General features: G+C 42.0%; 6 protein-coding genes across 10 annotated transcripts; 4 read left to right on the forward strand and 2 right to left on the reverse strand.

Annotated features, from left to right (window-relative positions):
* Positions 1-2,023: 2,023 nt before the first annotated feature.
* On the reverse strand, positions 2,024-32,631 carry LOC133150016 (uncharacterized). Of its 3 annotated transcripts, none has more exons than XM_061272285.1 (9): positions 32,326-32,631; positions 9,367-9,576; positions 8,469-8,523; positions 8,290-8,377; positions 7,795-8,189; positions 7,269-7,421; positions 6,837-6,995; positions 5,403-5,543; positions 2,024-2,931 (listed from the first exon to the last, which is right to left on the reverse strand). In XM_061272285.1, exons 2-9 carry the CDS (start codon positions 9,495-9,497, stop codon positions 2,443-2,445), a joined length of 1,611 nt encoding a protein of 536 aa, XP_061128269.1. In that variant the 5' UTR covers positions 9,498-9,576; positions 32,326-32,631; the 3' UTR covers positions 2,024-2,442. The 3 variants fall into 3 exon arrangements, with proteins under 3 accessions (XP_061128269.1, XP_061128267.1, XP_061128268.1); XM_061272283.1 differs by having other exon boundaries at positions 8,290-8,380; positions 32,326-32,629; XM_061272284.1 differs by lacking the exon at positions 32,326-32,631 and having other exon boundaries at positions 8,290-8,380; positions 9,367-9,685.
* A 3,495-nt stretch (positions 32,632-36,126) lies between these two features.
* nkain4 (sodium/potassium transporting ATPase interacting 4) lies at positions 36,127-65,959 on the forward strand. 2 transcript variants are annotated; one of them, XM_061272436.1, is made up of 7 exons: positions 36,127-36,430; positions 44,644-44,781; positions 46,775-46,855; positions 51,194-51,394; positions 58,634-58,694; positions 62,870-62,954; positions 63,787-65,959. In XM_061272436.1, the coding sequence occupies exons 1-7, from the start codon at positions 36,377-36,379 to the stop codon at positions 63,794-63,796; spliced, it is 630 nt and encodes a 209-aa protein (XP_061128420.1). In that variant the 5' UTR covers positions 36,127-36,376; the 3' UTR covers positions 63,797-65,959. The 2 variants fall into 2 exon arrangements, with proteins under 2 accessions (XP_061128420.1, XP_061128421.1); XM_061272437.1 differs by lacking the exons at positions 36,127-36,430; positions 44,644-44,781; positions 46,775-46,855 and adding an exon at positions 46,873-48,305.
* A 122-nt stretch (positions 65,960-66,081) lies between these two features.
* On the reverse strand, positions 66,082-69,446 carry birc7 (baculoviral IAP repeat containing 7). The gene is made up of 7 exons (XM_061272434.1): positions 68,812-69,446; positions 67,376-67,475; positions 67,188-67,269; positions 67,017-67,062; positions 66,726-66,935; positions 66,504-66,569; positions 66,082-66,428 (listed from the first exon to the last, which is right to left on the reverse strand). Exons 1-7 carry the CDS (start codon positions 69,350-69,352, stop codon positions 66,220-66,222), a joined length of 1,254 nt encoding a protein of 417 aa, XP_061128418.1. The 5' UTR covers positions 69,353-69,446; the 3' UTR covers positions 66,082-66,219.
* A 1,489-nt stretch (positions 69,447-70,935) lies between these two features.
* On the forward strand, positions 70,936-79,560 carry LOC133145171 (YTH domain-containing family protein 1-like). Its single transcript, XM_061268349.1, has 6 exons — positions 70,936-71,405; positions 73,200-73,224; positions 74,336-74,415; positions 74,482-76,125; positions 76,822-76,866; positions 76,963-79,560. Exons 1-6 carry the CDS (start codon positions 71,379-71,381, stop codon positions 76,987-76,989), a joined length of 1,848 nt encoding a protein of 615 aa, XP_061124333.1. The 5' UTR covers positions 70,936-71,378; the 3' UTR covers positions 76,990-79,560.
* Positions 79,561-108,837: 29,277 nt separating this feature from the next.
* On the forward strand, positions 108,838-109,630 carry LOC133147531 (macrophage migration inhibitory factor-like). Of its 2 annotated transcripts, none has more exons than XM_061271330.1 (3): positions 108,838-109,043; positions 109,146-109,318; positions 109,432-109,630. In XM_061271330.1, the coding sequence occupies exons 1-3, from the start codon at positions 108,936-108,938 to the stop codon at positions 109,460-109,462; spliced, it is 312 nt and encodes a 103-aa protein (XP_061127314.1). In that variant the 5' UTR covers positions 108,838-108,935; the 3' UTR covers positions 109,463-109,630. The 2 variants fall into 2 exon arrangements, with proteins under 2 accessions (XP_061127314.1, XP_061127313.1); XM_061271329.1 differs by having other exon boundaries at positions 108,840-109,043; positions 109,400-109,630.
* Positions 109,631-121,376: 11,746 nt separating this feature from the next.
* Positions 121,377-122,831, forward strand: bhlhe23 (basic helix-loop-helix family, member e23). The gene has a single exon (XM_061272487.1). The coding sequence runs from the start codon at positions 121,614-121,616 to the stop codon at positions 122,298-122,300; it is 687 nt and encodes a 228-aa protein (XP_061128471.1). The 5' UTR covers positions 121,377-121,613; the 3' UTR covers positions 122,301-122,831.
* Positions 122,832-142,298: the final 19,467 nt, after the last annotated feature.

Consider the following 142,298-nt stretch of genomic DNA (forward strand, 5'->3'; position numbering starts at 1 on the left):
GGCCAACGTTGCGATGTCATCAGAACGGATCAAGTATGACATTCACGCTCTCAGAAGTGGACATCAACCGCCCCCAGCACAGCGAGACAGAGAAGTAAAGAAGCAGGGCAAAGCGAGTTCTGTGTCCATGATCGGGAGTGAACACAGCTGGGGTAGGGAGTGTAGGCATGGGGCAAAAAGTGCTTCCTCCCCTTAACTAGAAACGCACATGGCTCAGTGTTGCAGTGTGCGCTCACTACGTGTACTACGTGTGTGGAGGAGGAGGAGGAGGAGACTGTTGGGTCTGTGTCCATTCGTGGTGATCCACATCCAGCTTCATGCTTGCGCTCCTTCTCCCTCCCCCACTTCTATCACTCCTTCTTTCTCCCCCATTGCAGAATATAAACAGTGAAGACTAAAATCCTTGTGTCTTCCATCAATCTTTTCTAGTTCCTCCCCTCCTACTGGTCGCTGCTTTGGAGTCGGGGAAAAAAACTCTGCTGTGCATTACATGGCAAAAAGTACAACAAAAGACTAACAAACATGAGATTAATAAAGTACCACAAGAATTGTTTCTGCTCCATATATTAATGCATGCGCTTTTTGGATCAGGCAGAAGAAATTGCACCAACACAGACCAGACTTGACTCATGGCAGTGGCGTGAGCTATTCATTGTCCAAAAAGGAGAGGAAAAAAAAAACAGTGCAATAAAATACATTAGTGCATTTGCTTCTATGCACGTTTTCACATAGTAACACATATGCTACTGACCTTTGAAATATTTGCATGGTTCTCTCACAGTGAGATAATTCCGTTAGATCCCTCGTAACCTCAGGCCCATTTATTAAGGGTTTGTTTTGTTCTTCGTTCTTTTGTTAACGTTCCCCAAAGCTACATGAAAAAGATGTTGTTTACAATGAATGATGCGGGGGCCGGAGAGCAGGCTGAGGAGAGGGTGAGGAGACTCCACGGTTGTTTTCTTTTGAGTTCAACATTTCGCTTGCTATTCCAACCACCTCGAAAACCATCGAGAGAGCACAGCTTTTGACTCGGAGCCGGGAACATTGACAGCGTACGGGATGTGGACGGCGTTTTCCGCAGCTGTTGAGTGCAATGGTAAATTTGAAAGGAAAGAAAAGTCACTTCTTTAAAGCCTTTGAGAAGAAATGCTTTTGTACTAATACGTTAACGGTCTTGTATTGTGAAATCTGTCACCCGTATAACTCTTGCTCAACATTCTGGCAACACTGGACCTGATCGCTTCACCCTGTAAAACGAAGCCAAGCATGCATTCATGAACGTGTGTGTGTGTTTGTGTGTGTTAGAGAGAGAGAGAAAGAGAGAGAGCGAGAGAGAGACAGACAGACAGAGAGACAGACAGAGAGACAGACAGAGAGAGAGAGAGAGAGAGAGAGAGAGAGAGAGAGAGAGAGAGAGAGAGAGAGAGAGAGAGAGAGAGAGAGAGAGAGAGAGAGAGAGAGAGAGAGAGAGAGAGAGAGAGAGAGAGAGAGAGAGAGGAGAGAGAGAGAGAGAGAGAGAGAGAGAGAGAGAGAGAGAGAGAGAGAGAGGAAGGTTTGTCATCAAGCCTTTGACTACATATAAATGTTTGTCAAATTTGAGTGTGAATTGTTTACTGATGTCATGATCACCTTGAGGATTACATTGTGGATCAAACACAGAGGCGTTACCGAGAGGAATGCTTTGGATAACTGCCAATAGGTTTAAGCTTTAGGGAATGATGATGGTGGTTTGTGAAATGAATGCCTTCACTAGTCTTGGCTTTCATTTGAGTTTGCCATTGCTTGTACAAAACACCACAACTCTCCCTGCCTGGCAACAGGTCAGTATGCACAGGGAACCTGTTTCAGATGTTTGCTTAGGTTGAGCTGAGCTCCAAAAATCTTGGTGACATCCATCTGCTTATATTACGTAGGTGGCCACAAAAGTGTGTGTGTGTGTGAGTGCATTTGTAAGTACGGCCTCCTTCACCTAATATAGCCAGCATTATTGCCACTGCTCTCTGTGGTTTGCACAAATCATGCATTTATGTTTTCTGTACATATATTTATATTCAAATGTGCTCAAATTGTGAGTCACGCCACAAGTCAAATAAACACCGTTCGTACAAAAATAAAGATATTATGGAAAATGATGCCCATGAACATGAGTAAAGTCACTGGTACAGTATGTTTGAAGATTAATATTCCAGTTGTTCTGTCCTTTTCTTTTTTTTTTTTGATAAAATATTTTGGTCCTTTTAGGGTCGAAATTATAGAGCAATGAAGGAAAAGTCTGAACCTGGATTTAAACCCTGTTTGTACCTGATGTCAACACAAATTTGATCGTCATTTCGTTTGCCTGGCGTAGTCATAGTATCTCAAAGTATGTACAGCAACCTTATGGCAAGTGAACAGGACTGTCTCTGTTACGATCTTTCTGGGCCGTATCTGCATGTCTGCCCGCTACAGGCCGGTGACGTACATCTCCATTCCATCATTAAATGTGAAGATGGTGGTGGTGCTGGAGCTGTTGCCTCCTTTCACATCGCTGATGCTCTCATAGAAGTTATCTCCTCCGGGCAGGCCCCGAACAGGTAGGGGGTTGGACGCGGAGCCTTGAGGCGCAACCGATGGCGCCTGTTGCTTCTTCCTCTTAAGGGTGGCGGCGCCGCCAGCTACGCTATTACTGGTGCTGGCCTGCTCACGTTTACGGTGGCTGTCAATGGTAGCGTACGCGGTGTCAGACTCTGCTGCCACACAGGCGGGCCAGGCCCTGTCACCTGTCGGCTCGTAACATGGCTCCTCCTGGGAACGCGCCTGGCCCTGGACCCCTCGACCCCGGCCCTTTCCTTTATCGCCGCCAAAGGAGCGTGGAAGGGTCTTTGCTCCGTTGCTTTCCATGGAAGTCTTTTTCTTCTGGGGTTTGCACACAATGGAGTAGGTATCTGCAATCTGACAACAGAAAAAATGAGAGATGTGGGTGCACATGGTTACGAATGAATGTCTTGAATTTAACGAATTTGAGCATTTCAGGCTAAAAGGTACAATGTGCGAACATGGGCGAGAACGGCAAAAACTGCTCATTTGAGGTGTGAGCCTGATAGCGTGGGTGTTAAGAGTGGCACCGTGTTTGCTCTGTGTTGTAACCTGACCTATTTTGACAGGCTAGGATAAGACAGAGTAAACTGTGTTATCGCTTCGTCGAGGTCTAGCCGGGGAGTCGGCGTTCAGACTCGCAGTGGATAGACCTGTTAAAGTTTCACAAGTGCTTTGGCAACACAACAGCGAGCTGCGGTGTGAAAGCTCTGGAAGCCAGCCAAGCCGTTGACAGAAAAAACCTGCTCATGGTGTATACCCATGGACTTTGCTCACATTTCATTTGCCTCGAAGCAGGCGTTGTGATTGGACGTTTGTGTACATGTGTACTCAATATTCGATTTGGAACAATTATGGGAAAACATTATTTTGATTGATATTAAATTAACAATTAAAATAAAAAACATAACTATCTATTCAAAACTTTGATTTTATTTTTCCAACTCAACTTTAAATAATAAGTAAAAAAGAAATATTGTAATACATTAAAGGAATAGCAGTACAAAATAAACACATAAATAAATACTGTCTGTTCCTTTTCTGAGTGCCTTGGCCAGTGTGGTGCATTACGTTATGCTAATTAGAGTAGAAGAATAAAGTTGCGATTGAGTTTATTAATCCACCTTATCCCCGAGGGCTCGGATGTAAAAACAATTATGGGCGCGGCTTTCTGTATTACAAAGGAAGTAGCAGTGAGCTATTTGTTACAACGGCTTACAAAAGGTGCTTTGATAATGCAGGATTTTCCAAACGCACACCGCGCCGTTGCACACATCAATCGTTTTTCTTTGATTAGAATGTTTTCATAATCGTGAAAGGCCAAAATTGAAACCCTGATTAAAATTCAATTCATTGTTCATCCTTGCTGTACCTGTGTCCGTGTCTACTGTAAGACGGCCGTGAGGTCGTGTGGGGGTTTTGGATAACCTTTGCCACGACTTGCGGGATTTTTGTGTCAAAATACAATGAATACAAATAAACAGCTTGATGCCTCTTTTTTATATTAATTGTTTAGTATTTTTTCAACTGCTGCTTGGGTCAATCATATCTCAAGGCAGCCCTCTATTGTTATCCCTCCCTCCCACCTTCTCCGAAATGAGACATGCCCCATGCCCCGACAAATCTTTTTTGTGACCTTTTAGGATAAATAAAGCCCAAGGTGTAGGTTTTAAGTGTTTACACAAACTGTGCACCGTGCATAATGGAGCAAACGCGTGTGCTGTTTGTGCACCCAGTGTTTGCAACATTGCGCAGCACAGGAAGGAAGTCACAAGACGGTGGGGATTTCAGAACTGGGCTGCAGCTGTTGAGGAAGCCTGCGCATTGTATGTTGTCTTCCCCCCACCCCCCTCCCCTCAGCCCGCTTTCTTTTCTGTTATGTCTCCCCTGCAGAAGACACAAATTAGACAGGCTGCTACAAACTTCAAACTGGGGAACGTGGCAATGAACAAGTCAGAGAAATAAATCAAAACAGACAGCCAAATTGAGATAACACAACATGGAGTCAAGGCCAGCCGCTCTGGAAACGACAGTCGACGGGCGCTACGTGCTTGTGCAATTTTACACCTACTTTAACTCTTGACTTTAGACTTTTCGGCTTTTCGAGAGAGAAAAACACCCTAGGCCAACTACATTTGTTCAAACACACTCAAAGATCAGGTTAGTAGTCCCCTAGGAGCGGCATACGTGTACTGTATGACGAGACGACTCCCCAACTGCTTGTAGCTCTCAGCGTGCCGCACGAGCACAGTGAAAAAGAAAGAGTGGATTGCGAGCGGATTAACGGGGGAGGAGCTGTTGCATGTGGAAGCAGATGTGGTCGGGTATGTGACATTGAGCCATGATTGGACAGTGGAGACTTCCTCCTCTTGCCACCAGACATCTTCGCCATATATAATTAGAAAGAATAGGTTTGTTGGCAAGCCAGTCCCCAGCCAAGGCTCATCCCATTCAGGCTGGTGTTTGAGGGGGGGAAAAAAAACGTTCAGAGAAAAAATATCTCCATGGATGAGAAACAGAGATTAGCTTTTGGGAGCAAGTGATGCTTATGTTGGATCCATCTGGTTGGTTGTACGTTGGAGACTTAGCTTAGGCTGTCAGGGGATTGCGGCCAGGGTTCATGCAGGGAGGGGGGGGGGGGGGGGGGGCTGCGCGATGCGTGTAACCTAACCTCTGGCTGCAAGCCGAGTAGGACAGAAAGGTCCAAGGGCAGCCGTGTTATGACGGCATGCCCAATCAAAGGGGCGCCCCCATCTATAAACAGAGCAGCCAGAAATCACAGATATTTCTGTATGCACTTTCCCCTCCCACCACCAAAGATTCGCTACCTCCTTGGCTGTCGGGGGAGACGGGTGTCCCTGTCCGTTCTCAATGCGGTGCGGCGGCGGAGGCGGGTGTAAAGTGATGATGTCGTCATCCTCTGGTGGCTTCCAGATGTATTGTTCACCATTGCCCATAAACACCGGCTCCTGGCACACATAAACCAAATGATGAACTCAAGCAATTATTGCAGGGGTTTTTTTCCCATGAATTTTTCACTATTTGCTTTTGTGAAGTGAGTTCCTGCAGCACTGGTTTTATGTCAAATCCTATCTCTTAAATCAAAGCAAAAAAAAAAAAGTCAGCCAATCAATGGCTCATATCTCAAGGCCATTCCATTGTTATTTAGAGCCTTCATTTGCAGAAAATCCAAAATCACTCGTCATCAATTGCATTTGCACGCATGCTGTTTCAGATACAACTTATTGATACTCGCTCAGTCAGCAACCTGTCCACAAATTTCATGCAAATTAGCACTTCAACAATACTCTACTCCCACATTAGAATAGAGAAAGAGAGAGAAGCCCCTGACGTGGCAAAAAGAAAGGCAATAGAAAACAATTTGCCATACTATTGCAAAATATACAGTAAAAAAAATAACGTCCTATATACATATAGGCATTTCATGCTCAAACACTATAATCCGCACTGCAATGTACTTCAAACTTCATGACTGTTCTATAGCTGCAGGCAAATTGCACGCAATTAGAAACCAATTACCAAGCGTGTAACATGCCTGCGTTATCAAAACGCTATTCACTCCTCCAGCGCGAGCCAGTATGTAATTTGGGCCAGAATAAAATCGCTTCAAGATGTGAGGCATTATTTATCGTGCAGATGGCTACCTGCTTGCCATTTCTGGGCAGACTTACTGATAAACTCAACGGCGGTGCACGACACGTACACGCGCGCGTGTGCACAACACTAATACAAACAGGCAGCTTGGCAGCCCACCAAATTGTTACATAATGTATCTTTCCACTCTTTACACGCCAGTAACGCAGTAATGTAGCAAAGAGGCAGAGGAGCCACATCTGCACTCACAAATGCAGAATATTGCACACTCTCACCGATTTACCCACTCACATCAGAATACTAGCTAACAATTATTTTATTTACTGCAAAGCCCCAAAAGTGAGGAACATGGTTAGGAATAGCCACTTGCACTTATATTTTTTTCAATATATTTTTGAACCACAATGCATATATATTTCACTATGTCTGATCAATATGTGCATACACACTGTACAATGTTTATACAATTTATAGTCACACTCAGAGCTCCTAAAGTGCAGTACTATTTATAATCCCAAAGCAGCACTAAAAGTGCGTTTACTTTGTGGACAGTGCCCTCTAGTGGTTTGTCAACTGCCTCCCAATGGGTTTGAACGGGAGTGCTGCTGCACAGTGATTGCCCAACCACTTTGTTTCTTATTAGTCACCTTTGGGAATGAATGCAGGTGAAACGGCTCCAGGGTTTTACGTGGAAACTCCTGACTGCGCTGTAGTTGCGGCGCAGCAGCTGAGGGCGAGTCGCTCACGCTCGATTGGTCTGACTGGCTGTCGGCGCCGTTATTTTCCTTCCTGTTTGTCTTGTCAACCTTGACGTCACCAGTAAAGACATAATGTACAAAGCTCAAGAAAAACAACACAAAATATGAATAGGTATATTTGGACTTATGTGGACCAAGGGAGTATTTTCAAGACTTTATAACACAGTGCAATACTTAAACAACATGCTCTGATCTGCCTTATTCAAATATTTAATGAGATAAAAAATAAAAATCCCCCACCCCCAACTTATCTAAACACATGCCTCATTCATCTTTTACAATGAGCAACACACTTTCAGCTCAAATCTATTTTTTTTTTACCTTTCGGAACTTGCGAATTGAAGCGTACTCGGCAGCAGTTGGTTCTTGGATAGCCAGGGAGTTGACTGAGGACAAGGGGGACCTGTTAACCCCGTTCGCCCCATTACTTTTCCCTGCCATTGTTTCGTTAATGATGCCATTCCCTTTGCCGCCCTGTAAAGAAGAGACAAATGCAAGTGCATAGCATACAGTGAACCCCTGTTCATTGCTGAGGCTATGTTCCAGGAAATGCTTCAATGCAGCAAAACTTAAAATAACATGTTTTAATCACTATAACAAAATGTATTTGAACACCAGCATGATGTCACAAATTTTAAAAAGTACTACTTTCACTACTATTATACGTAAATGACTTTGCACTACAAGTAAGACCATCCAAAATTGGAAAAATACCGGAGAGGCAAATAAGGGTTCGGATAGTTGTATAAAATTGCTGCCAAATTATTTCAATGTTGACCCAGCGGTGTGCTTCTGCTTCAATTGCGCAAATATGTTTGCAAACATGGAGTTGTGTGTATGTACATACGGTTCCATTGCCATTACGGGCTCCGTCGGCCTGGGCAGGCGGGCTTTGGCAGGCCCTGACTGAAGTCGGAATGTTAGTTGATGTTGGCGGTGGCGCCGTGGGTGCTTTGGGGCCCGCTTCCCCTTCCCGGACACTGACAGTCTCGTACAGGCCGTCGTCCAAGACGTGCGTCGGCGTCGGATTATTCCGCAGGGCCACCTCTGTGTAAGTGTGGTCTCTCGCCTCCCCGCCTCCCCCATCTCCTCCGACGTCCCCTTCTCCTCCTTGGCTGGATCCCTGGGGGCTGGTGGGGATCTGCGGAAGCTGGCGCCCCTGAGATGGCCTCAGGTCATTCTGGGAGCGCCGACTGTGGAGGAGCAGCAGGTCCATGCTGGCGGGACGGCTCTTACTAACAGCTGAACAAGAGAGCGGTTGGTGGACAAACTGGTGGTGAATCATTAAAACTCTTTCCGCTGCATGGTGGATTGTCATATGGATTGCAGATAGATCACTTACAGTTCCCGTTGCAGGGAAAGCGATTGATCTCATGCAGCCTGGTGTCCGATTTGCTCATGGAATTCAGTTTTGGATGTCGAAGGGTACCCTGCTGTCAAACGTAAAATGAGCACATTTATTGAAAGCTGTTTATGTTTTAGGTCATACAGAAAAAATGGAGAAGTGAAAGTACGTCTGACCATATTTACTGATGTGCCTTTCTCTCCGGCTGAAGGGTGCTTGCTCTTACTTTTTCTGGAGAAGATCAACATGAGAAGAGTTGAAGGGAGTCGTATTGTTATTATGATGTTTTCTATGTTTTGTTAAATTGTTTTCTATGACGCAAGCATTTATTGCCACCATTCATCTCGCTTCCCTTTCCTTATTCTCATTCTAAAAGAGGGCGACAGTCATTGTGAATCCTCGGAGGTGGTAGCTATAGGCAACTGTTGACATGGAGCTAGCAAGCCAAAAGATGGAGCACAAAAATAACAAAGCCCATGGTGCAGGTAGGAAGGTTTAACCCCGCCCCCTCATCTCAGTTCTTCCACACGAGTGTGAATCTCACTCTCTGAGCAGCTATTTTCTCCAACCAAGTATGACACCATATGGATAACACGCTATAAAACTTTCATAAGACTTCTCTGCTGGCTGAATTGCATAAGAAGAACTGACTTACATATACGATTTAGATCTGATGATTTGTGTTTGTTTCACGGAATGAATGAGTTCTGCAGCCTTTCTCTCGGCTGTATGGACATGTGGATTTTGTCCAATCAAATTGAGGTCTTTGTCGCAGTGTAATCTAACATGGGCCTTCAAAATTTGCAGTGTTGACAATAATAGCAGTGTGTATTTAACCAGTCACATTTCAAATTTGTCTCTGTAAGTCTCTTGATGAGGTCAGTCATTTTCAGTTGTTGCGAAAGCGCTGCACAAAGTTGAGTTGAGCTGAGTTAAGTTTCTATCATCAGACTTTAAATTTCCTATGTATGTGAATAGTTGTTTGTGCCCTGCAATTGGCTGGCGACCATTCTAGGGTGCCAATTGGGGGAAGATGAATGGATGGAGTTTAGCTTCCCGTGAGCGTCCGCTCACCTCTGGCAGCCCACACAGACGAGGACGATGAGGATGGTGACCACGAAGGCCGACGCTGCTGCGATGGCCCCCAGGAGCAGCAGGTTTTTGTAGGGAGGGTCCTCGAGATTGGTCCCTTCGCTGTCAGCCATGACACACGATCCCTCTCGCGCCCACTCACTTCCACTCTCAGCTCAAACTCCGCCACACAATCGCTCTGCTCAGGAAAACCTGCAGAGAGGAAAGGCGCAGCAAATGAAAGAAACAAGAGATAAGACCAAAAGCGGAAGAGAAAGCGAGAAATGCTTTGTATGTGGTTGGCATGCCTCTGGCTTTCTGTCACTGTCTCTTTCTGACAGTTCCGTTGCTATTTTTAACTCTCACAGTTCACAGAAAATAGAACACCTAACGAGACAGCCAGAATGCGCTCGCTGAAAAAACAGGTTTCAGCAACACCTTTTTTTCCATTTTGTTAAACAAGATCAAATGGTGTTGTAATGTTCATTTAAGTCATCAGAGATTCTTCATGTATAGTTTAAGAGTAAAAACTAACTGAGCTCAGACTCTAGCGTCTCATTGGTGCATAGATCAGAACCGCTACTTTTGGATTTTAGAAACTAATTTCTTCAATAGAAATTTGACACTGCTGTGGAACCTTGAATGCCACTGGCCAATATAGTATTTAAAAAAAAAATAGTCAGAGATGCAAGTCAACAGATCAATATTTTGTGCTGATTCAGAACGCTTTTCCTCAAGCACATCAGGTTTTCATCATAACAATGATATAATAGGTAACATAGTGATATATCTGGTGCAATTTCTTTTCTGAAACATCATAGCTATAAATAAAGCATGCATATTGCGCAAGCCTTTATTGTAAAAGTAAAGACAGAAATCAGCATCAAAATACACTTAGGGACACAGCAAGCCATATCTGATTTAAATGTGCTCCAGTGTAATGTGAAAAGGTTCATTTCAAATAGAAATTCATTTTAGTAAACACATGCAGGCCTCTTCTCCATAACAGTGAGTACACATTGAAAAAAATTTGAATGAACTCACAATCTAAAGGCAACAAACGTATTAAAGTGGTCAATTGAACAGTTCAAATTTTATTGCCGTGATAATTGTCTTTCTCACATTTCAGAACAAAGAAATGAGTTTACACAGCTAAATGTCTCAGTACCCCAATTTAAGTTAAGCGCTAACAAACACTGTTGTCACAAATGTCATCGTTTCAACTTTAAAGTTGTTTCTGTTTAAATGATTGTTGTAGCCCTCTAAAATACAAGTTGGTCTTTTTTTATCACTTCAATGTTGAACTTGCTACATTCCGAATGTTTTTTTCGAATTGAAAAAAGGGCGTGTAGTAGAAAGCAGCCTCGCTAGGCATAGCGCTGTCTGCCAAATTCCCAAACACGGCAAACCAGACTTGCCGCGGCACAAAAATTAGCATCTGTTTTTACGTCGAGGGCACATGCAGCCGTTTATAAAAATAGAACCCTTTCTATTATAACGAAACAACATCAGAAAATCCATTCTTTCCGTTTCAACACAAGAAAGCTTCAATTCCTTTTTGAATCCAACAAATGCAACTGACATCTGTTGTATTTGGCTGAACCAAATGGTATCGCCCATTGTGCTTTTTAAATGCGGGCAGTATCGGTTTTCTCGAAGATTCCCGTACATTCTTTTATGCACACAGACAATAGCACAAATGTGGGGCGTTCTGTCTAACAATGTGGAGTACAGACAACAAACCAAGAAGAAAAAACACAAAAAGGTTAAAGCTGTGTGAAAGATGCTTGGCTTTCTGTTTCTTGGAGATAAAACTACATTTCCACTCCACCCCCCGTGTCCCATTTTCTTGCTTTTTCTCCCCTTCTTCCTCCGGATCTCCTCCTCTCTTCCAGTGTGTCGGCCTGACCCTGCAGAAATGTGAGGCGATGCGCGGCGAATGAATTAGCAGCGTTGAGGCCTCAGACAGCCCTTTACGGATCAGACAGGCAGCAGGAGAAGACAGAAGCAGAGAGTTTGTGAATGGCGGCGAGGGAGGTGATGAGACACGAGAACAAATGAGCGGGATGAAAGGGCTGACAGGTGGAGGAAGGCGAGGTTGAAGGCGAACGTGGGAAGGGGGGGCGGGGGCGGCTCACTTAAAACACTGAGGCGAGCACCGGGAGGGTTGGGCGTGATGACAGATGAAGATGAAGACAGCGAGTGGAAGAGTGAGGGGAAGCCTGCGAGATTGTGCGACGAGCGCAGGAAGGGGGGGGGGGAGGAAGGATGCGGCAACGAGAAGGAGGTCACCAGCGGTCCGTCTCTTCTGCCTGCATTTCGTCAGTGCCCTTTGAAAAATTCAGTTGAGAATATCCAAGGCGTGCAGAGTGGAGCGCCAGCGAGCAGTATGCGGAGCTCACAAGTGATGAGAAGAGCCTGCAGGAGGAGAGGCGATATCTGCATAGACGCCCCTGCAGCACGCTGCCATTTACGAAGGTGCAACAATTCTCATTCCAGCGTCTGTCTTCATTTCAAAACACCCTATGAGGGAAAACATGGCGCCGCTCAGATTCGGGAGAGCAATGATGATGCCGCTGACTGTAAGGAAGATGCCAACAGTGATGATGAAGACTGATGATGAGAATGAGGTCAAATTGAGAGCCACAAGAAACCAAAGTGAGAAAGCTTCCTGGGATGGAAGAAGCCCTTGTTTGATGGAAAACATAATTAAAGAGAAGCTCCGAGAATTATTCTTTGTCAATTAGGGTGAGTATCACAACAAAGTGTCCTAATTACAGTCAGTCATCGTAAAAATGGAGCACAAGAATGAATTTCGTAGTCTTAAGTGGCCAAACTTTTACAAACATACCCCATCGAAATGTCCTTCATTTTATTCCATTTGGTTTTGGAAATCACACACACGCACGCACGCACACACACAAACACACACACACACACACGCACGCACGCACGCACACACACACGCACGCACGCACGCACAGACGCACACACAAACACACCACACACAAAACACACACACAGAATTGCATCAAATATTACATCACACGATGGAAATTCCGGAATAATTGAGCTCTGCATTTTGCATATCTCTCAGGTACAGCTGGCATCCGTAACTCTCCAAGCATCTTTTTAGTCCAAGATACATAGAAGACAAAATTTGTTTTCAAACTCTTGCCATGTGCCCTATTTTGTTTTAGCCAGCAAACATGTAGGTTTCTGATATAGGATTTAATTTCTTCATGTCTTTCAAAAGTCTCATTAACAACTGCAGATCATCATTTATCAATAGCCTATCTTATTATACAATGTATGCATGGAGTCCAGTATTTTTTGTTACTTAATTCCTCTTATAGGCCTAAAAGTGAAAAAAATATATAGTTTAACCTTAGCCTCTTTTCTATAATTCCCTCCAGGAGTCCAGTTACCTAAAAATGAACACTGTACACCCATAACTTTGGACGTGTACATTGTGCAGTCTGATGAGATCCATTAAAATTCTTCTATCAGTAACTTTACAAGTGCTAACAATGATCACAAAAACAACAGGGCCCAAAAACAACAAAAAAAAGCTTCTTTCCGTGTCCACATGGGATTAACACAGCCAGCGTCCATGCAATTCTCCTAATTGTAGGTAGCCAGAGATCCATGAAGCCGCAGCATTGAGCATGTCTGTCATCATATTAAGACAAATTCAGATGAGTGGTTATCTGACAATATACACGATGGTGGTTATCTGACAATATACATGATGGGGACAAAAGTATTGGGACATCTATCCTCTCACACCAACTAAACAGGAATAGACAAGTTCGTATTAAATACCTCATAAAAGCAAAAGACTGTGATTACATAATGTTCCCAAACATTGAAGCATTACAGGCATCCATTTTTAACAAGCAGCTGTACTCAAATGTCTTTAATCTAACTTTTTCACTTGTTATTGTAAAAAAAAAAAAAAAGGTGACATAATGCTGCAACAAGTAGACAGTTCATAGTTCATGGATTTGTTCTGAAACAAGTTTCAATCATTAAATTAGTTGTAGATGATCTAGGGACAGCTCACTAGTGTCCATTTGTGAAAAAATAGCAAACACACCTAGTTGTCATAAAGGGTTTCTGCTTAACAGCAATGCTACAAATCTAGTGAGAATAAAAAAATGGACATGAATGATCTATAAATAACTATCAGGTGAATATAATGTATTTTATTTCAGGTTTTATGTTTTTGGTATTTTTATTTGATGACTGATATTGTTATGCAAAAGGTCATTAAAATCACCACTGAATGAATGTTAATGTGCCCAATGCACCGCAATAACATACAAATGTGATTCCTCATCCAAGGGAGATGAAATATCAACTTGTATTTTGCTGCTCTTTGCATCAAGAACATGAAGCAATTGCAAACCGAGAAGGCAAAACAATAATAATAATCATGAGGGACAAGAGAGAGAGGCAGTGGGGGTGAGGTGGGGGGTATTGTGGCTTAACGCACTGACATTTTTGCTATCAGCGGCAATGCCTATCTAAGCTGAGCCAACACACAACTGCTGTAGAAAAAGACCTTTAGCACTTAGAAATGAAGTCCATCCCAGAATGACCTTTCACAAAGTGCCACATCACACTGTGAACCTTAAAAATAATTTGTCCAGGACCCATCATTTATAACAAAACAAGATTGATTCTGTGATGGTCTTCAAAACATATGCCATCATCATCATAAGCACATTTGAATGAAGGCTATGTCCATTCAGTTGGGCAAAAAATCCCACCATGATCCCCAGCGTCAACTTTTCAGAGCTTATTCTCAATGTCACCCTTAGCCAAAAGCTCACATCAAAACATGTCACAGATACATCCTTACATCTCGTTAGCACGCTGAATGACACGTCCTTCATTGGAATGAATAGTGACGTTTTTTGTTTTTTTTAACTAAATAAAATCCACTTGCTGTAGTGAAAAACTAAGCAGCGAACAAACGCGGGTGAATGTTCTTTATTGTTGTGCTGAAAATAGTCCTGAAGAAACGCTCTATGTTCTTGTGTGTCAAGTCCCTAGTGCAGAATGCCTTGCACGACGACATAAATACGCAATGAAAATGATGTCAAAACATTGTCCTTTATTGGGTAAAGAAACATATTTGTTTATCCAAGCGGACAACCAAAATAGACCCTGCTTACATTACTATGCAGTCGTAGGAGTCACAGTAGTAGTAGTTGTTGAATTTATTTTGTTCCAGTTGTTCATTTTTAAAATGATTATATACAGTATCCTTGGAAAGTGTCGGAATTTTTGTTGTATAGCAAAGCCATTCGGATTTCAGATCAGAAGGTGGATATCAGACTGTTTGGAATTACGTTGAGATATGTTGACCTCAGGATAGAGCGCCTTCTGTTTGAATCCACCAACTTTTCAAGTGAGCAAAAGTATTGGAACAAATATTAATTAAAGTAAATTTTGTTTAATAATTAACGGACTGTTGTATTCTTCGTTTGAAATGTTTTCTATGCCTTTACTGCAGCCTCTTTCATTTCATGGTCACAAGTATCAGTCCATCTTTTATAGGAGATTATTTTCCTCACAAGGGTCGTGGGGTGGTCACATGTATAATGTATGAAAATCGTATACCATTTATTGTGTTTTTTTTTTTTACTCCATGGATAGAATGTTATTGCGTTAAAAGCTAACCTGTCAGATATGATCATGAAATGTGTGCGTGAAGAAATTATGGATTTATACTGTAGGTTACATAAGACTGCACTTAAATCATCGTAACGCTCTTTTTGTTCATTTAAAGATCTTTGTTTCTCTGCCATATGCAGAAGAAATCTTTCAAGGCAGTCAAAAAATGTAGCGTTAAGGGGACTTGGAGGAAACTTTATGCAAACATTAGTAAAATCCACGGAATGCAACTCTCAGGAGAGGACATTTGGCAGTGCTGCTGTGGTTGCTGTTGGCTGTAAACAATTGTTTGTCTTATCTGTCCCAAACCCCAATTGTGAGCCTGCAAAGTCCTCCAAAGGCAACCCCTTGTGTTGTTTTATTTTTAGAGCCGCACCAAATTCTGACATTTCACTCGTTTGCCTCATCCTACGTCGCAAAGCGCAGAGAAGATCCCAAAAGGTTTCTCGATGGAATTCTTTTGGTGTGTGTATGTGTGTGTGCATTTTTACTGCAGGCAAATGTGGGGCCTACTAATAGCATCAATTACAAATGAAGCTGGACGATGATGAGGAACGCAAGCAGTGATGCTGAATTAGGGGCAAGTGGGGGGTTGTAATGGTCAGAGTAATACAAATAGCAGAGAGAAACTTTCTTGCTTTCATTGAGTGCAAAGTGGTCAGTTCCATTGAGGAATTTTGTGAGCCTTCACTACAGTACAGCGGTGATCCATACAGTAAGCAAGCTGAGACCCTGTTTTCCATTTTCCTCTCACTTGACTTGGCTTAATTAACCAGAATGAGTCAGAAGCAACACTCAGGATTTAAGATTTATTCTTAAGGGATTGGGGAGCTCTCTTCGCCTACCTCACCGTGTTTATGGTACATTTCCGCGTTAACTTCCTTCTCATTACTTTAATGACGACGCTGCTGCAAGCTTATTTTCACAAATGCAGTATATTTTTCAACGGCGCTGTTCGGGCGTCTAGTGAGGAGGAATACAAAATTACTCAGACGTGATTCTGTCTGCACAATGCGGCTTCAAAAAGCAACAGTGCGAAGGTCGTATGATAAATCACATCGGTCACATTCATGAAAGGTTTGCGGACGGAGGTGACAAGAAATGAAAGAAACGGTCAAAAAAAAACAAAAAAAAAACATCTCTTTTGGCAAACTCGCAACATTAAGTGTAAAACAGAGCAAGAATCTGACGGATACATCAAACCCCAGCTCTCCGCCTTTGCTTTAGATGCATTATTCATCTGTGTGCCAATTTGGAGGAACCCTCCCAATCCCTCAGCTAGCGCCAAAAAGAGGAGAAGCGAGGTGGGGAGAATAAGTCACAGCAAGAAAAAGACAAATCAGAAAGAAAACGGGAGACGAGAGACGCCGGAACAAAAGAACGAGCGAGACAGACGTAAGAGAAGCACGAAGGGCTTAATCTCTTAGCTGCAAATTAGAGAAACATTCAAATGGGATTTCACATGATCCACAGAGACCTCACTCTGTCACGGGTTTTAACACCGCCACAAGTGAAGCCTGACTTGTCTTTGCAGCGCTGAATCATCAGGATTTCCTTGTAAAAAAAAAAAATCTTCAAATTGAGCTGACAACAGACGGAGCAAAGCCCAAGAGGTTGCAATCTTGTTTAGCTAGGGACGAAATGATTAGCACAATTATTTGGATCAGTATGGTAATTATGAGTGTCTATGAGTTATTCATTAAGTTTGTGCACCTTCAAGTCTGGGCCGAGCCACCTTGAAATGAGGGCATTCTGTCAAATCTGGTGGTGGACATATTCTCCCAGACATTTTGTCTCGCTCTGCAAGCTGCACAAAAGTTTGGCCTCTTGAAGGTGAAACATCATATTGCGCATTTCGATTCACTTAAATGCTTCCGTGCCCACGCTGGTGACAGCCACGCAAGAGAGCGGCTGCTGACTCGTGCTGACAGCTTAGAGTTTGTCTTAAAGCGCTGCACTGAAGGTACAGGGCAGCCATTCTGCATTGCCGCTGACTTATTATTATTTTTTTCCCCCCTGAAAACACAGTTATCAGTGACATACACCAGGATCCCTGTCTGAAGTGAGAGCAAACATTGCTGGCTGCCGGTGATGGCAAGAGAAATGCCAAAGAGAAATCAACGCATTCAAGTTAGATGCGCTTAAACAGTGGCAACGTAAGATGGCCCCCGGTGGCTTCACTTCTTACAATGGAAAGTAAGGGGGCATGAGAAATGCAGGTTATTATGTACGTTTGGGAAGCTGCAGGATGCACTTGATTATTGTTTAGGCATCTTAATGAAGCCCTAACCATGCGTTCAGCCCTTGTGGTCGGCTGACTACTTGTTGAGAAAGCCAAATTAATTGAACAAATAATTTAAAATCCAAATCTTGCCGACAATCAGGCTCATTTAATTGTGGCAGCCAAGAACATGATACTATTGAAATTTGGTGAATTGTGCAGCCCTACCGCACACACTCATGCACACTCCATCATCGGAAACACCATTTCTACTGGATTTCATGCTCTGCCACAAGCTCTCATCATCACTTTGTCTTCCCATCACCAAACCCCCTTCCTGGCAGCCTTAATGCTGCCCATATTGGGAACTAAAGCCAGGTTTGTTACCTTTTATGGCAGCAGCCTTTTACATCACAGCCTGGAGTATACAAAAGTGTGTGTGTGTGTGTGTGTGTCTGTGTGTGGTGGAGGGGGTAAGCGTGTGTGGGCTGGATGAGTAGGATTGCCTTTTAATCTGCCTCCGTTTCCCTCCTGTAACACGGCTCTCGTCATTTAGAGCCAACAGCTGGATGTGTCTGATTCACATCCAATCCAACCGACTGCCCCCACCTCACCGCTGCTGCTACACATTAACCGACTGAGCAGTATTTAGTCAGTCATACAGCACGCACGTTTTCGAGATATATTTGGCTGATTTTTTTATTTTTTTATTGCTTTGACTTACAAGCAGACTCATCAAGCAGCGCTGGATGGTGGCAGCGAACTCATCGAAATTCACTTTACAATAAATCGTGACCAATTATTCAAATGAGACTTCAAGTCAGTTCTCCAAACTAAAAAAATGAGACAATTACACAAATCAAAGTGTTCTCAAACCACCAAATAATATTGCTTTAAGGCTGGCCTACTTAGATTAATGCTAACAAATGATGCAAAAACACCATTGACATGTTAATAGTCAGAGTTTTAGAAGTAATGGATATATGAGAACCAACTATATATATATATATAGGGGTGTGTAATCTATATTATACCTTCTATGAAAAATGAGTTTATTACAGCAACTTAATGGGTCATTTAGAATCATTGTAGAAGAAGTGTACCATTCGTCTTTGTTCGTGTCAGCATGACTAGAGTATGATGATGATGTAAACACTCACCAGAGCAGATTTAGACGGCGCTTCATGCCAGACTTGGAAATGGAGCCCTAAATATTAACTGGTTTGAAGTTCTTTTAAGCGTGCCTGTGAGTAAAAATGGCACAATCAATCTATTCTGTTAACTAAAACATGATGGACAATTATTTTGCTTCATTAACATTTTTGCCTCACTGAAGCTTTGGAAGGGCGTTGACTTGCAAGCATTCCGTTAAGCCCTCAACGTAGAGCTGCAGATGGAATTTGGCTGTAGGCCCTCATGTCAGTTTGTTCTGGTCTTACCCCCTCAGCTTGGTCAGGTCAGCATGGCGGACACGGCTTCAGAGAGACGCTTGCATGCAGAACACGTTCGCACCATTGTGTTTGTTATTGTAATAATTGTTTCAGGAGCATCACTAATAGTTTTGAGTGAGGATATGTCACATTTAAAACTAGACACAAAATATATTGTTTAATTATTTAAATAATAATTATTATTATATATATATATATTTTTTTTGTAATAATTGTTTGAGTATGCACTCCTACTTTTCCTACTTGCTCCCTTGCCCTTGGGTCTGATACCTTTTGCCACCAACCCCACTACACAGTATTGCACATGCAAGTGCTGGACAAAACAGCCCAAAACTACCTGAATTGTATTTCATTGTGTATTTTAAATAATTTCCTACAGAGGACCGAGCCACTCACATACTGACTACTGAAATATAAATGTATAAATGACTGCACTTTATGAGCTAATTCAGGTTCACAATGTTCTGATATCCCTTTTTAGTCATTCATTTTCATCCCTTGTATTCTATTCTTATCGAGCGATGCATGCAAGTGCAGATGTCATAGTCATATTCTGAAAAGCACATGAAAATGCTGCTAGAAAAATGCATATTGAGCCTAGCCATTAGAACTTTATGTAACCATTTTATAGTGACTTTATTGCAGTTATATAAGCAGACTGACTTCACTCTCATTACAGCAGCAGCGAGAGCCGCATCAATGGATCGGAAAATACCTGACGCAAATTCATCTTGGCCATTAGAAATAAAGGTGAGATTGTATTTGAAAAGCACTAGAAGCGGACACAAACTGCGCCGTTCCCAGGTCTTGCTCTGCGACTGATGTTTTCACACTTGTGTGGAAGATTGCTATTTCTGCACACAGCCACATAACTCAATTATTCATTGTGAATACTGGCGCACTCACTTTACCTCTTTAAGGGAGCGAGCAGGGTGTGTCTTGCATGTGTTCCGTGCCTTTCCAATGTAATGCAACATCACAGAAAAAGAAGAAGCCGTGCTATTTCACAGCATGCACTGGGAGAGGAGACAAGGGGCTGTCATAAACATGCAGTCAAAGCGGTATGAGGCAGGAGGTGCGGATCAAACAGCGGAGGGAAGAAATGGGAAGAATCTGTCTCCCTTATCTTCTCTCGCAGACAGCTGCGCATCCTCCGCTGCTCGGTCCACTGTGCCCGAGAAAAACACTTTCTTAAACACGAACGCAACTCTTGAGAGAGGACCAGACTCATATCATATGCACACAGCCTTGCCGAGGGGTCAACTTGTTCAGGGTGCACTTTAACTAACAGGATCACTTCAAAGCACTGATGAATCGGTGTGATTTATCAATTGAAAAGGAATGCATCAAAGAATAACTATCGTTATCAAGCATGACTACAAGATTGATAAAAAATTACTGGTGACTATAATCTTGGCCATAATTGTGGAACACGTCAGTCAATTTTCCAGTATTAGTTGGTAGTTGAGAGATCAAAAGATTTTACCGGAACAAAAGCATTACATGCAAAACAGCTAACCACATGGAAGTAGTGATTTCTCAAAGGCTTACATAATACACTATAATATGAAATAATTGAAAGAATTCCATCCATCCATTATCTTATATCATGAATATATGGGGCCAGTATCGGATCTGACTGGGCCGCCACGACAATCTCATTTATTTATTTACCCGGTGGTGTTTTTAATTATTATTATTTTATCCTATGTATTGTGAAAGGAAACGTCCTGGAAGAATTTCATTTTAACGCCATATCACAATAAAAATCTTCAATTGACTCTCCTGTACACATACCTGTGTGATTGCACAGCTTGCACTTTTATTGGAACTCTTTCTCTGACTCGCACCGAGCAAAATAAATAAATAAATAAAAAGTACACGTCCAGGACTGACAGTCTGTGACACTTCTATCAGCATGTGCTTCTGCTGCCCATATTTCCCAGAGGAAAAGTGTTAGGAGCCAATTGAAACACCTCGACAGTCTGCACAACCATTTTCGACGGTGCTCTTTCCCTCATCTTTAGGGTTTGTGACTCACTTTCTCATGCTTACACACATTGATAAAAACAAACTGGACCGGAAAGATATTTCTCAAATGCATTTTAAAGGAATACAAATGGTGTAGGTTGACAGTTACACCACAGTGATGGTTTCCGACGGGTCGCTTTCTGCACTTGCAAGCTTGCTTTTAAGTCTGTGCCTCAAAACGAAACAAAGATGCCCGTTAGGTGTGCCCATTTCCAACCAGGACCAACCTCAAGCACTGTGCGAACGCTAAGCTATTCAGTGGAAATGAGACACACCCCTAAACTGCCTCGCTACCACATTTTCAGCGGCCTCTGCTATCCAATGTGCTGTCTAATACCCTACTATTCCATTTCCATGTGAAAGGTGGAGCCTTATCGTGGCTGTGCAGACGCCATGAAGCTCCCCTGCTCCGCCATCGATTTGATTCAGGCATAAAAGGCCGGTCATCGTCAACAATGGCGGCTTATGGAAAAACCATTACCTGGGGTAAATTCTAAAATGGTAACCGACGTGCACGTCTGAGATGGTGCTCAAGCTCTCTGCGACTGCGATACACACGTAGATACACGGAGATGGGTGAAAGAGCGGTGCGGGTTTCAGCTTAATCAAACATGTAGGCTCCTAGTTAGGTGAGTCGCGCTGTCTTTCTAACCTCCTGCAGTGGTTATAAAAAGTCTGCACACCCCTGGTTTTGTGATAGAAACAAATAGATATAGAAAAATATTTTCAAAGCTCTTTACAGCTTTATTGTGACCTGTAAAGCCTGTATCTCGCTGAGCAGTGAAGGTTAGCGAGGGTTTGCACGAGGCCTGAATGTTGATTTTCTATCAAGGTTCGTTCACGGTCGCAAACAGTCACAAAGATGTTTGCTAGACATTCGCCATCTTTTTTAATAGTCGTCAAGAGTTTTTCTTGTTGTTAAGCAATTTTGAACATGCTCAAAATTGCTTTGCACCAAGCAAAACTGTTTCCAACATTTTAGGAACCCTAATGAAATACGATAAAAAAAATGTTTTCAAATTAGTTGGACAGGTTTTAGGGGCAATGGTGGAAAATGTCATGCAGTGATTTATATTGGACACATTTTTTACATTACGAAACCTCACTTTTGAACAGCCGCCCTTTTTGTATCCACCTTCACCCTCCTGAGCACTTTAGTTTATTTTACCTGTGCACACATTCGACCACTCACAAAACAAAACAAAGCAAACACCACTTTGTTATTGGTGAGGAATTAGCATTTGAACATGGCTAAAAGCTCCAAAAGGTTGATGTATGGCTCCTTTAACACGGCTCATGAAGAGTCATATTCTTTCTTCAGATGAACGATAAATATACAACAGATTGCATTGAAAATTATATTTCATGATTTCATTTCAGCAGAGCATAAGGAAGGCTCAGTAGAATTTGGCAAGTGAGCAATATTATATCAGTGCCGCACACTTGCTGACTACCAATGGAGCAAATGACATTGATATCATAAGATGCGTGTCCGCATGTGTGTCTGAAAACATGTGCGTGTATGCGTCCGGTCTTAACGTGTTAATACATAGTACAAGACCCTATTAATTAGTTTAGCGCAGGGTTCCGTAATTGGGTTAGCGTCGATTCGGTGACAGCTAGCATGTCGACAGAGCTTATCTTGTTCTTGATCAAATGACTTAATGTAGCGACAAACACAGCAGGTGCTTTCGTTGGGCAGGTGTGAGCACAGCACAACAAAACCAATCCACTTGGGATCTCAGCTCTTCTGTGTGATGCATATATTTAAAAACACATCAAACACAGATAAAAATAGACGGTGATATTTTCTCAATGACACGCTTGCTTGGCATTTTTGTAGTTTTTAAAAATATTTTCAGTTAGTCAGTATGCATCGGATGTACTACGTACGGATTTTAATTTGTTGAATGGCATTTTGTTGCACTTGTCTCCTCGCAAGCATTATCTGATAGAAGGTGTGAGGTGCAAATCCGCAAGGTGCCATGGGAGGGAAGTACTAAATAAAGCTATTTCAAAGTTTTGAGGCACCAAGAAATCTCCACCCCAGTTGTGTCACTTTGCTTTCCGACTTAACACAATCTGCTTCCTCCCAAAATAGCTCAGTGCTCCTCTGAAGCAGGCTTTCGGCACACCACTGTGATTGACAGTTATGGTAGCGTGCAGGGGATGGAAAAAAAAAAAACCCCACAATATCCACACTGTGACAAGACTACCGACTCACTACAGGATCTGAAGAGTCAGTTTGTGTGATGTTGCTGCTGTGCTGCATGCTAAAATTTAGGCGGAAACAAATAGATGAGACCGCTGGGGTTGCAAGCTCACACGTGACGCGTATGACACTTAACCTGACACGCCAGATGGCTTGTTTCACAAAACCCTGACTTCTTTCAGAGATCCAGAGAAAAAGCTACTCAGAAGAACAGAAAATAAGATGAATGGACAGGAACACTTATGGTTGTAGCTTTGGAATATTTTTCTAAATCAAATATGCTGTTGATTAGTCTATCTACTATCTGAATAGTCTTTCTGCCATCACACCAACTCATTTCTACCCTGAGTGGTATGTGTGAGTGCAGTAACATAATCGCAGGATTATTCAAATTTTCAAATTATTCAAAAAAAAACAATCCTCGCAGCCCCAGTCACAGTTCATCAAGTAAACTATTGCATTGAGACTTTTTTTGCATTGAGAATTTTTTTTTATTTTATTTTTTTGTACCCATGTATAATGTGCACCCCAGATTTTAGGACAATAAATTAGTTAAATTTTGCGCATTATACATGGAAAAAAACGGTATGTTCTTAGCTTGGTCTAAAAACCAAACTAGATCACGTAGAGAACATATAGAGTGTGACCCAAGTCCTTTCATGAAATGTTGTCAACCGTCTTCAAGCGGATGTTTTGATACGCTGTGAACTAGTCCTTCAAGACCAAGGCGGCCTCTGGGGTGGAGTTCAGTTGATGTGATCCCACTTTCAGCAACCAACTCTTATTAAGAAGCACATCTAAAAGACGGCAGATTCTCTTACTAAACCAATCGATACACAACGCGCCTCTCTGGGGGAGACGTCGACTCCACCCTTCCTGCAACTTTCGGCATCCCCCCCCCGCACGCTCACTTGCAAAAAGAGAAGAGGTGGATGCACTTCGCCACCCTGAGACCCGAGTGATAGCGTATGTGGGTGCAAAGAGTCCTCTGAGAGAACACAGACCGCCTGTTAATGAATAAATAAACACAGCAGTCAGCATGAACACTGCTGTCCTCTTCATCCCGTACACCTCTGTGACAGTCAGAAAAATTGATTAGCAGCACTCCTGTGCAAAGGGGGACTTGCCTGCCTGCTGCTGCTGCTGGTGCTGCTGCTGAGACATTCCTGTAGACGAACATGCTCCTCATTAATGTTAACAGCAGAACTGGTACGAAACCAGGGCACCACATGCAAATGAATTCATATGGCAGAGCAGCCCAACTTATTTTGCCGCACAACGCATCAGGGTACCCGCCTTCCTGTTGGCAAGACTGATAATTATTTCATCTCCTCATTCTGAAACACACCACTCAACAGTGCAAATGGTTCAAATGTGCACATTGAAGTATTTCCAGATTGCCCTTCCTCACTCCAAGTAACAAACCAAACAAATAAAAAGGAGCCAAAAACAAAGGTGTATTTAAGCTTCTCCGCTGAACAGCAGCCGGAAGGCACTCTTGCCCTATATAAACAAGAATATTTAAATCCCTGCAAATTTGAGTCGCTATACTCACAACTGCCTCTGTGGCAAATCTGAATGTATTGAACATGAAGACTTCAAAGTCAAAGTCAAAGTCAAAGTCAAAGTCAGCTTTATTGTCAATCTCTCCACGTCACAACACACAAAGAGACCGAAATTACGTTTTTCTCTATCCCACGGTGACGAGACACATCACACGATAGACATACAAGTACGCGACACAATATAAAACAAGAAGGCAAAAAATTCAAACAATCAATAGTAAGAGTGATGAATAAATAATAAATAATCAGATAACACAATAAATAAGAGGAGCAAAACGGAGCCAGCAAGCATAGCGCAAAAGTAAAAAACATCATAAACAAAAAGGCACAAACAATAAATAATAAGAGTAATAATAAATAATAAATAAACAGATAACACAACAAATAAGAGCCAGTGTGCATACAGACAGTTCAGACAGTAAAAGTACAAGACGCTACGCAGAACGGGGGAGCGAGTTCAGGATCCTAACAGCCTGGTGTACGAAGCTGTTTGAGAGTCTGGTCGTGCGGGAGCGCAGGCTTCTGTACCTCTTCCCAGAGGGCAGAAGCTCGAACAAAGAGTGAGCGGGGTGACTCACATCACTCACAATCGTGGTCGCCTTGCGGGTGAGATGGGAGGTGTAAATGTCCTTCAAGGAGGGGAGCGAAGCACCAGCAATCTTACCAGCCGTGTTCACTATGCGCTGCAGGGCCTTCAAGTTGTAGTCAGTGCAGCCGCCACCCCAAACAGCAATACAGCTGGAGAGGACGCTCTCAATGGTGCCGCGGTAAAATGCAGTCATGACGGCCGGAGGAGCGCTCGCTCGCCTGAGTTTCCGCAGGAAGTACAGGCGGCGCTGGGCTTTCTTTGCCAGTGATGCGGTGTTGGTGGACCAGGAGAGATCCTCACTGATGTGCACCCCCAGGAACTTGGCGCTGCTCACTCTCTCCACCACAGCACCGTCGATGGTCAGCGGCAGGTGTTGGGTGTGACCCTTCCGGAAGTCCACAACAATCTCCTTGGTCTTGTCGACGTTCAGCAGGAGGTTGTTGTCCCTGCACCACGTGGTCAGAAGGTCAACCTCCAGCCTGTATTGAGTCTCGTCTCCCTTGGTGATGAGACCCACCAGAGTCGTGTCGTCAGCAAACTTCACGATACGGTTGTCGCTGTAGGTTGCAGTGCAGTCATGCGTCAGGAGGGTGAAGAGCAGCGGACTGAGCACGCAGCCTTGGGGGGCCCCCGTGCTCAGCGTGATGCTGGCGGAGATTTTGTCGCCAACACGTACTACCTGTGGCCTCTGACAGAGGAAGTCCAGTAGCCAGTTGCAGAGGTAGGTACTGAGGCCCAGCGCGTCAAGTTTGCTGATGAGGCGTTGTGGCACAATGGTGTTGAAGGCAGAACTGAAGTCCACAAACAGCAATCTCACATACGAGTCCCTCCTCTCCAGGTGGGTGAGGGCCGAGTGGAGGGCAGAGCAGATGGCATCCTCAGAAGACCGTTTGGTTCGGTACGCAAACTGGAAGGGGTCGATGGTGGGGGGGAGAACGGATCGGACGTGCTCCATGACAAGCCGCTCAAAGCACTTCATGATGATGGGTGTGAGTGCTACGGGGCGGTAGTCATTGAAGCAGGACGGAGCGGGTTTCTTCGGCACAGGTACAATGGTGGCAGCTTTGAAACACGACGGGACGATGGCCTGCTGCAAGGAAGTGTTAAAGATGTCCGTGAAGACATCCGTCAGCTCACCAGCGCAGTCCTTCAGCGCCCGACCCGGGATGTTGTCAGGGCCCGCCGCCTTACGGATGTTGATAGCGGCAAGCGCCCTCCTCACGCTGTCGGCGGAGAGGCACAGGGGCAGCTCGTGTGAAGGGGGAGTGGCCTTTAGCGGGCAAGTGCTGTTCTGAGCGTCGAAGCGAGCAAAGAAGCGGTTGAGGTCATTGAGCAGACGGACGTCGCCTTCACAGCTCTGCGGCGCGGGCTTGTAATCCGTGATGGTCTGAATGCCTTGCCAAAGGCTCCGTGCGTCCCTGCTGTCCTTGAAGTGGGCGGTAATTTTGCACGAGAACGCCCTCTTTGCTTCTTTGATGCCCCGGGACAGGTCGGCCCTCGCAGTCCTCAAGCCAGCCTCATCCCCTGCTCTAAAGGCTTTGTCCCTGGCCCTCAGCAGCCTGAAGACAGCCCCTGTCAGCCATGGCTTCCGGTTAGCCCGAGTGACGATGGATTTTGAGAGAGTCACATCATCAATGCACTTCCTGATGTAGGAGGAAACAGAGTCAGTATACTCCTCAATGTCTGTCCGATCGTCGCAAGTGGCAGCCCTCCTAAACATGTCCCAGTCAGTAGAGCCAAAGCAGTCACGCAGTGCATCAGAGGCACCCTCAGGCCACACCCGTACCTGCTTGCGAACCGGCCTGGACGCTCTCACCATTTGTCTGTATGCGGGCAAAAGCATAACAGTGATATGGTCAGAAAGTCCAAGATGGGGGAGGGGGGCGGCTTTGAAAGCTCCTTTATGCGAAGAGTAGACCCGGTCCAGGAAGCTGTTGCCACGCGTAGGAAAATTAACATGCTGGTGAAGCCTCGGAAAAACAGACTTCAGGTTAGCATGATTAAAATCCCCAGCGAAGATGGTGAAACCGTCAGGGTGCGCTGTCTCTTGTTCACTGACAGCCTGGTACAGTTCACTAAGAGCCGTGATCCTGTCGCCTTCGATGTTGGAAGGCGGGATGTTCACACATTGAATGAAATTACTTTTACTTCCAGCAGCACCGAATCTTGATTGCACAAGCAAGGCGATCAATGCAACTCACGTACACTCTGAAAACCAAATAAAAAGACCACAAGTATAATTTGACGCTAAGACGTTTGCTTTATTGGGATTCTTTCTTTCACATCCGATAACCTGACGATTACTTGGCTCGTGCAATACAGGATAAGCCTGGAGCGCAGGACGCCAGCGGTGGAATGGGAATAAAACAGAATTACAAGGAACAAATTGCTTCAAAACTGCAAATGCATGAACATCTTTTAAAACCTACAAACCGACCTCCCATGTGAAAAGTGGGCCAACTCCTGACGAGGCTACACAAATGCGCAAGGTAGAACGGTACCAATTAATTTCAATCATTAAGTAATCTTAAATAGACTAAGGTGTGTCCTTCCCAGAACGTCTAACCCTAAGTCATCATCAAGCACCGCTCAACAACAAATACAACTTGCAAAATATACCCCACGATAATTTTGGTCTGCAAAACAGCAAGGCCACCCCTCTGAACGCATAGTGGAATGGTGCCTTCCGATTTGCCACCAGCTGTTCCCCAGTCGCTACTTCCATGAGGCAGAAGCATGGCCTCACTCTTTAGCAGCCCCGAGGTAGCAAAAAGACGAGGCAAGACAGAGAAGTTGATATTCACGAGGTGACACAAAGCCGACGCATAACGGCGCAGGGTGTCACGTCAAATAAAACGCACGGAGGCTTTCTTTCAAACAGGAAGGTCTGATGCGGTCAGATAAAAGATGTCAAAGCCGCTCGCCGCTGGATAGGAAGGATGTCAATGATGAGTCTTTCTATGATGTCATATTATCTTTCCAAGAACAGCTGTCCTACTGCTGCACCCGGTCGGCGGTTCATCATGACAGCAGCTAATAACAATTGACACTTTCCCCAGGCGCACATGATGGACTGATACAAATACGTTTGCCATGCAACTGCAAACGTCTTAACTATTTACCTAAAAATTGGCCCACTTCAATTCATGTGCAGTTGTTTCATTGTTGATTTTTAATTACCCATCATTCATCCAGACAAGACAATTGAGAACAGATGCTCATTTGCAAATAATGCCAAACTGTCTGCAGACAGACTACATAATTCATTATCATAGCACATGGTGAATAAAAGGCTCATAACACACTAAAGTAGGTGTAGCAATCACGAACAATAACTCTCACTAACTTTTCCGAGATGACGTAAGAGGTATCGAAGATATAAAACTGCTGGAATGGTGCACGTGGGTATGCAAAACGAGCAAAGAGCCAAGATAGGGCGGGGTCTTGCCAATGACTGCTTTAGCCCCTCCGCAGCATTTTTATCGTGTCTGGCTTGAAAGTATCATGTGCGGAAAATGAATTTTATTGGATGTTCAATTTAAACATGATTTGGCCTGCAAGGCCTTTTCCATGGCAGAAGTACTATCAGTAGCTCTGACCTACATTTGCTTAGCCAAACAGCATAGTTGAACAAATCTCAGTTGAATATCATCAGAAGACCCCCTCCCCTCCCAAAAAATAAAACCCGACAAATTTACCAAACAAGAAGAGTCCGGTTTTCTCCATTCAACCTTGGTGAATGATCATGACCTGGTTAACTGTGAATCATTGAGAATGAAAGCCCAGTGGTGTTTTTTAAAATTGATATTCTGACAATACGTTAAAAATGACTTATAAGGCTAACTATTTATAAGTTATTCTAAATTTGAACATCAGTAAAATTGGATGAATTCATTACCAGCATTCTATTCCCTAATTTCTATTTATTTTGTAATATTTCTCTTTGTGGTACTTATATAGTGTTGTATTTTTGGAACATCCGACTTAATCCTCTATGTGCTGCCATGTCAATCTATTCTGCCCAAAGTCAGTAGTGCTGGCCGCTGTAACTGAAACTATATTAGAAATGGGACTGTTTGTCCTCCCAAGGCCAGCGAGCTGGCTCTCGATGACATAAGCATTTTACTGTCCTCTGATTGGTTGGTCTGAGCGCAACTTGTTACAAAAATCTGTAGCGATTTATTAATCGGTATCACTGGTGAACGTAACAATTCATAGAAATATTTCGTTTTTGTCCTAAAACATATGAACTGTTTCCAATGATGTATGTGAAACAGTTGTGTGGTCTTATTTGTTATTGATGGTTTTCATGAGGTAATAATAAAAGTTGGATTAAATCGGTTGAATCCCTAGGTCAACCCACAGTCCGCCACATGTACAAACAATTGTGTTTTTAATTTGTTTTCATTCTACATTGTGTCTATATCCACTATATTTACAGTATAGTCACTGTGTTACAGTACTACGATACTCCAAGCTAACTAATGCAACAGAATATCTTTTACAATGTGACACTATCTGAGCTCATGATACATGTCAGGGCTCCAGACTGTCCCCAAATGAGACAACGCAAATACATCTTTCATCTTCTCGTTCCTGTAAACCAGTAAATTTGCTGATTTCTTTTCAAAATGACTATTCTTGAATATTTTTTGTTGCTAACACACATCAACCAATTTATCAGTAGTATAGTGAAAAGCCCTGTTTCTTCACTTGGCCTCTGCATTGCCTCCTTGGCCTCTGCTCAGCATTAATAATGAAGTGATTTTCATGCAGACATGATTCTGTTGCCATGAGCCTGTTGGTCTCCACATAGCATTAAAAGTTCGCTCAGGCTCTGGACGAACACTTCTGGCTAGGACACGCCTGTCTGACTGATATATACCACAATGATGTGGATAAGGTGCACACGCAGCAGTTTATGCTCACCATTGCACACCCATAAAGCAGCAAGCCAAGTGGCCTGCAAAGTAACAGTTTGAGAAGCCAATGCAATTTTTGTTATTTTTGTTTCAAGGTCAGCTTGTAGGTAGAGGTCTTTACACAAAATACCTTTACAGAAAAACATCACCTCTATTAGCAGGAGCTCAAAATGCCATGCACTTCCAGTCTCTTCCTATCAGTCCCCGATAAGGTCTTACTGTAAATTTATTTCAGCTTCTGTTAAATGCAAAATATTTCTTTTATTTATGTTTTGTGTCTCGTTAATTTGCGTTTTGAAATTTGCAAGTTTTTTTTTCATGCAACGTAAAAGTGTTTCACCGTTTGTTATTGTGTCTTGCAGTTTCCAGCCAGTGTAGATAAGAGATTGTCATTAATGGTAATTTTTAAGTTACTCCAATCTATAGTATATTTAAAGTTACATATATAAGAACAGTAAAAAAAAGTATTAATTATAAATATAAATTAAACTCATATGTCAAGGCACCACTACTGTTATACAAAAGAGGTGAACGTGTGTGTGTGTGATGTTTGTTAGAATATACAGTTTTCCATGTTGTCATATGAAAGGGATGAGATATTCATGCAAGGGCAGGGAGGGGGGGGGGGTTAACTCATACTCAGCATACTTTATCTATGAGATGAAGACAGCAGGGCATCACAGTAGAGAAAGGAGCACCTCAGTCCTTGTCGCCTTGGGTGCAACATCGGCAGGGATAATTCTGTGTGGAGCATCTGACTGTTTCCTACCCCTCAACAAAAGGCTGACTCTGCCCTCGCCCGCTTGATGTCGAACGCACGCAAAGAATTTCGAGGCTGAGACTTGTCGTAATTTTCTACAACAAGCAGGGAACAGGAGGCCCTTCTATGCAAAGTGTGGGTGTGCTGCATGGCGTGAATATTATTGCCCAGGATTCCGAGCAGGGGGCTGGAGCTTCATCGCTAATGTGAAAAGTGGAATTCTTCACATCGTTCATCAGAGAGGTGGCCACAGGGGCTTAGGTTAAACAATTCAATTGTGCGAGCGACTTGTATCTTTAAATTTCATAAGTTCGATAATAAATCGAGCACGCTTCAGAAACAACACTTAGTTGAGTAAAAAAAAAATCGGAGCAATAAAGTTATTAATGTGACAGACTTGCTGATGCACTTTTTAACGAGACCGTTAAACCCAAAATGAGAGCACTGGCAATGAGCTGCTGTACGCCACAACTCATCCCCAGATGCTCACACACAGACTCACCTGCAGCAAATCATGAGATCACACACTAGGCTGCACCTCTAAAAGCCACACAGTAAGATGACATTACATACAATAGGTACACTTCATAAAACGTTTTTTATCTTCCTTTTATTTTGCTGAATATGTAAGTCAAACTTAAACCTTTTGAAGTTTACGACACTAATGTGAAATCGATGCCATTATAACGTGAAATGTACCACATTGTGAAATTGATGACATTACAACGTACATTTTACCACATTAAAACATGAAATTTACCCCATTAAAACGTGAAAGTAATTTATAGAATGAAAGAACAAATTTAATGTAATTTAAAATCTGAATTCTGTCCACAATGCCAATCTTTTCCAACAACACATGCTCACCCATAAAAAGTTTAGACTTGAAAAGTCACTGGAAATAACATTCGGGGGTCATTTGGGTCTTTCTGACCACCGCTCCTAACAAGCAGCTTCAGTTTGAGTATGACTGGTGCTTGCTCTCTTATCACCATAATATGGCAATCCACGCCCTGTGGGCCACGAGCGGATTAGCGATGAGTGCCTGTGATAGGAGGGCCCCCTGACAAAAGCTTTATCAATTAGCCTCACATTGAGGCTGGGCCCTCAGTAATATGCGGGACTCACTGACTTTGATCAAAAGTTTTCTCCCCAAGCTTCATCACATCTCGCGCTGCAATCCTCTGCATGATGTAAAACGGTCGTGCGTGCAATGCGCCGGGGAGGGGGGGGGCACAAGAGGGAGGGGCGGAAAAGGAAAGTGGAGTTGGAAGGGGTTGTGGGGGTGCACCATTTCCAAATTGGTCAGACAACTTTCACACATGGTTGATCAATGCACGGATGCACTTTAACCGAGGAGCGAGCGATTGATTGATTGATTGATTGATTGATTGATTGATTGATTGATTGATTGATTGATTGAATGATTGATTGATTGATTGATCTCAGGGAGGGGGCGAGTGGTTTAAAATCAGTCCAGGCGTCATTAGCGCGGGCAAGCGGAAAATACATTAAAGGGTACTCACTCGACCTGCCGGTGCTCTAGAGGAGCATCTCCGTCTCTTGCTGCCAGCTTCTGGGTTGACTTCTCCCGGGACGAGGCGCGTTGAACATCGCTATCCTTCCTGCCAGGGCTCCAAATCTCCTTTACCGACTCTCAGCGCTCATCGCTCATTGCCGTCACCATGCAACATAAAAGCTGATGTTAACGCACAAATGTCTGATTTGGATCCCCCTTTTTGTGCCTTGCAAATGCCAGTCTGTGCGTGCAGCAGTCAAGTGACAGCGGCTATTTGAAGGGATGCTGACGCGGAAGCTGAGGGGCTCGCCTCCTTCCTCCCTGCTCAGCCTCCATCAGCCTTGCAGCACACGTGACGACCAGTGGCAAGCACAGCGCTTTGCTTCCGGGGACAGCTTTCAAAATACAAACAAAGGGTTGAAGTTTGGACTTGCACAAACAATGTAGGAATGCAGCCCGGTGAGGGATTAAATTTAAAAGTTTGATGCACAAATGAGCAAAACGGAGTATCGCATTTATATTAAATAAGCAGCCAGACGTCGAGCAAATATTTTAAAAATGCACCATCTATTTGACCAACATAAAGCACATATAGACAACTATACAAAATCATTTATGTCATCATTATTTGTTTGTATGCTTGACATGGAGCTCTGCCTCCTTTGACCAAATGTTCATCATGGCAGGCAGGGTAAACTGTGAGGTCAATGTGTGCTAAGCAGTCACCCACTGTGCCACATTATTATTATTATTATTATTATTATTATTATTATTATTATTATTATTATTATTATTATTATTATTATTATTATTAATAATAATAATTTCTTTACTGACACAATTTGCCCTTACTGTATGTAGTTTGCATTTTCTTCCAGCCGAGACAGAAGAAGTCAGAACAGAAAGTGGAACAAAAACACGAAATTCTTGGGACAAACTTAAATTTTGTGTACATAAATATTTTGTCACTATTGCTGCTTATTTTGACAGAAAGCTACTCATATCCTGTATTTTTTCGCCGTCTTAGTTTTGGCTTGACAGCACCAGAGGCATCCATTCATTGAAAATCGACCTCACTCACGCTGGCCTCCAAGCGGCCAAAATGAGCCATTACAACGACTGCTCACTGAAAAGCATGATGTCATTATTAACTCAGAGAATACTGGAGAGGAGCGGGTCACCGCCAAGGTCCATATATATCCATCCATCCATCCATCCATCCATCCATTTTCTGTACCGCTTAGTCCCCACTGGGGTCGCGGGCGTGCTGGAGCCTATCCCAGCCGTAATCGGGCAGTAGGTGGGGGACACCCTGAACCGGTTGCCACCCAATCGCAGGGCACACAGAGACAAACAACCATTTGCACTCGCACTCACACCTAAGGACAATGCGGAGTGTTCAATCGGCCTACCAAGCATGTTTTTGGGATGTGGGAGGAAACCGGAGTGCCCCGGAGAAAACCCACGCGGGCCCGGGGAGAACATGCAAACGCCACACAGGGAGGGCCGGAGGTGGAATCGAACCCGCACCCTCCTAACTGTGAGGCGGACGTGCTACCCAAGTGCCCCACCGAGCTGCCCCATATACATATATATATAAAATGTAATACTATAAATTGCACAAATAGAAGGTGCTGGCCTCATAGGAAGATATATATATATAGTCTTCCTGTGAGGCCAAATTAACCTACCGAGTACTGAAAAGTAACCGCACTATATGCCCCAAAAAAGGGGAAAAAGCTGATCCTTTTGAGGTCTCTTTTCTATTATTGTCCATCTCAGAGCCAGACTGCTGGGTCTCCTTCACAATGCGGGTCCCCTTAGAGCAGAGCGCCATTGGCTGACCTGTCGTTTCACATTAGCGTCTTTGCGCAGAACGACTGCCCCGCGAGGGGACTTGGACACAATTGTCATGAAAGAAGAGCAGTGGACACACACGCACACACACGATAATACTTGCACAAATAGAAGGTGCTGGCCAAACTGAATAAACCCAATGAGTGCCTACTTCAAGGCTTTGAATGGAATTTCAACGATGACCTCAGCTTCACCTTTCAAGTAGTACTGCAGGAACCACTCACACAGAGCACACATTCACAAAATGCTCTCATAACATATGCAGGAGGGAGCAATCTCTAATGTAGTCGCGTGCTTAGTGAGGCTTCACAGGATATGGAATCTACTCGAATGTAGAAAATGTACACAGTGGCTAGAAAAGGTCTACACACTTCCTAACTAACTAACTAACTAACTAACTAACTAACTAACTAACTAACTAACTAACTAACTAACTGACTAACTGACTAACTGACTAACTGACTAACTGACTGACTGACTGACTGACTGACTGACTAACTAACTAACTAACTAACAAGCCACATCACCACCTATAGGGTGTGCACATTTGTGCACTAACATTATACTAGTTGTTCATTTTTACTTCCCTCTTGAAAATATGTTTCTTTTAGTTAAATTGTACTGGTTATAAGTCATATTAGTGGTGGAAAAAAAGCTTTGAGTTGTTTGACCTGGCATTAAGACAGGGGTGTGTGCCTTTTAGCTGCTGTAAATTATATTCTTCTAAATAAATTAATATAATAGCAAACAAAAGTCCACATCTACAGCTCAAGGGAAGTCAATTTTGTAGTCCAATGCACTACCGGAAACACAACTCAAGGAAAACAATTGCAGTGTAAACAACCAACTTGCAGTGTTTATAAATGGATTCATGAGGTGCACATTTTCATTTCCTGCTGGTCCATTATTCAACCTAGTCATGCTGCTCATTTGTAGTGTGTGAACTCAGTTTTAACAACACCTACTTTGAGTAACTGGTACTAGCTCCTCCTGAGTGCAAATAGATGCAGATAAGAAGTGCACTGGCTCAGGCCGGAGAGGCGTAAAACATTTATCAAGCTGAGAAGAGGTGGGTCCTTCCTCTATGAACTGAGTGCAGGGTGGGGAGGGCAATTGCTGCTCTTATTGTTTCCATTATTCTGAATTATACTGGACCGCAATTTTACCAGCTACAGTATTTTTGCAAATTTTGCATTTTATTTTTAAAGGCTGAAATCAATAAAATAATAAATCCCCCAATTTTCTTAAAAAAGCAATAACATTGTAAAGAAACATTACTTTCAAATGCAAGTCACTAGTAATACGTAGTACGTAGAACGTGACACTGCACACGACCATCATCATTCAACTGTGTTTTGAGTAACTAGCAATGATCAACTTCATTTCATGCAGTACTTGAATTAAAAGATGAAATGGACTCATGAAAGAAAGCTCCAGGAACTAAAAAAAAAACAATTCTTCTTTATATTAGAAAGATTCACCACATGTTGACATTTGCTATCAGGGTTTCCGTGCAATTAGGCAGTCCCAAATCTGTGAGCTCTTTTCAGGGTTCTTTATGGGTCAGAAACAATTGCTCGTGTATTTTTGCCACGTCTCTTTCTCTTTATTTGAGACAGACAGACAGACAGTTGTTTATTTTATTTTTTTTATTGCATTTTCACTGTATGTGATTGCGTGATTAAAGAACCACGAAAACTTGTGTTTCATTTTATGACCACGGGATGGCGCCTCTTTTCCATCCCCCAAATTGAGACATTAGGCAATTGAATAACTTTTTGTCCTTGCACATTTAAGCACTCAAATATAAGCGATCACTGCAACATTATTTGTCCATTTTAGCATTTTTTCTAAATGTTCTGATGGAAGATGGTGGAATCGCAAATTGACGCTCCTAATTACAATCCAGCCTCCGGGTTGATTGCTTCACCAACACCATGCAGCCCCTCCTCCTTCACCTAGCAGCCCACCAGCGTCGTCTCCCAGGCAGCCAGTCACCTCAGCAAGCCGAACAGAAACACCAAGCGTGACGCTGTCGTGTTCTCTGCTCAAAAACGACTAGGTTGAGGGGGAAAAAACGAGACACAAGAACCCGCTTTCTCCATCAAGACTGAATTTGCTCGCTATATTTGAAGCTCCTTGGACCAGCTTTTTAAAGTGTTTCTCTCCCGGATCAGAGTTCGTCACTGCGGACAGACACGATGGGCTGCTGCAGCGGCCGGTGCACGCTCATTTTTATTTGTACCTTACAGTTGGTAAGTGGAGATTATTTGTTGTATTAATAGAGTGACATCTCTGCCTTTTCGAATGATAATCACTATGCCTTTAAAGTTGCCGTTGAAACCTTGATGATCTTTCATAGCTTACTTTACCCTTTGTGTTTGATGACAAGCAAACTTAACTGTCAAGTTGGAAGCTATAAGAACAATTACAAAAAGATGCGACATTAACTTTTTACTGTGATCCAGTTGAATTGTTTCGATGGTGACATGTTGTCAAGTCATCCATTCACATCTATTAACTGTTCATTCTCACGAGGGTCGCGGGCGCGCCTGAGCCCAACCGTGCGGATTCGGGCAGTAGGTGGGGGGCACCCTGACTGGGTGCCAGATAACCATTCGCACTCACTCTCATGGGCAATTCGGAGTGCCATGCATGTTTTTTTGGAAACACGGGAGGAAACTGGAGTAGGAAGGGGAGAACAATGATATTGTGATTGTATTCAAGAACCATATTGCATGTTTTTCCAATATCGTGCAGCCCTAGCAAGTGGTGAAGACAATCTCGTCTTCACTTACCAGGTCAAACGGGGGCAACGTTGATGGCTGCATTTGCAGCCATTCACCCTGTTTATATGTTGTCATGGTGGCTTTCATCCTTTGCGCCATGCTGCACTTGAATTGGCACATTAAGACGGATGGGCCGTTGAGAAGAAACCTTAAAGCTTGTCACAGTGTGACACACTGGGGTAAAAAAAAAGCAAGGATGGTGGCTCTTTCCTCTATAGTGCACCCAATCACTACAATCACACAGTTTAAAGGCCTAGGTGTCAAAGTCAAGTCCCCGGGGCCAAATACGGTCATTTTACGTGGCCCCCGATTTTGCATCAGCCTCATGTCAATACTCAAATTACGAATGACACTTTATAAAATAGAGAATAACTCTAGAATTTTTTCATCTTTTTAAAATATTTGAACGGTTTAACTGGTCTCTGATTTCAAAACAAATGGCCTTCGGGCGACTGATGCCGACCCCCTGTTGCGTCGGACTGAATGTTGGGAGTCGCGCTGGAAAAAATGATGAAAATACAGTGTAGCGGACAGACAGGGACATTAACCATCCTTACCTTCTGCTCACCCGTGAAATGTAATACCCTTCCACACCATCAGCGGTGGTAGTCATCATTTCTCATGATTAGAAAAAAAACATTCAGAAAGCTCTTTGTTGGGGTGGGATATAAAAATGTAAACAATTCTGCTATATTTTTATCCAGACAGACATTGTACGTCAAAATGTGGAGGTTGACGATGTGTAAAATGAGCAAAATTCTCAAGGCTTTCCAACACTTACTGTTTCTCCGCATTCATCACTTCCTGTTCTTGCCCTGTGCGCCGAATCGCTTGCGAACAACTCGTCAGTGTGATAAAATGTTGCAACGTTCCGACACCGATTCAACATGCTGAATCCACCGAAAACACCCCCATAAATGTTTCCCAACAGGATCCGATGTTATGACGGTACATGTGTGTTTATCAGACAGTGCAATCGTTTCAATTAGGTGTGTGAAGGAGGGAAACTTCTAAAAAAGATAGGACGGCAGTTCTCCAGGACCGGACTTGCCTACCCCCGATTTAAGGACACACCTGATCCCTCTTCACCCTCTTCCCTCCTAGACATCAGACCTCATTAGAGAGGAGCATTTGTTAAAAGGTTTATGAAACTGTCAGCGAGCTGCCTAAAAAGTCCCCAAAGACTCCAGGAAACGGCTTCATTTCCCCTAAGGCACTATTTCTAGATGACCTGACACTTCCTGTCTGCTAAAACGCATGTGCACGCTTATAAATTTTTGATGAGTTCAAACTACAATAAGGGGTCGCGTTAAACCTTGTGTGCCCTTTTTAAAAGTGACCAGGTTGAGTTACCTGCGTGAATATCCGTGCAAGTATGGGGGCCCCACTCTCCCTTTGAGGAAACCTATGCATTGGCAATGAACCAGGTTATTCCCAGACCATTACAGGCTCAAGTAACATTAACGAAACAACATAGACGGCCGCTCAGATGAAAAAATAGCTCCTGTGAAGCACCCCTTGTGCTAATTATCTGAGAGCTGAGAGCTTTGATCAAACCTCTTTCGCCATCTCAGGCATCGTCTAATTGAATTGCGCTGCACTTTTTTTTTCCATCAGCTGGCCTAGCGCGGGGGACCCTACTCTCCACGACGGAAGCCAGCTGATAATGAGGCTATATTGATCGAGAAGCCTCCGTTCGCTCGTCAGCTTAGCTATTCCAAACAACAGGACTGGATCCTTGCAGAATCCCAAATCAACCCAGATAGGGGCCGGGTAGCTCGGGCTGCTTAATGATTTGTTTGTCCTCAGAGGAGCTCTTTTTATCCTAACAGTTGAACTAAAGATGACCTGGCATAAAAACGTTGGTATTAGGAACTCAATCAGGATGCATTGCACTGCGAATGTCAGTGAGTTGCTATGACATTGGTTGAGTGGAGATAATGGTCAGTCTGTAAGGATTGATAAAGCTTCCCTTTGCCTTTGTCATGGAAGGTTTTCAGTATATTGTGCTGTCTACTCATATGTCATGGAAAATGTGCAAATGTCATCAATTGATAAAAAAAAATATTTTGTTTTCCACATTCAGGTGCTTCCTTCTCATGTGAGTCATTGGCACTGTTGCGCCCCCTAGTGTCAATACAATATTAATATTTAACTAGGTATTGATATTTCAAACACACCCCTATTCAGATTGATGCAGCTTCAAAGAAACCTCTACAGACTTCGCAGTGTAATCCAATTTTCAGTGAATGGCCTAAAATGAGTGAAAAGACAAGTCTTTTTTAAAAGAAGAGGAACTACTGCTTCAAACACATTTTGAGAGCATGAATGAAATGCAAAAATACACCATATGGCACATTATTTGATTTCTGACAAGCAGGTGTACGTGTTCCCGAGGCAACCCAAGAAAGTCTTAGGTAATCGTCAGACAGTCCACTTTTCCCTCAATTTTTGGATGACAAACAGCAGCTAAATTGAGTTTGTAGTGAAAACCTCTGGGAGGGTTCAGCTCAAGTGCTTCCAAGAAAGTTTTCCCCCAATGAGGAAGATCCTGAATAGCATTGTCTCTAAAGGCTAGACGTTATCCTTTTGGCTTGTTGCCATCTCCCACACATTACAAGGGGTTTAGGCTGCGTTATCTCCCCCGCCTCACACAACCCAACGTGCTTCTGCTGCTAATTCTTTTGCTCAATAGAACGTTCATAATTGACGCCGAATATTCATCAGGAATTTTGGATGTCGGTCAATGTTTTGTTTCTCCAGCCACTCCGCTCATTTGCGAGTATGCTGGCATCTACATTATGCTCTGTCCACAATGGTGACTAGCTAAACTTTGCTGTCAGTTGGATTTAGTAAGCAGGCCTTTGCAAATGAGAACATTATTGCTTTGCCACCATTGAGTTTACACAATATTTATCTTCTGGACAGTGATTCATAGCATTTTATATAGAATACAGATATACAGCAGACCCATTGAAATGATCCAAACAGATAAGAAATGTGTCATGGGTGTTAGAGCTTTCTTGCTATTTAGAATGTTGTAGAATATTCGGAAGACTCTGAGCCCATTTCCGGGTGAAGCTCAGGATTACCAGCGTATGAAGAACACAGGTTTTGATTGTGTTTTTTTTTTTATACTTATATGGCACAAAAACAAGCCGTTCCTGAACCCCAAGAAATTTGGTATTCCAAAACATTCCTTTATTTTATACTAATACGTGAATGATTATGACAGAATGTATGCATTAACGGTACATTCGTTTTGTATCAATTTGATGGTGCTTGGGGCCCGATAGTATGGATGTTTTTTTTTAGTCCGATGACGATTCCAATAATCAGGAGAAAAAAAAAATCTAATAAATTAAAAACAAAAATTCTTTGAATAACATACTGACTTTGTTTTTGGTCCATTATCACTTAAAAAAATAAAAGATAAAGCTATTAATTACATGCAATTACTTTTTACTGACTGAATTAAATTGCAACACTCGCGTAGCTTATCCACATTGCTGATGGTGTGGTTTTGAAGCGTGGCTAGCCGTGATAAAAACGGGAATAATGGCAAGATACTGGGGGAAAAAATGTGTTTGTCACAACTTTGAAACGTGTGATTGACAATGAAAACTGCCGGTATTGGTTTGAAAATTCTCAGCTGCTTACTGGTCGACTAATGTGCAAAGATGGTGGTGGTCTTTCTGGGCTTCAGGCCTCTTTCAGCTTTGTCATAATCCTAATAACGTTTGTGTTCTTGGACAATGCCATCTCTTTGTCTCTACCACTCTTGAGATGACCATTTACATTTTTAACGTCATCAATTTACCAGGCTATTAATTTTGATGACTTTTACTGGGGAAATCCAGATTGTGGACGTCCATTCACAAGGTTGAATATGTGTGTGCGCGTGTTTGTGTTCCACATCAATGACACCGCAATTTTCCTTTATAATGAAGATAAAACTCAACCCGTTTGCAAGCCCATTTGTCTTTTTCCATTTCAACGGGTGTTGTGGAGTGTCATTTGTTCCAGGGTGGCATCACAGAAATTGCTTTGGGAGCATCAGCAACCTTGACAGATTCTACTCTGTTGATGGGAGGGATAACGTTCATCCTCCTTCTATCAACCAATGATGCGGGCATTCAGCCATGTTTCATTGAGAGTGTGTACTTATCATATGTGTTTCCATGATGTGTACTCAAACAATGCAGATCTATTTTTAATTCCATTAAATTGTTAACATCATGAGGTAGTGGATAAAAACACTCATTGACCAACTCGGCTGGAGTGTAGCAGCTGCTGCAAGCCATAATGAGAATTTGAAATTGCTGCCTGTTAATTGGGGTGAGTCGGGTGGCACTTTACGATTTTGATTTTAGCCAAGATTCACAAGAGAGATTGACAGGCTGCTTTCATTTGATCACTGTTTTGTGCGGGTTTATCCAGCACTTTGAGAATAACTACCACGTTTGATCTGTCAAATAATATGTGGTGATAAAATAAAAGCATTACGTTGCGTCTTTTGGTGTCAGATTCCAGCTATATTCCTTCTCTCGGTGCAGCAACCTCTGACCTCTGCCACTTCTACATAAAATGACTGTTAAATAAACAAAAAAGAAAATTGTTTGGTTCAATCAATCATTTTTGAAAATAAAACCGATTTGGCAAACAGGAAGTTACCACGGACATTGTTTGGACCGACGGGAAGGCCGTCAACATTTGCAATTTTTTCCAAGCATATTATTCCCTTGATCATGACTCACTACTTGACACTGATACCGCGTTGCACAGTTGTCACTTAGAAATAAATAAATAGATCATTTTCTGTCCCCAGTTGCTGTTCAGCGGCAGTTTGAGAAGCTTTATGAGTGTCACACTGCTTCAACTATTTACGCTTCAGGTTGTTGAGCATCATAATCATCTACTTGAAGCCTGAAGAGCTTTTACCTAGCCTTACGTGAACAATGTCAAATGGGAAGCTTTGGGTAAGAGAATGATAGGCTTATAAAAACCGGATAGTCTTTGCTGTCAAATGATGCATGATGTTCTCATATCTGTCTGAATTGATACCTGAAACAAAATACAGAAAGAAGACACCACGTATTTGCCTCGGAGGACTACGTACACAAATATACCTGAGTGATCCAGCGATCCATAAAAATGATGGCATCATTTGGAGGAATCCATCAGTGCATCCTCAGAGTTGGTTCAAAGCAATACAAGTAATGATAAGAACGAGCCGCGATCAGCCGGACAGTCCAGTTGATTTACTAAGTAGTGTTCAAGTGAAGTATTTACAGGAGGAATGCAATGTGTGGGTGACAATCCTCATCATGCACACCCAAACTAAAACGGCAAGAACTTGCCTGCCTCCAGGGAGTCATTTGTGCACGATCAGGCGATCCATCCGTAGGCTTTTACGGGCCACTTTGTTGCCGGCTTACAACTCATGGAAGAGTGTCGATGATCAAATTCCACCCCACTCCCTGGTAATCTGCTTCCTCAGAGATGTTAGCCATACGGACATGAAGGATGGTGCGTGAGTGAGATTGTTCTCTCCCCGAGATTGATTGCCGTCATCTAGATGGACTATTGAGTTAGTGGCGATCTGAGAGTCTTACGACAGCATTGAGAGGAGAATTTGGCATGCATGCACACCTCTCTCATGCCTGTATACTTTTATATGTCACAACCAATCTTTTCAATCTTTGTACACTATTCCAGACAAACAGACCAAAACAAGCTAATGAATTTTTCTTTCATTTAAATCGGCACTTTGAATGGCTTTTTTTGCGTGCACCTTCAAGTTCTAGTTTTGTTAGCTCGAAAATCTGTTTGTAGCCTTCATATTTTTCCACACTGATGACTCTGAATGAATGACTTATTTTGATGTGAATAAATATTCAATTTAGAGGTGTAATGATTGAACCAACAACTAATCAATTATCAAATTAATCGATGATTTTTTTTTGCTAAATCGATTAGCTGCTTTCTGAATCCTCAAAATTTCAGCCTCTCAACAGTAGATATCTTTTGATTTCTTTAGTACTCCATGAAAGCAGACTTTTTGTTATTGCGTTGAATCCAAATAAATTAGTTGTAAACATCTGCTTTTACAAAAGTGATCAATGAATCCTAATTAATTAATGTTTGTGTTTTATCCCATATGCCCCGTCAATTCAAAATAACACCCTGGTTTTGACTACAGCGATGGAAATTAAAACTAATAAAATAATCAACAGATTAATCGATTATTCAAATAATTGTCAGTTGCGGCTTTAATTCAATTAAAAGCTCCCAGTGTGAATACATCATTCCTTAGGATCCTAGTTGCACCTTGTCTGCTGACCTACATAATCCACACGAAGATGTTGGAAGCCGGCTCTTCATCCAGCCGATAGACAGAACTTATTAAGAAAGATGGCGCTCAGTTATTCTTTGTTAACCTACAATCTATGAGTTGTCTTGCTTTGTCCGTTGCATACATTTTCTCCTAACTTTTCAATTCCGATCAGCCCATTTTGTCCTTGTCAGTAGAGTGGAAACTATTATACTGGGGTGAGCAGCTCCACGATTTTCATTCTCATTGTGGCGGTCCCTCACTTTGTTCGTTGTCACTACCCACTGCGTCTGAGAATTTATTGCTCTCGCTTTCTATGCGGAGGACCGTTCACTCTTAATTATCACACTCTATTTGATAATGTCCCCCTGTCTGTCACAAGGTCTCATTGGGTTGCCTGGTAACATTTCCATTTTAGTAAGAGGAGCCTGCTCGATTGTGTAGAATATGTGTGTGTGCTACTCATGCGATGGTGTCAGTGGGGTGAAGTTCCTTCCCTCCCCTCCCCATCCATCTTCAAGTGTGTGGCTGAAAATGACATGTCAACACAAACTCAAACACGTCGTTTCAGGCTCTCACAAACACACACATGGGTGTACACACAAATTGGCAGTGCAATGGAATCAAAAGGGAGATGGAATCCTAATTAAATGGTTTACGTTCTTCACCCGCAGTTTTGACTTGATGCAAACAGCAAATCCCTGCTGTCATGAGCTTTCAAATTGCTTTGCTCTGCCTCCAAGGAGATTGGGTAGAGTTTTGGGACAGTGTGAAATGATGTAAATGATACAAAATATTAAATGCAAAAATGTGCGAATGGAGTATGTCATGGGAGCTTCGAATGTTTTGCACTCACTGTAGTGGATTTAGATTACTTGTATGTGGGCATGCTGTTCATGCATGTGAAAACAATGTATGCCAGCTTGTAGGTTATTAAACGCCTAAGATCCCTGTGGCGATATATTTGTCTCACTTCCCATGAAGTTTTATGCTTCTAAGAGGCTGCTGGCAGGAAGAGGAAATGGTGAGCTTCTCTTTAGCTCAGTAGTAGATGAATCAATACATCTGCCATTGTTTATTTTATTCAACTTCAAGTCTGTGCCTTTGGGGCGCTCCCACTGTTGGAGGAGAATCACTCAAGCCACTCCGCCAGATTGGCTCAGTGTTGAATTGTCGGCCAGTTGCCGTGAGCCTGAGTAGAAATGGTTTTCAGTCGATCAGACAATAACAGCGTGTGTGTGTGGGTGTGTGTGTGCCTTCCCAAACCCAAAATATTCCCAGGTGCAGGAAATGCATTATGCTATTAAATCTAATGTGTTTCTCCGTTCTTCATATTGCTTTGCAGGTTTTGGCTCTAGAACGGCAGGTCTTTGACTTCCTGGGTTACCAGTGGGTGCCCATCCTAGCCAATTTTTTCCACATCATCATCGTCATCCTCGGCCTCTTTGGCACCATCCAGTACCGACCGCGCTACATTGTGGTGGTGAGTTCTTGTAACTGACAGCATATTCACATATCCCAGTTAATCTGGACTATTTGAACAAACTAATTGGATAAAATTCTTCCTTGTGGGCTTATTCTAATCAGTATTCTGTCTGCTGGCTATTATACCTCATTATAATTCTTCCCAGGCTTGATACTCTGTGAACAACTGCATTACACATCTGTGTCAGATGGATAAAAAAAAAAATAAGTGAGTTAACACATAGATGACACCATCATCCAGTGCTTCTCAATTATTTTCTTTTATGAGGAAGAAGAAAATAGTTCCTGACCCCCAACTTTCCTCAAGGACTTTAAATCCTATCCTTTGTCTATAAAATCTACATATTATTGTATCGTAATTAACATGTTCCCTGGATTTACACGCGATGCCCCGTTGGCATTGCACCACACCCCCACTATTTGAGAAGGACTGCGATCAACGGTTCTATCATTAAATACGAGATAACTGGAGTTTGGGAATCAATGACTTAATTTGGATTGAAAAAAAACCTCATTAATTCCATAGTTAGAAAACTTATGATGTAGATAAACCTTAAGTCTTCCGCAATTACTGTTTAGGGCAGTGGTGTCAAATTGTGGCCCGTGGGCCGAATTTGGCCCGCAGTGTAATCATATGACAAATTCTGCATCCAATTTGTGTGTCAATACTAACATTATAAATTGTCTTCACTAAAAGAGATGGAGATTCATCTTTTTGAAAAATTTCTACCAGGTTTCTGGTTTCTACCAGTCCCTGATTTCAAAACTAGTTACTCATCATGGTCTGCAGTATCGAGCTGTCCCGAGACTCGTACCAGGCTGCAGACTGCTGTAGTAGGGAGCAGATACACCGATGACAAAAATCTTCCTAATTTTCCCAACCCCATATCAGCAATTATGCGTCTAGGAGTTAAATGAGTCCTAAAGTAATTTGGGTCCCTCAATTAAAAAGAAAAGAAAATAACTGGGGAAAGTGATTTGATTGTTTATAGTCACAAATGTTGTCACGGAATGAATTAAACAAAAATGTCAAAGCAGCCCTTTTATTTTGGTACATATGCCAAGTTTTCCTTTAACCTTGTCTCTATTGTGCACATGCAGACAGTCAGCAATTTTTGCCCTTGTTAGTTTTAGTTTATTTTCACCTTGCATTATACGACAATTGACACATAGTGTTTCCATCATCAAATGTTGTCCTCTCTAGTGTATTATTTTGCAACACCCTTCAGTCATGGTATCTGTGGTAATTTGGTCAAATTAATTAATATAAGTGGGCTAGGCGTGGGTGGGGCTGGGGGGGGCTCATCACAATTCTGGACAGCGAAGGTCATTCTTGGTGCACAAATCATCACTGTAATAACCATGCACAGATTCACTGGGAGGATAGGGAAGGGAGTAAATATTCAAAGCCACATTGTTTTGATAACTCATTTAAATTTCTATAGACATTCAACAGCTGCTACTATAAAGCAAACAATTGTAATGTCTACGTCACAATTAGGCTTAAAATACTTAAAACACGTCCTTCTTAGTCACAGGATTAAAACCTTTGTAAATCAGATGAAAATTAGTTTACAGATGTGACCTACATGGAAGATGACTAGGAATGCTTTTCTGGGAAAGAAATACGCATGATAAGAAGAGGAAGTTGTTTGACGCAGAATAGGGAGTTAAACAAGTCAGGACATTTTCATGATTCAATGTGTACGGTATGTTTTCACCAAAGCACTGTTTATCTGTCTACATTTCCTCTGACACATTATTAACACATCACACAGAATGAGTCAAAAGAGTTTGTTGAAGTCACGTTGAGAACTTTAATTTCTCTTGTTCCTTGAGGTATTTCTAACGATAGTGTATCAATCGAGGGAAACATAGTAGATGAATTAAAAATTTGAAACAATAGTAACAATATTGTATCGTGTTTTGATGGTGTCTATAAAAATTAAGGCTGTTTATTTGTGCATGTAACACTGATGTCCTCCCTTCAGTACGCAGTTTGGGTGGCTCTCTGGGTGGCCTGGAATGTCTTCATCATCTGCTTTTACCTGGATGTAGGAGGCTTGTCCAAGGTGAGACTTTTAGCATTGACAAGTACACGGACTGGCACAGTATAATGATTCTTACACCTTGATTTCTTCCTAACATTTTAAGATGGTTGTCAAACATCCAACTTATTTAGATAAGCAAAATATTAGCTCAGTACACGTGATGTGCTGAAACTTTACTTTTAATTCTTACGCTTGCAAAGGCAGAAAAATGGATACAATTCTTTTTCTTTTGGATTTCGTAATAACCTTTGAGTAATCATTGGGTTGTGACTGGCTAGTGTCTGTCATCTGTTGTATGTGTTATGTTTGAAACCTTAAGAGAGAAATGATCCAACATCTTAAGTTTGGTCAAACAGTTCTGATTCAATTATTCTTAGCAGTAATATTTCTAGACAAGCTAGACACAGCAACTTTTGGCTACATCTATTTGTTTCTGCTGGTCTGGCGCTCAAAAGGTCGCTAGACGCCGCACAAATGCTGAAAAAACATCGGCAAATTTCTACCTATAAGCAGATAACCCAAGATATACAGTGTTCAGTTGGGAAGTCAAAGCTATAAAACTAAGGGACAGGTTCAAATGCTGTTAATGACAGAAGAGAATTTGTGCTCAGCTCTGTCCTCTCTGGGGATTCAAGTGCAAAGACAAGCATTTAGTTTTATGTCCTCTTATAATCTCTCCACATTTTTATTTGTCGCGTTTTAGGTGACACGTTGCGACAGAGGTGTTGTAAACTTTAAAAGGCATAATTGAGTGTTGTCAATTTTTTATGACCGCGAAACATTCTTTTTTCAACATAAATGTGATGCACTCCATCAACGTGTGCACACTTGTGCAACTACATTCTTATGTGTGTATATGTGTACACACATGCATGCATGCACACACCCACACACACACACACACGTGTATATCATGTATCAGATTTTTCCCAAAAATAATATTGAGTTCAAACCTGGCTTTTAAACATGAGTGTCAACTTTTTATAACCATTGTAGTATATAAACAGTCATCCGTGTCCTCAACACGTCTATCCCCCTAATATTTGCTGAAATATTTCCCCGTCCCACTTTTCACCCTCTCCTCCCAAATAACATAATCTCCACCCCTTCCTCACCTCGATGTGTTTTTTGCCCAATTGTCTGCCTGACCGTTGAGAATAGTTAATACAAGCAGCCAATCTCACACTTTCTCAGACATCCAAAATGAATTTCACAATCACCTTTTTCAAGCACTGGTAGATCTGCCATTGTGTGATGGACCTCCCATCCATCACGTATCTCTTCACTCCACGACGTGCGTCTCTTATGAATGTGTTTTTGTGTGTGCTGTACAATGGAGCGCTTAGGGGCCAGCTGCTCAGGAGTGAGGCTGGGCATTAACCCAACAGATGGAGCCAGCCTGGGCTCCCAGCCTCGCATATGGTGGCCAGGAGTAGAGTTGGCTAATGGAGCATGGACACACAAACACTTGGTACACACACGTACACTTAACACACAGCTTTATTTGAAACCCCTGACACATTATATCATGAGACAGTGGCGGCTAATTCAGTCAGACCCTCCTTGCACAACCTTGACAGGACAGTTTGAAGGCGCGTGTGTGTGTTGTATTAAGCAAGTCAGAGCCTTGAAGCAGGGGGGAGGTCATATGGCGCATGGTCCGTCACCTCCTATTGATCCTATCTTGTCCCCTGTGGTGCAAGACTGACTAACAGACAGGCCCCTGCTTCTCTAAACAAACCTTTGACCAACACGGCGATCCTTTGCCTCTTTTCTCATTTGACTTTATCTCCATGTTCTCATATTGATGGCATATGAAAACATCATTGACTGATGTCAGTGTAATAAAGATAATGAGTCCTGTTTCCCCCAAGCAAGAGAATTGATTGTTATGACACCTTTAGCTGATTCATCACATTAATTATTGTATCAGCAGATGTGGGAGGAAGCAATCTAACGCCCATAAAAAAAAACCAAGAATTCATCTACTGTTTTGTGTTGCCGTTATTTAGCAAAGCAATGTGAACTTCTTTACGCAACATTTTTTATGTATAATTAAAAGCAACAAAATAAAGGTCAAGTTAAAGGAATGGAAAAACTGTTGCTTGGAGTGCTTCACCGGCTGCAGGATCTCATCCCGACCCGGAGACGGCACTTCAATCTTTTTCTGAGTGACTATCATCGCTTCATTTTGAACGTGCTGATTCTCATCCCAAACGTTTCACACTTGGCTGCAAACCACTCAAGCGAGATTCGAAAACTGCCGCTTACACCACCACATCGTTTCAAAAAGCAGATACACAAATACAGCAAACCAGCGGATCCCTTCAACGTCTGTTACTAATAATTCGGTGACGAGGACGAACCTTGAATCTCTGAGATCAGATTGATTTGTGCCTTGTGGCAAAAAAGAAAAGCCACGTGAATGTCAACAACTGGAGTGCTCCATCATCGAGAGTATCCTCTGCTTGGATACAGAAGCTTCCGAGCACAATCAATGACTTCTCTTCACTATTGGTGTTCTCATTCTCCTTTGACCTTAACGCCACTCTCAAATGTTAGAATTTAAAGAAGAATATGTGTTTGTTGTTGAGGGTTGCATGAGATAGGAACAAATGTGTGAATGCGTGGGGTTAATGGGATGCTTCTCGAGAGCATGTGGCTCTGTTAATAATGCATGGCTTGTCACGGTGGGGCACATGGGAGGTTGGATCGCCAAAGTAGAATATTGACTGGTGTAAGCATCTATACGTGCCGGATTAAATACCTGCTGATTAGACATCATAAGACCATTGAAGAGCCTCATTTCGAGGTGGCTGACTTTGAAATTGCCCAGCGTGAACTATTTGTTTGTTTGACGCCCACATCCTTACTGGTCAAGGTTTGTCTAATACAGCCAACCTCCTTTGCATGGGATAGGGACCCGACCGGCCTGCAAATAGTGAAAATGTGCGTTTATGTAAATGCAGATCATTTATATGCAGGTGGTGGGATATATTCAGATCCCAAATGTTCTGTAAAAATATGCAGATAAACGTTCAATATTAATTTCCACAAAAACAGGGACAAAATGTGTGTGTGTGTGAATGCAAAGAACCCGTCTCCAAAAACATCCATTCATCCATCCATCCATTTTCTGAACCGCTTCTCCTCATGAGTGCACTGGAGCCTATCCCAGCTGACTATGGACTGACCCTGAACCGAAAAATTTAAATAATTTAAATTTATTTATTCATTTATTTATTTACTTATTTTTTTATAGAGGCCCAAATAAATCTGGGAATATTTATCTGTCAAGATGCTGGAATTCCGAGTATTTAGAAATTCCAAGTCGCGAAAAAATGTTGATTAATTCCATATTTAATTATTTGCCAATTATTGGATTATTTGTTGCACTTCTACTCCATTCATTTCATAAAAGCCCACTTCACAAAGATAGCATGTTAAATCTGTTTTTCTTTTTCGTGAAATTGTTGCTGCTTCTTCTTCTGCCTCCTCATTTGACCTTTTCCCTTTTCAAAAGATGCTCACCAAAGCCTTTTTACAGATTTTTGAAAGCTTGCAGGCGAACCTTTTTTAATTTATTTTTAAATACCATATCACTTGACTAAAATAAAACCCTTTTCTGACTAATGATCAGTAACATGTCTCTCCGTTCTGCTCTGTACCAAATGTCTTGCGGTCCAGTGGTACGGGACCGCTGACCTAGATGACTATTTGAATGGTGAGATTGAATATGTGCTGATTTGAAGGCAGCTACAGCTCAATCATCTTGTGTCGGATAGCATTTAAAATCAATTGTGTGTCCTTGCTGTAAGAAATACAAGAAGCACTTTTAATTCTCCCCCTAAGGCCTGGTACACAGAAGAAAACACTGGTCAACAGTAAATTGAATCAGCAATGGCCTAAATATAATTTTGATGCTGACTTAATAAAATATCTCTACTTTTTCTCATGCATATCAGGTTTTTGAGATACTGTATTTGATTTTTCTTGTTCTTAAGTTTGAGCTTAAAAGCTTGCGCAGTACGAATTTTACCATACATTATAATTTAAAGCGGATGTTTCAGAAAATATTCTGAAAATAATTCCTTTTGCTAACCCTAACTTTATAAGTAATTCTAAATAAATTACTATATATAAATTACAACAATCATCAGATTTTTTTGGTTTTGTTTTATAAAATTATTTTTATTTGATTAAAATTGGGTCCGAGGTATGTTAAGTGAATTTATCTCAATAACAGGGCCCAAAACAGGTCGAGCAGACAATATTAATTTACTATCAAATATCTTTGTGTTGCGTGTAGGAAACAAGTGATCCAAATTTCCCCAATGTTTCTTTTTTCTTTTTTTCCAGGACAGTGACCTGCTGACGTTTAATATCTCAGCCCATCACTCGTGGTGGAGCGAGCATGGGCCAGGCTGTGTAAGGAGAGAAATGCCACAATCTGAAGGGGTCTTCACCACTGAAAGCCACTCCTACATCACTGTCATGGGCTGCCTCATGGACTACCAGTACATTGAGGTCATGCATAGTGGAACTCAGATCCTGGCAGCTGTGAGTATCAATATGCACTTCCCACAGTCATGTGTCAAATTGTTGACGTTGGGCCAAAAACTGTCACAATTAAGTAAATTTCATACTTCACAAATATAGATACTATCTGTACTATTGGTCAGGCCACACATGTGGGTGTTATTCTAAAAAAAATGCTCTCTCTTTCATCTCCCAAAATGATAATGTGATGCAGGCTCAGCGTGGCAACAACAAGCTCGTGCAGAAATGATTTTTTGATGTCATGGGAAGGTAAATTATTTGCATAATGCTGCTCTAAGCTCATTGCTGGAACATTTTGTCCTATCTCTTTCGTGTTTGAAACACAGAGCAGCCACTCAAATGAGCAACGAAATAGAGAAGAAAGAACGCAAGGTTTTTAGTTGTAGCAAGAGGGCTTTTGAAGATTTCTATGAAATATTTAGGTGGGGCTCCAGGGATGGTCGTTGGTGTGATTTCACTGCAAAATTAATTTGCTGGCTAGTAATCACCGTCTGCTCAGATTCACTGTGTTTCACAAGATGCTGATGATGACAAACAATCCTGAAGAGGGGCTAATTCCACTTGGCGCAGGTGGAGCAGTAGTCATCGCTCAATTTAAATGAGCAGATTTGATCCCCATTGTTCAAAGTCACCTGGGATAGGCTCCAGCTCACCCATGACCCTCATGAGGATTACTATAAGCGCTATAAAAAATGAATGGCTATATGGGAATGTTCGCCCTCCCCCACGCTGCTTTAAAATATTTCATCTTCCAAAAAAGATGTACTCTGATACATACTTTTATTGAATGCCTTTTTATCTTACACCCTCATGCCCGCGAGATGCTTTTCTTATTGGTTAAGGCAGCCGCATATGTTATTATTCTTTCACCACTGTGTGCCTTTTTGCTCCTTTGTGTCATATTCATTGTTAAATAAAACATGTGGCATAAAAGACAAGTTTTATGGGGAGGAGAGAGAGCAGTGTTTATGGTGGAAGAAGGGAACGAAAAGATACCAGGGATGTCAATAGTTGTTTTTATCTGCATATGTCACATTTACTTTAGGATGACAGTTCTCTTAAAACGATTAAGTGCACGCAAACACACGAGAGTGAATTAACACATCACTGTAAATTCATTTTTATTCAGCGGCAGCCATCATGGGATTTTTCCAGCGAAAGCTGATTATGCACATTTGTCACGTCTGCCTCACTCCCTTGTTCCATTGCTTATTTCCTCTTTTTCTCCTCACCCAACCCAGCGCCGTATATCAGTACAGCCTATCTTCCTGTCTCGTTTTCCCATCCGGATGTCAAACCATTTGACCTTCACGTTTGTTAAAGCCTGTCTATGAGGACTGTGCACTGAACTCTCTGAAAACCACTTTCCTTCTGTCGTTATTATTTCTCCTCTCGGGCAAGGCACTTTTAGGCTATTCACCAATCGGTGTTAAATTGAGGCCTGTCTAATGGCTCCTGAGAGCTCTGCTAGCGAATACAGTCAAGTCTATAAATATTGGGACATGTACACAATTGTCAGCTTTTTGGACTTGATATGAAATGAACAAGATACGTTTTAACTGTGTTAATTTGACGGTAGAGGTGTCAAATTGAATCAGTCAATTGACAACAAACCAATTGTCGAATTAAGCGGCACGTATTTTAATAGTTGAATGAACATTTGTTGACATAGTCCAAATCTGATTTCAGCCTGGCAAAACTAATCATTTTCTGATTTATCAAAGCTGATTTATCTTTTGTGTTTAATCCAAATAGGACATTTGCAAACATCGGGATTTATTTTGAAAATCAATTGCCGTCAATCTATCTTGAGTGAGACTGCTTAATTGTTGTGTAATTGGTTTTTAATCGTTTAATATCATTTAATGCAAATAAAATTGTATCTTATTCAGCAATGGATGGAATAATCGATAGACTAATCGATTCTAATAATATTTGATATTGACAGCCCCATTTAAGGGTACCCAAGTCAGCTGATCAGTGGAAGAATTACAAGTTTATTTATGTTCCTCTCACTTTTTAACAGACTAATAGTGGCACAAGTAAACAGTTAAGAATTGAACTTAAGACTTTGTAATACTTGGTTGGCAATCATCAATCAAGTCCTATGATTGACTTGACCATTGCGTAACGTTCAAGTTCTTTTCCATCAAAAACTCTTTTGTTTGCATTCGCACAATGCTTGGCGTGACTGTCCATCTGTGCACTATGAAGCGTGATCCAATCAGGTCTCTAGCATTTGGCTGAATAGTAGCAGCTATAATTGCCCAAAACATTCCAGAATGCACCATGCCATCATGATTAATTAATACAACGGAAGCAGGTTCATTGGTCGCATGCCTATGAAACAGCTGTTCAACCAATTGCAAAAGTGGGATGCACATATTCAAACGGATTTCATTCCAACACCATTCACCTGATCGGTGTATTGACACCGCAATGTCACATGAGGAAGCATTTTTGACTAAATTGCAGTAGTGTGTTCTACCCAAAGAGAGGGGAAAGGAAAAAAAGACTTGTGGCAAATATGTCTCCAGCAGGAAAGTTGTGTCATCAGAGGTTTCTTCCTTTTTTTCATGTCTCGCTCAGAAGAGTCCTCTTTCCCTGTCCCCTTTCACCCACTCGGCCTGCGTGTGGATTCTTTGAGCGGTGCTGCATTTGAAGACAAAGCCCTGTTTTGTTTGCCAGTGCAGCTTTCTTTGTGTAGTGCAGGCTCTCGTGTCAATGAGGTGCGTTTGGGGTTATTAGCATACCATGCAGTTATTAGACGTGAAAGATGCAAATGAGGTCGTGCGCATGTGTTTGTGCCCTTGCGTGTGTATTGGAAGAGCTAGTAAAAAAAAAAAAGCAGGTGGGTGTGGTCTCTGCAGACTATCTTTCTTGTTTTATCATGAAGCGCTCAGCTGCGCACACACCTAAACATCTCATTTTCAAGGGGGAAGCCTTCGCCTCATTGTTAGGCTGGGCCCGTGTAATTAACCCGAGAAGACATCTGCAAAACCCCCTCGCTTTGGTCTCTTAACAGCTATGGCTCTATTTTACCTTGAACGTCATTCACGGTGCTGAGCCATAATCAATAATGTGTGGACTGACACAGATTCCCTTCATCACTAATATTGTGAGCATGCTCACTCACAAAAAAAACAACATTATCTGTTAGGAGTTGTATGATGTGCTGTATGTCATTGACTTAATCCCCTAATCTTACAATTTTATTTTATTATTTACTTAAAGTCCCTTCACGGTTTTTTGTGGGGGTTAGGGACATTGGGCCAACCCGCAAATAGTGAACGAAAGAGATCAGAACATATTATTCCAATACAGAAGCAAAGAAGATCAGAACATATTATTCCAGTCCCAGAGGCTTGACACTTGGTCCCCGATCACACGTAGGAAAGATTTGGAAATAATGTTATTGAGCTATAAATCACTCAATGGTTAATGTTCTGCTTAAGAAATGCTAATTAAACTTAAACCCGGTAGGGCTCTGAGGCTAGCAGACTCATGTGGTGGCCAGAGTTCAAAGCAAATGTAGTGAATCAGCATTTCGTTTTTATGCTGCGTGCAAACGAGATAAGATGCCAATGCAAATGAAGTTAGCCCCAAGTAAAAATGCTTTTCCAGGTTGGAAATCATGCTTTTTTTCCCCTGCCATACCCATAATAAAAGCATTTCTATTAAAAATAAATGAATAAATCTTGTTCTTGCGCTGTATGTTCTTTGGTCATTTCAGTAAAGTTGATCCCTTTAAATGTTATATCCGTATGTGATACACTTTGTGGATGAAATGCACTATACCAGGGGTGTCTAACTCATTTTTGTCGTGGGCCACATCATAGTCATAGTTTCCTTCAGAAGCCCATTATGACTAACAACCTAAATAAATTTATGACCATCTTATATGATATACAGTACAACAAACTGATGACCAACTAGCTGTGAAATCAGAGCGTAGTAAAAACTGTTCAAATTTTTAAAAAGATGAATGGAAATACAATAAAATAAAAAAAGATACATAGCAACATCTCTATTTTTTCAAAAGTGAAGACAATTTGCAATTGTAGTATTGACACAAAGTCGATGCACGACTTGTCTTTTTTTATTGCTTTATATTTGAACATCTTTTTGAACAAAGCAAGCGAACCACACATTTTGAAATCAGTTTGTGATCATTCCATAAACGAACACCTCAAATAGAGACGCATCTTTTTTTGTGCACTCGGCCAGATTCACAATGTAGCAGAAGCATCCACTTGTACACTGAAGAAAGTAGCAATCATAGTTTCAACGCCTGGTTGATTAATTTATGTTAGAAACTTATGTATGTCTGGTCAACATTGAAAACGTCTAGAGCCTTTTCTGTAAGATGAAATTGATTTATGCCTTGTGGACACATTTTCATGATTGAGTGTGCGCTATGAAAATGTAAAATGTCATTCTGGGCTGGTCTATTCACCAACCCTCATTAGCCTTTGCAGATACACTTGACCCTTTTTTTTCTTTCTTTCACCCACCTTACATTTAGCCCTTTTTTTTTTACGGGCCAATGTAGTGTATGTGCAGCCTTTCAGTAACCAAGGGAGTCTTTGGTCTCATATTTTGTGCACGCTGCTCCACGACGTCGCCAGTTGACCTGCAATTAACCTGAACCTCCACCAATTATCGTTGGGAAGATGAAGGAGAAGCAGATAAAGACAAAATAAAATTATACAGCCATTATATAGCCACAATTTTAGCAAGTAACCAAATAATATTTAAGAATTATTGTCTGACTTTGATTCAGTGTGACTGTTATAGTGCACCAATTTTATAAGCCATATTTACCTTTTGGGATTCAAAATTAGGAGTGATTCATCTAGATGACCCATATTGCATCAACTACAATCTTTCCTTTTTTCTGACAAATTGGAAAGGCCATAGTCAAGAGGTTTTGGGGTGTTGGAGAATTCAAGTCTGAGGTAAGCAAAGTGCTGCTGGGAAAATTGTCCATTTAATATGTTCAAATTTATAGCGTTAGTGACTCAAAATGTTGAAACACCAGGAAGCTGGCCCGCTATCATCTTTGTGGAAAGAAGATGAAGCGGCTTCTTTTCAAGATTAGGATGTGAAGTGATTCTATGGCTACATGCTGAACATGCTGAATTAACTTTCACCCTCAATGCTTTTGAACAAACGTATTATCTTAATTGGACACTGTCTGGGAAGCGTTGTTAGACTCTGCCTTTTCTCCCCTGGTTACATTAACATTGAGAGTCTGGATGTTTCTTTTTTTCCCCCCATCTTTTATCCCACTAATGGCTTAAAACCTTTGAGAGAGTTTGGAAACGATGTAACATGATTTAGGGGTCTTGTATTGATGTTGGTCAGCAGCAGTAGAGCGTTATAAGGTTTTATGCCAACTTTGTTAACTCAAGAAATACGATTTCTTTCATTTCCTAAAAAGTAGCAACTTGAGAGATTTGACGATTCAGCTCAACAGTGATGAACCTTTAAAGACCACCGCATCCATGTGGCAGAATAAATTTGGAATGTTTTAAAGGGAGTGGGACAGATAGACAGGATTAAGGTCCGAGGTGCAAATGCAACATGAACAATTTTCACCCGCGTTGAGCTTCAGCTCGGGAACTGTTCCATTTAAAATGCATTGTTTTGACATGTGCCAACTCCCATGCCCTTCTTTTTGGCCCTTTTGCCAACTTCTGTGCATTTATGACTGCCATGCGCTTTTCCTTGTTTGCTGTGCCAGTGTGGAAGGAGGGCAGCTTGCCCAGGGCTGTTTTAATTGGCATGACAGAAGGCCAAATGATGGGTGAAGACACGCTGTCTCAGTCTCCGTCGCTCGCTGGCTCTGTTTCACAAGCAATGACAGCCATCTGCCACTTTGAGGGCTCCTCTCAGTGTGCATACAGTAAATTATTAGATGCAGTCACTTGTGGGCTGTCTGGTATGTTTCCATGCGGACTGTTCAGTTTGTGCAAACTGCCAAACCCCCTCAACAAATGGAAGACTTAACTCATTGATCAATATATGTATGAGTCAATTTTGCCATCATTTCTAAGAAAGAAATCCTTTCCCCCGGGGGGCAATCTGTCAGATCAGACTAAGCCCCCTGACAGGGAAATTAAAAATATATTGGTGTTGATTCAGCAAACCTCTGTCTGATAACAATTATTATTATTATATAATAGGGATGCACCGAAAATTCGGCCACTGAGAACTTTCGGACGAAAATGACCCAAAAGTGCATTTTCGGTTTTTGGCCGAAAGACCTAAATCACAAAAACAACACGGCCGAAACTTGTGATGACGTGAGCAAACAGCGCAGCCAGCACGCGGGAAAACGGGATAAGAGCCAGCATGTCTGCGGTGTGGACTGATTTCACTATCTCAGAGAAAGACCCACGGATAGCGATTTGCAAAACATGCAATGCTGAAAATAAATGCTATATAAATAAAATATAAATATATAAATAAATATAAATAATATAAGATAATAATATTAATCTTATAAAGATAATATTAATATAATATAATATATAATATAAATCCATAAATGCTGTGGTTCTAATAACTGACAATCATTTCTTTCGGTGTTTCGGTTTTCGGCCTTGGTTTCCTCATTTTTGGTTTTCGGTTTCGGCCAAGAATTTTTATTTCGGTGCATCCTTATTATATAATCATTATTATTATCGGTCTAAAATCAATTCAATTAAATCATACGACTGACAAATCTGTTATTCGTTTTTTCTAATCATTGACAAACAACAGGGTTGTTAACAACACTCTTAATTGTGGTGTGTCAAATTTTGGAGACATTTTTCACGTTACAAGGAGTTAAATCTTAACCAGTTCTTGTGAACCAACTTACACAATAGTTCCTATTTGTTGCCATTCAGAAAGTTATGTCCACAAATTATTGACTCTGTGTCCTCTGTGTTTGGCATGTTGTCCTTTTCCAAGAACAAAACAAACATAATTAAAAATAAAGGCAAGGTGATTTTGTTTTTAGGTCAGAAACATTGATTAGGTGCTTAATGACAATCACTTTCACTCGTCTCAGTTGATTATCTACTGACCGGCAGAAACAACGCAAAGAGGAGTTGCATATTTTCAAACTAGAGACACTCTACTGTGCATGGCATGGATTTAATGATTTCTTTCCGTCAGTGAGTAAACATTTGCTACTTTTGTATCAAGATGCTATTATTTAACCTGGCTCGTCTCCTTCTGTGTTCACAGCTCCTCGGCTTTGTGTACGCCTGCTATGTTGTCAGCGCCATGACTGAAGAAGAGGACAGCTGTGAGTATAGTCAGACTCCCGAATGCTTTCCACTTTCCTTTCACCCACCTCTCCCAAACTCCGTGCCTACTGGCTTCGCTCTCTCTCTCCATACTTACCCAGACGAGCCAGGTCTTCACACCTCCTTTGGTATGTCATCTCGTTTCAAGCTTTTCTTCCTTTCTTATGCTGTGCTTCGGCTCTTCTGATGTATTTTGTGTTTTTCTTTTCACCAGTGTGCCTTTGAGTCGAGTCGTGTCTAATGTGGGCATGTTGGCTTTTTCTTTCATGTGCCAGAAATGCACCGCCACCCATGTGTGATCCAATAAATACAGTCAGGTCCATAAGTATTGGGACACAATTGTCATCTAGTTGGCTCTAAAAGCCACCATAATGGATGTGAAACAAGACAAACAAAATATGCTTTTATTGCAGGCTTTCAGTTTTAGATTGAGGGTATTAACATCCAAATTAAGGAGTGTGGAATTGGTTCCCTTGTCTTTAATGATGATGTGACTGCTGACAAAAACAGCAAGTTGAATTTTGAGTTTATCTGCTCATATTCAGCCAAATGCTTTAGTAATCATTGGATGGCACTTTACAGCACAGATGGACAATGACTCCAAGCATACTGCAAAAGCAACCAGAAACGAATTTTTGAAGGCAAGACGTAGAATCTTTTGCAACAGCCAAGTCAATCCTGACCTGAACCCAAGTGAGCATGCATATCATTCCTGCTCCGTCCACTTGAATAGGATGTAAAAGTCTGCAGTTAAAGCACATCTTCTTAGTTTCAATTCACATCATTTGGAGCCAAAAAGATGAAACTGGCTTTGAGCTCCCAATATTTATAGACTTATTGTTCAGCAAGTCAACTCTAACCATGTCTCTGTGGGCTAAATCATTACAGCGCTGGAGTGTGTGAATTGACCTTGATTGTCCCTGTGCAAGGAGAAGGTGAAAAAAAAAGTTTGTGGGAAAACGCAGCAGGGCTAGTGAAATGAGTCACAAGAGAAGACTGAGAAACCAGAGAGGGGCATTTGTGATCAACGACACAGCTGCTGTGACCTAATAGGCAGCGGGTCAAAGGCCGTCTTTGGGGATAGCCAATCAGAGCAGCAAGAATTTGATCAAAGGGTCAATGGTAGTCATAAATATCTGATTAGTGCAAAGTCAGGTCTAATAGCTTTGTCCTTAGGCACAAAAGTATGCCATGCTCGTTTTCACCACTGCTTTATGGAGGCTTTGGCTGAATGGATTAGCTGAGACTGTATGGCGTGTCTCATGTTTGGTGTGTGTGTGTGTTCATCGGGAAGTAGTGTACTAAATTTCTTGGAAGTTTTTGAAGAACTCTTCCTCCTCTCTGTAATAATGTCAGTCGCTTTTGTCAGACATCCAAAAGTCAGACAGCCAAAAGTCCAATGTGATTTTTAAAACACACAACACAAGCTAAATTGCATGTTCAGCCAGAAGTCTCTTGTAATTTAGTGCGGTCATGTATGTTCGTGTGGAACAGCTCAAATGTCTAACTGTGCGGTCACATACCAGAGATCCACTGGCTGTGAGCAGTTCCCATTTTGCCCAGCGGATCACCCCCACGCTTTGAACAGTAGCAATTACGCGCCGTGCACTCCCTAATCAAGCCTGGAGGCCCGCATCGTCTCAGCTAAAGTCAGCTTGACCAAAATCTAAAGATGCTTTCCATTTGTGTTGAACACATGACAACCGTTTAGCTAAAAACAGAACTGTTCATGTCTCCTGTAGTTCAACTTTGCGCAAGCAGTATTTATACATTGGCTCAGCGAAGCTTATAAATTCTGCTGCACTTTCTAAGAGCAGTAACCACAAAGTGACATGTTTTTATCTGCAGTTGGTTAATGGAGACGACATTCTGGATATAGTGAACATGTAGTTGTTCACTTGATCCAGACTGAACTGCAGTAAATTGCAGCTACATCGTTTTGAACTTGAAACCCCCTCTTATAAATCAGATCCATGTCCGCACCCACTACGCATCCCCCCTCCGCACACACACTTATCCATGCGCTTGCTCTCACACACACATCAACGAGAAAAGGTGCTCTCATTTTCCATTCTCATTTGATGTGTAGATTAAAGCATCTTTCTACAGTGAAAGCTCCCTGTGTGCCTCAGCATTTCTCTTCCCTTTAACGTCTCCCTTCTCTGACGACTTTCATGTTTTTGTTTTTTCCCTGCGTCCCTTTCGGTAGTAGCTCTGGAGACGTTCTCTTTGTAGCATGTCTGCTTGTAGGTACTGTACAGAATAAGAGGAACTTTTTCTCCTCACATTGTTACAAAGTTTTACATTGCTTTGAGGGTGTCGCTGGTTATAGAGTTGAGACTTAAAAGTTGGGACGGGCAAAATAGTTCATCAATTAATTGACGATGAGGGATTGTGATCAATTGTGTGCATAAGGGTTAGTGGTTGTCAAACTTTTTGGGAGCTGAGAAATTAATCAATTAATCGCCAACTAATTCATTATGAAATTACTCAAAAACTATTTGAATCATCGAGTAATCGTTTAAAGCTATTGTTTGTCATAAAACGACCCAAATCCTTTGATTTCAGCCTCTCAACAGTAACTACTTGATTTTTGTAGTCCTTCGTGATACACACTTATTTATCGGTGGCTCGCAGACACATCGTCTGTGCAAGTGGTGAGGAAAATCCTCTTTGTAAAGTAGGTCAAGAGCATTATGCCATCGAGCACCGTGATAAGCTCACTTTAGCATTTCTACCAATTATATTTGCTGCCCTTTGTGCTGAGTCACATCCCAGAAAATCCTTCACTGCAGACCTATGAAACTGGACCGATTGGTGAATGGATATTAAGTAGGTGGACTGCGGGTTCAAAATGTTTTTCACCTGGTATTCATATATAAAACATTTATTAATTGACTTTTTTTAATTGAATTTTCCATTGTCCATTAAGGTGTTGGACTTTTGAGGTTACACTTAAGTCACGGTTGTCAGTTCTGTTCAAGCATGCTTCAAAGCGAGCGTCCCGGTTAAACAAACCAGCAGAAAGCTGCAAGTGTGTGATGAGAAGATAGAAGTGAGTCACAGTGGAAAGGGCCAGGCTCCCTGTGGCTTCTGACCCTCATCCTTCAAACCTATCAGTATTCAACAGATACTCTCCTTATCAGAATGGACTCGATCTGGCCTGACTGTAGTTTCCGTGGCGGTCATGGGTCTGTTTCCCCTCCTTCAGTGTTGGTTTAGCAGGATGTATCTGCCCATTTTACCCGGGAGAACGGAAGCGGCTGTTTGACTTGTGCTTTGATGAATCGCATTACCGTCAGTGTCCGTTGTTCTTTCCATTTGGTGTTTGCGTGGGCCTGGACACAAAGCTCTTTCATATGCGCCCCTTTAACCTAATCTCTCTGGTCTCCTGTCAGTCAAAGCACATTGCGTGACCCCCACAACCCTCTGCTACCTCCCTCCCTCCCTCTTCGCTTTTGTACCTCAACAAGCATCACAGAGGCTTTTCCTTCATCTCCAAAATGTCTCTCAGCAGCAATTTTCTCTCCCTTCTGACACGGCTTCTGCTCGCTCATCGGCACCTCACCTTCAGTCTGACCTTCTAATCGAGGAAATAGACCGAGCGGGTTGAGCGTACACCGTGCGGCCGAAGGTCACCTCTGTGAGCGAGTGATAAAAACGCAGAGGCTGTTTTGACAGCCGGACAGCTTCCACCTGTTTCCGAGCTCCCTCGGGCTCAGAGCAAATGATGAGGAAAAGTGTTTCATTTCTATTCTTTGTGTGTGTGTGGAGGGGGTTCTAAAAATATCTAAAGTGGTGTGTTGAAATAAAAATCTTGTTTTCCTGTTGAAATGAATATAAAGACAATCACTGGACAGGGCAATGAACACCTTGAAGTTTTTTTTTTTTTTTTCTAGGATTGAGTTTACTACCTCCATGCAGTGCTCTTATCTCAAATTTCTGCTCACAAGTCAAAGCAAAAAATAATAATAATAATTGGTCAAGTGATTACTTATATGTCGAAAAACTCGTATTTCATGGCGACAGTGTGTTTGGCTCTGCCATCTTTGTGTGCTAGCGACATCTGTTTCTGCTCATATCACTTCCATGTTTTCTTTTTGATATTGATTATCTGTCCATCCATCATTTGAATTCATTCCATAATTTTGATTTCCTTTTTGTTTGTTTTCAGTTGATTTTATTGGTGGATTTGAGCCATTCCCACTCTACCATGTCAATGAGAAACCATCTCATCTTCTCCTAAAGCAGGTGTCCCTGTAAGTACAGACATGCTGTCAGCCAGCCATACTGTGTGTGTACTGTATGTATGTACCGTACGTCGAGGTTTTAATACAAAGGACAAAGTTACATATAAAAAAAAAAAAAAAATCCTCATCAATCACACCAAAGGTTTTCTGAGTACAGACTAAATATTTGTCCCCAAAATGTAATGTTGTGACCGGAAATGAAGCCTTAAATTATGTTGAAAAGTTAATCCTCCTTTTTGTTCACCAGACTATTTCTAATCCTTCTTACTTTTAGTAGCATATTCCAAGAGCATAAGCTGCGGAAACACAGGAAATCTTGGCAACATTTCAGTTTACGTCTGAAGCCTTTGCACACCACAACATACTTGACAAACGGGAGACATCCCTTTCAAAATAATCCCAAAGTGTTATTTTTCTTCTATTTATAAATGTGTTTCTTTCTTCATGGAGTTCTTTTGAATTAGCTTAGTAACTGTCCTGAGCAAGCGAAATGTTTGCAGATGGCGTCTTCACTTCAGATTGAAAAAGAACATACGAACAGTTCCATGAGTACAAATAAAATGAGCTCGTTCCAGCTGCCAAGGCTGCCAATCTACAATTCACCCGTTCCGCTTTGTTGTTTTCTTTCTGGTGCTAACGCCTATCTTGGACATTGTCTGGAGATTCGGGGCTTTTATTGGTTTCCTTGCTTTGTGTTCTGAAAAGCGAGAACTTGTTTTCCTTTATCCGAGGACCTCGTTGCCTAATTTGTCGATGATTACTTCAGAGTACATTTCTGCCACTCAGGTATTTGGGTGTGTTGTTCTTACCTTTTCAGATTGTTTGCATGTTTTCTCTGCAGGTCTACGTAAATAGAAGATCAATCATCTCTTCATGCTGACATTGTTTGTCAACTTGCCACAATTACGGGACATTGTGCCAGACTTTTCCCTCCTGCTCTCACTTTACTGTTTATAAGTACATGGCACTCACTGGTGGGCTGCATGAAAAAAAAAAAAGCACCTCTGATTGATTGTCCTCTTTATTAGTAGTGTCAAATGTCTCTTTTCAAGCAACTTTGGGGAAACGTTTTTTTTTTTATTGTATCTGTGCTGAGGTGCTGTGGCTTTCCAATCAACTGTAAAGATCATCACCTAAGTTGTTCTGAGTTTCTAATGGCTCAGCATTCCCGATGTGTGGCACTGTGTTTTAGAGCTGAAATCATTTTGCATGTCCACTGCTGCTTCGGTTCACATTCTGGCCGGAAGGGCTGAATCATAGTGGAAGGAACACACCATTGTGCCCTGCCTGTTTACCTCAGGCCAGGGTCTACAAACGTACTGTACCAGAAAAGGAAGCTGATCTACAGGGTCACACATTAAAAATAGACAATGTGAATAAAGCAATGATGGCAGGAAAAGGAATTTAGTTTAATGTGAGATATGAAGAATGCAAAAATCATGGCATGCACATTTTAGATATTTGATTTGTGAAGTCTTACGTTTCTGATTATTTTCACCCAAAGACAAGTCGCCATCAGTGAAGTATCAAGTGTTTGTGTTTGGAAAAAGCGCTGGTTGGTGAATGTGAGATTGTAACACAATTTCAATCTATTATGAGGTCGATTTCAACAAACATTAGGAACTGAAGTGCAGTCAGGTGCATCAATATTAGGAGGAGTTAACGGCGTAGGAATGAAAGTAGTTCGTATATGTGCCTCCAACAATCTAAGGGACCAAAACTAATGGGGCATCTGGCTGCTGAAATTTGCATATATAAACATCCTCAAATTCAAGATGTCAGTCTGCAGTTAAAGCACATATTGTTTATTTCATTTCAAATCCACTGTGGTGGATTTTAGAGCAGCCAAAAAGGTGACAATTGTGTCCATGTCCCAGTATTTATGGACCGGACAATATGTGTCTATAAAAATAACAATGGAACTCGTCAACTGACTACATATTATCTGATTTATTTTCTTGTAATGTTTCTATTAAGGTATTTCATACTTGAAAAGGACTTATCTGCCCATAGCCAATGTGCTTCAAGTCACTTAGTGAGAGACAAATCCACTGTTGCCTTACTGCCCTCTAGTGGTTACTGCGTTCATGCGCAAGAGCAGAAGGATTTACTCCCCCCCACACACTCCAAGTCCAGCATTACATTGTTCTAGTTTGTTTTGAAGTCAGATGAAATAGCACAAGAAATGTTATTCAGCGGTTTATGTCCACTTGCTTTTATCATTCAAAGTTTTGTTTCTCTGGACCTCTTGTTGAAATGTTTTTGCGCTCTACTCTAGCGCATGAGGTGGCTTCGGGATCACAAAGACGTTTTCCTTGTTTTTGTTCTATTCGCAGACCTTTGTGTTGTTTCTAGGAAGCTGGAAATAGCTCTTATCAGATTGCTGTAATATTCTCACTGCCGGGTGTTCACAAAAGAACCCAGCCCAGTGCTGCTTTTTGACCATACAATGAACTGCATTGAGTGTGATGCAAATGCAAATATGTCTTTATTTATGTGCAGTTACACACACTGTATTTCCCAACTTTTTTTTTTTTTTTTTTAGCTATTTACATTAGCAAAATATTGGCACTCCACGAAACATGTTAGAAAAAGTCAAAATACCGAAATAATGATGACAGATGATCTTCCACTGTTTGTTGCTGGCAAATGTATGTTTGTAATTGATAAATCATTTGAAGACAAATGAGGTCAAATGGGACAGTTTGCCATCACACTCTGGTTAAGAATCAATACTGTAATGTGTGTGTGCGTGTGCGCATGCGTCTCTTTGTGTCATAATCAGTACCAAAAAAATTGATAGTAAATCTTCCATTTTACTCTTGTTGTAATATAACTTCTTAAAACTGTTCCATGTACTGAAGAGATAACACATTCTTGTTAATATTTATATGGACATTGTTTTCTATTTTTGCTTTCAATTTGTCCCCAAGCCTAATGCGATCCGTCCATTTTCCATATATATTCTTTGTGATCATGTAAATAATATTAAAACAAATGATTCTCTTTCAGTAGTGCTGTGTCATTAAAAGCATTTTTTTCGTTGCAAGTGGGCACTCATTTTGTCCTGTACTGCTCTCTGCTGTTGACCAAAATTGTGAAAGTGCCCCCCAGCTTCCGAACACGAACAAATTCAATTCAATCTGCAATTCTGAGCAGCCTCAAATGTTTATTGTAGATTTCAGTTTTTCGTTAATGTAGTAACTGCTGACAAAAGCAGCAACCCACAAGTGGAAATGCGCAATTTGTCAGGCAGATGCTGGATTTGGTCTTCTCATGACATGAAAGCCCGGACGCTGCCTCTGATTACGGCTCTGCAGATGGGGCAGTGTCGCAAGCTGGCCGCGCAGTCGGCACACACCACCAGATGACCGCACGGGATAAACACGATGGACACCAGTTTGTCCATGCAGACCTTGCAAGTCCGCTCTTCCTGCAACTGCCGCAGGAGCTCTTCAGGACTAGGTTCCCTCACCCCTGAGACTGGATACATATGTAAGAAAGTTAGTTCAGAAAAAAAAAAAAGCACAATTGAGTCACATGGAAGACTTTTGTGACCTTTGTCTCTCAGTGGTGATAGCGTCCTCATGTCCGCAGCATCAGATCTTTGCCTCCGGTCAGGTTCTGATAATATAAAGTCGGAAATATGTATTTAGATTCTGAATTCAATACTGCAAATAATACTTTTTGGACCAATTGACTGAAATGCTATAATAACAAGACCCCAATGTTCATGGGCCCAGTGGCTGGGAATCACTATTTTCATCTCCCAGACATTACCTCGGCTCTGCGGCCTTCTCTGCCTGTCCTCCTCCTCAGCTTGCAGCACATCACTGACCAGGCTCGACACGTGCGAGTACTGTTGGCCTGTCAAAAGGTACTTGGTCTGGACCAGACTCTCCACCAGGCTGGCTTCAAAGCCCATTTGGAGCACCGTCTGCACCACCGGCGAGAGCATCACTGACGACGCTGTCAGGCCGCCAACCACATCTGGGAGGTGACGGAAAACAGAATCCAACATTTGTTTCAACTGTGAGGTACAGTCAGGTTAAAAATGATTGCATTTCATACCATTTCTGGAGCCAATTTCTCTGCCTGTGGATGTTTGTGAGCCACCCTGGAGAGTTGAATAGGTTTCAAATTGAATAATTGACTTCTAATCACCATTCAGTCGTGGTGCCAAGTGATTAATAATGATGATAATAAGCACAGTAATCTAAATAGGAAGTTAAAGAGCCTCACAACAGTGTCGCCCAAATGGAAATGAGCATCCTGGATGTTGCTAATATATTCCTGTCCTCTTGACTGGATTAAAAATTCACAACTGAAAAAAAGACAACAGTCCCCCTTTTACTTGCTGTGAATACACAAATGCTTTCGTATTATGTAGATCAAGCATCCAGATGACGTCATATTGCCTGTGTCGTTACCGTGGAAACCACTTAGCGTGTTCCTGCCAAGGGTCGTCTCCTGGCTCCCAGTTCCTTAGACCCCCGTCACAGTAGAAGCACTTGACGTTGTCGCCATGACCTGACAGCAAGTGATGGTGGTGGAAGGGGGGTGATTTGAACAACTAAACACAATTTTATTTCAAATAAAAAACATGCAAGTTATGGAATAGAATCTCGAAATAGCAAGGAGTATGTTCAATTTGATTTTTCAGTCTTTAAAAAATGGCAGACTAGCACTGACGAAAATGGATTTTCTGTGACGTAAACACGACCCTGCCTGTCTCGTGTGTTCATTATGATTAACAGGTTTGCTTGAGTAGACTGCATTGACGGTATACGGCCAGTAGGTGGCGGTATGGACCTAAGAGAGATTTACCAGTTAGTCTGGGAGGAACACGAGAAACATTTTTACAGGGAAGTACCGGGCAGTTGACTTTGAAATTTATATTTGCATTTTTAAGAATGGGCAAATTAGGACGTTGTGTAATCTATTTGCAGCCCCACATTTCATTTTAGAATGTGGCAGCAATGCACCAAAAGTTGTTTGCCAACCGCTAAAAGACAAACGAGGCTTCATTCATGTCGCCATGTTGTTTACTTCATCATAGCCGTGCATGACCCTTGTTGACCTAAGCCAGTTGTGTTTTGCAATCAGCACATTGCACTTGCACCAAACTTTCAACATTCTCTATCATTAATCATAGTTGGGTTGAATATTTTTTTTTGCACTCTTTCCTCCTGCAGTAGCAATCTATTTAGTAAATTAAATTTAGGTAAATCCCACGATGTAGACAATAATCCACGTTATAGGTAGGATCACAACAATTTATGATGCTGTGAACATTAAGGGACAACCTTTGCATTAACTATCTTGGTGGTAAGAAAAAATATTTTGTGACCATTCAAACTGGTGGACATCTTTGTGGCTGCTTATGATGTTGAATGAACCCTGACGTGTTTGCTACCTTAGCATACACTCGCAAACTTTCATCGACGGTAGAAGGACGATTACATGAATACGTTCAAGCATATTCATAGTATGGTTAAACTGGAATGAAGACTTTGTGAAGCATCAGTAAAAGATTCTGAGTGTCCTTCAGCTGGAGACTCTACAGTTGGTGACCCCCTATGTCCCCTGATATGTCGCTGGTGCAAATTAGAATTGATTTGTGTAGGTCTGAGTGCTAATCTCTTAAAAAAATGTAGCAGAGCGTCCCTGTTGCTTTAGTATCCCCAGCTGAGTCCAGGATGTTCTCTTCACAGCATAATGACTCAGCAGGACAATTATCAACTCACAATGAAAGGTCACTCTAGCACCAACTAGGTCAAAGCTAAATACCTCAACCATAATATGGATATGCAAATGTTGCTTGGAGTAGAATATAGTAGGTAAAGAGATGATGGACAATGAGCACCTGTGTAGAAAAATCCAGCCCTGGCGAGAACATCTGGCTGGACTGAGGCCTCTGCGGGCCAGTTGTGGAAAGTCGTGAGCCGGGAATCCTCCGCCTCCATCTCGGGGTAGACGGCTTGTCCCGCCGCGCCCTGGTCGTCCATGGTCATCCTTTGGAGTTGACTCAGCAGCTGTCCGTCCACAGAGTCTGGCGATCCGCTCAGCAGCGGGATGTTTCCCACGGCGTGGCCCAGAATGAAGCTGCACATGGGGAAATGCCGCTTGTGCTCGGCAGCCGGGCTGTCCCCTTGCACCCAGCATCTCAGGACGCCGCCGCAACAGAAACACTGGACTTTATCTCCCGGACCTAAGAAGAAAAATCCCGCCTTGGCCAGGTCGCCGCATGTGACGGGAGCGTCTGGCGGCCAGCTGTGAAATGTTCGAAGCCTCTCGCCTTCTCGTCGCATTTGAGGCTCCTCGAGGATGCACAGCATAGTGCTTCTGTCATCTGTCATCATGGAGCCGGAGGGAATTCTTGTCCGCGTTTCTGCTGTGGCCCGCATCCCTTCTGTGGTCCATAGTGAAGTGCACACTCAAAGCAAGTGGAACACAGCCGTTGAAATTTGATCTTTGTGGGGGCCTGCAAGGTGGACTATGGGAACCTACATTCTGGAAGAAGAAAAAAAAAACACCCAATGGTGGAATGTTTTCTCATTGGCCCCTCACTGAATGACTGGCGAAACATGCCATGTTGCTCCGCCTCCAAGGCAAATAATGCCAAACATTTCAGAAAAGATACTACACTTGACATCCCATCGGGCAGTGGCTCTTAAGCTTTTGACACAACCCCACCAAAAAATACGTGGCTCTGTAATTACCAATATTAAAACACAGGAGTGTAATGGGCCAAAATGTTTAGCAAAAACAAGATAGTAGTTTTATTCTTAAAGTTATAATACAAGAAAAATGACATTTCTCGAAAGAAAAATCCGTTTTATGGGGGTGGGAGACAACAACAAATCACATTAAATATAATATAGTTAAAAAACAGTATAGTAATATATAGAATATTGTTAAAATATTACGGGAAAATATCAACAATTATCCGAGACCAAAGACAAAATACTACTCAATTAAACATTTTAAGAGGTGGGATAAAATCCTAAAAATTTACAAAATGAAGCTGTCATTGGAGGGCAATAAAATCCCTCTAAATTCCTGGATGGTAAAATTGTGGTATCATGTGGAAAGACCTAAACGTGGATTTTTTGGGAGGATAAATTTGCATTACTAAAAGAAATTGAGATATAATTTAGGAATCAAGTCAAAATATTACAAGACAAAATTACCTATTAGTAAGTAAAGTGTCGACTAAAATGTATTGCACTTAAAAGTACTTTTGCATTTGCTTTTGTTATTTAAGGTCATAAACCCCTTTTTGTATTCCATCTTTTGTAGGGCCTTATACTGTTCATCCAAAAATACCTAAAGTTTAAATCATAGTTTCAATTATGCAGATTAAATAAAAAATGTCTGGTCATAAAAATTGAATACAAGTGAAATCTATAAGGGCAGTGATTATAGATTGTTCAAGGATTATTGGTGCTCCCTGCTGGTGACTATGTGTGACTGCACTTCAGTTGCTGTGATTCATTCGTCTCATTAAATAATTGGTGATTTATTTATTGCGATGTAATAAAATAATTGTTAATGCACACATTTCAATTAATCGTGGTTGAGCGATTTAATTAGGATGAGTTATTGGATAGTGGTAATTATATTAACAGAAAAAAAATAGACCAACTCATTCTCTTATGATTACAACAAACTATTTAATCTATTTTACAATATCCCCAATGGGCAATTCCCAAAACATGCATCTGGATACAAATATTCCAAATCCCCACCCCAATATTTGTTTGCATTATGTATCCCTCTTGCTCTCTTTCATTACTGTAGATGCGTTTAAAATGTGTTTGAATTTTTTAAGTATGTTGAAAAATGATGTGATGATGTATTTCAAAAAGCTACTTTTATATTGCGCATTTCACTTATTGCGGGGGTGGTGCGGTGCGTAACCCCGCGATGAACGGGGTATGTCAAGTTGATTAGGAAAACTTTCGCCCCCAGTGCGGACGAGGGGAAGTGCAGCCTTGTCGGCTGCTCGAAGGTTTCGAAGCCCGGATGGAGTGGAGCAGCCATTGGGGAAGTCTTGTACCGTGCTGGGCTTTAACGTTGCACAAGGGGTCTCTCTCGCTCCCTGGGATCAAATCGTCTAAGTAAAAAAGCGACGAGGACAGACATTGTCGCGGCAGGAGATCCCTTCTTTGACTCGTCGCCGGAACTTAAAAACTCCCTAAAGGACTTTTTGTCCTGCTGGGGGAAACGTGCAAGTTGAGGAAAAGCGCACAGCGGAAAAGAGCACCACAGCTGAGCTACTAGCGCGGCACTGCTAGCCACACAGCTAACAGGGCAGCAGAAGTGGCAACTACAGCCCGGCAGCTGCCAACTCGTTTTTCCACATCCGGTGCTTGAAATCCAGTCAGCGGGCCGGGCTCTGATTGAATCCAGGGACTTGCTTCATGAATTATGTCTGCCACAAGCATTGACCCTCAGGTAGGACACGCCAAATCGCCTCGCCTGTGGAGAGCTGGCGAGCTAGCCGCCTGCTACTTAGCGAGCGACGGGGCTATGGTGGGGGGGCCATTGCTGCTGCCTGCTCCCGGGAAGCGATAGACATCACAAGCACGTCGGAAGCGTTCACGCAAATAGTGTCGCTGAATGATACACGCAAGAATATACATGTCCTACCCGACACAATACTATCTGTATTCCACCAATGTGAAGACCAGCGACTTCCCTGAACGCTAAAGCTAACCAGCAGAATGCTGCTAAATCGCAGCGTATCAGTCACGACGAAGCACAGTGCTACGCAAACTTTTTGACACCAAGTCGTACCCCAAAAAACAAATATGCCCCCCTACCAGTATCTATAGAATAGCCAAAATTAAAATAGAGGCGCGGAGCAGGCCTACATATTGATCTAAACCGAGACAGCAGTTGTAATGATGAAAGAAAAACAAAAGAATGAATCGAAAACTTTAAACGAACTTGTTCACGAAGTCATAAAATTATGAGATAAAAAACATGTATGAAATTGTGATACTGTATAAAACTAAACGCAAACATTTACACGAATAAAGTTGAAATATTACCAGAGAAAATATATCCATCAAAGACTGATTCCTAGATTTTTCTCTTAATACAATTTGAAAAATACAACATCATTAAGTAGAGCAAAACGTTAGGCTGCTCGATTGTGGATAAAATCCTAATCACGATTATTTTGTTCAATACTAAAATCACAATTATACAAAAAAAACAGTCAAACTGACAATTAAATTGACAAGTACTCAGTTTTCCGTAGTCACCGATACAGTACCAAGTATCGATACAACTGGTACTAATGATACTTAAAAAGTCCAACCCATGCAGAAAATCAATGGGATGGGATTTCAAAGAAAGACTACCATATTTCTACTTCCTGATTGTAAAACGTCCCGAAGAGATCAGCCAATACTGATATCGGTTGCTGTCACGAGTTCTGATACTTTAAAATAAAACTGGCATCTGCACCGTATCGGTACTCACCCATGATACTTTGCATACTCTTTGGCATGTCTAGTTCAGTAGTTAGGCCTCATTTCTTGACCCCCCCTCAAATTTCTCTGTGCATTCAACAGAAAAAACCCCATCCCATCTGTTTTTCTTGAAATTAGCTGTACTCATCAAGAATCTTTTCTCAGTGAAAAGTCTTTATGACCGTGTTTGGGTGCCAGTATATCGTTAACGTCCTTCCACTCGCTGTCACTTCAGAATTACGTTTCATCAAAATTCTTAATGATCTTGACCTCTGTGTGGTAGCCCATAGGTGATTAAAATAATGCGCAGAGTAACGACATGGCAAATAACTAGAGGCCACAAAATATCATTCTGTAGGCTGCAAGTGACCCTGGGGCCACAAGTTTGATACCACTGCCTTAAAGTATCTCCACCATTAGGTTGACAATTCTACTCGGAATGTGTTGGTGGTGTCAGTGTCTTATTATCGGAGCATAGTTCAAGGTGTCCCGGCCTTTATTAAGCCAAGGTACATAACAAGAATCACTCGGCACACCATCAAAGTTGCAAACAATTCTATATCCATGATGAGATTCTTATGATCATGTGTGAATTTACTCACGAATCGACGGATTATGAAATCAGAGCCCATCTGGCTAGAACAGTTGTGGATGTTTAGAAGGCAACAGGCACATTAGTAATGGTTAAAAAGTACAATCTTGGATAAGTGTAAAGATAACTTTTCTACTTTGTCTCCCCACCCCACCCTTTCTTCTGATGTGACTCCAGCGATCAAAGGGACAAGCTTCTAAAGGTGAGTTCTGCATGTAGTGTCTTAGAACCGCTACCTGTGCATTGATTGGAAAGCAAACAGTATCCAACATAAATGTGTGCTGGCCAATAGACATGTTTTTTTTGTTTTTTTAATATAAATAAAATAAATACTCAATATGGCATAGAGTTAACCCCTGCTATTCATGTTGGGCAGAGACTGGGAAGCCTGTGAATAGGAAACAATTGTCTTATTGATGTACATTGAAATTTGTTTAGGGGATAAGATATTCAAACTACTACAGCTAAATCTCGATTTTATTCGCTTCGATCCTACGTGGCTTTCCAATGCAGTTTGGTCATGGACCCCAATTTTTTTGTCATACATTTCCAAGTAGTATTTTAAATGGATGATATAAGGACTGTACAAAGCTAAATGACTCGTGCATAAACCTTAGAGCTAGTCATTCGCCAAATTTCCGTGACTAATTTAAAGATAAGAATAAGAAGTCGGGCCGTTTGATCTTTATAACTGCATGATTACCCTGTTACAGATAGCTAGGATGGTTTATGATTCGGAAAGGGGGAAGTTTGCGGAAGAACGTCATCCACACAGTCACAAGTCAAAGAGCGTGGCCGGACACTGTAATAGAATAAGTGGCTGCTTTATTCTCTCTTCCGTCCAATTCACATAGCATCAAAATGACTTACTCAATCTGTCTGATATTGTCATCTGCGTATTACTTCTCTTTTAATAAAATGTTAACAGACTTTGATGTGTGTGGGAGATTAACGGCAAACGGACCCTTTCGGCTGCCTAACAACATGCCTGACCTGAATTAATGTAACAAAGGACCCCTTCGGCTGCCTAAAAACATTCTTTTCTTAAAAAAAAAGAAAAGACTTTCCATACGATGCGCTGCTCAGGGTGAACACAATTCCCAAATTTTGGACCCCAAAGTCAGCGTAAAATCGAGATCTTGGTGTACTTATAAAATTTCTTCCAAAAATGCCGATAAACATTCAGTATCTGTGAAAACTGAGAAAATGTGTGAAAATCCTGTAAAAACAAAAATATTTATTTTAAAGGATGCAAGTCTGTGGGTGTTGGCTGCTTTATCTCTACATGTATTAACAACGTTGTTTTGTTTCAGTGCAAAATGGTTCACTGCATCCGAAGGAGACTGTCCATGACAATGACTTTGAGCCATACCTCACTGGTCAATCAACTCAGGTAAATCACACTCCAACAAATCTCCCGTAATATTATGTTCTAACATTGCTTCTGTCGCGCATCAAGAACAACAGCTACCAGTCCATCACCGATCCTTACTTGTCCAGTTACTACGCTCCTTCCATCGGCTTTCCGTACCCACTCAGTGAGGCTCCTTGGTCCACAGGCGGCGATCCCCCAATGCCATACCTTACCCCCTACGGACCCTTGAGCAATGGCGACCATCATTTCATGCCGGACACGGTGTTCGGCCAGCCGGGTGGCCTGGGAAGCAGCATTTACCCTCACAGGTTTAATTTTTTCCCCGAAAACCCCGCCTTCTCCGCTTGGGGGACAAGCGGCTCTCAGGGCCAGCAGACTCAAAGCTCAGCCTACGGCGGCAGCTACAGCTACCCGCCCAGCTCTCTCGGTGGTACGATTGTGCCTGACGGTCAGACGGGTTTTCACAGCGACACGCTCAACAAAGCACCTGGTATGAACAGCCTAGAGCAGGGCATGGTGGGTTTGAAGATCGGCGCGGACGTCACCAACCAGGCGTCCGCGGTCAAGGCTGTGGGCTCGGTGATTGGCGGCGCGGCAGTGGCAGCCGCGGGGAATGGCGCCACGCCCATTGGAATGCCCCCGCCCAAACCCGCCTCCTGGGCAGCCATCGCCAGCAAGCCTGCCAAGCCGCAGCAGCTGAAAGCTAAGCTGAAGCCGGGGCTGGCCAACCCAGGGGTGGCTCTTCCCCCGCCGCCCATTAAACACAATATGAACATTGGCACTTGGGAAAAGGGACCTGTGACCAAAGTGGCCACGCTGCAGCACCACCACCACCACCAGCAGCAGCAGCACGGGGTTCATCATGCCATTTCCCATCAGGCCCCCATGCAGCCTCCCCATCCTCAGTCTCTGGTGCAGCCTCAGATGCAGCCCATGGCCTTACAGCACCAACCGCCCCACCACCAGCACCACCCACCACCCCCCCAGCCCTACCAAAACCACACCCAGCCACCGCAGACCCAAACCCGTTGGGTAGCCCCGCGCAACCGCAACCAAGCCTACGGGCAGGGAGGTCCCGGCCACGACGGTAGCGTGATGATGGGTATGCTCGGTAGCGCAAACTGCAACCCCCCAACTTACACCAGCCAAGGACCTGGCGGCGAGTCCCACCCAGTGCTAGAGAAGCTCCGTGCCTCCCACAGTTATAATCCCAAGGACTTTGAATGGAACCTGAAGAACGGCCGCGTGTTCATCATCAAGAGCTACTCTGAGGACGATATCCATCGCTCCATCAAGTACTCCATTTGGTGCAGCACAGAGCACGGCAATAAGCGACTGGACTCAGCCTTTCGCACCATGAACGGCAAAGGCCCCGTGTACCTGCTCTTCAGCGTCAATGGCAGCGGCCATTTTTGCGGCGTGGCCGAGATGCGTTCGCCCGTGGACTACGGCACCAGCGCCGGCGTTTGGGCGCAGGACAAGTGGAAGGGCAAGTTTGATGTGGACTGGTTGTTTGTGAAGGACGTGCCTAATAGCCAGTTGCGTCACATTCGCCTGGAGAACAACGACAACAAGCCGGTGACCAACTCCCGCGACACGCAGGAGGTTCCTCTGGAGAAGGCCAAGCAGGTGCTTAAGATCATCACCACCTACAAACACACCACCTCCATCTTTGATGACTTTTCACACTATGAGAAGAGACAGGAAGAAGAGGAGGAGGTGCGCAAGGTGGGTGCACATACCTCAGAATCCAACATTTTTGGGATGTACGTTTGTGTTTGAAACAATGACTGGCTGTTTAAAAGCATGAGTAAATTCATCAAATAATTTTCATCTCAATGGTTTGGAAACTATTACTTATTCAGCGAATCGTTTTCCTCTCTATGGTTTGGAAACTCACTAAATAACTGATTTGAACTTTAGAGAGGATGGACACAATTGCTGGTGCACGCTTGAATCGCTTTATTGAACAAACGGTAACAAAATGCAGTAAACACAAGAACCTTGTTGGCCGATCTTATTAAGCCTGCACCTTTTTTGTTCCCATGGGAAAGTATATTTCAGTATGGAAAAAAAGTGGGCAGCAACACACCAACACAATATTTATCAGCAAGAAAGTCATTAGCCACAGCACAAAAAAATCCCCATGAACTGAATGCAAACCAAAAACAACAAAAACATTTCTGTCAAAAGTTTTTCACGAGAAAAATAGCACTCTATAAATTTCCACTTTATGAAATCACACAGTAGTTTACAAGAAATGAATTGATTCACAGCTCATATCTAAGGTTGCTCATACGTCAAGGCCCAAAAGTGACTGTTCTGCTTAGTCATGTTTGCCTGCTGTTGTTTTGGAATGAAACAAACATTTTGGTTCCCGTTTCTGCTCATTTGCTTCTTTTTTTTCCCCTCCCCCCTTCGTAGACGTTTGAACCTGCTCAAATTCAGAGCCGCTCTCGCTTGGATCAGGTCAGACATTTTCTCTCTACTGTTAGTGTCATTGACTTGTACCTCGAAACTAACAGCATTTTGTGTTTTTTTTTGTTGTCATCTTTGCCCAAACAGGAGCGCCAAAACAGGAATAAACAATAGAGGACGTTTATTTTTGGCTTGATCAAGTTACACTAGGACACGATTGATTTAAGAGACAGAAGAATACGAAATGCAAACGGACCCTTCATGTTTTCATTTTCAAGTCTGGGAATTTTCTGCCATCAAAGAATTTGTCGTTTTTTTTCTTTCCCCCATCTCCCCTCTACTCCACAGGCAACACTTGTGCAGGGATTGAGTTGATTTTGTGTATTATGCCACTTTAAATTCACTGTTTGTTAAAAAAAAAATCTTCCAAATATTTTCTTAACATCTCGCCAGACTGGTTGAGTTGTTTCCTGTGCCCACTATCTCCCCTCGTCTGATCTCCTCAGCTCCATCAGGGTTTGACTGTATCCTCCAGAATAAATCTGCCAGCCACTTTATATTTCCGTACAATCAGGAATGGCCATGTCTTACCCCTATTTGTCCACGTGGGGGCAGAATTGCCAAGTTTTAGAGGTCTAACTGTGCCAACAGTGTTGGAGCATCCTAAAGGCAATTTGAAACTGTGCGATAATGAAACTTCAGTGATTTGTTTTTCATGCACATTGACAAAATCTCTATTTTTGGGGGGCATACTACTGACAACTTTGATTGTTTTCTGAAGCCTTAGTGTTGTTTTTTCCCCCCCTCCTCCCCACTAATTGAACTGCGAACACAGTGACACTGCTGTAGAAATCAGGGATCGTGTGACATCATACAAGACATTTTAGAGGAGGATTCTGGGGGGGTGGGGGAAACAGAACCATTGACCTATCTTTTAACAAACAAACAAGAAAACATCAAAATGTACGCTCCACATCGTTCACATCTCTGTTCTTTGGATGTTTGTCTCCAAGGGTGCCGGTGTTTCTCATGCTGCGCCCTTTTCCATTTTTACAATCAAATTGATGTTGTGATGTCGCTTTGTGTTTTGCTCCAAGAAGTCAGGGGGGAGGGCTTGCTCTGTTTGTCACCATTCTGTCTTAATCCTCATGCATTTTTGGCCACTTCCCCATCCAACCACCCCCGAGTTTGCCAATTCTCACGTTGATGGTCATGCTAAGCTTTAACGTAGAAGCCTATATATATATATTCATGGAGAAAGCCTAAAAATGTATAACCTAATAATAACTGTAACTGATTTACTATTTAGTAAGAAAAAAAATGAATGCAAAGTGGTTTGTGTCTTTTTTTTTTTTTTTGGGGTATAGGACCCTGAAATCATTGTCTGCTTGTACACATGACACGTGTACCTATTCTGATGACAAAACCTAAATGCCCCATCTTCAAAAATGTGTTCATGTATGTCAAACTGGCATATGGCTAGTGTGCCATTCAGTAGGCTGGTGATGAAAAATGTGCAACGATTGCTCGAAGCTGTGAGCCATTGTTGAATTCCAGACTTCTCATTTGGACTGTGAGGTTTAACTCAAACTTCATGCACATTCAATAGCAGCTCCAAATGCAATTACACCTTAAGGTGGAACTCAAATATTTGCATTGTAATAATGTCTCGTGTACCCCCACTAGTCTAAACACAGAACTCTGGTCAATATTGTGTTTGTGAAATATGAATTAAGCAGTTGAAGTTATCCATCTCACGACGCTGCCATTTTGTGCAAGTGCTCTCAGGGTCGTGTTGTGAATGTCACGGCTCACCGATTTTCTGGATTCGGTCATGTGACGTTTGCAATGCGAGCCCAAAGCAAGGATGTAATAATAATGCTGTTTACTTTCTGTCAGAAGGAGTGGCGCTACCGGCGGCCATCTGACGTTGCCAATTACTAAGCCAGTCATACTTGAATACAATAATTTCTCTGGGTTTGCTTCACACTATTTTTTTGTCTTTGTTGAAAATCCCCTCTTGTATGGCAAACAATTGACTAAATGCAGGAGATTGATGAATACAGATGGATTATCGATTCTTGTTTCACAGATGCACTATTGTTCAGTATACCGTGTTTAGACTATAGTCAGGACACATGGATCATAGAGAAAATACTTGCCTTGAATTCTCCTTTAAATTAGACACGCTTGCCATCCGCACAGTTGTTAGATTTTATCCTCGGTTTGATGGAGATAATGGAAAACTTCGCCACTTTATAATCGTTTGTGTGTGTGTGCGTGCGCGTGTGTGGACTTGACTAGTGACTCTGCACCATCATTTTATCCGTCAAGTCTGGTTTCCATGGGAACTGACCTCTTGGCAGCATCCCTCCCACACCTCTATCCTGTCGTCAGGTTGCTTGACCGAGCTGCATAATGGATAGCCTTCACAGCTTTGCTTGTCTCCATTCGAGTAGTGTGAAAGGTGAGGGATGTTGTTTTTGTTTTAATCTATTGGGAGGGGGTCAATCAGCGAGGTCAGTAGATGCTTGTGTTGATGTAGGATTGACTTGCACATCAACGGGAAATGGCAGAAGAGCGGGATTAGCCATGAACAGATGTATCAGAGATGAATGACAAATATAAAATGAAAATTCTCTTCTAGACCACCGTAGTAATAGAGATATTGTTCAACAGATGTGTCTTTTTTTTTTCTTTTCTTGGTAGAAGAAATCAAGCCTTAATAAACTGTCCATTCAGAAATGCTTTGCTCTAGAGCTCTTGTGTTCTGTGTCAAGCCTTAACCTCGACTAACCTCACAGTTTCTGTACTTCCTTTTGCGTTGCTACTGCTAAAACAGTTCAAGTTAAAACAGTCCAAAAACATCCAAAATAGTTTGATCAAGAAGACTAAAAAATGAGTTTTTGTCTATCACGAGTCATATTCTGGCGTTTCTCACACAAAGAGTAGTTGCTGGATCGTTTTTTCTTTCTATCTGAATGACGTGATCGTGTTTTATTGCTCACGATTCTCCCCGTTGACGAGAGTGGGCCTTGGTTGGCGCTATCCGTGGTGCTGAACCGCTGTACTACTTATGCAGGTGTCAGAAAAAACATGAAACTAACGCGTTTGTAATCGTTTCCTCGGCAATTGTCAGCCAATTGAAAAAGTTGCTTTCAAAATCCTAGGCACGCCATGAAACATTGCAAAGTTTTTATATTTGACATATTACACACGTTGAAAATGGTGTGGTTTTATGTATAAATAACAACATACAGAAGATTCGGTGCAGCTCAAGACTTTATTTGTCAAATAAATGCAAAGGATCAAACAAAATAGAAACAAGTTACACTCGAATAAGATTGAAATATATTCCTGTGATTTAGAAGAAGAAACCTATTGATAATGTCATTACTGTTCAAATTGTGCACTCGACCAAATTACCTTTTTTTTTTTAAAGTTTTACTCAGAATAAACAAATTTAGGACTATTTGGTTTGAAGAGAATCTCGAATCCCTTTCTTGTGTGCATTGACAGGAAGAGGCCACTAGATGACGTCGAAGGATTTTGGTTCTCTTTCCACCGACTCCTGCGCGTCTCTACCAATGCAGTCGTCACTTTGAATCCTTTCAAGCTCATGTTGTACCTACACCTCCGTGAGCTCTGCAACCGCACAATACCCTTCTTAAAAATGTGCAACATGGAGCTAAGGGGCGCCTGTAATATTTTTTGAGGCTAGGGGGATTAATGCAGATTTAAAGCAGTAATCAAGTTTCGCACCGCACCTCTTCTATAATAGAACCTTTCGTGACGTACAAATTCGCCTCTTTTCCTCTTTGCGGCCAATTTTAATGCAAACAGGATGAAACATAATATCAGCGGCGACGCAGTGACCTCATTCCCAAACAACAACTGCACGTACGCATTGCACCGTTGGAACGCCAAAGCAACGCGCGCCGCGCACCCAGTGACAGCACACAGATACGACACCACACACTGCAAGTTGAAAGAGGTCAAAGTGAGGGAGCGTAAACCTCCTCGACACGTACAACATATACGAAGCCATGTTGATTCCTCTCTTGGCATTCACCGCGTGCCTTAATTGTTTGGACATTAAATCAAGGTCCGCTGTGAACACGCAGAGTGATAACCATTTCTTAGTAGACAAGAAAAAAAAAGGCTTTCGGGAAAAAGGGGAAAACGTCAGCCTCGATCCATGCAGCTTCTGCCCGCCAAAAGGATGCAGGCGCACAGAAACGGACACATTAGCATGACACACGCACATCGTCGAAAGCCGATTTGGCATTCCAATCTGGCGCTCACAGCACGAACGTATACATGCATGCTGTTCGAAAGCCGATTTACAACCCGCACTGGCAATAATGCGCCACTTTGGATTTAACGCAAAGCTACATAGGTGCAACTGCGCCATCACTCGGCGCTGAAGCCGCTTGACATTCGTGTTGGGCAAACTGCGTTTATATAAAATAAACATAAGGTGAATTCACATCTGCGCCATTTTACGCAACACTCCTGCATTGTCCCGCTTCCAAATCACCCCCCCCCCCCCAACACACACACACACACGCACACAATCAAAAGTGAGAGTTGGCGGCAGAGCAGCACGATGTTCTTTCTATTCAAAGTCATAATCCGTCCCACTGCGAAGCTTACTGTACGTCCCATTCAATTTGGCTCGAATGTTCCGTGAGGGGTCCACTGCACAAGATGCCTCCTTGTCTGAAGGCTACTTTTTTGGGAACATAATCTGAATAGAGCGGGAAGAAGATGCTGGCGTCAGGTCCTCCTCTCCCTCATCAAAACTCGAGCGGTTCCTTTCGGATGCAATCGCGACGCATTTGGGGGCTCCGGTCCTGCACGGATGCTGTCCATTGCCTTGTCTTGTCCTCCACTTGTCTCGTGTTCCCCTCTCAGTACATCGGGCTGTGTGATCCACCGTCTCCCGGATTAGAGCGGCGCGCTCTAGACAACCGCGAGTCTCATGCTGATTGGGTTTCAGCGCAAAAGGATTACATGGGCACAAAGTGACGTCATGCAACCGGCCCAGCCTCCCCCTCCCTTCTTCCTCCTCTTCACCTCCCCTCCATTAAAAGCAAATCCTCATCAACCCCGAGAACGTCCTTGAAAAGTGCGTGACATTCTGCCCATAAATCCCGCGTGCATACGTGCAAATGCTCCACGTTCGGATCGTCTAAATTTAACATGACCCCGTCCCTATCGGTGTCGACATGCAAGCACCCCCGCCCCACACCCCCAACCACAAGAGGGTCTACGTCCTGCACGAGCAGGTGCACGCGTCCCGTATGTTGCAGCCTTGAGATAAAAGCTGAAGATGTGATCACACGCACGTCCTAAAGCATCGAAATAAATTGACAAACATCCTACGGCACACGACGTCTATGACATAGATGAGGACGGACAGGAACGTCAGCCTTCGTGAAGAAGCCTGAGTCTAAATTAATACAAATACAAAATACGCACTATAATTACGAAAGATTTTGGAGCAGATTATTTTGTATTGGGCCTATTGATGGCTACTTATTTGCATGCCGTGCAATTTTTGAGCTACGACCTGCATGAAGTAAAATATTCCAATTTAATAAAAGCATGCATTTTTGGTCTTTATATTTCCACCAAAAGTGAATGCAGTCACCTCAAGGGTAACACATTTTTCGAATATATTTTAGCTCACTCAATTGAATTGTCATTTTTTAGTCGTCGCTATACAAAACGCCTACAAATGCAGGACTACATAAATTTGTGCCCCGGAAGAAGAAGGAATTCGATTTTCAATTTTTTCCCCCCTCCCCACTGTCTTCTAGCTTGCGTCCACCTCCCACGGTGTGCGAACAAAGAGGTGAAGAGGACCAACCTACAGCAGCGCTTGGCTGCTATTTACTCCTCATTCTTGAGCCTATAGAATCGCAAATGCCGTCATTATAGCTCGGGCAAAGGCAATGATTAACTATTTTAAAAAGCATTCCTACTGGCCGCCTCCTTAAAACCATGCCTACATTTGATGCAAGGCCTGTTGGTCCCCCATTTGCAAAACTCGAAATAACGCAGAAAAACACAGCATTTGCGTCTCGTAAAAAAAGAGAAGGAAAAATCCTAGGCCGAAATCCTTTGTTCGTGCAGTTCTCGCTCTCGTCGTATCAGGTGCATCCTCGTCCACACATGTACAAATAGGCTGGCACACGTCTTCTCCTTTTCTTTTTTTGCGCATAACCAAAGCTCTTCAACACGCAACAGCAATGCGCCATCATTTCAGCCCAACAATATCCGTTAAGCGAGCTGGCCGTGTACGCAAGGCGACTCGTCAGAGGCATGAGTGGGTGAGCTGGAGTGCAGCTTTTCTTCAGCGGCCTCCTCTTCGAGCGCTCAAAGAAGGGGGAGTTGTCCCCGTGCATTACAATGACACGCAGGCCCCCATTCATTCAGCTGCGGCTGTCTAACGGTCTTTGGACAGCAAATGCACCCCCAACGGGGGGTCGTAGCCCCCTTAGTACACCCCCCGTCCACTCCCCCAATCCCAATACGCAGACCCCCACAATGCCCCAACAAAAGAGAGAGGCGAGTCGGCCCCAGTTGTGCAAGCAGTGGCCCCTGGACTTGTGAAGTGTGCTGCATGCAGGGGAAAATCTTGTCAACTCTCGATATGGACCAAACGAAGGGGTGCAGCTTGATGACAAATCGAAAATCGCAAGAATTAAAAAATAAATGGAAAAAAAAATCATGTTGAATAAACGCGAGGGGAAACATTGGCCATTCGGGCGCAAAATGTGCGCGCGCAATAGCTAACTGCGCTACAGCCATTTTATGCCAACATCACACAAAAATCCCCCAAATTAAAATTACATTCTGCAACACTACATCTGAATTCTTGCGCTTATTATTTTAAATTGTTCTTATTGTTTTATTCTTTTTGTTTCTTCCTGGCCCTTGATTAAAGTTTTCTTTATTGTTGTTATTTGTCTTCTAAAAGCAGAGCTGACTCTGTTTATCTAGAATTTATCTTATTTGATTTTATTAGATCTGAATCTATTTATTCCTTGGTAGCAATAATGTTATAGTAGTGATAGTGATAAAATAATATAAATGTTATAATATAAATACAATATAAATATATAAAGTATTACTAGTATAATACTACTACTACTACTACTGCTACTGCTACTATTACTGCTACAACTACTATATAATATATATATAAATAATGTAGATATAATATATAATAATATATAATAATAATAATAATTCTTATTATTAATTTTATTACAATTATTATTATTATTATTATTATAAAGAGGCAGGATGGAGGTACAAAGGTAGACTTTTTGTGGTATCCCGGGAACATCACTGTGATTTTGCAAATGCAGTTGAAGGCCCGAGTAGGCACAGCTGGGCATCTGCTTCTGCTTCTATTCATCGGGAGGAGGGAAAGGTCACGAGGAGCTGCGACCCTGCAGCTAGTTACGTAGATGCACATCGTATTCTATATTTGTTTCTTTCTATTCTTGTTCAAACATACCCAACACACCTTGATGGTTACCTGGACATCCAGAAAAGGGGAGCTTGGTTTTCCTTTAACTCACTTTGTTCATTAATGACGCTTATAGGAAAACGACTCCATAACTAAATGATTTAAACATTGTTATGAAATGTTAGTAAAATCAATTTGAGTGTTTGGCCAATCAAATTAGATTATATGAGATTATATGAGTTAGGCTCCTTTGAAGCTCTCCTATTTACAGTGTATTTATTAAGCAAAATGCAATTTGGAATTAACCAGACACGAAAATTGTGATTGAGGGCCCCGTTGCTCTTTAGAAGCCGGTTAAATGCAGGGTATTTGATACAAAAGGATATTAAAGTAAGACGAGAAAAGAAACTAATTTTCCGCTGTATGCGTTTGCCCCTCTAAACCTCCCACACTTTTCTACTGGCGCTGTTATTTGTTTTGAGAGGTACATAAAGACATGTAAACATTTTGTAAGTGCAAAGAGCCAGAAGGACCCTTTAGCATTGTGCGCGCGGAGAAAGAGAAACACGTCGACAAAGGAATCCATTGTTCCTTGGAACAATCCAAGGGGCCTGGTAAGCTGTCCTCCATGATCAGGCTGCGGGCCGCTGATTTCAATGCAAGGGGCCCCTCCAAGGAGAAATGCACATATACGTATATAGCAAGCAAGTGGGTTGGACCGAGCTGCGGGCTCGCTTAGGAAGCTTGCAAATGGACCTCAGTGAGGTGCATTCACTTCAAGCATACGTATATAATGCACGGAAGCTACGTTTGCTGTGTTCTGGATGCAATGTCGTGCTCCTCTACTTGCAGGATCATGTTTTCTAAAAGCCTCAGCACACGCTAACGTGGACAAGTAGTCACAGGTAAGCGATATGCTGATGAAAAATGGGTCATCAAATAGCAGATTTCAAAATAGCACACATTTCTCTTCGGCATGCACACAGACACACACACACACTCACACACACACACACACACACACACACGACTCATATCAATAAGGCTGAGGCACTTGAACAACGGTGAGCATCAGTGCTAATATGGAGGTCCTTGAGGCCGCCTGATAAATGTCATGAGCTGCCACCATTGATCTGTTGCTGACTCATTAGCAGCACAATTCCACTATTCCACTATACTGTAATGCAGTGCATTGGATTCACCGGGTTGACTATTGAACAACTTAATAAACGTCATATAGGAAGGCAAAAGATAGACAACCATTTTCATAACTCGTTGTGTATGTTTTCTTCTGGAAGTAAACCTTCACCATCATGTTTTTAAATTTTTAATCTTGTTAAACTCTTTTAAGATCTTTTTAAATTCACACACGCACACACGTGCACGCGCACGCACACACACACACACACGCACACACACACTAAAAAACGGGTCAACGTAGTGTAGAAGCCTTTCTGTGACCAAGCGAGTCTTTGGTCTCATATTCTGTGCACGCTGCTCCACGACGACGCCAGTTAACCTGCAATTAACCTGCACCTCCAAATAATATTTTAGAATTATTGTCTGATTTTGATTGAGTGTAACTGTTTTAGTGCACCAATTATATAAGCCATATTTACCTTTTGAAATTCAAAATTGTGAGTGATTAAGCCATATGCTCCATATTGCATCAACCTTGGGACCTCTGCCCCACACACCCACAATGATTTGTTTTCTTTTTTTTTCCAGAGCGGATTGCAATGGCCCCAGTCAAGAGGTTTTTGGGTGTTGGAGTGTCAGATGTTATGCACACAACTGAAAGGGACTTGTCCATTTAAAATGTTCAAATTCATCCAGTTAATGTCTCAAAATTAAAACACAGGATGCTGGCCAACCATCATCTTTGTGTAGAGAAGATGAGGCATCTTTTTGTGCAGCGATTCAATGGCTGCAAGCCAACAAAATAGTTTAAACACTAGGTTTAAATAGCAAAAGAACAAAACAAAAACCTCACACAGCAGAACACCTTTGTTTCGTTGAGAGGTTTAGTCTCAAACATTTTACAAGAAACACCTCCAAAAATGTTCAGCTGCAAAAATCATGGTTCCGATTTCATTATCGATACTGCTTATAGATATGATCCCATTATCGATTCTCTCATGGTTTCTCTCCTGGTCGAGAGTATGATATAATAGAAATTGTCACTATATGTGCTATTATTGATGGCATTATCCCTATACGACTTATAATACTTATAATATAGTAATATAAAGATAGCTCTGCATAGTTCTGTTTGATATGGACAAATCCTACGACGCCATTATGGGCATTTTACAGCCTGTAAACCATAAATATCTAAATATTATATATACTTTTTAAATTATATGAAAGTTACATGAAGTTGTATTACTATATGCTGTATATAGTATTGTAAGACTTTGTAACATTGTAAATACACTCCACAAATAATCGGAAAGAGGAAAAGGGATTTTAAATTATTATGATTGAATAATATATAGAATAAAAATAACAGTAAAAATGATAAAATAATCCATTAAATTAAATGTGAAATAAAAATGCACTTAAATGATTAAAAGTCGTTTGTAACGATAAAATGCTAATACTTACTAGTACTGCTTTTCAAAAATAGACTACTAAACTGTGCTAAAACATATTTGCAGTGATGACTTGAGATGCAAGTTGAACTATTTTCATGACTGCTGGTATCTCAAGTCGTCCTTATGCCTGGAAATTAATGGTAATGCAATGGATCTGATGCAGTCAACCCCCCTGTCACACAACTTGATTTAAAAAAAAAATCCAAAACATGTAAAAGAAAAATTACACTCAAGAGTATTGTACTGTATAAAAACACCTGGAAACGTGCAAAATTATTGCACAAAACACTTCAGTACCTAGTGTATTATCCTTCCTTGTCCTGGTTGCAACGAGCGTAAAGGCACATACTGCCACCTACTGATACTGCTAAATTAACATTAGCGCCATCTATCGGTGAGGGTCGGAAGGTCACCTGTATTTGGATCAAGACAAAAAAAAAATGTCCAAGTCACCCCCCAGCTTGAACTTGAACTTGCAAAAGTTTTGTTCATTCACTCAACTCGTAGTTGTTAGTTATTGTTATAGTTAGTATTAGCTATTGTAACAGTTGTTAGTCATTGTAATTGTGATGTTAATTTTGGTCGATAGCAGATGGCAGCATTCAGGGGTCGGAACCCGTGGCTCCAGAGCCGCATGCGGCTCTCTAGCACGCCCCTAGCGGCTCCCTGGAGTTTTTGCAAAAATGCGTGAAAATGGGAAAATCTGTTTTTTGTTGTTGTTGTTGGTTTTTTAAATATGGTTTACAATGGTGACACAACTATTCTTATGCTATAAAAATGTATGTAGTTGTAAATATATTAAAAATCCCAAATTTAAGAATGACGCCAAATAGCAAAATTGCGTCATAGCCTGCGACACAGCACAGGTGAGTTGTAAGCAAACAAGTGTGTGAGTGAGGGGTCATGGATTCAAAAGGCAAAAAGAAAAAGATTGCTGATGAGAACAGAGGCTTTAAGAAAGAATGGACTGAACCTTTTGGAAAAAACAGGTTCAAGAAGTGGATTGCATCTCCAAACTCTACTACCGCTGCAAGTTTTGTTGCAGCCCCGGAGATAATAAAGCGCGGAAAACCAATCACCGATGGCGAGTACATGAAGGGATTCATTCATTAAAATACCAGTGCCTTGTTTCGGACTTCAAAAACAAAACCGAGATCATTCCGAAAATTAAAGACATGCCTTTCCGCACAACTAATATCACCGATCAGCAAATCAAGGACATCAATTCAGCTCCACCTTTTTCCTCAATTGCCTGTGATGGATGAGTCGTGTGACGTGACCGATATGGAACAGACAGCTCTGCTATGCAGGTACGTGAACTCTAATGGGGCGCAAGAAGAAATGATCGGATTGGTACCCCTTTTTTGTTATTATTATTATTTTAATAGTAGGCATACAACTTATGTATTGACAGTCTAGGTTGACTTTTAGATTTTTGCGGCTCCAGACAGGCATGTTTTTTGTTTGAACATTTTGGGTTGCCGAACCCTGCTGCCCCTCTGAAATTGTTGAAGTTTGATGAATTCATTTATTCCTAATTCCACAAAAAAACATTATCAGAGTGCATTAAGTTTTCCCCCATTGCTGATTCATGATCCAACTAGTTTGCAATTTTTTTCTTTATTTTCTGCCCTTTAACATTCTATTTTCTCATGCCTCCTGTTTATTTTGTGCGTAATTCCACTGCTGACCACTTAATGGGGGCACACTATTTTCCTTTAAACAGTCAATTTCAAAGAAGAATCGAAACAGGTAGCATTTCAGTTTTGGGGGCGGGTTATTTACTGTCGACACGGTTTGGTACGCTACTATTTTTGGGTCATCCCTTGCTCTTGCTCTCGTTCAATATATCATGTTTGTTTCACATTTGATGTACATGCACATCTTTTGACCCTCACCTCCCCAAAGATTTGAAACGACAATAATGTGGCTGTGGTTAAGGCTGATGTGTCACGTGTCAAATATTGTTTTGGCCTTTTCTCTATTTGTACTGTCTGCTGCCCAGTGGCCATTGTAGAGTGTCTGGGAGAGCTGTTTAGTCCCCCATAAGAAGATTAGAGATGATTGCTTTTATTGACTGGCCTGCACCGCGGTTATCAGGGCGGCTGTCGGCGCACCGAGTCTCGCTTTTGTCTGACTCTCATTGTTCTTCCCAAGCCCCAACCCTGCAGTGATATCAATTTGATATGACAGTAAAGTGGCAATTACATACACACACATGCAAGAACCCGCTCCCTTTCCGCACCACGGGGTAGCGACAAGGCGGCAAAAGACAGGGAGGATGGTGACTGAGTTTTTGTCGGGCTAGCGAGGAGCTCTCTGAGAGAATTTGCAGCTAAAGATGTAGAGTTTGTTAGTTTCCAGGTCCTCATAATTTTCAATTAAACATTGCTAGAAAAAAGTTGATGCAATAAAGTGGCTTGGTTAGTGTGTTGTGTCTTGTAAGTGATAGACTGATTCTAGTAAACATGGACGTTGCTGTAAAAAGTTTTAGCTGCCAATACTCAATACTCGTCATCCCACGTGATTTCACAAAACCGAAGAACAGAGGAATCCCCCGGATATGATGAGCATTGTCAGATGGCGATGTGGCGAAAAAGACTTTCTTAGGGAAATAATTTTTGCCATCTGGGGAAACCAAACCCACCATCAGAAATATATTTATGGCGGTTTCCTTGTTCCAGCAAAAAACAAGTCTATTTTATTAATTACGTTTTTTTTGGTACTAATTCTTACAGAGGAAATTATTAGTCAAATGGAAGGCCATGTGTGCACATCGGTATTGCAGTTCTTTGGTGCTCTGAAGTGATTCAGCTATATTCATGGACAAAGCAGGTCTACTTCTCGCTCAAATTCAACAAAGGGACAGAAAACCAACAATCCAATCGAGTGGTACATGTCTCCACAGTATATGTGTAACGGGTGAAACATTTGAAGCGAAGGTCAGCAATACATGGTGTGACTCCATCACTAATTCCTCTTTATCCCTCTTCTCCTTTCCTCTCACTTTTATTTAGTGGTCGCGTAGAAAAGGTGTTCAATCATCTACATTAGTCCCCGGCTATTATGTCCAATTAATGCCTCCTCGTAGTGTTTTGTTGTGTTATAAACTGCTATCGCTTGTGGTTCACTGGACAAACACAATATGTAGTTGTACTAGGTTCATCTTGTTTTTTCTTTTTCAATTACTTCTCTGGTTCTTCTATATCAAACAAATTTGTTTTAGGTTCATTTACCTGACATGTTTCGGCGGAATCTTCCGCCTTCATCAACAGGGACGAGGGAGCATGTATGCTCCCTCGTCCCTGTTGATGAAGGCGGAAGATTCCGCCGAAACATGTCAGGTAAATGAACCTAAAACAAATTTGTTTGATATAGAAGAACCAGAGAAGTAACACAATATGTGTCTGTGGCGCCTGCCACCGGGGTTGTGTCTGCCTGTGCTGGGGAGGGACCTGGGGGGACTTGGCCACTGCCCACGGGGGCCCCGGCCACTCGGCATCAGTTAGTTTTGGAGGAGATCCTAGTTGGCTTTTTAAGAGGCTCCATTATCGGCTTGTTAATGCCTTCGCCAAGGGGGAAACACGACCCAGCGCATTCAATTCTCCATGCGCTTCATCTCCTAACTGGCAGATATGTGAAAATGTCCTGCCTGCTCGCTCTGCCGGTGCCCCCTGCCCCCCCCCCCCCCCGACACGGACTTACGAGTGCGGGCCGGCCTCCCTCGTGCAGCCTGTGGGTTATCCGACACACTGTTGCTGCCTCTTCATGCTCCTCACTGTTTCATGCATTGATCTGTGTGCGCTGGTTATTCGTGTTGCTACCAACTTGTCTGTGTCAAAGCGTGCGTTTGTAAAATGTGTTTAGCAGACAGATAACCCTTTTGATGATGTGTTTTGGAGCCTTGAGAGGGAACTTGGAAATGTGTGACTGTATGATTAAGACAGCAAGTGAGGGTGTTTTTCTTTTTGAGAGAGAGAGAGCGTGTGTGTGTGTGTGTGTGTAATTTTAATTAGCAAACTATATGTGAAGCGACATACTTTATTAACCAGTAACGAGCATGTTTCAGTACAAACAATCAAGCACACACAACGTTCATTTAAGGAACAATTTGTTTTCAGATTTAATGGAAGTTCTAATGTGCTGCACACCAAACTGTGTGCAACTTACTTTGTTCTGTTTGCGATCAAGCCCCACCTGAGGTGTCAATTCTATTGTCCTTCAGCTCCACATTATGAAGCGTTGTCAAGGCAAGGTGCCTCTCGGTCGCCCCGGCAACCATTGCCTCCCATCATGCTCAGTGTGAGTGACAGGGGAAGGTGTGACGGAGGGAGAGCTTTGTGTAAACGGACATCTCGCCGAAATGGACCAGCTCGTATTCGAGGGTGGCTCTGAATTTACCACCGTGTCATATCACGATTCCATTCCCCTCAAACAATTTCAGTGTTATCGTTTGCACGGAAGCATTTTCCATGCGATGCGAGCCAGCTCTGTCAACAGGGAGCGCAAAAAGTGAAAGATGTGATTATAGTGTCTCGCCCGTGTTTCAATTCATGTTCTCGAAGCAAAAATGAAGCAAGTATGAGAGTGCAGCAGCGAAACAATTGTGTTCTCTGTTGAAGGATAAGTGGCTGCCATTGATTGCTGACAGCAATGGCAGCCTGTGTTCATCTCGCTCCCCACTGTGCTTGCTCATGCGAGACACTCGAAGAGTATGTCCTCTTCGCACAAGACATCTTGGCCGCTGCAAGTGTGTGCGTGTGTCTGTGTGATTAGGTTTTGCCACTTAGAATTTGACACTAAATTAGTCAGAGGAATGATAAAGTGCTCTTGGTGTAAATATTGTATTGTATGTTCCTCTTTTCCTGCAAAAGCATCTAAGGGTTCTCAAAAGTAGGATATCTGTCGTCTTACTTTGCTATTTGAGAATGTTCCACGTCCTGTCAACGATTATATTTCGGGATGCACATATTTGTGCCAAAGATTTGCATCAGTACTTGAAAAAAATGCTCCGATACTGCACACCAATACCGCTTTACCAGCTTGACATATGACATGGCGTAGGAGCCACGTAAGAGTAATCTGGACAACAATATTTTACTATATTATTATACTTTAAATTCCAATATATAAAAAAATCCTCTCTGTGTTCTGATAGAGTTCATAATGTTAATTGGCATCCAGTCAGTTAGCTTGTCAGCAGTATCTTGGTTTTATTATGAACACAGCATGACACAAGTGGCTTCTCTCATTCCAATTCAAACAGAGGACAGGAACAGGGGTGCGTGTCTGATTACCTGAGAATTTTTCTAGCGAGAAAAAAAGTGTCAGCTAACACCAATAAGCAACTTGAACAGTGCACTGATTACATGCTGCAAAAAGGAGGCATTTTGTATGTTGGCATGGATTGGTAGACGCTAAGAAAATGTTCCACACAACCCGGTTTGAGCCAGGTACTTCAACCTTGACTGTATATCACTACAAGGTAGCAAATGACCCCGTGCAGATGGCTTGTGCAGAGCCCGGTCGGGGTTCGGTGGGCGGGCCTGGGCTGAACGAACCATTTTCGATGCAAGGTGGGGTTACGATCAATGCTGTCTGGATTATACACTTTCCCATCTTGTTTAACAGCAGAAAACAAATCATCTTAAAAAAATAGGGGTTCATACAATTTAGGGGTGGGACAGACACATCAATGGCACGCGTGTCTTATATTCATGAGGATGTCTTGAAATAGACCCATGCTTTCTCATCCAACCTATTCCTGTCTTCCAGTTTTCCCTCATCCTTTCTTCGGGGCTCTTCTTTTATTTTGCCCAATTAGCCTACTTTCCCCTCCTCTTCCTCTTCCTTTTCTGGTCCTGCATGCCTCAGCAGCTTCTCCTTCCTGTCTGTCTGTGTTGGCATGAGGCTCAGCCCCCGCCCGCCGTACTTTATGCTGATTGGACCAGCTGTTCCACTTAAATTCACCATAGCAACCACAACCTGTTGCCAAGCAACCGTGCTCCTCTCTCACTGATCCCCGCCAGTGTTCTCTCCACAGGCAGAAGGCGAGCAAAAGAGATAGAAAATTCCCTCAGATTGCGCATGCATAGGTATGTTTGACTGCTCATCCGGGAGTCACAAAGAAATGTGTTGGCGTACTGATGAGATCATACGAAAGCCGATCCTTTCAGGTCAGCCGGACCGACAGTCAGGCAGGCCTTGTTTGCGCTGAATGACCTTGCACGTATTTGCACCCAGAATGCACGTCTTCCTCTGACTGTCCTCTCAGGCGTGATGAAGCGCGCGACAGTACAGTTGAGCCCATGTTAAAGAATTCATGCTGCTGCAGCTCTCAGAGGCCCCACTGTCAGTGTTGCCTCATGGCCCGAGCATACTAATCAGAGACACTCGACGGCGAGAGGCAAATACGCACACTTGCTGTCCGCCGCTTTTCAAGATTAGTAATGCTAATGGACTTTTCCTGCAGCCGGAGAACCAGTACCAAAGCCGGGTAATCCCATTGCTCATCTCAGCAGATTAAGGGCAACGTTTCTAGGTTTTCTCTCAGGTAAGGTCACCGAGCGCAAGACAAATAGAGCTGCGTAGAGGAGCTCATCTGCTGCAACAGTCAGGGCCATAAATATTGGGACACAGACACAAGAGTCATCTTTTGGGTTCAAAACTACACTACTAATTGATGTAAAACGAAGTGAAGAAGATTTGCTTTAACTGCAGATTTTCATTTTAAATGTGACGGTATTTATCAGGTGAAAGGCATAGGACTGACAACAGTTTTTAGAGCCTGTTGTTACAAATATTTAATATTCAATATATGTCAACTATGCATCGATTTTTGAATAGCAGGGGTCCACTGTACGTGGCTGCTTTTCTTCTTTTGCTGTTGCATATAGTCTGAATTGCGCATCATATCAACAACACCAGGCACTAAATTTCACCGCCAGGACATTAACTTACTGATTGATACTAATAAATTGACCCTTTACTGGGGAGGTTTCAAAACACCAGCCCTCCCTGTATCTTTTTGTTGTTGTTCCTTTGACTCAGAAGCATTTACTTGTGACATAAGCACTGTGTGGTAGCAACTCAACTCATTTCACAGCGAGCAGCCATTTCTCAAAAAAGAGAATTCAAGCTGTTTCTTGTCGCTCCCAGTTGAAGTTTACTGTCAAACAAAACGAATGCTTGTTTAATGCCTAACATATATTGGGAACGCCATAAATAGGTTAACAAATAGTATTTGTTTTGAGGTGTTATAAACCTTTAAGCAAAGGTAATTTGAAGGCATACAGTGAAGCAACACATGTAGATGAATAATATAATATGCACAGACATGTATTCTTTATCCTCTGCGAAGAATGATCAATGTTATTGCGGTGAAATCTAAAGCTAAGACCTTCTACATGTAAACTTTAGCTGAATGTATGTCTGCATTGTGATGTCCCCTGGTGGCCTAGGTAAGAAAAAGCACATCCCATGATTTGAAAACAGAACCGAAAAAACGTGCTTTTTTTAAAAATGTATTTAAATATTCAATATAATTCTGTCATAACTATTTTTTTTATCAAGTACAGTATTACACAGTGCTGTTCTTTTTTTAGAAAAAACAAACTGAAAAACATTTTGTGGAGGGGCGGGGGTGGCTGGAATAGCATTATCATGGTTGTATTCACTTGGCGGACAAAACACAAGTGACTAAGAAGTGAAAGAACGAGAGGCTGGTGAAGGATTGCACTGGATTGAAATCTATGCGGAACACTTCTCTCTCACACACGCACACACACACACACACGCACACACACTACTTTTGGTCTCAATTGTCACTCGCTCTGCAGATCAGTAAGCAGGCACAGCTACGGTCTCATTCTCTGCTACATGTGTAGTTTGCTTTATGAATACTACACTTTTGTTTAAGCAATTGAACATCCACCTGTGTGATTATTCATATTCTAGCTCTTCATTTCATTAACTTTAGCAAATGTTGACAAACGTGGGTCAGAGACATGTCAGAGATAATGTGAGCAATCTACTTCATCACACAGGTGCTACCAAAAGCAAAGAACCTCCTTCCAAGTCATTTGAATGACAGTTCATGCATTGTCCATTAACAAGGAAGACAAAAGGAAATGAAGCAAAGCTCTTATGGTGATTGAAACAGTTTTCCTGAGAACCTGCCAGTTGTCTGCATCCGCCCCCCCAGAATTCAGAGCAACTCTGGGCCCCTTGAGTCCTTTGGGGCCCCCTAACCAATCTGTCTAATTTGGAAGATTTAGCTCCAAACACACACAAAAAAAACTGTCCTCATTTGCACGGATAAGAATGGCTTCTTCCATAAGTTACAAAGAGTTGCGCTTTCTATATTTTCCACAACATTAAAATGTGTTATTTTGTCTGATCCTCATGCACTGGATCTGCTTAATAATGCTCTTTTCTTAATTGTATAAAGAGATAATTAGTCTTTCGAGTTAGATACTGAGGCACACACAGAGATTAAACAATGTTCACTGACAATAATATGATGCATATATAGTGTATATATACAATTTTAAGTGGGAGATTTGTGAGCCAGTTAATAATCAGCAGTTCATCCTGATGCAAAGGTTTCTAAATCAATTATTTTTTCAACTATCCATCGATATAAAATTTTGACAGATTCTTTTTCCCTTCCTTCTGCGATAGATGGAGGAAATGATGTGACTCCTGGTGGGGGCTTCAGTGTTTGGGCAGATGATTATTTTGAGGGATAGGTCAGGAGTCTGCAGGTCCAAACAGAGGTCTTGGCTTTGCTTGAAGATAGCCTCAAGTGACGCTTTGATTGCTGCGGCAGTTTATCTTTATTATAAAATTCCATAATGGAAAATCGACCCCGTCCGCTAAGCCCAGGACCTTATCTGGAATGGTTGAAAGTGTGTGTGAGCTCAAAAGGTGTATTTGTGAGAGGCTGATAGAGAGATAAAAAAAAAACATAAAAAAATGGCAAAGACAAGTGTTGCAGCCGAGTCCGACTTTCTGGAGTTTCTTTTTGTGCTTAATGAAGCTTCCGACCTTGGAGCGTTTTGTTGAGTTGCAAAACTCTTCATTTTGCACGCCCTGTGTTAACAATGCTGCCGTTAGCCCGGCTGCATGGCTTCAGCGGGTGGCGGGCCCCGATGTCGAGGGGCCCTCCATTTAGCCAGCAGCCTGGAGGACAATGGCAGGCTGGGGCCATGTTGCCATGTTGCCTGGCTCTCTTTTGTCCGCGTGGACGCATGAAGTTCCAGTGACAGATGGCTGCAACATACTGCCATATTTGTTACCTTTCCCTGTGACGTGCGCCGCTTACTCTTTTCTGCAGTCGACCACAGAGAGACGGCAGCTGTCCATCGCTCTCCCCGTGTCGCCTCGCAAGGACACACACACTGCATGATTAAAAATCAGCTCTGTGTATTCAGGCTACATCGTGTTAAGTCTAATCTCGATAGAATGAAAATCTTATGATGTAGAAAAATGGAGCATGCTGAGTGTTCTATTTGTAGCTTTTGTTATTTTGGGATTTTGTGTGTCTTTCTGCCATGCTTTGTTTTGCAAGTAAAAGGGATAGCTGATCCTTTTATGTTGATATTCTCAAAGGAGGGCAATGTGCAGTATAATATTCAAAAAGTGCACAACACGTCATCGTTTCATACTGACTGACTCTCCATTTGTCTCATGCATAAACAATTTGTTGTTCTTTAAAAACAGCTTCTTACTTTCAAAAAAAATGGACTCAAGTATTTCTCAAAGGGGAAGTTTGCAGGGTTAAAAGTGCTGGCAAGATTTGAACGTAGCCTCACTAGTCCCACCGAGTCTCTGACCAAAGTCTCTCAACGTGCACAAAAGCAATTCTCAAACACGAACTTAGCATGTGATTATAAAAAAATAGATACAAAAACCACGGCTATTTATAATAGCATGTAATTATAAAAACTAGATACAGAGAAATTGGCGCTGAGAATACTAAGATAGCATTAGCATGGTAAATGTAAACAAGGCAGCTAGCCATGGCCATGAAATAAAATAATCTTTCTTCACAAAAGAGGCAAGATATTTTTTCTGATCATTTTAATGATGTACTATAGGTTGTAGTCACAAGTATGACAAATATAGAACTCCCGCCATCCTTCTTTCTCATTGCGGAGACAAACTCAGAAATCTCATATTTACATTGTGGGCGGAGAAGACTACGCCTGTGTCTGTATTACTGTTTGTGATCATCCTGTTATCTCAACTTATTTGGACCATACAAAAGGGTTCAAAATAATATTTCCTCTCCTCTTTGCTCTCCACTCATCTTAACAACATCAAATGGAATCGCAAGGAAGCAATCGTGTTTGAGTCGCCAAGGTCAAGCGTGGTAAATTGAATGCAGGTCGCATGCAAGGCGTACAGTGAAACACAGGCACTAACAGTGTCGTTGAGCCGCCTCGCCATTTAAGATCTATATTGTCTGAGCCGCAGTGAGAACCCTTGAAGGCACATTGCAGGGAATTGGTCTGATTCGCACCAACTGCTGTTGATTTATCGCCGTGCCAAAGGTTAATGATGGTATTTCCCATTGCCACGCGTTCTCTCCACAGTCACGGAAGGGCCTGATGGCAAAACCCTGCAGCATTGTGTCCTGAACTGTCCCTTTCCTCTTAGTCACACAGTCTATTCAGGTCATCGCCCCTGACATTTTATTTATTGAGATTGGGCTCTTGAGAAAATAATAATCAGTATGGTCGCAATAAAAAAAAGCTGAAGTTCGACAAAGAGTGAACAAGCCTTCAAAAAAAGAATCCAAGATGATGATGATGATGATTCTTATTATTGCCACTCCCACATGATGTTGGGAAAATAAACGTAGAACATAAAAAAGGAGAATTACAGAACAAACAACATACAGAGCCTTTTGTCTGCTAGCTTACCGCTAATGCCAACACAAAAGGGTAAAGGGATACATAATATTTTAAGCAACTGTTATTCAAACATAAACAGTACAGCAATATACACTTTGAATATAACAGTACTTCAAAGTCATAGATTATTTATCCTCTGCATGGTGCCGAGACCAGAGGGGGTCGGGTGATGATATGTATTATGATATTGGTCAGTGACAACGTACAGACACATGTTTTTGTTTTAATTAAATAAATAAATTTGCACATTCTATGTAGAAGCTTACCGATTGAATAAATGCAACACATCTTTTTTTACAATACATTCAAGATTAAAAAAAAAACAACCCTCTTTATCACATGTCGGCGTGCAGCCTTGCTCCTGCTTCATTGACTAGACAGCTAATGTGAGTGCAACTCAAGGGTCAGCGGTCAAAATGACTCCATTGTTGTTGGGTAAATTAGTTGCCTTCTGCCAGAGTCAAAGTTTGGTTAAGGTTAAAGATCCCTAACAACCACGCGAGCCTTATGGAGCAAGGTGCTTGTGCCTGGTGCATCGCAAAAACATGAGCAGCCAGAGCATTGCAGGTCTTTTCTGGAGAGGGCAAGGTAGAAACATTTTACTTAGAACTAATTCCATCAATTGTAATCTTTTTTTTTTTCATTTTAATTGCAAACAACCAAAACCATGTTTTGTGATCCAGGCTGGAGAATTTTACTGGGCAAACTCACGCAAATACACACACATGCAACACACACACACATGCACACACAGACACACACAGGCACACACGCAAATACAAGAAAATATTAACCAAAAGCGTCTTCCCTGCACCTGCCTCCACCCATCCGACCATCCGTTTGCGCCTCCTCCCCCTCAGTCACCAGCTGAGGCTGCCAGCGGCGACCGTGGGGGGTCGAGGTCCCTCTGTGGGAGGGGGGAAGTGGTAAGAAGTGGGATTTTTGGGTTGCGGGAGATGAATGAGGTCGTCTAAATGTGCGACACGTGCCGGGTGGCTAGTGACCCACCCACACCAGCATTTTCTGACAAAAAAAAACTGGTTGGCGCACACACACATCCTCCAAAGTCTGTACGCGCAATCAAACATTGTGCCTTAATCTGCTTAATCCGTTTGTTAGTGCATCGCCACTTGGGAAGAGCGCCAACAGACATGGTGAAGAACGCCACTCGCAGATATGCACACGCTCAAGTTACGCACATGCAGTGCTGGGTTCATCTCTGATCCTAATTGTTTGGCACATGGCGAAAGCAGGCGGTGGGGAATTAAGGTCACATGGTCACAGTTTTTTTACTGCACCCACATATAAAATTTGGCCTCCGCAAAGAAGCAGACAGCATCTACTCGCAAGAGCATGCGGGGTGGGGGTTGGGTGGTGGTTCTAAGGGGTATGGGGGTGGGGATGTCACGTGCACGTGCACACACACACACACACATGCACACACACGACACAAAAATATAAGAGTTTCTACATTATTTGTGAGGGTATAAACAAATGATTTCCCACCAAGTCTAAACAATAGGAATAAGTACAATCTACTGGTAGTATGATAAATATTGCTTCTTATGGGAGGAGGCGTGGCAGGAACTGGTACGCCTCTCTCCTCGCTGAATTTGCCTGCTGTTTCATATAGCCACATCTCTCTGGCCAGTTACCATGGAAACAAGAAGATAGGTGTATATTTTTTGTGGTGAAATGTACATTGTGACAGGAGCAGGTTGGTGAGGGGAAAGGGAGAGTTGTGCCCATTTGTTGTTAATTTGTGAATTACTTCAGCATGAATCTTAAGTGTGTGTGTGTGTGTGATACTGTTAGGTTTGCCCTCCTCCACTCACCTGAGAACTGGATTTGGTGGTAATTAGTGTTAGATTAAGTGAAGGCCAATACTTTGCATCTGTTAACACCAATATACACACATGCAAGCCAGCAGGCACGCATGCACGCACGCACGCACACACACACACACACACACACACACACACACACACACACACACACACACACACGCACGCATGCACGCACGCACGCACGCACGCACGCATGCAAAGTGGCAATAATTTAGTTTTTCGCTCCACCTCAGAATCTGTCCTATCGACTTGTGCACATTGTCCGGAGGCGACTATTCACTGAATTCCTACGCATTACCGTATGTGAGTCAGTAATGAGGTGAAACCGCACGAGCTCGACTCGTTTGAATCAAAATGTTAATTGACAGTAAAAAAAAGTGGGCTTAATTAGGTGCAATGAGACAACAGGACCAGCAGCAGTGCTCACCTAATGATTGAATGTTCTCAGCCTGCTTAAGCACTCATCTCCATAAGCGCATGCACACAACAAAGGTCATTCTTACTCAGAGAGAATTCTTGCTGAATGAGGGGGTGGGCAACAGTTCGGATCACATTGAGTCAGTTATTGTTAACCACTTATTGTGTGACTGTTCCATAATGCTGACATAACAGCGTCAGAAAGCGGTGGGGGAACAAAGAGTGGCAGAGGAAACGAGCTGCGGTAGGACATGTTGCAAAAAACAATAAATAGTCTCGTCACAGTCAGCAAATGGCAACAGGGGATCCAAATTCATTTGCGGACAGGTGATCTGGACAGGAAGTGTGACGTGGTGGTAATGGGGTGCTATTCTGTTTGCATGTGTGGGCGCTCTCGTCTGATGACTTGGTTAATTGAGCTGCTCCTTTTGTTTGGGGACGTCCCTCCTGCCGCTCGCCTCCTCCCTCTCCCTCCCTGCTTCCGTTATTGCTGTGATATTTTTCTCTCCTCCATCCCAGAAGTAATTTGGCTTGTGAAATTGCACCTTTTTTCCCCGATACCCCACCACCAAGCAGCACTCACAAACCCCCAAAGTCAAACACACACACACACCTTGTGCTCCTCTTCGATTTCCTGTCTTGGTGGCTGCAATCACTCTCAACGTGTCCTTGGTCTTCGACCTTGGGCGGCCAACACTCCCTGCAATCCATCGTCATGGTGATGACCCCTCATCTATCACCATGGAGACACCCTTTCCATGGCGGTGTGCCACACCCGTTGTTCACACACGCTCACACACGTACACAAAAACCTGGCAGGATAATACAGCTTGTTTTAATTGTGAGCAATCCTTGCGCATCTTGAAATAGTCGAAGTGAATGACAACATGCAGAAATCGGATTACACTGAGATAAGAAGGAAGAGGGAAGATAACATTCTTCATCTTCTGTCCTTTCATCAGTGGTAACATTCTTTCTAAATTCATCACTGATGTTATGGACATTTGAAGTTGTCCTCGATATTTAAATGTCAGCATTTCAGTCTGTGTTACCCTGTCATAAATACAGTTATCCAGTGTAGTGCAGTTCGTTGAATTTCACATGTGAGCCTTCAGTGGGAACTTAAGTGATCTAATCCACCCACAAGGGCAGCAGGGAGGCATATTTATTTATTAACACTAACGTGTTCAAACATCAGTTGGTTATTTTTAATACACATTGTGTAATTGCACGCTTCATTCTGTGTTTAACTTGAAATTAAGCTTCAACTGTTTGGTATTAATCGGCTTAAAGCCACTTTTTGGCAGAAGAATTGACTACTTTTTTTTTTTTAATTATTGGATCCTTTTTCTGTTGCTTGAAATCTTAATGGCAAAAAGTAAGTTAAGAATTTAACATCCATGCTGAACATGGAACCCACTTTAATGTCAGCAAGATAGAGCTGCATCTCATTATGGTATTCCCATGTGTCAGTAGCTTTCCAGATGCTTGTAAAGCTCACCTCCCTTGATTTTTTCTTTGAGGGCATTTGAAGGTCATGGTGTATCAAAAGATGACAAAACAGGAATCACCTTGTATCATCATATGACCAACATGCACAATATGTTCTTCAGTGGAGGATATGCACTTCAATGTGTGTTTTAAAGATAGAAGGGAACCTATGGAACGTATTTATTAACCATGTCCAGTGCTTTGCAAAAGTATTCACACCCTGTCGCTTCCCCCCAATTCTCAAGATTTTAAGTGAAATGAGAAATACATGCAATATTTAAAAATCAGTTGAAAAAATTAATTAACCGAGAATTGGCGTGCTTATTGTTTACCCACTTTCTTATGAAGCTCCTAAAGCACAGCTCCTTTCACAGCTCTGACAAAAACCTATCCCCCCCCCCCCCCCCCCCCCGCTGTTATGGCATGCGCGCATCTTTCATTAATCAGCAAAGAAAAGACACGTTGGCAGTCAGAGGAGGCAAGAACAAGATGACGGGAAGGAGCAAAGAAATAGAAACAAGAGTAAATCCCCCACCACCATCCGCGGTTTTACGCCCTCTGACAGAAATCTCGGGAACGATCTCGGGGCCACTGGCGGATTCACTCATGCTGATGCTTCTGCATCTGTGTCAACCATTACTGTTTTAACACTACCCTGTCACATTTCTTTTTCCAGTTATCCGGACATAGCTAGGACAACAAGAGACACATGATTAGAAGAATATCCTGGTGTGGGACCACTGCGGTAGAATAATGATTGCGGCATTACTGGGTGTGTGGGTGCCAGGGGCTGTGTGGCCATTTCATGCCAGCGCTGAGTGAATGTAAGGTATGTTTATTCATGAGAGGGTGATAAAAGATTTCAGGGAGGTGGGGAGGTAGTGATATTACTCCTCTGCTAGCTGTTGGTGTCTGTGTAGCTTGAGGTGACACAGAGCAGGTCTGTAGGTGCAGTTAATGACTGTTCTGTCACCTGATTTCCATACACTGCTAAAATAAATTGGACTGATGCAAAATGGCCTTCTTTCTTTGACAACAGTGACAGAACAAATACAAATTGTGTAGTCCAAACAAACAATTACTTTGCCTTATGAATAGCCCCCCATCATTTCTTATGTTAACATTTGGTAATGCTAATTTAAAAAAGAAAATGTCATTGATATGCTAATGAACACAAATGGTGGCACAAGATATGTGGACATAATGGACAATACTATCCACTATGGGAAAAAAAATTGATATATAACTGCAGCAGTTAAATTTGCAGCAGTCATATATATATATATACACGTCTATAAAATAACCTAAAATAACCTTATATAGACATCTATAAAATAACCTAATTTAGACGTCTATTTTAGGTTTATATATATATATAGACGTAATTTAGACGTCTATAAAATAGCCTAAAATAGCCTAATATAGACGTCTATTTTAGGTCTATATATAGACGTAATCAGATATGATCAACATGGCCCTTACATTGGATTGCATTAGGCGTGTGCATAATAATGTGCATAAAATACTTATCAAATTAACATGTTTATAATCCTTATTTGTTCATAAAATGTGACTGGTGAAGCTATTCAATAGTTGCCCCTGCACATGGGCACTTGTTTCCACTGTCATATGTTGTTTTTGTCGTTTCAGCTTTCACACATTTTGCTCCAATCTAATTAGAACATGGAGGGAAGAGCTTTTAATCAAATGATCTCAAACAGAGGCTTGTGTGGGTGTTCATATTGGGAAATGTTAGTCGACCCCCACATCATACATGCACCTATGATTGGCAGCGGAGCTTAGTTAGGTCAGTTCAAGAAAAGTATGAAGATAAAGCTCACCCTTATGATGACACATATTTGAGGTTTCCCTTTCTGCTTTCCAATACTGCTGCCCACCGCTCAATCTTTCCTCCCCTTACTGTTTCACCTTATTATAAGCCACACATTTGACACCGTTATCTGTGTGTTCAGTAAATATTCCTCACACCCTGAACTTCACGACAAAACGGGTCGCTGCCACATGACCTGAAGTGTTGAAGCATTGAGCCTGGAGCACACACAATCTTCCACCTTACATCTTTGCAATTAGTGATGCTGGCACCTGCAACCACAGGATTCCAAAATGTTCGGAAAGTGCTCCATTTGACTCCCCGTTGGCAGCGAGGGAACTGTATAGCATAAATGACTGGGTGAATCATCACAGGAGAGTCAAAGTAATATGACAGCAAGATGAACAAGAACAGTAGTTGTGAAGAAAATTGCAGAAGATTGAGATGATTGCACATATTTTGTCGCAATTGGAGATCGCATCACTGGAGCCATACTTGCATCCATTTATCCTCATATGGGATGAGCTAATTCGGGTCACTTGTATCTCAAGGCACCGCCGTATTGAGAAATGCTATCTAGTGTTCCTCATCGACAAACCTCACTTCAATGAGGTGTACTGTTACGGTCAAGCAAACATTTGTTATACAGTACATGATCGCCAACACTAGGTTACACTAAGCAGCAAATTTATTACCATACAAGTTCCCTACACTTGGAACAAAATAGCATTGTTTAAAGTACACGTTTATTGTTTTAATATTTGTGCATATATTGTAAACATCCAATGTGCAAGTTCTATTGTGATTGCTAATGGAATTGAATAATAATGAAATGCTTTAAGCTTTCGGTCTTTTAATGGGCGCTTGGATAAAATATAGCCGTCCTTGAGCCTATCTCAAAAGGTCTGCGTGTTGAGGAAGCATTTTCTCTTGAGCTCACGATGCTCTCCACAAGGATAACGTAAAGTCGGAATGGCAGAGCTCACTCTGGTGCACGTGCGTGTGCCTCGTTGCTGTTCACCCCTTAGCGGACATCTTCAGGCCTCCATGGCACATTTAAGCAGCCAGGTGTGAAACATGCAGTGGGCCAGATGAGGATGGCTATGTTTAAGTAGAGCAGAAATAATCCTGCATTTCCTCCTCTGTGAAACCAGCCGGGAGCATCACTCCCTTATGACTGCTTTTCTCATCCTCACACTTTGATGTCGGAAGGTTGCGGGCGGCTCGACTACACGCGGGGAACAAAAGGCGATGCTGACGACGCAAAGTTTGAATGCATAAGCGAGTGGCCTCTGCGAAGTAATCCGCTAATCATTGTCCACAAGTCGGCAGAAGAGCCGCAGGATGAGAGCAGGTGTGTGTGTACGTGTGTGTTAGCGTGTGTGTGTCGACGCATTAGTGTGTGCGCGCTCATGTTTTCTGCCGTTTCTTTGTCTGTTTGGTCTTATGCTCCATCCTAATTCAAATGAGAGGCCTCAGTAGTTATCGCCTTTGAACACGCGCTGCTGCTGCTGCTGCTGTCTTGTGCAGCAACCTTTGTGTGTGTGTGTGTGCGTGTGTGTGTGCGTGAGTGCACGTGTGTGTGAGTGTGTGAGTGCGCGCATGTTTTTGGGAGGCATAGCGGTGGTGGTGGTGGGGCAACTGGGTTAGCAATAAAAGGGACTCTGTCGCCTCCGTGTGAGCTGCGGAGGGAGAGGAGGAAGGAGACACAAATAAGACACACCCACTCAAGCCAACGAGATAACACCCAAACCAGTCCAATGTGAATTTATCAGATAATAATACTCATTTATTACAGAACTTTGGACGGTGATGCCCCGCAATAGAAGTTTGATTACTTCCATGACCATTCTGATGACTCAAAACATTTGCATATGAAATCATCTCCAACTAAATTCAATGGAAATGCAACAAAACTGTTGTAACATGTATTTTGAGGAGGGAAAATAGTACTCTGTTATTGCCAATGTTGTAAAAACAAACAACAATTACACAAGCAAAGACAAATAAAAAGAATATCTAACCGAGTACTGTCATTCTACACGAGTTGCTGCACTCTTTGTGTTCATTCCTTTGTTCAAAGGTTTTAGCACCGTAAATATATATATATATATATATATATATATATATATATATATATATATATATATATATATATATATATATATATATATATATATATATATATATATTATATATATATATGTTTGTATTGTACTGAAATTTTCTTGTAAAGCACAGTATGTATGTGATATATATGATACGTAGTGGCTGGAATGGATTAATGGCATTTTCATTTATTCCAATGGATAAAGATGACTTGAGATGCATCCAGTGTGTTTTACCTCCAGCCTAAAGTGAGCTGCCATTGATTCCAGTCAGCCGCATCCCTAAAATAATCGGTCAAAACGTTGGATGGTGGAATGACGCCATCTTGTTGGTCGATGGGCAAAAGAAAGAGAAATGATTCAAAAGTGGTATATACACAAACACATGGACTCTGTTTTGCTTGTATCATATTTTTTTAAACCTTTGACTGTGTGAAAAACATCAATTTCTAAAGAATCGAAAATTTTTGAATACCATCTCACTGGTCTTGTTTGCAATGCTTTTACTTTATACGTGCTTTTGTTTTGCTTCGAGGCAGACATGAGCTCGCTCCATTAGTGTGAACTGCTGCCATGTTTTGTCATTGCAATCCGAAAGAAAGCGGGCAGACTTGAAAGCGGCGCAAGGCAGCGGTTCACAGCCGACCTTGTAAACCGAGTGTTTCAAAGCAATTAACAAGCACAATCTGAGCTGAGGCAGACTGGCTGAATAGCTTAGTAAACAAGTGTTTTTGAATGGTAATCACTTGATGAGGGTAATAGTTCAAGGTGTCTCGATCTTGAACATTTTTTTAGCAATGAAAGGTTCTCATTGATCTGGTTATCATTATGAAAACAGAGTTGACACATTTTTATTCAACTGACGTACTGACGTGGTGTTATAGGTCTAGGAAATACATTTTGGATCCATAATCTCTGTATTAGTCACAAAAATAAATGGTAATACAATATAACTTTATTTATATGGTGCATTTCACAAAAGATGGCAAAGCGCTTCATATATAACAATGGGACAACCACAAACATGATGATTTTTTTTTTGCCCTGATCTTGAATAGTTTTTTTCCCCCCTTAGCACATCAGGTTTTCATAGTAATGTAAAATAATATATGTACTATATTTATTCATAATCGTTATGAATTAAAGATAAAATGTGTAAAAAAAAAATCCATCCTGTACAAGCTTTTATAGGTCAAACTTAAAAAAAAAACCGAAACTATCTCAAAAACCTGATGCGCTAGAAAAAAAATGTTTTTTTTAATCTGTCAAAAATAAAATTAGGGATTTATAAAGTCATCGCTAATGAAAATTTGCTATTGTAATTATTATTCGTGCATTTATTTCCAAAATATTGATTATCTCAGCAAAATTGTGATATACACATTTGTAGCTGTGGATATACACAAGATGGCAGTAAATCACTCGTTTCTATTTGACAAGGCTACGTCCTGACTGAATACAGTTCCTTTGGCCCAAGATGCAACAACATGTTGCCAAAGCAATACTTTTACAGTAAACAACGTTTTGGCCTGTGCAAAAGTAAAGGTAATACTTGATGTCATTTATGTATGCTGAGTTGTGTTGTTTGCTTTTACCCAGTGGTGTCAAATGTATGGCCCACGGCCCATAACCTGCACATTAGGGGCTTCAATCCAGCCGGTGGGGATGATTTTGGCAAAAAAGTAAAAACGGGCAAGCATTTGTATTTTATTCAATTTATTTCTTTTATGATTTTTGTTGTTATTTTTGTCCAACGAATGTCGCAGATGTAATGGTTACGTGAAAATAATATTATATACTGTTAAAATGATGTAGTATTTTAAGACACTGAAAATTTCAAAATGAATACTTTAAGAATTGACTTGTAAATATTTTCACCAAAACAAAAGCCATGCCGTACAAGACAAATGATGATGTTTGGAAGGAAGGGAGACCTGTGCGCAATCTGCTCACTCCACATTGGGAAGATCGTCCCTGCTTATAACAGGCAGTACTCCAAGATAATGTGTGGCCTTATCAACAAACACCGGGGCATATCTCCTGACAGGTACAGTATGCAAACCAACTATTATAATGAGTTGAAACGGTGACTAACATATTCTATTTCAGGATTCATATTCATTTTGTGGGAATGAATGATAGCAGTGTCACCACAAACTACTCTATTTTTGGCTGAGATGGAGGTTGAGGTTCAAATGAAAAATCATTCCAGTTCCAATGAAAGTCGTAGTTAAAATTTGCCAAGAAGCCACAAACACCAGATAATAACTTGTTTGATCTTATAGCATTTGTTTAGTTCATAAAGATTTTCATATATCTTTTATAATTAATCTGTGTGGCATATTTGACAATTTGTTCAACCATTTTGCGTATAAATATTTATCCAATTTGTTTTCAAGAGAGACTCATCAAAATGTCAACATGACACAAGCGGAAACAGCTGAAATTTTTACATCATCATTTGTAAGAATTTGCATCTTCTTCCAAGAAATGAGAAACTGCTTTTTTATATGCACAACTAACGACGGTTAAACGAATAGTTTGAACAATTTCAATTATAATTTGAGAAATTTACCAAAACAAAAGAAAAAAACTGTCAAGCAAACGTTTGAGAAGGCCCGTAGAAGGACAGAATTACAAGAAAACATCAGATGAAGTGACAAAATTCGAGTAATTCAACATGATGGAACCAAACAATAACTTATGTTTAATATTATTTTGCGCGCAAAAAAATCACAAACTTCAAATGTAACTATTGTCGGCATCAACCTGACTAAAATATATACAAGTAGGAATTGATAGAAGGAGCGCTTTCCATAGTCAATTTTGAAAAAAGGTTTCATGCAAGAAACTCTTGTAAGTATTCTCACTCTTACACACTGACAAGAAATAGGATTCAAATTTATTTTAAACAGCTGCCTATTCCTGTTTTAAAGTAAACATCTTTTTTATCTCATCTTGATGGTGTTGAATGTGTCCACGTTCTCTCTTCTAAATTCAAATCTAGAAACCTTGCCAAATTTAAATGATTGGAGAAAAAAGTCTAACTGCAATCATTGTTAATAATGCCTGATGGGACGAGAGGGTCAGGAGAGTTACGCTGTCCAGGGTACTGGTCATGCAGATGCATGACAGGCACCTTTGTATTCAGTTTTGAAAATATAGTGTTACAGAGTTTCACACCATTTCAAATTTGTGGCCTGTGGCTGAAAACTGTACTAGTCTTTGCATAATTTCAGCAATTATCTTCAAATATGTACACTTATAATAATGACTGAATTACATTTACATGACTTTGTTGACAACTGACAAAAAACAAGAAGGAGAGTGCATCGCTCCGCCTTTGCGACTTTACCTCATCTCACTTACTGGACCTCAGTCAGTCCCATTTCGAAGGAACCAGAAGAGAATATACAAGGAAACCATGCCGATTTTTGTTGTTAACACCAACTTTGCCAAAGACGACCTACCGGCAGATCTGCTGTCAGAGGCTACAAAGGAGCTTGCCATAGCCATAGGCAAACCCACAGAGGTATGACAAGACCTATGAAACATAATGATGACGTGATGATGAGCATGATATTAATGAAATCACCCATTCAGCATAATTCTTTTCTCTTTTTTCATACATCAGTTCATCGCAGTGCATTTCCACGCGGATCAAATTATAATGATTGGTGGAAACGAAGACCCATGTGCACTCTGTTCCTTTTACACCATTGAAAAGATCGGCTGTGCTGAAATCAAGCACTTCTCGAAACTGCTGTGTGGACTGCTCAACAAACAGCTAGGCATATCTCCTGACAGGTACGCCTGTATTTTTATGCAGTTGAATACTGTAGCCTCAGCTCATTCTCATCAATGCATTTGTCCATTTGTGTATTCTAGGATTTATATTAATTTTGTGGATGTGGGTGCAGGCAATTTGGCCTGGAACAACACGACTTTTGACTGAGAGTGTATTGAGCTCGCGATTCAGAGAAAATCATTGGAGCTGCATTGAAGAGTCATGGCGAAAATTGACCAAGAAGCAAGAACACAAGATAGTATAAGTTTATCTGCTGTAGCTTTGCGCTGGTCTTTCTCTCCTACAATAAAGAACACCCTATAATAAGCAAACTCATATGTTCTCATTGTCTATCTCAACTGAATGGTATTATAGTGTCACATCTTACAAGTTAAAGTACACTTAGAAATTCCTGGCAGCAAAAACATGTAAAAGAATTTTTCTTTAAAATGTAATGACATGTCAGAAATATTTTTCCCTTTATTTCTTGGTGGGAGTCACTTGAAGAAACAATCACAGTTTGTCCAAAGGAAATCATTGTACAGACATCACTTATAATGGCAAAATAACACAGATCAACCAGCATCAAAATGAATGTGAATATCTCTACCCAGGCCCAGAGCTGACGACGGGTTCACAAGTTAAAGTGAGCAAGAGTCGAACTGTTCTTAGTATGAATTTGGTGGCAAGTAATCACCATGACAATAGATTGTGACAAACCAAACCAGCAAACAATAAGCATTACAATGCTTGCCGACCTGACGCAGCAAGCGGTTGGCCAGTTTATCATAAATACAGCTGTATGTTCAGATACAGAGTTCCTTTGACGACAATAAACCTTATCAATTTACATTCACCATGCCTGAAGCAATTCAAACAGTAAGCAAACAAGACATGATAATGTTCCAACAAGTTCTTCATAAAATAAGCAACCATCATGTGAAAGTCAACGCAGGGTTTGTACTGGCACACAACAAAAACAATCAAACCTCTAAGGCACACGGGAAATTCTCCTGACAGATAAAATCATCTAATGGCGTCACACACGAGGTTGCGGTTTAAGGCTTTGTAAACCGTCCCATTAACAAGTAAGAAAGTACTTTGGGTGGAATCATGTTTAAACGTTGCAAAAGAAAACCAAATGCCACCGCGTCGGGCTACCCTTGCTTAATTGAGCTGCTAAACTGTTTTGATCGGTAAACCAAAGATTTTTCGATTATTATTTATATGCAATATTGTTGTACTCATGTTTCAGTGTGTTAAAAAAGTGTGTTTAAAGTATTTGGAAGGAGTAAAGAGATGCAAAAAATGTTTTGCGGTCTTTATATACTGCGATAAACAGGGCTCATTTTAGTTTAGCATACCCCAAACAGAATAAAATAGAAATTGTGGTGACTAAATTCTCCTTTTCACTGAAAATCAATAACATTTTTATTATAGCAAAATAATGAACTGTCTCGTGGTAAATTACCTCATCTAAATCGCTTCTTCTGTCTTTTTTTAATTTTTATTTAGATCTTTATGGCGCTACTCCGTCACCAGGATACCATCTGGCTCGTCTGGCACGTACGCGTTCTCCACCGTGGAGGGGTTCGGTACTCCTCCACACTTTGACACAAAAAGCCACACAGCATGCATCACACATTTCATCTCCACATTCAACCATGCTGGAGCACAGTAGCACTTCCCCTGCTTAGTTTGCTTGCATTTTACAGCTTATCTTTCATTTCACCAAGTGACAAGATGGTGCACAGTGATTAGGCTTGTTTGCTCCTCATGCCTGGAAAGGTGGTCCAAGTAGGGGTGGAAACTTCATTGTGTGTGTGCATGTGTGTTAAATAAGAGCTCAGGGCTTTCCATATGCCTTTTTTTGTGGAAAGAAAATCTTCAAAAAGAAGTATCAAGTGTACCACCAAACTACACATGAAAAGAGTTTGTGTATTTATTTGAACAGCTACCTTACTACTTGCATACAATGGGAAACATCATCGATTCATAGGCTAACAATTAGCGCTACACTTTATTCAATGGAGATTCAAACGCAAATATGTGTAGCAACACTCAAGGTATATTATCTATTCTCTGTGAAGAATGACTAATATTCAGGGTTGGGGAGGTGGTTAGTTTTAAAATCTATTCAGCTGTGGTTACTTAGTAAAGTAATCCAAGTACTACAATTTTAAAGCAGTTTAACTTGAATACTTTTAATTAATTTTCAAATTAACGTGGAAGGGTGGGGGTCCATGACAGGCCGGAACGTACAATGACGTTAGGAGCAGAATTTGGACTCAGAAGCAGACAAGTCAATGACTTTATATACAAAAACACAAGTCACAATAGTGAGATTGGTGTGTCGTGCTGAAAAACCAAGGCGTCATCCTTCAATCGACTTGACTATAAAGTCGACTACAAAAATCTTTGCTCATGTTCATACCTTATATAAACTCATGTTGCTCCTTGACTTTTCTGTTACGTCAACTCATCAGCTAGGCCATCTCAATTAGGCTAATTAACCCTCAGAAAGCATTCAGTGAGGCTTCTGTGGCACCTTAACAAAGCTGATGAAACCCTGAAGGTAAAAAGAGCACAGAGCACGTGTGTGTGACTGATCCCTTCCCAGATACATACAAAGGAAAAGCTCTGTTTCATCTCATTAACATAAACAAATTAGAGCAATCCTTACTCCCTTGTTAGGCCAAATTTGTCTCATTAGTGCCACTGCTGAGCAATCCTCTTGATTTGGCCGCACTGTCTCCCTTTGAAGAGTAGAAAATCAGGAATGAAGCTCATTCAGAAATCCGAAGATAAATAATTAGTGTTGGTTTGTGGAATTTTCTTTATTTGGCAGCAAACGTGGAACAGTTTCTACCTGCGAGCACATTTGATGAGCAGTGCCAAGCAACGTTATTTACTGCGTGAGGTTCATGCGAGGCCCTGGTATTGCACAGTCCCTGGGGCGGTGCATGCTAGGTAGGACGGCGACGTGTGGGTGGCGTGTCACGCAAGGATGAGGAGGTGGCAGAGAAAATATGATGTGCGTGAATGTTGATGTGCGTGCTGGTAGGAGAAAGGCAGGGAAAGAAAGCAGGAAACAGTGTGATATTGCCAATTAAATAACCCTCCCACGCAGCATCTGGTACGCTTTCTCGCACCGTCTGCCTGTTTTCCAAATATTACAAGCTTATTTTCATTCGTCTGTTTGTGAGGTTTTATCTTTTGTCTTTGGTAAGCATTCATCCGTCTTGTTTCTCTGCCTGAAAGTCCGATTGATGCCAGTTTAAGCTAGTTTCCCATCCTCTGCCCTATTTGATCTTAACATCCCCTTTCTGATGTTTATAGGTTGGCTTGAATTGTGGTTGTAAATAAGAGGAAGACAAACAAATGTCAAGAGGACGCAAAAGCCCGCTTCATGCATTATCCCCAAACACTTGACCAGCTTAGCTTTTATAAGTACGTCTTATAACTTTCTGCCTCAAGTGTGTTAAGTGTTGATTTGTCGAAACTGGTCAATTTTGAATATTAAAACCGTTCAAAAATCGAAAACCGTTCAAAAATCGAAAACCGCAAATATTGGTACGACCAAAAATCTCCATGTGTGGGCAAAGCTCTCGAACCATTTGATTCTGTGAAGTGTCACGTGAATGAAATGGAGCCAATCCAATAAGCGTCTTGACTGACAAACTAGGACAAATCAGAAAATAGAATATGTCCTACGCAATGTCGTATTTTGTGTAAACAATGAGTGGAAATTGCTTAAATTGCTTGCACTTGACAAAGTCAAACTTTCATAGCAAACCCTTACAAATCAATTGGTTATGGCTGGAAACAATGGATTTGGAGGCAATCTATCAGAACCAATGAAAGTTCAAAGAGTCTCTGGAGACTCATTTGTGTTGGGTTCGCTGACTTTCTTCACCCCGCAAAGAGCAAGGATCTCGCAATAATTTCATAGCATCGGATCTACCAAGTGCTCATACCTATTCTATCGTCACCCTAACCTTGCTGCTCAAATCAATACGCTGTGATGTAGGTTGATTCATTTCTGTGACAGCTTTGGGAGTGCCAATAATTCTGAAAAACCTTTCAGAGTCACATAAAATACCCACAGCATGACCTCTTGACTGTGCTCGCTTAGTTTGAACTTGGTTCAGTCTGCATGCTGCCCTCATCCTCACCATCCTTACGTCTTGTTTCATGCCTCTTTCAACGTGGGAAAGAAAAGACTCGTACTGAGTCAATTTACGAGGGTGAGGACAGCCTTTATATTAATAGCCAAAATCCAATTATAAGTTTGTGGGAACGGAATTGACTGGGAAAATGCATTTACATTTTAACTTTGGGTTTGATGTGAGAGAGCCCAAGATGAGAAAGAAGGAGGGGGATCTATGAAATGGGGAAAAAGGAGGAATTATAAATGTGTGATTTGCTGTGACTTGATCCAAGTGGATCTTCCGATGTGAGAAATAATGGCTGGTAGAGAGCGGAAGACATTAGGCTGATTGTGTTTTTGTCTCCAATGTTGAGCTGGGCGACGTCTTCTCATGTTTTTGGGAATCTAGGTCATTGTGGTGAATTAACAATATGCTGCTCTACACGGCTAAAGTGAAAACCCTGAGGATTCATGTACACACACGCACGCACACACATCTTAAACAATACAGTCCAATTTTAGAATCGTATCTCCAAAAGATTCCTGAGAGGATTTTTGATTTTGACAAAAAAAGAGCATTTGTTTTATTTTATTCATCATCACACCTCATTTCAGTCCATGGGAATGCTGAGTTTGACACCAGTGTGCGTGTGTGGGAATGGATGAGTTCTGATGGAGTCGACCCTTTGTTGTTGAAACACTCTTGGTTAATGATACGTCTCACCCATCTTGCGCTGTTCTCCCTCCCCTCCCGTTCTGCGAGCGATAACGAAGGAGCAGACAGCCCCGAACTTCACACAAAGATGGGAGGAATCAGCACAATGCGCAAACTTTTGACTTTTTCCTCTGCGTCCTTGGTGACACACTCCAGATGATTGTTGAAACTTGTTCATAAGAGCCCACTGATCAAGTAAGGGACAGCTGTACCAGTGCAAGTCAAACACTGCAGGGATTTTTTTGGGTTGCACGTCTAAAACGAACGCAGAAGAAACAAAGAGAAGTGACTGAGAAGACATTCTTCAAGTGTGTTGCTCATAAGTGTTGCATTTTCCATCATGGTATTTGTATATGTGGGTGTGCGTGAGTTGGGCCTCGCTAGCTTTCGCATGTATGTTGGAACTCGGCGGGACTGAGACTCGACGCCCGCTAGAGCATCACGCTCTGATGGATGTTAATGTGGACTGACGCAGAGGTGTCCCCCGAGGGATGGAAGATGGCCAGCCAGGGAGCAAGAAGAAGCTAGAAGCTTGCGGACGGGGAGGGGAATTCATCGCTCTAATCCTCTCCGAGCTTCGCCGAGCTTGAGCAGGGGAAGAAGCAGCGAACCGCCCAATGAATAAATAAAAGCCCTTCCCCTCAGGCCCTAAGCTCTGCACAGGAGCACTTAAAACCTTTTCAACAAGAGAGCCACTTCATTAAATATGGACTTCTTCTGCAAAAAAAAAGAAACTTGCAAGGGAAAGTCCAGCGGACACATTGTGAAATATAGGGTGAGGTGTGGGTTGTTGAGGCAGAAGCACACTGGAGTAGATACACAAAAAGACACAATATAGCAGCGCTGAAGGGAAACGGGAAGAAGCAAGATAACGGAGGCAGTGAGGTGAAAACTGGGGATGATTACTCAGCTCTCACAATGTGTACGCAGAAACCTCACAACTGTGTTGTAATAACCAGAGGTGGCTATTAATTTGCTGCATTTACTCCATTACATCACTCAAGTGACTTTTGACATGGTCACAATGGCCGGCCGGGTATTAAACTTGCAACGTTTTGGGTATATAACAAATACTTCCATTGCTGCTTCAGTCTATGATCCACAATAATACAATTAAATAATACAACGATGTCTCTCCAGCACTGGTTTAGAAACTTTACCTCCTTGGTGGTTCTTTTTGGTGCATCGCCACTGCAAAGCTACAATACGGCTTTAGGGTAAACACGTCACCAGCGGCAAGGCTTGGGGCAAGTTGAACTTTATTCGCAGTCATCTTCTTGCTCTCTAAAAGTCGTGTGATTCCGCTTTGAATTATTGGTCGCCTGCTTGGCAGTTGAACAAGTTGAACACACTGTTGTCAGCATCCCAGAGAGGGAGGGGATGAGGCTATTACTTGCAGGCAGAATGTTCCAGTGCTACATAATGTCCTTGCAAAGTCTCAGCAGAAAGGAAATGGTCTGTGCTGTACTGTTCTTCACGTTTCTTTGTGGCTTATAGTCTGCTTCACTGGCGTGTGCTTTGTCAACAAAAAGCAGGATGGACAATATCAGCACATGTAAACCACACATTCACGTATTACCATTAATTTGGTAACGCCGGTTGATCGTGAATATTTTGGCGTGAACTGTCGGTCACAATGCACAGCGCATGAAACAATCAGTGACATCCTATTATGGCTGCTGCACATTTAAGGGGCGGGGGGAAAGGCACTCACTTCAAAGTGGGTCACAGTAAAAATATCTTCAACAATTATTCATAGGACCCCGCCCGCCTTTCTCGAGCAAAAAAAAAAAAACCCTCTTTTGCATTGCAGCATTGAGAGACGACAGAAAGCGAGCGATAAGAAGACGCAGGAGACATGAGGGAGGGAGATTTAGGGTAAAACGAGGGAAGAGAAAGAATAGTACAGTGTGTCATTTGTTGACTTGTTAGAGCTTGGCTCGTGATGAAACGTGGGTGCGATGTTCAAAAGTACAATGTGCAACGTTTGCCAGGAAAACACTTTTGCATAGGCGGCGTCAGCCTCCCACCAAACACTAACACTGTGCGTGCTATTGCAGATGGCTGCCAAGTGGCGCACTTCAACGCTTACCAACACAGTTCTGCTGGGAAAAACACATTTAGTGAAATATTTCTGAAGGAAGTGGAATGAATATTTGCACACTTTGGGTTGCTCCCTCCAAGGTCAGATACTGAGTTTGCTTTAGTGTTTGGTGAGCGCCACTATGATTAGAGCAGTACGCCATCAATCAGAGGTTTTGATTGGCCAAGAGGGAGACAGGATTCCAGTGAAGCACAAGGGAGTCATGGCTGCCAGGTCCCTGTAGGACTGCACTGCAAATCCAAACCTTAATCAGAGTCGGCAGCGAGGGATCAAAGCGGCCTACTCCATCTTTACTCGGAGTGGCACTTTGATGTGTGTGTGTGTGTGTTGGGGGAGGAAACGAATGGAAGGTTAAGCACGCAAGACGATGGCAAGCCTCCGTTTGTATCAGTGTAAGGGTAGGCAAACTGCGGTTCCATTGCCACATGTGGCTCTTTCATTCTTCTGCTTCCGGCCTTGGTGAAAAATGATGAATATTTACCAAACCATGGATAAGTCCAAGACAAACGTGTCAGCATGTCGGTAAAGGAAAAACGGTACTTAAATAATGCTTCAATTAAAATGTGTTGCACATAAAATTTAAATACATATTATACTAGGTATAAAAACAAACTGTTCTTGCAGATTAACTGCAAAAATGGTACTTTACGTAAAAGTTACACACCACTCAACTGTGCCTAAAAAGGGAAAATGTGCACCAAAAAGAAAAACTGGGCACCATTTCTCCTGTGGGCGTTGAGAGTGAGAGCTGGAAGGGCGTGATTGAGAGGAAAGGCCCCTTCCGTTTGAACCCGAGTGGAGTTCTGTTACCTGACTTCTGTGGTCATCATGCATTGGTCATAATGCACAAGCTATCGGAGCTGTGGCTGTGAGGTGCTTGGTGCCTGTCATGGCTGAAATCCCCGAACCCGCTGGTGGTTAGGCATGTCGTCAAGCTGAAGATTTCAGTCCTTCTTGGTGAGACTTTTGAAACAGCTTATGGATACCGGTTGGCCAAGCGAAAAGCAGCTTTGGCGGTCCCTGAGGAAAAAAACTCTGGCCTGGAAGGAGTTTGGCAAGGCCATGGAAAACAACCTCTGGAAGTCTTCGAGGAAATTCTGGTCAACCGTCCAGCAGCACAGGAGGAGAAAGCAGTTCACCATTAACACTGTCTATAGTGAAGAATGCGTACTGCTGACCTCCACCAAGACATTGTGAGTCAGTGAAGCGAATAATTTGAAGATCTCAGGTCCACTGACACGCCTTGAGGAAGCAGAGCCTGGAGACACTGAGATGGGATTTCCTATCTCTAGGATTAAAATCACCATGATGATTGAAAAGCTCCTCGGTAGCAAAGTTGCAGGGGTAGATGAGATCTGGCCAGACTTCCCAAAGGCTCTGGATGTTGTGGTGCTATCCTGGTTGACAACATCTTGTGGACATTCGGGGACAGCGCTTCTGGATTGACAGACTAAGGTGGTGGTCCCGCTTATTGGATGTGGAGAGGAATCATACTTCATCATTTTCATCTTTTGATTGGAAACCCAAATGTCTTCAGTATACAACAAAGAAATTGATGCAGGATGCAGCACAGAGACCTTTGCAACTGTGAGCACACAATGTTCCTGTCAAACGTGACGCCAAATTCGGAGCAAAATAGAAAGGGCTCTTCTGCCACTCGGTGGACTTCGGGTAGCACTGCATCAGACAGTCGACAGTGATAGGCTCAAATGTTGGCCAGCAGCACTCGTGTAGCAGCTGAGGTTGCAGTTGCCATGGTAACACTGAGTCGTTTTAGTTGGTACGTTGACACTTTTGCGATGCTTGTGCTTTGTCCGGCAGCAATAGAAGGCAAGTGCTTTGCTGCGAAAGTAATCTATAAATAAAGATGTATTGTATTGTATTGCATTATATACAACAGAATGCAATACAATCGAATTCAATACAATGGTTGTATTGTATTGTATTGTATTGTATTGTATTGTATTGTATTGTATTGTATTGTATTGTATTGTATTGTATTGTATTGTATTGTATTGTATTGTTAATATGCGTAGTTGAAGAAATTCAGGTATTGCATATTGCAATTATTGATATTTTTTTACCTATTTCAAATCAGAAAAACAGTCAAACTGATATAAAACACAGCTACAGAACGATGGGGTTGGGGTTTCCTCTGGATTTCTTCCCAACTTCTAGAGGCAGAAATAGACAAATCATAAGTATGACATGTTTTTATACAGTTACTTTTCTTCGCAAGTATTACTTATTGTCAAATGTAAATGTTTCAAGACATGCCGTACCTATCAAAATTCTTGTCTCGTCTTCATTTTTATGCAGTCCACTAGTTAACACGTTGGCGTTTGAGTTGCCTTAGAAAAATGTTTCCGTTTACATATCGACTAGTAAGGGCTTAATCTACACTGGTTACACCAGATGAGTTATTTTTACCTCACTAGTTAACTTGCCAGATCTAAAATGGATCCCTAGTGCACAAGTAACATATAAAAGGTCCACTAGTAACTTTGTTGCCCATTGTGTCATGATTGATTGGAGGTGTTCATCCACTTGTGTCAAAGTTGAGTTGTTTGAAGGCAAATTATGCTTTTGTTCCATATTTTACAGTTTTTATTGATTGTTTTGACGCAGCCATCAAATCAAAACCCACATTTTCAAAACAGTTAACGCAGCGGGCACATGCTGCAATGGTCAAAATGACACTTTTTGTTTACAAAAGGCTCTAACTATGCCAAAACATTTAAAAAATGGAACAAAAACAAATTTTGCCTTCAAACAATTCAACTTGTATTATGAATTTATAGTCAGGCAGTTCAAAAGAGTTTACTAGCTGGATTAAGCAGGTCTTGTTTGTTTTTGCAACCTTTAAACATGAATCCACCCAAAGTACTTTTTTTTTTACCTGTTAACGGGACAGTTGGCAAGTTGACAAAGCCTTGAAGCAAAACAGCGTGCGTCATCACACCGTTCATTTTGCTTGAGATAATTATATCTGTCAGGAGAATTACCCGGATGCCTTCAAGGGTTGACCGTTTTTGCTGTGTGCCAGTATAAACACTGTAATGACTTTCATGTTTCTTTAGTGACGTTTTAACCCTAGTTTTAAACCCTAGTTTGAAACGCTAACTCTAGTTTAAAACCCTGGCTTGAAACCCTAACTCGTTTGAAACCCAAGTTTGAAACCCTAATTTGAAACCCTAACTCTAGCTTAAAACCCATGTTTGAAACCCTAATTTGAAACCTTAACCCTAGTTTAAAACCCTAGTTTGAAACCCTAACCCATAGTTTTAAACCCTAACCCTAGTTTAAAACCCTAGTTTAAAACCCTAACTCTAGTTTAAAACCCTAGTTTGAAACCCTAACCCTAGTTCCAAACTAGGATTTAAAACTAGGGTTAGGGTTTCCAACTAGGGTTTTAAACTAGGGTTAGGGTTTCCAAATAGGGTTTTAAACTCGAGTGAGTTAAACACACACACACACCTCCCTCCCTTGTCTTGGTGGGAGTCCCAATTTGTCCGACTGTCACGTCTCGTTCCCTGCGGTATGTCTCGGTTGTCATGGTTTCTGTCTGTCTGTGTGTGTACTCGCCCCTCCCTTCCTGTATCAACTCACAAACCATGTACTAATCACAGTCCTCACCTGCCTCTCGTTACCTGTCTCGTATTTAAGTCCTGTCTGCGTGTCACTCCCGTTCAGATCATTGTTGTGTGTTGTTGTCGTTATGGCTTGATGTCTCCATGTCCTGTTGTTGTCTTGTCTCGCGTTCCGGTCAGTCAGTCTAGTTATCGTTTTGTTAAGTCATGTCTGTTTGCCGAGTCTGTCTTTTGAGTTCCTCCAATGAACCCTGGTCCAAGCTGCATTTGGTCGTCTTACCCCATCCGATCCATGACACCGACTTGTCTGACCCTTAATGTGATAATACCTTTTTTTGTCTTTTGTATATTTTTCTGTGTCAGACGGACAGAGTAGACTGATTTTTTTAATATCACCACGAGATGGCACTGGATCCTCATACTTGTCTCACGCAGCCATTTAAAACAAGTTCAATTCTTTTTATATACCACATTGTTGATGTAATGTTTCAGGGTCTGTGGAAGTCAGGTGTCATCTGTTGCATAGAAGGTAAGAAGACAACATTTGCAATACCATACACTGACTCAGCTGGTCCGAATGCAGATAAATTTGTCAATGTTTCTAAAATATGTGTGGAATGGTATTGATTTATTTATAATTTAACAAATTTAATTTATTTTTCCATCGGTACCCATGTCTTCTTAATGTTCTGTGTTCCACTTCACCAAATTTTGAGGCAGATGGTGGTCTAAGAGGCAAAAAGAAAATCCAATTATGGTCCATTTTTCATTAATAGCCTAAAACTTTGTATTTTTCTAAAAAATCCGGTCATTATGGTCCATTTTCCACTAGGAATCTGAATTTTTGTATTTTTCTAAAAGAAAATCCTGTCATTATGGTCCATTTTTCACTAACAACCTATTTTTCTAATCAGAAAACAAGTGTTTTTATTTTCTATGTTAGTAAGTCATTTAGTAGAAATAATCAAAGAAATAACAAAAAACAACGACCACTTTTAATGAGGAATGTGATCATGTCCGTTTTCTTTCAAATAAGTCACAAAGATGCACAATGTGTCCCGAGAGGCTTTTTGGAAGTTGAATTGTTCATAAGTGGTAGTCTTCTAAAATCTGCAAACGGGTAATCTGATTTTACATCGTCGTCATGATTGTTTTTAGGCTTAAGGCTTCAAGGTCCCAATCAATCAAGATGTAACCTCTCTAAGTAGTCAGAAAAAAAAGTACAGACTAACAATGTACTACTTCGTTCCATCCCATCGCTGCACTTTCCAAGTCTCGTAAAGTGGGCTATGTGTCGCTATACCTTAAAACGATCACAGAGCAAATAAAGAATGGAGAAGAGCAGCTCTAGTTAATTAAACGCTCGCCCTGATTGGTCGAGCAAGTCATCCCGGCGGATCTGGCGCGCCTACTAACGCGTGAGCGGGGCAGCATGCAAGCCGCACTTTGCCCAAGGCGAGGGAGGGCGCAAGCGAGAGGCGGAAGCACAGCGCGCCATCATCCGCTGAGCACACTTTGACAAGTTTGATCCCAAATTGTTGTTTGTTGTGGTGGAGGTGGTGGTAGTGGTGTTGGTGAGCTGTGCGCGCAGCAGCAAGAAGCGGCGCGCACATGTAGACGCTTCACACTCCACAAAGTCTCCTTGTTCAAGAGTCATCACCGAGGCGAGGCGAGGGGGAAAGCGAGGCGGAGTGTTGATTCCATCTTCAAAAAGAAACGGGAAGTAAACGGCTTTTTTCCTCCTTTGGGAGCGAAGATGAACGCCAGCGATGAGAATCTGCTCAAGTCCATCAGCAACGACGCGCTCCTCGACCTGACGCAGCGCTACGGCCAGTCAGCCTTCGGCTTTGGCGCTGGCCATGGTGCTGGAACCCCCGGCCGCTTCCCACTCACGCCGGCTGCCGACTTCCTCAGCGGGCAGACGGCTAAGTCTAACGAGAGCGGCGGGGAGCACACCAGTGACGACGAGGACGCCTTCGACTCGCTGGAATCCCGTAAAAGAGGCGCGCCCTTCGGGGACGACAAGCCCGGGGGTCCCCTGGCCAAGAAGTCCAAGGAGCAGCGCTCCCTGCGGCTCAGTATCAACGCCCGTGAGAGGAGGAGGATGCACGACCTGAACGACGCGTTGGACGGCCTAAGAGCCGTCATCCCCTACGCCCACAGCCCGTCGGTGAGAAAACTCTCCAAAATAGCCACTCTCCTCCTGGCCAAGAACTACATCCTCATGCAGGCTCAGGCTTTGGAGGAGATGCGGCGGCTGGTGGCCTACCTCAACCAGGGACAAAGCCTCACGTCGCCCATCCCCGCCGCCCTGGCGCCCTTCGGCCAAGCCGCCGCCGTGTATCCCTTCTCGGGCTCGGCTCTGGCCAGCTGCGCCGAGAAGTGTTCCAACTTCTCGGGAACCCCGTCAACTCTGTTTAAACATTGTAATGACAAGCCTTGATTCGCAGCCCCTCTCTTCCCCGAACTTTTTAACTGCGTATTGCATCCGCGTTGCTCTTTCTGTCCCTCTACTTATTTTTTAAATCACGCTGTGAGGAAAATTGTGCATAATTCTAATCAAGTGATGCTGCGATGTTCTCGTCTTAATTTAACGGATGCTGCATTGGTAAACTATTTAGGCCTTGTCACTTTCTTGCTCGCGGGCCAATTTTCAAACAAAAGTCAAATATCAATTTGAGCTATTTTCTCTTTTAATAGTAATCTATGCAAACCTCAGCAACAATTGAGTCAGTAAAATGTCAGTTAATTTTCACGTCAAGTATTACTGAAAAGTAGGACGGGATTTACCTTAATGATGTTTAGATGCCTCATCCCTTTTCCCACAATATTGACTTTTTTTCTTTTTTTTCTTTCAAGGTCTTGCGCGTGTCACATGATTGTATTGAGTGTACAAGTTTGGGGGGGAAAGCCGGACTGCGATATGGCTTCCATTTATGGCCTGCAAAGAAAATGTTTTGGGGAGGGATGGTTGTGTCGCAAAAATGAATTTCATAAATTGTTTACATGTGTTTATAATTAAAATCATATCTATATGCTCGGACTCGTTTTGGTTCATTTTTACCTAACTTCCATGCTTTGTATTTTATTTTACCTAAGATCACTTATAAATACATACTTCAAATGTTTGCATAAACCAGTCAAGTATTACTCACTTTGAAATATTACCAACTCTAATCCAGCGGTTTAAATAATTACCGGGTGTCACTGTTTAAGCGACTCTCCGTGGGCAACTTTGCTTTCTTGCACGAGAAGCCCCCTGACATGAAGAGATTGGTCCAAACGAGCGCAGCGGGGCTGGTGGGGCGACTTTGGCTCGCCGAGGGTCGTTGACACTGAGGGGGGAGAACACAAGAAGAGCCGCCCGGGGCCACCCAGGACCTGTCTCTGGGTATTTGTCTGATTGCAGCCAGCTCCCTGCGTGGCGGCCTCTTACACCCCGGACCGCATATTAACACGATTTCAGCTCCTGTCTGCCCGCCTGCCCCAGTTCATGACAATATTGCGAGTCCACGGCTTTCTTTCTTGCATGCGGGGGGGGATTTCGGAAAACACCTGCAATAACGACGCATGCAAGTACTTTTTTCCTGGGTGATTTCTTCGGTTTCACTATCTCATCGCAATTTTTTTGCGACCTGCATAGGACAGTAGATTTTGCACGCAGGTCGCTTTAATTTGCACGAACAGAGCGAATTTGTGGCCATTTAAAATTGATTGCATTCGATCATTGTGTTAGAGCTCAGCGAAGGATAAATGAAAGACTGTTTAACGTGCAAGAATCATTTTATTAGTTTTGATATTATTACACGTGACTCGCTATATGTGGGAAAATGCCTTTTTGAACTAGCCCTAGGCATTATTTAATCACTTTTACCGAAATTAGAAGTTTTTTTTAAACACTTCAAACACACTTTAAGAATTGATCCACAATTCCATCGTGAGATTTTGCCTATTTTGCACATTTCTGTTGAGACAGTAACTTATAAATATAACTTATAATATAAACTTATTAATATAACTTTTAGCACTCTGCGTCATTTGCATAACTGTTGTTGATTGATTCTTTCAAACTGCATAAATCTAAGCTTAAACCATGCATGAACACAGATCAACAAAAAAACATTATAGTTGAACGATCAGTCTGCCACACTTATAAGGACATTGTCATTTGCACAATTGTTGCTCTATCTTTTGCACTACAGGTAACTTTAAATTTCGAAGGTATCACAGTCGCGGTAACCGTACATTCAGTCAAAACTTTCTGTATTTATGGTATGTCCAAAATGTTCATTTTCTTGTGGTGGCTTGTTTGCTGTCATATGAGAGGGGATCAAACTGCCGGATGAATTCCTCATCTGTTTTACATACTTGGCCAATAAAGATGCTTCCAATTCTCTTTTGACAACAATACAAACACATTTAAAGATAAACAGGTATAATGGGATGGAAAAAGAGTAATTAGGAATGCTATTTAAAATAGGCAAACAAATTTAACAAAATTATCACGAGTGTGAAAACTCAGCTGCATTCTGATGACACTGAGCTGTTCTCAATCTATTACACAAGACATTCCGCCTGGAGAGTCTCCCTCTCTGCAATTTAGCATGCATGTCACAACAATAGCCCCCCTGTGGCATCTTAAGTTGCCCCGTCTGATGACATGTGTCTTGTCAGGGATGTGATGTGACAAATACTGCATGGCCATGATATCCGGACCCTCCGCTCCATTGCATTCGACACCGTGCCTTATTGTCCAAAATTACACTGTTGCCTTTTTTTTTTTTTTTTTGGAAGAAGAGATGAGGGTCACTTTCCTTATATGTTCAGTAGGCCTCTGACAAAAGTTGGTTTTCCACTCACGATGGTTGTTTTTTCTTGTGGACATTTTACATCTACGTGGTCATTTTAAAAAAACATAGATGTGCGCATATAATGATCACAAAAATTATTTCTTTTCTGCAATTGATTGATCAAAACTGAGTTAATTGCAGTTTCTTTTTTTCTATTCAGTGTAGTAACCTGACTATTTGATTGAATGTACTTTTACCAATTGTTATTCAGTAGCTTGTTTATCTGAATGCCATAATAAGTGATATTAATGTATATATATAAGAAGACCCTGTTGAGCTTGACTCTAGTCTGGCACTGTGAAGAGACATGAGGTGTGTAGAATAAGTGGGATACCGCACCATCCAAAACTTATATATATAATATAATATATATATCTTATATATATGGTCTATATATATATATATGGTATAGATAGATAGATAGATAGATAGATAGATAGATAGATAGATAGATAGATAGATAGATAGATAGATAGATAGATAGATAGATATACGCAGAATGCGACAGACTAGAACTGAACCTAGTGTTACGAGTGCAAAGAATATTACACAAGAACAGGACACTTTTTGTTTGAGGGGGTCTTCCCGCCGCAGACCAGCAGCCAGGCCGGTGCACTCGCCTTCTGCCGACAGCCCAGCGCGGTGCACGTGTATACGGACAGACTGCGTGATGTCTGTAAACATTTGTGTTTGCTCCCAGTTGGATGGAACGAGAGTGATTTCATTAGCATGGCTCCCAGCATTGAGGTATGTTTGTGTGCTTTTCTCCAAGCCGATGCTATAGTACTAAAACCATATGCCCTTAAGTGCGGACCTCTGCTTAATGCTTCTGACAGCGCTGTTTTCTCTAATTAAGTTCTCTTCATGTGCAAGCTTATGTGTCTAATGCGGGTTGTAGCACTCCAAGTCTCACACACACACACATGGCCACACTCAGCCACAACAATTGCGGGCCTGCGAGGAAAAGAAGCATGCTTCAGCTCTTATTATGCTTACCATAGAGGACCAAAGGGGGTTTGGAAATTTGCTTTATTTTTATTCAAATGACGAACTAGTTGTGGCTTAATTATGTGGGGGTTTTATGCTGGTTGAGAGGAGAAGGCTCAGGTTGAGGTGAAATAAAGACCATCACATAAGGACCCTGTAACTTTTTTTTTGGTGTCGTCACATTCCTTCACCCCAGCCTCCAGCCCCGCCTTGTCGGAAGGGATGAGCGGGTGAGTCAGTCGGTTCCGAGGCGCCATGTGATTCGGGGCGACGTTGCTGCGAGTGCAGTGAAACAGGTCGGAACCCTTCATCTAAGTGGGGGGATGTCTGCTTGCATGTGTCCATGTACTATGTGCTGTGTGTGTGTGTGTGTGTTCATTTGGCCACAGAGCCTCTAAACACGGCAGCTGGGCAAAGCGTTTTGCCGACTGCCACAAGGCACCTGACACCATGCGTGGTAGGCCCAGACAGTGTGGTTGTGGTACGGGACTAAATTAGGCTGAGTGGGAGAGAGCTGAGTAGGACAGTGCACTAGTGGGTGAAAATGTTTCATGTCCTACGCGTACAGTGGAGATAACAAGTCTCCTCAACCCTGTTCAAATGATTGTGACAAAAGACGAGACGATCATTTCAATTAATTTTCCATTCTTATTACAACCACTGCACACCCTCTTATAATTAAGAATGGGGTCGTTTTTTTTTTTTCATGGTCAATATGAAGGAAACTATGAACTGTTCCAAATAGCCGTCAGTGTTAGCAGATAACTTTCAGGCTTCTGCTCGAATGAAAAATAAAAACTCTATTAGAACAGTGAGCATCCAAACAGGGCTTTGTGGACCTTTTACATCCATTTTAGATGCTCTTTGTGATCAGTTGAGAGCTGTCAAAACATATCGTCACGCTCTCAGACGCGCCTCCGAGTTTCTTCCCCCCTACCACCACTACCACCATTCCGTTGCCATGCTTATCACTCGTCTCCATTTAGCGTGTAGTTTTGACAGAGGATACGAGCTGACAAATGGGGGCATCCGTTACTGTACTGATGCCTAATCTCTGTAATGGCCTCACAGATATTGGACTGGTGGTGAGCAAACACACACAAACACACACACATGCGCGCACACCTCAACTAGCTGGACAAGCGTACATGTAAAGCCCTGAGGTCAAGTCTCATCTTTGTGCTCAGCCATTTGTACACACTGTAACCCCCTTCGCTCTCAGACAGCTCTGTCTCATTCTCTGTCGCCTCACTCGCCACAGTACACACACACACACACGCACACACACACGTAGAGGGACCAGCGCCTGTCTTCCTGTTCTGCACCAGCTGAGCAGCACCCTGGTTTTATGGGGAGCAAGGGGAGCTCGTTATCCTCATTAATTAATGACAAAAGCGATGTAATTGGCCATCCATAATCCTCCATGTGGAGACAGTGTGACAGGCAGAGACACACGCATACACGCGCACAAAAATGTTCATTCTCATTTTTGCACATCTCTAATGATACACACGAATAATGTGACCTGCTTATAATTATGTGCAAGGCGACAGACAGTATATTTTAGTGACTTAGATGAACTGAGAGTGTGCCACTTGACTGTTTAATTCTTATCCAGTTGGGGCGTCGGAGGTTCCACTGGGCCTGAGCTGCAGCACCACGCAGCAACATGCTGAATTGTCCCACTCCGCCCCCTCCAATCAGCAGCTCCTTCCCCACATCTGAATGGAAAGACAAGATTAATAGCAGTTCCTGTCGCCGACTGGTCTAATTAAAAGTGTCGGAACATGCGCGTGGCCAAGGATCAGTGGCTTTTAATGAGGAGCTTGTTGGCTGATTTGGGCCTCATTTTCTGCTTAATAAGGCCAGTTTAAAAAGTAATTTTGCTTGGATGTGACTCCTTTAAACCTGCTCATTATCAACGAGAGCGCTTCACTTAAGTACTTCAGGAAGAACGCTGTGTTTAATTAATATTGTGCTGCGAACGTGGATTAGCTGGCAGTCTGCAATGGCAAAGCGCGAGCAAACTCAGCTCAGGAGTGAACATTGATGAAGAACTTTCAAGGGCACTGATTTCATTAAGCAGCTTCATTACGGCCCAAATAACTCTTCCTGTCATTCTAGTGATTCAGCCGCACATAGGACACTTCAGTGCGAAATAATCCTGAATGGAGCTTCACTTAGTATGCTACCGATGGATGGATGGATGGATGGATGGATGGATGGATGGATGGATGGATGGATGGATGGATGGATGGATGGATGGATGGATGGATGGATGGATGGATGGATGGATGGATGGATGGATGGATGGATGGATGGATGGATGGATGGATGGATGGATGGATGGATGGATGGATGGATGGAGCTCACTGCCTGATCTGTGCAATAATTGTTTTTCATTTATTAGTTTCCATCTTCCTTTGCGTTCTTCTGCCAGAGTTCGCCCGCAAAGCTTTAAAGGTCAAGCAGTTTAAGGGCTTGAGAGCATTGTAGCAACTTTCACTTTGCACCAGGAACCCACCCACCCACAACAAGAAGGCTTACAGCCTCTTCATCCCATTGTGATAATCTTCTTAGCCCCTCCGACTCTGCAGTTCAATATGTAAAGAGCAGAGCGGAGCCGGACTTGAAGGGCTTTAAGTGTCCACGGGCTCAGTCGCTGGGATTTTCCTCTCTCTAGGATCAATTACCTCACGCAAACCAATACAACACGAGGCTCCTTTATTTTTCATCCTTTTATTTTGACTTCTTATGCTAAACCGACTCGTTCATAAAACCGTGTTGTTTTTCTCTGTTGTCACTCCTGTCAACGTCAATACACAAACATCAGATTTCAATGGCACTTTCTAAGTATGCAATTTTAAATACTTATTATTGAATTTCTTTATTTATTACGTATTTATTGAATTTCAGTCCCACCCAAAAACTATATTTTGGGCTTGTCATCTGCCGTCAGAGTATTTTTATGAATACCAAGTGCTGCACAGATGTAGAGTATTGACAACAAACTGCTTTTGGTATCGGCACATGCATACTTTTAATGGCGCTGAGGTACGCATCTGCTGTTAACACGTTCAAATTCTTTCCATGTATCCTTTTATTGATTTTCTATATACCGCTTATCAAACCTGGCCTACCATTAGAGGTGAGATTCATCCTAGAATGATCACCTGTCAATCACAAATGGACAAAAACATGGTCAAGTCAAATATATCTACATATATTGCCCTTGATCGCAGAATCGTCTAAGGGCTTTGCATACTTAAATAAATAAATAAATAAATAAATAAATAAATGAATAAATAAATAAATAAATAAATAAATAAATAAATAAATAAATAAATAAATAAATAAATAAATAAATAAATAAATAAATAAATAAATAAATAAATAAATAAATAACACCCCAAAACTACAGTTTCATGAACTTGAACATTATTTCATGCAGAATTCCCAAACAAAGCAAAGAGGACAGTTTGAAATACAAGGAATGGAGGTTACATTTTCGGGGAAGAGATAAATTGGGACAGAAACGTGCTTGCTCTAATCTGGACAACAGGGACTTGCTTCCATTATTTTTGTCATGTCTTGTTGATAGTATTCACAAAGTACGACATCCTATCAGGTAATATCAGCCTTTGCAGGATTAGTACGAGTAAGAAGGCTTTTATTCTGTTTTGCCAGAGATAATTCCTTTGAACATTTGAACATTTTCATTCTAATATGGAAATTGATTTTTTTCTCCCATCCAGATGTATCTTGAGGATGCTGTGTTATAAGGACACTTTTCTGATTGAAACATGCAGTCACAGACGCTGTACTACAGACAGTGAATGTTCCAGTTGAAATCTCTGATATAACAGCATTAAGATTTTTTTTTTTTTTTTTTAAAGACATTTTAATTTTTAGTCACCCTCAAATATGAATGTTAGCTTCAGAATGCTAATGCTAATACCACAATGGTTAATAGAGGAGCTCGAGATAATCTGCAGCTCTACTACATTGTTATTCCCTGTTCATGGAATGCAAATAAGAGGATCACAACACAGAATATGATCCGCGGAGATAGTTATTGTTCTCCAATTGTTTTCAGTCCAACAACATCAACAACAGAAAAACACCTCTTGTTTGTGCCCGAGATGGCACCTGCTCTTTGGGTATTTTACTTTTGTACAAAAAGACATGAAAACTGGGCAAGAAGTTATCATCCCATCACACTTTTGCTCTCAATTATTTCTGACTTAAAGGACATTGCTGCCACGCATCAGTTTATCTGTCCTTACAGATGCCCTGCTGACCTTGTGTGTTCTGCAGATGCCACTCCCAGGTCGCCTGTCCCAAGGTTGATCGCTGGCGGGGATGGACATGAGACAGCTGCCTATCAGTCTCCTCCTGCTCGGGTGAGGTTGTTAGAGCCCAGACTGTGGTTGCATTGAGATTTTTGTTGTTGGCCTGTTTAATGCACATAATGGAAGAAATTACTTTGCAAAGCAGCAGATAAATGACTACCTGTCATCTTGGCCAGTGATTTTGCGCTAAGTGCCTCAAGAGTTCAGCCTCAAGAGTTCAGCTAAAGCAGAATGGATGGTCATATTGATATTATTTGTGTGTGTGTTTGTGTGTGTGTGTTTGTCTGAATGGAGCCCCATACTGTATCCCTGTTGGTGCAGGTCACCTGCCGTTCCCTCTGTTGCGTTAAGGATTATCCCAGGAAGTGAACTGGAGCAACAATAATTTGAATCATGCCTCTTACTGTAAGATACACACGCACACGTTCAGTGACTGTACAGTTCCAACACTGTAGCAGTGACAAGTTAGTTTGTGTGTGTGTGGGGGGGGGGGGGGGGGGCGTTTTCCTCTTTGCATGCAATGGCCACCCCTCCCAAAAAGCTTGTCAATAAATAAATGTACTGGATTACCTTTTCCGAAAACAAAATTTTAAATAAAACTAATCCCATCAATCATAATCTTTCTTTTATAATATTGCAAACAACCAAAACCATGTTTTGTGATCCATGCTGGAGAATTATAAGGGGAACACACACACACACACACACACTCTGACTTCTGATCTTCCTTATAAGGTGAACATGGGATTTCTGCTAATGTCCCTGCTCCAATTTCATTTTAATCACGCCAATGGGATGAGACAAGCTGGTTGGCCTGACTCGCTTGATTGTTCTGATTGACTTGTCTTTGTTTGGCAGATATGTAATATAGTCTGCTTTAAGAGGATTTGATGAGGGGAGGAGGGAGGTTATTGTGGGCTTTCATCATGTTTGCGGAGGTGAACCTGCACTTGTCCACCTACACACACACGCACACACACACACACACACACACACACACACACACACGCATACACACACACGCACTCATTGCTTAATGTCCATCTTTGTTTGTGTTAGAAATATGACTGCCGACATGCCAGAAGCAGTGCACAAGGCTCCCTATTAGTATGACGGGTATCATTAGCTTGATGAATGGACACAAGCATGGGGAGGAGTTGGAAGAAAGTACTGTATACAGTGTATATAAAGGGTTAAATCTTTTCTTTTTCTCCCCTTTTGATTTTAATTTTTTTTATTCGCTTGAGTCATAAAGGAAAATTGGCCACACTGATGGACGGACGGATGGTTGGATGGATCCATGGATGGATGCATGGATGGATCCATGCATGGATGCATGCATGGATGGATGGATGCATGAATGGATGCATGAATGGAAGCAACAGAGGGAATCTTGAATGTGCCTAATGGATTACAGTACTAAGTAGAACATATAGATGGATAATAGACAGATTATAGACACAAATGTCATGTGTACCTGCGGGCATGTCTACCTATGTTATGAACGATACACAAGCGATACAATCAAGACATTCATTATACACTTGTGTAAATGTCCTTTTTGTTAGCACACATGACAAAGGGAAGCATACGGCAAAACAAGGTGTCCCAGGAGAGCCAAAGCACTGTATATGTCCAAAATGTGCATAGCATTTACGATATGGGACTGGTCTAGCCTTCTGTCTCAATCTGGGGATTAAGCAGGCGGAGGTGGTGGGGTGACCCCTTTTCCCCTCTCATGTTCACCCTCCTTCCATTCTCACTCTCTCCTCCTCGTTAATATTAGTATCAGGAATCATCCCCCCCCCCCTGCAACCAAACATAATCACCCTATGCAGATGGGCAAATCTACACCAACTTGCACAGTGTGTATGTGAGGTACTGATGATGTCGCGAGGTGGTAGGGCATTAGGCATTAGCTTTGCTCAGTTTGTGGGTTTTCCCTGCATCTGCGGCAGTATTATTTACAGAAAAGCTGGCAGGGGGCCAGCCGGTCGGTCCCCTTCCAACATGCTGGCAGGCGTGACACTTGAGAGAAGTAAGACGTCAACTTCCTGCTTGTGTTGCTTAAATATTGACACTCACAAGCTTATATTTCCTGGGTGTAAGATGTACAATATTATTCTACATTTTTAACTGTATGCCCTTAATTGCTTAATCCTCTTATGACCCAATGCGCTGAAAAACAGGGTCATCTCTGTCTGTGTTCCGTGTCTGTGTTTGTGCATTACATAGTGTATATCATGAGCGAATAATCCGTATGTTCATGTGTTTCTAATCACATCAATTGCAACAGACAAAATCAGACACAAAAAAATTCCCACACTCTCATTAAGGTCAGGATATTGTCATATGAAATTATTCAAAGCGCCAGCACCAATCTCAGAGCGACAGATAGCCACCTTGTTAGTTACGATAGTGTAGTCAGTGGACACGAGATTTAAAAAAAAAAAAAAAAAAAGGGGGGGGGGAAGGAATACTGTAAAAATAAAAAAAATAAAACTCAGATGTCTTGGAGACTTTCGGGTGTGACAACTGCACAGATGAGCTGCTTGAGTGTGACTGCTTGTCTTAGCATCAGATGTTGGCCCAGTCAGGCTCTACTCAGATTGCATCAGATTAGGAGACGGGGCACTCTGAGAGCAACTATGATCCATATTAAAGCTGCATAAAATGAAAATCGCAAAGATTTAAAGGCAGATCATAGGCCGCAGAGAATTTAATCACAACCAGGCAGTGCATGTGTGTGCGTGCGCACGCAGAGCACAGTGACATGAGGATTATGGATGTAGGCTGTATTTACTTATCAAGCACTGTTCCGAGATGTATCACAAATGTTTTATCGCTGCTGGAGTCCATCCCCAGTCAACTATTTTTTCAAGAATGTTTTAAATTTGAAGAAAAAAAATCCCTCAAAACTCAGACATGCATTTTTTTGTGTTGTGTGAGTAAGCAAGAGTGTGTGTTTATGTGTGAGTATAGCCGGGATGAAACTGTTCCAGTGTCCTCAGCATTTGTAATCCCCCAAAAGCTTTAAATACTACTACCGTGTATTCAGTCATACACAGTAGAACTGTGGTAGCATGATTTTTACTTTGAACACCCACATTTGGTTATATTGTATATGTATTAAGACTGTACGGTCTGTTGAATTAAAATCAGTTTTGACTTGGCCAGTCCAAAAGTTCCACTTTTCCCTTTGGATAAACTCCTGAAGTCCTTTGCAGTGTGTTTTGGGTCATTGTCTTGTTGCATGATGAAGCCTCTGCCGATTAATGCATTTTTCTGTAAATGATGAAATAGTTTTGTAGACTTCACAATCTATTCTTCCTTGTCTACTGTACTGATTTTTTTTATTTAGCTTATAATTATTCCAATTAAACACGGGTGTCTGCAGGGTGTCAAAGTTTTTTTGTTTGTTTTTTCAATTTGACTACTAAGTAAAAGAAATGCAGAAAGTAAGGAAAATATAGTCCCCCACTCCCCACAATAATATGAAAAAGCATAAAAATCAAGTAAAGTAAAATACATTTGAAGGTAAACTAGCAAAAGTGAGCATCACTTTCCATGTGTTCTCTCATGACTTCAAATTGGCAATGAAACAGAGAATACAGCCCCATACGGAGTAAAATTATTTTCATACTATATTTGACTTCTGCAAATCTTCAAATAACAAAGTTTTCCCTTTACTGGGACTTTCACATTTTTATTTGATCACGCCCCCTCTCAAAAACAACTCACAATCATACAGGTGAGACGTGTTGTAACCAGGATTCACGCTAGGTTTTAATTTTAATTATTGTAATTTTTTTTTCTTTCCTTGCCAAGTGAAATTTGAGCAAATAATTTATCGCATGAAAAAAATGTAACCAAAATTTCTAACAGAATTTTGTGTGTGTATGTTTTGTTGATCGTTTGCTATTAAAGCTCCCCATTAAAGGCATGCATCATTGTCCTGTTAAATGATTGTAACTTTTGCTCAATTGTTATTGGCAACTAATGAAATAAAAATTGCGCCTTGATGTGGTTGTTGGTGTTGTCTGATCAACGTGACCTGACAGCATTTACCACCCGTGCCCTATTTGTGCTCACCTGCATTTACATCTCCTCTGCAGCTATCTCTTTTTTTCCCCTATTTGCATGGCTTGATCTTCTTTTTTTAATTAAGTTGACATTGTCTATTTTCTCTGTTTGGTGCGGGTCTTTGTTTCTTATCCTTCTTCTGTTGCTCCTCTTTTCTCCTCCCTCCCCTTTCCTTCCATTCCATATTTCCAAATCCTCCTTTAAGAGCGCCTTGTGCCTGTGTGTGCTGGCATGCACGCGTGTGAGCGCGTGTATGATTGCGGACAGACACACTCACACATGCACAGAACACAGACTTAGATGGAGCAGATGGTGACCGTATTCATTTTTTCCCCGACTAACATTAACCATTCATTATAGACAGCAGACTAAGCCAATCCCACATCCGCCCCCGTGCAACATTTATACACACAGACACCGACACACACACACACGGTGTCCCATCACTTTGTCAGTGTCCCAAATTGCAGCATGAGCCTGTTGTTTGATACTTTCTCCCATCTCTGCTCTGACTCAATTTGTTGACATTTCTCATTCACTCCCCATGACTCAAATTTCTCCTCCTTCACTTAAGCAGCCCACAACAAGATGAGGGAACATCTGATGGCTCCCTCTGTCTCCGTTTCCACTCGATCCAAGATGTCTTTCCTTTGTTCCATTCCACACACACTACTATCTGTGTCCTACCGGAAACTTGATGTGCATGCTCGGGTCTCTATGTGCCTCCTTTGCCTCCTCCGTCCACTTCCGTCACTCTGAGATCAACAAGTGGAAATGAACAATGATGGCGATGATGCTACTGCTGATGATAAGTAGTATTAGTGCCGTACTGACAAATCAAGAAGAACTGAGACGTTTCAATGAATAGAATATTCGTCTGTCTGTTTTATACTGGCCTCAAGTGGCCAAGGAGTTTGAGACGCACAATGGCCATGCAATTGAAGCAGTGCGAAAAAGGTTTAATTGTTTATAATTCTATTTTATTATGCCATTGTATGTTTTTATAAAATACAACAAATTCCTGATCATTAAAATACAATTTACAACATTTTTTGGAGGGCTGGAACGTCTTAATGGCATTTACATTCATTTCAATGGGGAAAGATGATTTGTGATTTGAGAGTTTGGATTTATGGAACAGCCTATTGTTTACTGTTGAAGAACAGTTGTAAGAGATGTTTCAATAGTTGCCGTAGTGTGTTCAAATCGGCTTTGTATGTTTGCCGGCAGAGGTCTGCAGTTTTCTCATGCAGTAGTACGCTGTGTCCTATTAATGAAAACGTATTGCATCAAGTGAGATTTAGCTGACGTGAGCAAAGGTTACACAAATCAAAACCGATATCTGAAAATTTAAATACTGTTGGCCACTTTTTTGTCATCCCCACATGCCCTCCGCTGTCCAAAATGACTTCATCTAGAAGGCCGTAGTCGGCCAACCAAAGAGACTCGTGTAGCGGGGCGGTGTCTGTGTGTGTGCTGTAAGGGGATTGCAGTAATTACTGGGATCTGTGCACCGTATTTATCTTTTCAAGAGCTCGGTGATCCTGCCATAAAAAGCCCAGCATTTGGCAGTTAACTAATGCGAGCCATTAAATTGATTGTGCTGGATTTGTGTTTGTACTTTGTGTCCATTCATGTAAGCATGTGTGTGCGTCTAAAATTTGCCGACCGGTGTTGGTGTGCTATGTGATGTCTGTTAAATAATGCCTGCTTGTTCTCTGTAATCCTGATTAAATATGGGGTAATGTGCATCTGTTTCCAGTGGGCAAGTGGTTGGTCTCGGCAAAAAAAAAAGAAAGAAAAAAAAACAAACAGTCTGATTCTGTGTCCACTCAGGTTATGCAGGGTGGCATTTGCACATACATCATCTTCCTTCTAAAATCCAAATATGTGCGGCTCAGTGAAGATTCTCCCCCGTGTGCAGATCATCACATGATTAGGATCAACATATGAACTTACACAAATAAAATTGTACTCACACAAGGGACTGGCTGGACCCACGGAGGTCAGTGTCGTAAGGACGGAGGACGACACCCACCCAATAAGCATGTTCTGCAAAATCCAAACACAAATTAATATATGAAATGCTCAGGAACTCAAGTAGAATAGCTATTCATTCATCACATGCATTTGTAGTTGAGCAAGGCGTGTTGTCAGTGCAACCAGCAGACACAGCATTTGAGAGCAGTGAGAAGGGCTTGATTTTTCACCACTTCAACTGAATGGCCATAAAGACTAGTCGGGTTAATTTAATTTTGGAAGGCTATTTGACAAGCATTGGGATAAAGGAGTGAAAATAACAAAAGCAAATGATATTATCACTCGTCTTGGATGTGGCAGTGAAATAAACAGATTGACCACATTCTTCTTTCCAAAATCCTCCCCCGTGCAGGCAACATGTTCCTCACGTCCATCTTGGCTGTTTTTTCAGATATTTGGTGTCAGTGTGCGCGTGTGTGTGCGTTTGTGTGTGTGTGCGCGCACGCGAGAACGGAGGCTGCACCAGCCTGTCCAGCCTACACACAAACCGTCCCGTCGTTAAATCACCTTATCCACCGTCAGCTGCCCTGAGCATGTTTTTCATTTCATGTCTGTTTTGCTGGCTTTGAAAGACACACGAGGAAAAGGAGCTGTCGGGCAAAAAAAATACAAACGCACATCTACATACGTATGAGAGGTGATGTGCAAAGACAGAATTTATTTTCTACACATAACTAGAACTTTGGTACTCTGTCCATACTTTACTTACTACTTTCGTCTCTCTTGCCTCTCTGCAACGTCTTCACTTTTATATTTCTGACCTCCCAGGCGGACATGAGTACACAGATATATTACTCTAATGATCTAATTTTACAGTGCCATTAAATGTCCCAGTATTCCAGAATTATGGCGTTAATATAATAAAGAGGTTTCAGGCCACAAAGGTGATATGTTAACACTGAAGCAGTCCGCATGCAAGGTGGACTAAATCTACACAACTTTTATGTATCTCCATTGCTTTTTGAAGAACTACATCTTCCAAAATAATTTCCTACTTATAATATTTATATTCTCATCATATTCCAGAATTCCATCCAGAAGCGGTGTTATTTATTTGAGGCTCAAACTGAGGCACGTTTGGGAGCGGTTCAAACTTCAAAGCTGTGCCAATCTCCCTCTTTTCGATCCGTTTCACCCACAATCACGGCACATTTTGATGTAGCGCCCTCCCAATGGATGGCCATGTGAAATATTAAAACACACTTTGTTGTTTGGGGGACAGTGCACCTCAGCAGATGGGCGATCACTGCACAGACTCCAATGTATGCAAATCTCCATACAAAGCAGCCCAGGATGTTTTCAATATAACACAAGTGCCTCAGGCCCTGTTTTAATCCCTCTTTACCCGCAGCCAATGCACTGTTTCATCCAGTCAAACGCCTTAAGCGTTGTGTCAACTTGGACATCTGGCCACATGACTGAACCCCGAAAAGTGCGCATGTGTGTGTTTGGGAGGGAACAGGTTGACGAGGAAGCCAGGATGGAGGTGATTGAGTGCATGTTGTTGTTCTGGGATGAGTCCATAAAAGTGAGTTCACCATCCACGCCGTTTGGGGGAACAGAGAGGTGCCATTGCTGCTTTCTTCATTTGCTCGCAACTTGCTTTGTTGTTTTCACACTTGGTTTTGTTTCAACCCTCCCCCCCAACCTCTAGGAATAACACACACACACACACACATTCGGACATGCACAGATGTACTAACACTCACATTCATTTACACAAATGCGGTGCCTGCGCACCTTCTGGTCAGAACACTGATTTCCGGCGTTGTGACAGGTGAAGGCCGCCACAACGCCGCCAGACACCTGGATACTCATGGCACCCTTCACCACTGTGTGTCAAAGTCCGTGTGTGTGTAAGTGTGTGTGAAAGGTGTGTTAGGTGGGGAGGGGGGGGTCATCAAATCCAGCAGCTCCTCAGGGCTGCTTTTCCTGGATGGGACACAAGTTCAAACGCTCTTGGCAACGTTGCTTCTCATTTCTGACCTACATGATAGAAAAACAAATCCCACATAATCATTGAGAGTATACGCAATACACACTTTTACACAAATAAATTGGACTAAATCAGTCTACTACATAAAGTGTTTTTGCTCAATTATTTGGTTGTAAAGCTATGGCAAATAATAGTTTCAAAGCAACTGTCAGTGTCTGTGAGCTCGCCCCTCCCTTCCTGTGTCTACTCTCAATCTATATACTAATACCAGTCACCTGCCTCTTGTTACGTGTCGCGTATATAAGTCCTGTCTTGGTGTCACACCCTTGCCGGATTGTTGTCGGTTTGTTCTCGTCTCTCGTCGCGTCCGTCGTCGTCGTCGTCGTCGTCGTCGTTGTTCCTGCCTTTATCTTGTCTTTTTGTTCAATTAGTCTTGTCCCTAGTCGAGCTTCTTCTAGTCTGTCTTTGATTTCTCCACTAAACCCTGGTCCAAGCTGCATTTGGTCACCCTCCTCCATTCCTTCCATGACAGCAACAGCTCTTTGTAAGTTTTGTAATGTTTGTCGGAAGAATTTATGTTCATCGTGTCTGATTTTGATTCATATGTGTATTATTTTGTACGATTGTACTAATGATTGTTTGTTTTGTATCTACAGTTATCGCAACTCAATTATCAGCACATTCAATTTAAATGCTTCGCACTTCAATATTTAAACATTTCAAGGTGTTAAGCAGTTGTTCAAGTTTACAGTGTAAAATGGCATTTAGAAAAGAACAAACGTATCAAATGTGTGACATAATCAATTGTTTTAATAATCAATTGCATAAAAGCATACCTCTATGAATGGCCACTATCAGAAGTCTGAGCATATTTCTTTTGCACTATTTGTTTGTAGCTGGCATGAGAGGGACTGCCTGGAGGTTTTGCACTGGTCTGTGGATATGTGAGTGTTTCTTTTTTTTTGGGGGGGGTTCTATGCATGTGTGCTTAAACCTCAGGCCACAATAGTCGACTGTGTGTGTGCACGTGCGGGGGAAGAAAGCGTGTAGGTGAGAGCAGGAGACAAAGCTGTCAGATTCCCAGCTGGTTACCCTGGCTGCAGGGCTCAGGCTGGAGAAGGGTGACACTCGGCATCACAGCACCACTACACGAGGCCTGAGGTTAACACATCATCATATATACACACACACACACACACACACACACACACACCTTGGCTGGCCGTTCTCGCTCATACGACCAAGAGAACAGCGAAACCGCTTGGGCGAGTCGTCATATCTTTTCAAAGATTTTTTTTTTCTTTGGCTCGCTAAGGTGTGAACAACATCGCAGACCAGATTGCCTGGCAATGGACTGACCATCATGTTGTAAGGAAGCAAGTATGGTGGGGGGGAGGTGGTAGAACACAGACACAGAATGAGGAAAAAGAAAAACACCAGTAATGATGTAAGCTTTTCTTTCCGGATAAACTTTAGCGAAGGAGGAGATTGCGAAGCAAGTTGTCTCCCCGCATCACGGCGAGGGACACTCACTCTCGACGGCGCGACTGCGATGGAGGTTGACGGGGACTAATAGCTGCGTGGCCCCTTCTCGCATGTATGAAGAGACGCCATCCCCATGCTTTGCTCTCATTTCACCACTCGCTTCATGGCGAGTCCCTCAGCGGCGTGGAGTCTCTGAGGAGAGAAGCGCCTGAGGCAAGCCAGCCTTCCAAAACCCCCACCGCACCCATCACTCCCCTGCCTCACCAAGAGCACACATTTCCATCTCCGCTACAGTAGAAGTGATGGAGAGTTCTTCAGGCTATGCAGACGAAGATGGCCTTTTTTGGGGAGGGGTATTATTTAATAATCCGCATGCAAACAAGAGTTGGCAGACTGGAGAAATGATTTACTCCTCTGCGGAGAATACCAGACATTTATTGTCCAATAAAACTGTTTAACTGGAGATTTGTGGAATCCTTCCTTCGTCAGTCAAGTTGTAGTTTCATTCAGTTAATCGGTATCAAATGTTCCAATAGTCATATAGAGTATTCAGTTTACTATGTTGTGGACCTATTTTGACATTAAACAGTCTGACAAAATGTATTTAATTATAAGATGACATCACATTGTTTAGGAGAGAACCATGTGACTTGTTTCTGTAATCTGATGGCAAGTGTTAGTTTTGGAAATGGAAATTTACAGGGTGATTCTATCCTTACTTCTCAAGAATTGAGTGGTTCCATTTTTTGATTTGTTTAGTCTATTCGGGTAACTAAGACTATGCAGGTAAACTCTATTTCAATTGCACTACACGATTACAAATTTGACGTAAATGTAATTTTTTTTATAATATGATACATTTGCAGCTTTTTATTTTTTTTAATAACTTTATACATTTTGGTTAGTCCAAAAGGAACTTGCAAAATTAAAGTGTTCCAAAGAATTCTGTTTTAATGTTATTTTACATGTCAACATAATTGTAATTTCAATTATTACCAAAATAATTGTGACTAATATTTTTCCCATATTCAAGCAACCATACAAATAACTTACTGCCACTTTTTTTCTCGTTAGTGAATCTTGAGGGCAAAAAGTTGCCATTTAAAATGTATAATTCTATCGGTGATCTGCAGTCTTTTCTACAAAATTAAACAATTGAATGAACATCCTCTGAAACTGATGATTCCATTCTATCATATTTGCTATGGGTTGTGATTGAGGCACTTTGTCTGTTAAAGTAGAGAATTGTATTTGTTCAATGGACTATTTAGCATATCTGCGTCACACAATTCTGATGTTTTGAGCTTGCATCTCACCTCAAGCCTTCCTGTCTCCCAGTGCTTGAGTGTTTTTTCTGCATTCTGCATATTTCGCCGTCCCTATCATAAGTGGGACTGTGACTGTTTGTCTCTATGTGCCCTCCGCTTTTCTGACAACTCGTCCACGGTGTCCACCTCTCCACCCAGATCTCCAGTTTAACAGAAAATGGATGGGGAAAAAAAACTCAAACTGTAAATATTTAGTTGCTGCTGAAACAAACATGTTGACAGGTGAAATGAGCCTGTGTTCTGCCTGCTGCTGTCAAGGGTTTGCCGTGTCCGCGTGTGTGTGCTCTGCAATCAACTTCTGCTAAATACTAATTACTGACTACTTAGTGTGAATGCCCTTTCTATTGGGTCCCTTTAGTATAAACATTAATTATAGGTCTTTTTGCATGGCCGTCATCATTATTCCACCAAAGGCCCCCGAGGAGTGAGCCGAGGCCAGGCGCTGGGGCCGGACCAGGCTGAGGGGAGCGCGGGGATTGTGTGAAACTGCGTCGAACTAGAGCGCCAGGACCCGGTAATGCACACAAGTGATATTTGTGTGCCGAGATCAAAAAGCATTTACCTTTAGATGTTTCCTGCTATGAATATTCAACATCCTTATTGAAATCTAATTTGGGTCTCCTTGTCTCAGGGGTCTTTTCATCAGTGCCTGTTGCCTGAGGCCACCGCTGATTGACAGCCAAACTTTTGTAAAGAGCACGCAGGAAAAATAAAGTGGGGGAGGTGGGGGGCGCGATCTGGTGGCGTGAGCGATGTGAAGCTGGAACAGACGAGCGGGGTGGGGGGGGAACGGCCAGCAGGGCTTGGGAGCCATTTAACCTTGCTTACAATCAAAATCAGAATGCTGCGCTTCTGGTTGTTTGCTAACAGAACAAATATTTTTGAAAGGTTTCATCAACTTCATTTCATGAATACATGTATTTGTCATTTTCATCAATGCTGTTTTGTGTCACTGATGTAAAGTGGGGACAAACCTGCACACTAGCAAGCAAAATCCTTTTAATTTATTTTTTCAACTCGACAGACATAATGTCTGTTTGCATCTATATTTAAGCTAAACTACCAGGATAACGAATGTGTGATCAGCATCTTTGCAGAGATCAAACGCAATTAATTTGTTGTGTTGAGTAAAGAAAAGATTTGTCCATATTTACACAGTTGTGACACTTCCATCTGACGTGCCCTAAAAAACCAAAGCGTTTCTTTTTTCTTTTTTTTTGTAGTGTTTAACCGTTATTCCTTAACCTTACATGTTTCAACAGAAGACTTGCAAAGTCGTCAAAAAATATCCTTCTATTCATCTAATATAGTGCCCTCCATAATTATTGGCACCTAAAACCTAGTCACGTTGTGTTAAAAAAATTCTGTCCTGTACTATTT

The sequence above is a fragment of the Syngnathus typhle genome, linkage group LG2 (genome assembly GCF_033458585.1).
Source record: "Syngnathus typhle isolate RoL2023-S1 ecotype Sweden linkage group LG2, RoL_Styp_1.0, whole genome shotgun sequence".
Taxonomy (NCBI): domain Eukaryota; kingdom Metazoa; phylum Chordata; class Actinopteri; order Syngnathiformes; family Syngnathidae; genus Syngnathus; species Syngnathus typhle.

What these genes read in the sequence shown, in the direction of transcription:
- LOC133150016 (XM_061272283.1), bottom strand. Translation starts at nt 9,497, where the DNA reads ATGGCTGACAGCGAAGGGACCAATCTCGAGGACCCTCCCTACAAAAAC. An exon ending in GTCTGTGTGGGCTGCCAGAG is followed by an intron (nt 8,524 to 9,366) that starts GTGAGCGGACGC and finishes GATCTTCTCCAG; the next exon opens with AAAAAGTAAGAGCAAGCACC. An exon ending in AAGGCACATCAGTAAATATG is followed by an intron (nt 8,381 to 8,468) that starts GTCAGACGTACT and finishes TACGTTTGACAG; the next exon opens with CAGGGTACCCTTCGACATCC.
- LOC133145171 (XM_061268349.1), top strand. Translation starts at nt 71,379, where the DNA reads ATGTCTGCCACAAGCATTGACCCTCAG. An exon ending in TCACTGGTCAATCAACTCAG is followed by an intron (nt 74,416 to 74,481) that starts GTAAATCACACT and finishes TCGCGCATCAAG; the next exon opens with AACAACAGCTACCAGTCCAT. An exon ending in AAGAGGAGGAGGTGCGCAAG is followed by an intron (nt 76,126 to 76,821) that starts GTGGGTGCACAT and finishes CCCCCTTCGTAG; the next exon opens with ACGTTTGAACCTGCTCAAAT.
- birc7 (XM_061272434.1), bottom strand. Translation starts at nt 69,352, where the DNA reads ATGCGGGCCACAGCAGAAACGCGGACAAGAATTCCCTCCGGCTCCATG. An exon ending in GGCTGGATTTTTCTACACAG is followed by an intron (nt 67,476 to 68,811) that starts GTGCTCATTGTC and finishes ACTTGCTGTCAG; the next exon opens with GTCATGGCGACAACGTCAAG. An exon ending in CACGCTAAGTGGTTTCCACG is followed by an intron (nt 67,270 to 67,375) that starts GTAACGACACAG and finishes TCTTTTTTTCAG; the next exon opens with TTGTGAATTTTTAATCCAGT.
- nkain4 (XM_061272436.1), top strand. Translation starts at nt 36,377, where the DNA reads ATGGGCTGCTGCAGCGGCCGGTGCACGCTCATTTTTATTTGTACCTTA. An exon ending in TTATTTGTACCTTACAGTTG is followed by an intron (nt 36,431 to 44,643) that starts GTAAGTGGAGAT and finishes ATTGCTTTGCAG; the next exon opens with GTTTTGGCTCTAGAACGGCA. An exon ending in ATGTAGGAGGCTTGTCCAAG is followed by an intron (nt 46,856 to 51,193) that starts GTGAGACTTTTA and finishes CTTTTTTTCCAG; the next exon opens with GACAGTGACCTGCTGACGTT.
- LOC133147531 (XM_061271329.1), top strand. Translation starts at nt 108,936, where the DNA reads ATGCCGATTTTTGTTGTTAACACCAACTTTGCCAAAGACGACCTACCG. An exon ending in CCATAGGCAAACCCACAGAG is followed by an intron (nt 109,044 to 109,145) that starts GTATGACAAGAC and finishes TTCATACATCAG; the next exon opens with TTCATCGCAGTGCATTTCCA. An exon ending in CTAGGCATATCTCCTGACAG is followed by an intron (nt 109,319 to 109,399) that starts GTACGCCTGTAT and finishes TGTGTATTCTAG; the next exon opens with GATTTATATTAATTTTGTGG.
- bhlhe23 (XM_061272487.1), top strand. Translation starts at nt 121,614, where the DNA reads ATGAACGCCAGCGATGAGAATCTGCTCAAGTCCATCAGCAACGACGCG.